The following is a 144,179-nucleotide window of genomic DNA, read 5'->3' as shown; positions in this document are numbered from 1 at the left end:
TGTTAGATATCACGATGTTGCTCTGATATGATGAAATATGGATGTTATAAGTTTTCGAAGTGTCAATATTTCCAAATTATCTTAACCAATTATAAATTTTGAATAGATATCTGAGTTAAACTAACATCCGTAGCAACTACGGAGATTCCGTAGCAGTTGGAGCCCAGGTAGCACACCTAAAGTTTAAACGCTTCATAAACGTTTTAAAATGGCTGTAGCAAGTTAATAACTATTTTTCAATGTTTATGAAACGAAGAATTAGGGCTCGCCCTCAGCCCTTCCAAGACATACTGGATTAGTGATGACGTAGTCAAGGATAATCTTTTTTGAAATTGTGAACATTAAAATCGTGGTGTATTTCTCGATCACCGTGCCAGCAGAGATGGACACATTTGGTTGCAAGCAAAGAAACCTTCATACAACCCGCTGGTACAGTGTACTGCATCCTTTAGCACACACCGAGTTACCTACCGATGAGAACCAAATACTGAGCAGACGACAATTAGGACTCTGAACCAAGAACACCTGAAATCTTTGAACTTCCCCCTTTGGCAGGAAAAACTAGTTATGATCATGTACGTGTATTTATAACTCATATAGCATAGGTAAGATATATACATAAAGTAGATTTTTTGAACGCCATTGGGCAGGTAAAGAAAGTAGATTAGATGACAAAAAAAAATGTTTCACTATAAAGTATAAAAATAAAATATGTTTTCACATAAGGGGGGGAACTGGGAAAATATTGAGAGCAGAAGCATTTATAAGCACTGTCCGTTCTTTTTCAATGTTAAGTTTCAAGTTTCTGAAGCAAAATCTTTCATATTTTCTAAGGATAATGCGAAATAAGTACGTACTTTGCATGCTGTGAGCATTTTTAAAATATTTGAATCATTAACAAATTAAATAAGTATAAATTCTTAAATAAAAAATACCTCCTTTTTTAATATTTTAGCTACCGTGTACTCTCAACATTGCTTTTCCCTACTGTTTTATTTTTGATTCATCATGTATTATTTCAAAAAATTATCACAGGTACAGTATCACAGACATTTTACAATCTATATTTGTACTCTTGACTTAAATATTTAATTAATTTTTTGCTACTTTAACATAAAATTATAAATATTACAGATTAATGGAAACAGATTTGATTTTGATAATGGTTTCCAATTTCAGCATTAAATTAGCACTTTATTATACTTGCAAAATATTAGACTTTTACCAAATCCACAATATTCAACAACGTAGAAATGGCAAAAAGTCAACAGTTTTCAGAACTCAAAAGCAGATTTAACAACAAAAGATGAAACTATAATTTCTCAAAGAAATGACACATTTGCCCATTTAAGTAGCATAAGTAAGATAATAAAAATAAAAGGAATGAGCCGAGGCCTGCAACGCAAAATGTCTCAAAAAATTTATTGCGTCATGTTTTGAAGTCAAGGGTCATAAATAGCAATCAAATAAAATTATTACGATTATATTGTTTTTTACTTTCGAGATATGATAATATTTTCACTCACATAAAAGCAACACATCACTACTAATCTTTAACTTATTATCATTATTATTATCGCAAACATTTAACCGTAGTAGTACCAGGGACAGATAGCGCAAGTCAAAATGAAATTTACACAAATTTAAAAAGAATGGAAATTGCACCTAGGACGAAGGCGAAAGTCGAACCCGTGATCTCTTTTACTGAGCACCGGTAGCTGTCGGAGCTAGTTCTTCTATCCGCTTGGCTATGGAGTCCGTTAGCTATTTAAGAATAATATGTTTTCAAAAACTCGCTTTGTTATTGCATGCCGTCTTCATAAAAATGGTATCAAGAACATTTAAATGGATAAATTTCTATGTAAATAACTATGTTGAACCTAAGGAAATAGGAAGTTAAAGAATTTGATTATTCTATTTTATTGCTTTAAGTTTGTCTAACACTACGGTCATATCCCTTTTACTTCATATTCACACAAAAGCTGCTTTAGTAAACATAATGTCCACCTTTTAGAATTTCCCTCAAATCAATATCTTCAACTTTAAAAAACCAAGTGAAGAAAGCTTCAGGACAAGCTTAATTCAAGAAAATATTGTTCTCTTCGAGGGGAAAATTGTACTTCCCAGTAAAAATCACACTAAATGGAAAAAGAATGAACAAAAAAATTTTCCCACGCAAAGTAGGCATTACTGCTTATTAAATCCTGCTATAAAAAGAGAGAAACTGCAGAATTTCCTAAACATTTATGCTCTAGAAAGAAAAATTTGTTCAGCGCATAGGCCGTCCAAATTAAGATAAGTTTAAGAAGTGCAACTTCCATTTCGCAACCAGCACAGAACATCCTCTCAACTCAACGTGCTCGAGAGTCCTTTTCGCGGAGAAAGCTGCAGAGGGAAAAGAAATGGTAAGAGTAAAAAGTTAAAAAGAACTTTTGTCGGATTTTCAACTGTAAAGAGTAATTACCTTGAGACAGTTATTATCGTTCTGTTAATGACTCACTTTATAAAAGATGCAGCTTAATTACTGAAAACTTGAGTCATAAAAAGAATTGTTGGAGAAAAAAGATCTTAAAGAGAAATAGAAATGAGAACAAATAACTCCCTTTTCTACAACTCTTAAAAGTGCGCGAAATACTTACAAATAAAAAATTATTAGAGATTACTTTAGAAAAATGGTAATATCTGTTAGAAAGATAAAAATTATTACCAAGACATTAGGTGACAAAGCTTTGATAAAGATTAATGTTTCACCCTTTTTTTCCCCCTCTTTTAAGCTTGCAGGGAGCAATCAAAATGTTCTTCCCCATTCGGTATAGTGCAAATATCAACTCAACGTAAAGATAAGATAAAATTAGGAACAATAAATCATTACAATGGGAAGTTTGTCAAAATATTGAAAACAAGATCGTTGCAGTTCTAAGGGATAGTATTTTTTTTTAATCATTAACTTCATTGTTAAGAGAATTTGTCGCAGTTTTGAGATAAAATATTACCACTTTATTCAACATAGAGCTTTGATATAAATTATTAAAATAGTGTTTTTTACGAGCGGAGTTTTCAGTGAAGAACCCAAAAATTACCATTCGTTTATTGTCTAAAAAAAAACTCATGTTATAGTAAAGTGAAACGATTTTTTTTCCTTTGAAACAGCAATTTTATTTGAGAAAAAATAATGCACAAAAAAGGAAAATATTTTTTAAGAAAGAATGTAAAATAAATACTGATCACCATTAATTAAAGGATGCACTGCCTTTCAATCTTATGACTGGCTTCAAAAAAGTAGGTTTTAAATTTTTCAAATTAGCGAAAACGTTAATCACATTTTTAAAAAGTCAAAAATACATTTTTAGAAAAACACAATAAAAGGATAGTCTTTCATTATGTAGATAAACCTTGCGAACTAAAAACTAACATATGCGGTTGTAAAAAATAATGATAATAATAACACTTGTAACATTTTAGTAGTATTTATTCACAAGATTATGCATCATTACTAACACGGTTAACTTTATTTCAAATCTAATTTAAATGCCTAATACCATTTCATATCGATGTTTTAAAACGTTTTTTTACATGTAAGCATGTACTCTTGCGGTTTTGTTTGCACAATTGCATTCCATCATAGTATGTAAAAAATAACAAAAATCTGTTAACGGATTTTTTTTACCTCCAATGTAATTTTTATGTTTTTCTTCTGATGTAGGAAAATCTTGTTAACTAAAAACTCAGCCATAGGAGTGTAACAAAAAACTGTAAGAATTATTTTTTTTGCAAATAGTTAGTATGAATAGTTAATTATACATAATGATAAACACAGTTAATTTGCTTTAAAAGTCTAATTTACAAAAAGCTTGCAGAGAATTTAGCCTAGTATACGATTTTATAACTTTACTTCAGAAGCTTTTTCACATACAAGCATGCAGATATAGCGGTTTCTTAGAAATATAGCACAACTGCATTTCATCACATAAATTGTAAAAATTAACAAAAATCTTTAAAGTGTTGACCTTACCTAATGTGTTTTTTACGCTTCTCTTCAGCTATAAGTACACTTTGTAAGCTAAAAACCTATGAAATTATAGTAAAAAAAATTAAAGCTATTACTTTTTTAAAGAAATAGTAAATATTTAAAATTACACATTATTACGGGCACGGTTAATTTTTTTACAAGTGTAATATATAAAAAGTTCGCTGGGAGTTGAGCCTAATACGATTTCATAGTTTGTTTTAAAATGCTTTGTTATATAAAAACGTGTACGTAATGTTGTCCATCACATTGCAAGAATTAACAAAATCTTAACTTTTTTTTTTTCAACTTCTGCGCCTTTTTTTATGTTTTTCTTCTGCTGTAGAAAAACCTTGTAAACTAAAAACTAACCCATGAAAATCAATCATAACAAAAAATATCTAAAAACTATAAAACATGTAGTAAGTATATATTAACCAAATATGCATTTTTACTAACACAGTTTAATTTCTTTACAAGTGTAATTTTAAGAAGCTCATAGTAATTTTAGCCAAATACGATTTCATAATGTTGTTTTAAAACGCTTTTTTACATTCTAGCATGTACATATTGCGGTTGGCTGCATTCCATCACACTAACTGTAAAAAATAACAAAAACAGTAACAGTTTTTTTTCCATCATTCTTATTTTTAAAAATAACAAAATCGGTACAGGTTTTCCTTTCATCATACTAATTGTAAAAAGTTTTAAAAACCTGTACGGATTTTTTTTTCAACATACTAATTGTAAAAAGTAACAAAATCTGTTTTTTTTTTTTTTTTTACCTCCAGTTTGTTTTTTACGTTTTTCTTCTGCTCTCAATTCAAAATTGATTCATATATTAGTTACCATCCTCTGCCTCTTTATATATAAATAAATAAATATATATATATATAAATATATATAGTCCACCAGTGCTGTTGAGAGCACATAGGATTTTACACTGCTCTAGAATTTGATGCCATAGTTACTTGTGTGTCTAGTTTAACAAAAAAAAGAAAGAAGAAAAAGACGATAAAAGTTTTATCGAGTTTTGGTTAATTTATTTTATTACTTCGAAAGATCTGTTGTTATATTAGATGAGGAAGGAAAAATCCTGCGGTATACTGTATATACATTCTTACGTCAATGTATAATAATATTTACTTTCAAACTTTACTTTCATTTTTATATTTTCCTTATTCAATTTATATTTTTCCATTTGATGTTGATGTTTTGCATTAGTACTGTAAACAGCTGTGAATTCTTTATTTTGAATGAAGAAATTTTGAGGGAGGCAGAAGTACTTATGTGCCAAAAATCATGTATGGCTACTTCAATATTTTCTAATTTGCCCTTTCAAATAGTTCAGTTGCGTTTTGCGTTTCTTAAAAATAACTAAAAGTTATCATTTATTATTCATCTGTAAGTTTGAAAACGAGCTATTACTATTTCCAAAAAGTATTTTATTCATAAGTTAATTTATTTTACCTTATATGGTATCTTATTCTTAACTTTGAAACAGGGTCGCCCCAATGGGAAGGTCACTCTGACTTACAAAAAATTCCTTATTCGACAACTTTTGCCTAGTAAGGAAAATGTAACTTAAAAAAAATTAGAAAAAAAAACTATATCTAAAGGCTCTTCTCGTTACATGTGCATGTGCATAACGCGCGCATGCTCATATTTTATCGTTCGGTAAAATTTGGAGTTACGCTCAGTAAATTGGTAATTTCACGTTCGGGGCGTCCCTGCTTTGACGTTATGAACCTTATCCATCGGTTTGGACAAATGAGCTATTTTTACGCATATATTTAACTTTATTTCTGGGATTTTAAACTTAGGCTTTTAATTGTGATGTATTTGAATATAGGGAATTATTATGTATCGTAATATAAAGTATCAACTTTCTAAAAGAAAATTTTGTACTTGAAACATAATGATTTGTACGTGTTAGGGGTGTAATCATATGGTCACGCTCGCAACACGTACAAATAATTACTTTTTGAATGCATAAAAACTTTATAGAAAGTCACACTTCACGTTTTGATACATAACGGTTTCTTATATTCAAATATATCACAATTAAAAGCCAAAGTTCAAAATCTCGAGAATGAAGAAAATATATGCGTAAAAAAGTCACATCCGTGCAGACGGATTGAGCAATTGTTAAACCGACATTTATAAAAAGTTCAACCAAAATGCTTTGGATTTGGTTTCTATGAAACATAATGATAAGCATTAAACCAATCAACAATGGGAAAATTACATTTTCCTATAAATGTAGTCACAGATGAATATTTCAATCGTTGAAGACGTTAAGATAAAACTGATTCACAGCTGTCGACATGTTCGTAACTGAAGAAAAACTTGATTTAGAGTCAAAGTTTCTCTGTGTGATGTTAAATTATTTTTAATTGGTTGTTAAACATATTATGGTAACGAGAAGAAAATATCCGATATTTTTCATTATTCTATATTTGATAGTAGATACACTTTTTACTGACGAACTTGTAAAACGTTGCTGTCATCAGAGTGAGTTCAAAAAAAAAAAATGGTAGCGCAGATAGATTTAATTCATGGGAGACATTGCCTAAGAGTGGAAGGGGTGTACCTGAGACTGATGACGAATACATACATTCGAAGATCTGTACAATGTACATAGCATATCAACTCAAGAAGTCATTCCTGCTTGAAGATTTTATTATTCTCGTCACCAGATGGCGCGACGGCGGCATAACCTTATTTCAAGCACAGCTTTCGCCTTAATTTCTACTATATATAATAAATATATATAATCTATAGAAAGATATATTTGCATTCTCTGCTTCACATGGCAGCGTAATGGCTCGAGAGATTTGTAGTGTTTCGCGAATGTGTTTTTCTGAAGAAGAGCCTCAGTACTGAGTCGTGTTCAGAAAAGAATGGAACTGTTGTGTTCATGCTGCGAAGCATTACGCCGTTGAGTTGTTTCGAACCCTGGCAAATTCACATTCTGTTCCTTAATAGGTAGAACTTTCTATGATGTCTAATGATAAAATGCTACATACGTTTGATGTGTGACCCACTAATGATGGAATTCTTTCAAAAAAAATGTGACACCATTTTTGGTACTAAGTTATTATTATCCCACCGACCGAAACCAAAATTATCGCCAAATGAAAATTGAGAAAAAAAAATCTCGCCAAATATCTCCATCTGCAAACAAATTTTGCGACGTCATCATTGGCAATTTTTCTCTCATCTGACGATGGTTTTGATTTTGAGAAAACGCTCGACAGTATAATATTTAAATACCATAAAATGCTTCATACGTTTGATGCATGACCCACTAATGCTGAAATTCTTTCAAAAAAAGTGACATACAATTTTTTAGTTGAGAGTCTATTGTCGCACACTTGGGCATTTCAATAAGATATCAGCAAAACTCATTTGAAGAAAACCATTTTATTCTACTTGTTCTGAGAATCCATTTTTTTTAACTCGATTATTTTGCATCTTAAATTTTTCTTAAAATAAAATGAGCTAGTCAATTTTAGCCGCAAACGATTCTAAATAAAACCTAGTGTTGCCACTAAAGAAGTTTCAGATAAAATAAAATATAAATTAATTTTAAGCATTCAATTCTGCAGACGATAAATATTAGTTGACGTTAAATATTCGTTATCAAAGCGACATTATGTATTCATCTGTATTGTCAATTTTAAGAAGTGAATTAAATTGACAAAAAATAGCAGAAAAGTTTTTTCTAACGCATTAAAAGAAGACCTTACGGGTTATGTTCAATGATAGAGATATCAAGTGTTATAATTTAAAGTTAAAATCACGCTATCATTAGTTAATTATTCAGTGCAATACTTTCAAGCTCAAAAAATGTTTAAGATGAGGTCATTAGTGGGTTAAAAAAATGCCTTAGCCACGGCTGATAACTACATATTTTCGAATAATGCTGAAACTATAAAAATAAAGATCGCACAAATAAATGTTAAATGTTGTCTCAAAGTCTCAGTGTTTATTCTAGTTTACTTTCACTGCACCGAGTATCACATCAGTATTTCATAGTATGAAACTAATATTTCAATGATTGAGCATACTTTCCGGTATAGTCTAATATTGTAACGAAAGTTTTAAAGCAAAATACTTATGTCCAAAGAATGTAAATAAAGTAGCGAGTTGTTCAAATCAAAAATAACGTTTAAAGTCATATCATCACTTATTGCACAAAATTCAAAATGAAGACAATAGCAATGTCTGGTGTGAAACAAAAAAAAAGATAAGTAAATGCTCAGGGTTTTGAAAAGAATTTAAAGATTCAGATCAAAAAAAAAGTATCGTCCACGAAAAAAATACGAAAGTAGAAAATGAAATCAATTGTTGAAAGCTTATTTTGTTTCAGAAAAGTAAATTTAACCAAATGAAAAATTTTATTACTAAATTGAATTTTGCACATTATTTTAGTCAGCTAAGCATAACTTGATTTATGCACGAACATATAAACAACAAACTTTTTTTTTCACAAGCAGAAAATTTTTAGATAAATAACATGTTAAGTATAAATGCATCAATGATAAAAAAAAAAAACAGGAAATTGATAGGGGTTATTTAAAAATCAAATGAAATCCATGCAACAGTCACAAATTCGTTATATAATTTCGCATACACAATTATATATATATATTTATTTGAATGAGAATTTGAGTCTTATTAAAAAGTAAAAAATTCTAACGAAACAGGTCAAGTTTCATTTAGCTTGCTGTGCTAAATATTTAAATAATCACAGTAAAAAAAGTAAAAAAGGAAAGCAACTGTTTGCTGTTTAAAAAAAAAGAAGTAAATAATAATTTGTTATTTTTACTGTATATAGTGCATAAGAAGTATTAATAAAAATATAAATAGGTTATTATTACAATAATTCAAAGAATACATTGTTAAATACGTGCCATTTTGTCACACTGTAGCTATTACAAGAATTTCTTAACAGATAAAGAGTCTAAAAAAGCGGTTTTACTGAAAGACAACTTACAATGTTTCTAAAAAGCGTGGTAAAGTTAATTTTAATCAATGTTAGTTTTCCAGTCTTTTAAATTATGTATCTGAAACTATTTTTTCAGATATTCAATCAATAATAATTCTCGGATATGTTTAGCTGACGATTTTTATTGCCTTCTTATCATGTAGAAATTATTAAAAGATTGAATAAAAAATGTGTGATATAATTATACATTGGAAAAATTTCGTAAGAGAACAAAATTTATGCAAATGAATGTGTGTTTAAATGCTCGTCGTGTCCACAGTTTTTACTTTTGAAATACATAAAAATCAAAAGTATATTTCAAATCGTTCGTTACTTTGCCTTATTGCTAAACGGAGAACAGGGTTTTGGAACACGAGAGTACTTGATTTGCCTTAGTTCCCGAGTTCGTTTCCTCATTATTCGAATGTGACCTGCCAGTGTTCGAAACACCATTTATTAATTTATTCCACCCAAATCTTGTTAGCAACGTTAAAATCGAAAAAGTATGCATCAAATCCGCTTATTAGATTGAACGAGCAAAGAACTTGCGGTTGTTTTATCGATAACGATGAAGGATTTATCGTAATATCGTTTCCGTTTCCTTTTTTGCGAAATAGCGATGGAAAAGCTAACAAGAACAATCAAACTATATAGTTGAATGTTTAAATAAAGTTTAAAATGTAAATCATTGAGGATTAAAAAAAATACATAGTTCGTTGGAATGCTTAACGGTAAAGAACATTTACGTCACCACCGAATGTCACGTGAGCGAGGTTTTCGATATGGCTGCGGCATTTCTAATTGTCAAAATGTTTTGTAAAATTCTTCTATTTTTATTAGGGCGTTTGCAAGCTTTATATGCCTGAGCTATATTGCGCGAGCTGTTAACTTAGTTCTCACAAAACAGTAATTGCAGCTTTAGCTTCCGCAATTAATTTATATTTTGAATATATAATGATTATTGTATTCCCCTTTCTTAATAATTTGTACTGTTGTTTCTGTTACATCAGTAGTTCCACGAAATATCATTTAGTTAATTTTCAAAGAATATGTATTTGGAGTTAATTTATATTTTAAATGTACAATTATTATTGGGTTCATTTCATAATTAATTGTACTATTTTGTGTGCTACTTCAAAATTTCAATTATTATTTTGTTAGTTTTTGATTGTTACGTATTAAGCAGGGTTACAGATCGAAATAAATTTCAATGATAAGTGACTATTTATCTATTTTTTAATTTGTTTCCTTTAAAAAAAATTGAAAAACATTACGAAAGTTTAATTTTTTCCAAAAGAGCCATTTTCTTCAAAAGAACAATTCCAAGTAGCAAAAGTTTCCTTTTATTCCTTAATTTTGAGTTTATTGATCTGCTAACCCTACGAAACTAACCAAAGTTGATTATTACCTCATTTCTGTACAATTCTCTCTATGTATTTATTAATTCTTCTTTGTTTAATGACACTTCAATCTTATTCAATATTGTCTTTCCTTCTGAACACTCGAATGCAGACGTCCAGATTTCCGTTGCTCAGTTTTCAGTTCTAAATGCGTTGCACCGTACAAGCGAAGAGCAGCTGTTCGTCCACTTGATTTCTCTCTTCACTTCACTTCGAGATACTGCTTTGAGGAAAGCCGTGTCTGTACGATGCCTGCAAGTGTAAATGAATAAAACAAAATTTTAAAAAGAAAATGCGGTGGTGGCTAAGGACTTGTTGCTCTATGGGGTGCCATGTGATTTAGTACGAGCTTAATCTTTTTTGGTGGCATTTTCCATCCTAGTAGATGCAGATTTGATAATGGTTAAGACGCAGTGGACTAGCTTAAACTCTCATATACCATTATACTTGTACCCTAATGCTTATCTTCTGAGAATAAAAGCCAACCTTTGAAAAAAAAAATGTTTCTTGTCTTTCTTGCTTGGTGTATAATCCTCACGGCCATTCCACAGGAAACGGTCATTTTGTCCCGCACGTGACGTCTCATATATGTCATTAAAAATAATATTTTAAAATATGAATGAACAATTTTTTTTTTTTTTTTTTTTTTTTTTTTTTTTTTTTTTTTTTTTGCTTGACAAATTACAAACTTACGTGTGATACCTTAAAAGCAAAAAATTTCGTCATTTGCCTTTAAAAGTATTACTTTTTAATGAAATAAGAGTTGGAACGTTTTGATAGGGCGCGGAAGCAGATTTTTTAGCCCATTATTGGCGGAGAATCTTATTTTATATAGATATTTATTAAGTCTTTTTTATAAAATAATTGAAGAAATTGATTTTTTCTCCAGAAGAGGATTTTTTTTCTTTTTTTTTTTAAGTTCCAAGGCGGTGGAACGGAAGAAAACATAACCCTTCAAGATAAATTGTGATAGGAACAAACACATGTTGTACTGTAACTATCAATAGCAAAATTTAAAAATAAATTCGCAGGAATAATGTTTGTGTGGTTAACCATTTCCATTTGGTGAAAATTCTATACAGCATTAATGCGACGTTATGTCTGCTCTTTGCCATAAACTGAATTGCTTAAAACTATACTTAAAGCAAAACTTGGTCTTTTGAAAATTCCAAGATCCATTTTATATTTATCGGTTCTTTCCCAGCTGCTTTCTGCAGCAAGTTTATAGCTTTTCAGGTCTTCTTATTCCTCCATTTCGATCTGGAAGTCTATAGATTTACTTTATACTAGAAGAGTAGGAAAAAGCAACATTTTATTACTGCAGTTCCATTCAGCTTTCGATATATATCGCAAGTAAAATGAATTATAAAGGGATAGGAGAGACGTTGGGGAAAAAAGAATAAGTTTGCTTTTACTTCTATGAAAAGACATGATATGGAGTATAATAGCAACGGTAGAGGGGCTGGGCTGGAAAGCCTGGATTCATTCCACACATAAAATTTTATGCAATATTCTATTTTCTTTTTGTATTTGGCAACAGTTGCACGCATGATTTGTCTTTTTGTAGCAGACAAAATGAATGAAAAGTCTCAACAATTTTAACAACTTTAAATGAACAGAAAGTATAATCTCTCCTTTGTCCACTGGCAGAAGCACATCTCATCCCGGCAATTTTTAATTGAAAATGCATTCTTGAAGTTTGAAATATTTTCTTACAAGTTACAAAATTTTAATGATGCGTCACTTTTGATTATATCCTGAAAACGCCACCACGCACCAGTTACGTAAGCTAACTTCGTGCGAGTTTGAGGCATGAAATAACAGTAAATTTAGATTTTAAATAAATAGTTAGTACGTTTTTGCAAAATTTTAAGTTAAATGTCACTTTTCTATTCGGGGTGCGAATGATGTGCACGTAAATAGAGATTCAGGTGGGAAATTATTAGCTTCTCCGCATCAAGCAGTATGTTTCAATCACTCAGGTATTAAAGTACTGACTCACAGAGAAAGGTGGTCAGAAAAATTTGTTCAAACCTATGCAGAGAAGAAAGACTTTTCAATATTTACTATCCACACTGCATATAATTTGTAATAATATCTACATAACAATGTGTTTCAAATCTAAAACATAAATGCTTGCAACTAAACGTAACTCGACGTTAAATCCCGGTTATCACAAATTTGCCATTTCAACTGCGCTTGCGCACGGACTTAACTGATTTCAAAACTCTTGCTAAAATTAATTACAAACATTTTAAATTTGATGATAAATATGAGATGACAACAGATAAAAAAATAGAAATCACAAAGTTTTCTCTGATTTAGTTTTTAGGCCTCGGTAAAGATTGAATTTTGCGTCTTAATTATTAATGGATTCGGTGTCTGATTTGTATGTCCTTTCTCAGGACCATTTTTAACCCCAGAAGAGCGTACTAGAATTGCAGCATCACTTCTTATACAAAGCCGAACCCTCAACCTAAATAAAAATATATAATACTAAGTTGTTTACGCCTAACGTAAAATATCCGCAAAAAGCGGATTTCTGTACTAATATTCCAATCATTTTTGAAGTACACAACGTATTTTACATTTATGTTAAACAAATATTTCCAAACTAATAAATATTGAAGTGTCATTTTTCTCTTAAGATTATCAGTTATTCATATCCGTGGTTTCATATAATATATCACAAAATCACTGAAAATATTCTAATCGCATTCATTAATTTGGTGGGACTCTCGCTCAGCCTAAAAATAAACAAGCAACACAAAATCTTAAAACAGAAAGCCCAAAAAGCTAAGTCCGCGCGCAAGCGCAGTTGAAATGGCAAATTTGTGATAACCGGGATTTAACGTCGAGTCTAAACGTATACAGTCGAACACGTTAATAGCAAGCACGAAGGAACCGCCGATAATTTCTCGTTATAACAGAAACGGGTTCGAGGGAAAAAAAAACATAGGAATTGATACCATAGGAAGCCAATTCGCGACACCAAGTCGTAATTACGTAAAACATAATTTGAATTCAAGACGTCAAAATTCAAATGATTCTTTTTTTTTTTGTGTGTATGTGTGTGTGTGTGTGTGTGTGTGTGTGTAATTTGTCAATTACTGATTAAAAGACTTTAAAAATTCGGAGCATGGCCTCCAAATTTAGGACAAATTACTACCGTCAATTTCTTTCTTCCAATTCAAAGCTTCCTTCTTATGAAATGACACGAGAATGTAGAAAAATACATTCATTTGTAATTTTTTGTTTACATTTCCGTGAAATAAATCGATACACCCGTGAGAAATCACTTTTCAATCGATCATTAGTTTTTAAATTCAAAAAGTGAGGGCGAGGCCACTTTACACTTGGAAGCTGAGAACTCAGTTGTTCCCCTTGCCATCGTTCCCGACTCCTCAAACAAATCAAAAGTTGAAGGATTTAAATTAGATAATAGATTCTGTGTATGTGAATACACTAGTAGAAATTATTTTTCTTCCACTCCAAACCCTTTTCACTTTCATTTAAACTTTTTTAATAGTATATAATAACAAAATAAACAAATAAATAAATTCAAATCCACATGCTTCAGTTCTTTTTCTTTTCTTTTTTTCATTATTCAACCCTCCCCCCCCCCCTTCACCTCATAATGCATTTGTCATTCGCCCCTTCCGAAATGATAGTCTGAAGCAGCCACTACTGCTACTACCAGCTGTACCATGTGATTTCATTATAGAATTTGCAGAATGTAGGTGCAATTTGATGGTCATAAACTAAAATATAAAATATCAATATTATTAAAATTATCGATACCAGTCCAACGAAAAGCCCCGACTTCCCTTATTACCGTCTACTATACTGTCTGAGTCAGACCGCTGGTCTAGTAGATTTGCATCGGTGAACGGGAAAATTCGACTTGATCTTGCAAACATTTATCTGGCTGCGTTAAAAGAAATTCCTTATTCAAAGAAAAAAAAAAAAGAAAAAACGATTGTTAATAGCTTTTATTACTTATATGACACTAGCTGCGTTGCCCGGCTTCGCCCGGTCCACCTTGAAAGTAAAAAAATTTTTCAAGTGACGTATATTCAACAATCAGGCTGAAATAAATAAATAAAAAAGAATATCATGCAAAATTTCCCTTCCAAACAATGACGACAGATATTAAAATACTTTTAAGAAATGAAATCGAGAAAGATGGATTAAAAAAGCTTAACCGTGGAAACACAAAATAAAATAAGTTTAAGGAATTAAAATGAGAAAGAAAATGGTTAACAATTTGAATGGAAATGAGATTTTTTGAATTTGATTTTTAAACGCTTGTAACTTTTTTTCCTTTCGAGATAAAAGCTTAGTTTTTCGACCATTGGTCGAGATGGATCTGGAGTTAAAAATGTCGCCCTTTCCAATGATGTCAAAAAGAAAGCTGTGGGACAATTCCTTCACATTTTATTGATTTATTTAATGAAGAATCTAGTATCTAAATTTCAGCTAAGCCTAAAAAAATCGAGCTAAAAACGCAAATAACTCGCGCCGTAATAAAGTTAAAGCATTGAAACAAATTGCGTAGAACGTGGAAAATTCTACCCTTTCTAATGATATGTAATATTAATATGTGCAAGTAATTTTTCACCCCCTCATTTGAGAATTTATGCGAAAATTGGACGTAAATTGGAATAAAAAAAATAACTATTCATCGAATTTAATTCGAACTGGTCTGCAAACCTTTTCAGGACTTAAAGGAACAAACTGTGAAAATTTCAGCGCAATCGACCGGGTAGTTCTCGAGTTTTGCGAGTTCAAACACACAGACGCTTTTTGGAGACTTCATTTTGTACTATGTAGAGATTTTCTATAATAATTCTGCACCTACGTTTCGTAATTTTTGAGCGATCACGATTGCTTATTGTGCTCACTTGGCAGTTTTGATGACCTATGATTTTATTTTCCTCTGCAGCACCACCGTCGACCGGCCCCTCCCGATGCTGTTCCTCTAGCGAGCAAAGTCTCCAGGTTGCGTCCATATCCAACATACACACGCACACATACACACACACTCATGCCTGCATACAGACACAAACACAGATATATACACGCACACTCATGCCTGCATACAGACACAAAAACAGACACATTCACACACACTCATGCCTGCACACAGCATCAAACACACACGCACACACATACACACACACACTCGTGACTGCGAAAAACATAATTTGAATTCCAGATGTCAAAATTCATATTAATTTTTAATTTTTTCTGCGATTTTTCTCAATATTTAAATAGTTTTTGAACTATAATGGGAACAATTACTTAGTTCTGTTAGTAGAGTTTTTTTTCATTTGTGGGGGGTTGTTTTGGATTAATCGAATATTACTGCTAGATCCTGCGGTTATTTCCTCGGTGTATCTAAAAATTTACTATTTTTTACTTTTATTTCAATATTTGATAGTCTTAAATATTTTTCAGAATGTTTAAAAAAAAAATACTTTTCTTGATTCTTAGAATGACGTTTTTTCATTCCTTTCCTTTTATAATTATAAAAATTAAAATTGTCCAGAAAATGAAAATTGTTCTAAAAATGAAAATAGAATTTTGAAAAAAAAAAAAAAGGTTTTTGCTGCACATCTACGATGCAATATAATTTAGGCGGTTTACAAAGGCGATGGAATTGATTACACCTTCCCTCGCAGGGACTCTCCACCGGCAATTTTTAACATTAAAGTTCAAAAAACGAAATTTTAGACGATATTCGATGATTTAGGAGATACCTCGGAAATTTTTCAGAATTGAAGTCCCAAAAATACAATCTTTGATGATATTAGGAAGATTTAAAACTAACATTCGGAATTTTTTTGAAATTTAAATTCCAAAAACGCAAATTTGGCTTCGGTGATGTTAAAGGTTCAACGACCTTTTCTCCGGACATTTTCAAAATTGAATTCCTAAAAACACTAGTGTAGATTATGTTTGGTAATGTTAGTGGAAGGGATGAGGTTCAGAGACTTCCCTTCAGTATTTTTTTTTTTTTTTTTTTTTTTTTTTTTTTTTTTTTTTTTTTTTTTGTAAATGAAGATCCAAAAACGCAATTTCAGAAAATCTTCGATAATATTAATACTAAAGCGAAATGGGTTCAACGGCTTTCCCCAGGAAATTTTCGAGTCCTAAAAATGAAATTGTAAGCCATCTTTGATGACGTTAGTGGAAAAGATTGTATCCCGAACTCACTTCCGAAAAGCTTTCGAAATTGAAATTCCAAAGGCACAATTCAAAAGACATTCCTCAAAGCCAGAAAGATGTAAGTCGCATTGTGGTAACTTTACAGGAGAGAGGGAAAACTTTTTTTCTGGTACATGCAATGGACCTTTTTTCTGGACACGCGTTCTTTTAACCCTGGTGAAAAATTGAAAAGGATTTTTTTTTCTTTTTTTTTAAAGAATTACGTTCACATATCTCGATGCTGAATAGGCTTCTACATAGAATGCACTAATAAACGGAAAACCGTAATTTTTGGGCTTACGTCAGTCTGACTCTAAGGTACAGAATTTAGGACGAGCTTTGGTGATCTTAGGAAGGCGAGGGGTTTGAAGCCTTCTTCCGGGCATTTTTTAGAACTGAAATCATAAACACGTGATTTCGAAGATTAGTGGAAAGCACGGGGACTTTCCTCTAGGAAACTTTTTCAAAACTGAAGCTAACAGAATTTCAGACGATTTCCTATGATTTTAAGGGAAGTGGATTTGGGTCTTTCTACTAGAAATTTTTCAAACTTGAAGTCCTAAAAACTCAATTATAAGCCAGCTTTGATGATGCAAGAGGAATGGATGGAGTTCGGAACTCTCTCTCTCTCGGAAATTTCCCGAAATTGAAGTTAAAAACGAAATTATAGACGATTTTCAGTGATTTTAGGTGAAGGGGAAGAATGGGGTGTTTCCTTCTGCCCCCTCGTTTCAGAAAGACTTCTGGATTCACATTTGGCAGAATTCTAATTATGTATAAGTTTTATTCCTCTCCTCTTATACTTAGAAAAAATGAAAAACGTTCAAAAAATGAAAATCGAATTTTAAAAATAAATATTGTGTTTCACATTTACGCATAGTAGAATTCGAACGAACGAAACAAGTTTCATTCCTCTCCTTTAACAATTAGAAACGAGCTGATGTGTGCATCACATGACTTCCTTTTGCTCCAATTTAATGTCATATCCCCATTACTGGCAATTTTAATGTGATTCAATAGTTTACTCTCTAAATATCACCAACAGTGGCCAAATTAAAATCTGATTTTTTAAAAAATCGTCGAATTTATCGCCAAGTTGGCGACAAAACTTGGCGACCAAAAGACTAGCGATATATCGCCAAGTGTCCGCCAAATTATAACACCACTTGAGTTTACATCGAAATTAACAATGATTGCCCTCCAAAAAAGGGCAAAAGACCCCTTTAGAAACACCCGAATGCAACCAAAAGAGAAGGTGCACAACTAGACCCCACTAGGTGTCTACGTACCAAATTTCAACTTTCTAGGGCATACTGTTCTTGAGTTATGCGACATATATCCGCACTTACGCACATACATACATACAGACTTCACGAGAAAACTCGTTGTAATTAACTCGGGAATCGTCAAAATGGATATTTCGCGTCTTTATACGTTCTTGGGCACTTATCCACGTGTGGTCGAGTCGAAAAAAAACTCAACATTCATTCGAGGGTGAGTAAAATGGAAATTAAGGTCGATTTTTGAGTGAAAATTTTTTCGCGAATACAATACTTCCTTTTTTGTAAAAGGAAGTAAAAACGAAAATTGTTCTAAAAAATCGAATTAAAATAAAATATATATATATATATATATATATATATATATATATATATATATATTATTTTTGTGCACATCTATTACACGGTGCAGCCCAATTGACAAGGTTTCATTGCTCCCCTCTTCGGGGGGGGGGGGTATAGTTTTCGTTATTAATGCAAAAAGCAGCAACATAACAATTAAATCGATTGTTAAAAGTGGAAAACTTACTGTATGAAATGTAAACAAATTAATATATTTGTCGTTTCATTGCTTTCCAGATCGACTTATCAAACTTAAAAACGTCTAAATTCAGAAATAGTTTCTGATGTAACCGTTTCCATTATTAGGAATTATGTTTTGATAAAATTTTGTTCTGAATTGAAAGCTTCCATTTCAACAAACGTAAGAGTTGATTCCTTAAAATACACTAAAATAGAAGCCATTACTGCAGTTTTCATAGTAATGGTTTAGTTTCCAAAAGCTTGTGTCTTAGATGACATGCAATACATACTGCTAAATTTCCATACATTCCGGACTCTATTCATTAACCAGTTCCCTATCGTAGAACGCTGTTCCATCTTGCAGATATTACCTACATTGATTCAAAATCTGGACATAGCGAGGCAGACTGAATCACCTTTACCGAGTATCCAGTACTGTTAGGGTATTTGATTTTCGATACATATGTAGACTGGTAATGAATGAGATATAAATGCTACAATGGTAGCGTTATTTGGCGATGGAGGAAGGTAAATACGTTGTAGGAAGTATTGAATTAATGTAGCGTGCTTTAACTAAATGAGTACGTAAACTATTGAACGTTTTTGTCAAACCGAAAGTTAAACTCGGTGGCACTTTCAACAGAGTAAATTTGATGAAACGAGTTCGACTAGTTGCGAGGAGTTCGCAATAACCGAAGGTTCTGTGGAGCACTTAATGGAGGTAATTGATAACACAGGGGAGTAGTCATTTTGGTGCTGATAGTTTTGAAAATGAAGTTTTGAAATTGATCGTATGAAATTGATGCCCTGAGTTCAAATATGACATTAGTTTTAGCCCAGGAGCTCAAATTTCTAAGGTACAACATTTTAGCGAAACATAGGTGACATGTAAAGTCTAAAGTCACTGGCCTACACGCGGGTGCTCCTCCTGGGGGGGGACAGACCCCTCATCCTGAGGAACCGACTACATTTTTCCCGATCCTCTCGACTTTTTATAATGCTCATTAGACAAAAACAGCATCCATAACCCAACATCTAGCATCCACCACACAATATCCACCCTCTAGCACCAAACATCCGGCATCCAGCGTACAACATCTAGCATCCAACATCCAACACACAACATCCAACATCCACCGCACAACATCCTGCATCCACCCCACAACATCCCACATCCACCACACAACATCTGGCATCCCTAACATAACATCCAGCCCCTGGCATTCATTTGAATTTTGACGTCTTGAATTGAAATTATAATTTTCGTAGTTGTGATTGCGATAGTAGCCATTTGTAGAAACAATAAACCCGACGAGTAGGATCCTATCGAAATTCGCGATTGCAAAAACCAAATTTGAATACAAGCTGTCAAAATTCAAAATAATACCAGGAGCTGAACCCTGTTTCATATATATATATATATATATATATATATATATATATATACTTTTTTTAACGAAGTTTCAATTTTTTTTCCAAGATGAATTTGTAACAGCTACCTTCTATGCAATAACAAAAAGAAACAAATAGAAAATTTTGTTTGTTTTTTTTACTCTGGTTAGACGTGTTCATGTATTTAGTTTCTGCACTACTTCGTATTTTTATACCTCAAAAAACATGAAGGAGAAATTACAAAAGTTATCTCAGAGGTTTTTTGTTTTTTGTTTTTTTAATCTAAATAAAAATGCTTTTAATTTCTAACACCATTTCTTCTGCCATTTTGAATTTCTGAAAATAAAAGCGTCTTAAGTGTTCATTGTTTCTAGTCGTACTACTCTATATACAAATTATGCAAACAAGTAACTTTCCTAAACCTAATAATTCCTAATCGTAATTGTCGATTCTTTCTACCCCATATTCTAACTTTCTTGGTGCATCCCAAAGCAAACGCCTCGTAGCTCCCCATGGCGGAAGAAAGAGCAAAGCCATTAGAAAGGCGAACTGTCAAATACTGAAAATTCGCAGATTCGGCCATTAAATTTTCCTTCAGCGGTTTTGTGAGTGAGACAGCTGTGCATTAGGAGGAAAGCTTTCCGATATTTTCCCCGCAATTTATATTTTTCTTCCCGTTCTAAAAAGATACTCATCACACAAACTACATTTCCGATACGAAAAACAGCAGTCTCTTCGCATTCCTTGTTCCCAAATAACGAACTAAAATGGAATGGAATGTCAGAGCATCGTTTTCCTTCAACGTTGCCAGATTAATAGCCATTAATAGTTGGCAATTATTGTTTTTTTCCCCTCATGCAAGGATATCTATTAGAAGAAGAAGAATTAGAAAATCCAAAATCAATTTTTCAATTTGATTCTGAATCATTCGAAACGTATATTGAACGTTGGAATCATGCAAAACAATGTAATAAACTTTTTACAAATGTGAAACGTTAAGTATAAGAAATTCTTCTGCTTGTCATTTTAATAAAAAATAAATAAATATTTTTAATTACGTATCAAAACAAATGTCAATGCTTTAAAAATAATAATAATAATAAGGATATGTAACAGGTAAATATGGGTTACATTTCGAAATGTTTCACCTTGAATAATTTTTAAAACGAAAAAGCTTTAAAGCGAAACATGAAAAACATTTTTTCTTTTTTTATTTTGAAGACTATTTTTTTGAGCTTGGTACGCACAATGAAAGTAAATATGAAACAAAATATGATTTCTTGACTACAATACTCAAAAATTACGGTTGATCTTAATATCTTTATATTCAGTAAGGTAGACGTTTACGCATGGGGCAAGTGCAAAAATATAAAAATTAGCAGAGTTTTATCTTTTTTTGAGAATTGTACTTGTATGAACTGAAATGTTATTAAATTTTTAATCACGTTAAAAATTAATCCAAACTTGGCGACGTGGCTAGTTTAGGCGTTGACGTCGGAGCACCTTTATATATACGCACGTCTTACTTCTGAACGTGCCCTGACGTTTTTCTTGCTCCGAACTGTCTCAAACTTTTGTAGTACTTTTCAGGCTATTTAGTTTTAAAAACCACCATTTATTTTTTAATTGAGTTACAAATTCGTATAGAATAGGTTACAATCGTGTAGTGCTGTCTTCCTGCCCATTCAGCTTTTACTTTATACACTATTCAATCTGTAATAAATTTGCTTTATTTTAACGATGGTAAGACATTATATTCAAAACACTAATAAAACCACGTTAGGTGTCAAAATAAATATGCGCAGACGTGCTCCGTGTGCGGGGCAAGTTTACGCCACCGACGTGGACTCAAAAATAATTTTTTAAACGGTTAAAAACACAAACTGCGCGAAAACAGAATATACCAATTTTGACTCAATTAACTGCTTCATAAAATCGCCATGCCTGGAATTTCCTAAGTTAAAACATAAAAATTTTAAAATTCATTGAAAAAAATCCCCGTAAATGTGCACCGGTCTACCTTACAGATGAGCAATGTCTTGCTTCTTAATGATTCGTTCATCAGAGGTATCGTTTATGTTTTTGACCCGCACACTAAACTCGTTCATTTAAAGAAGTTGTAGGTAGTTGATATCATTGAGAAAGAATACTATTCCGTCTCAATGGTTGATATCTCTACGATACTTACTCACGAAGATTGAAAATCTTAATATATAAAAATCAATGTCCTGAGATAACATATATATATATATATATATATATATATATATATATATATATATATATATATATATATATATATATATATATATATATATATATATATATATATATATATATATATATATATATCAACGCACAGCCGAAACCGCTGAAGCATTAGACTTGAAATTTGGCAGGCAAGTCCGCATGATTACAAAAGTAACCACTAAGAAAGGGTTTTTCGAAATCTCAATTAGTTCGGGAGAAATTAATTCGGAACTCCAGCGCTCGAATACGCTACCTTGCGGTGATTTACAAAACTGCAAATGAAGCGTTCCACGTGTGTCTGTTGACGTAAACACAGGCAGTTTGTTCTGAGTATTTATTAACGCAATCGATGTGTCTTAGTTTGCTTTCAGCTACAGAAATTAATTCGTCACTTAGTAGTATTCTCGAGCTTCTCAAAATAATGTTAGTTTTCATTATTTCCTTAATAATTGGTAAAAGCGAAAATACTGGATTAACAAACTTGGATAACGTTATACAAGGTAAAAATTTTTATTGTTTTGTATGAATTCGTAAGAATATGGATTTTTTTTTAATCTTAAATTAATTAAACTTACCATATTTTACAGCAGCATTTAGTTGGAATGGACAGTATGCAAAATATTTTTTTGAATATATTATCGTAGAACAAAATGAATAACCGAGAAAGAATTTACTTTATTCCTTTTATTCTCAGCTGAAAGGTATCGCCAAATTTGTTTAGGGTTATATAGTTTTGGTATTGTGCGAGCAAAGTAGCCTTGGCGAGATTTCGCGTTTTTAGTTAAACCATTTTTAATTTTTATCATGAGTGGAATAAAATGGTAGTAAGATTACAGAATTCGATAAGTGAAAGGAAATAATGGTCAATCAACTGAAAAGAAAACTACCACCATATATCCATGAGAATTTTGTTGATGATTTGCATAACATGACACAATTAAATCGTAACTCAGAAATTAGAAAAATCGAAACAGAAAATTTTTAAATTAACCGATTCGGGAATTCAAGAGAAATAACTCAGCTACAAATGGAAAACAAGTGCTAGCCAAAGCAAAGCAAAGAAGTATCATCTTCTTTTGGTAATAATTTGTAATGTCATATTAAATTTTCTAGCATTAATTGTTATTCTTGTCAGGCCACAATTATTATTTAGTTTTATCAAGAATTGATAAATATCGAATTCAACATCGTGGAAATAGCTGCTTAGAACTACGAACTACGTAGTTTGCATTAATCTTTGACGTTTAGTAATGCTTCTTGAATTCTCATTTCTTTCTACGTGGGCCAGAATATCCACAAGACTTTGAAAATTAATTTAAAAAGAATAAAGCGAAACAATCATACGTACGAACAAAAATCACAACACTTTTAGCATTTTCTTCGTTACCATGTGCGTTTGTTTTAGTTTTCAATTCCGCCATTAGACAGTGACTTCAGTGCCCCCTATAGTTCGTTGGAGTTGCGAATTAAAAACCCCTTAATTTCTGCGAAATTAAAAACCTGTCATTGAAATTCAAATCCCTTATTTTGGAAGGCTTTCCTCCATTCAAATCATTATTCAGTACTTCATCTCAACTTTTGGTCGATAGCGAACTATAAATTTGATATTGTTTTTGTTTCTCACGTGATTCTTCGAGGCTTTTCTCAAGTCAAATCATAATGTTTCTGTCTTTTGCTTTTATTTTTTCAAAACTAGAAACGAAGTTTTTAAGAACATCATCACAGGCGGATTATCCTTCTGAATTTAGAAGAGTGCAATTTCCTGTTAAAGTTTATACAAATACAAATACAAATACAAAAGCGACAACCAGCAACAGGCTCTGGGCCCAGCTAGACTAGTCCTAGTCAATTTACAATCCCAAGTGAAGATCAATGGCCCTCTTAAAACTATCTACTCTCTTGCTCATTACCACCTCTTCTGGTAAACTGTTCCAAGGTTCCACTACCCTGCTATAATAATAATTTTTCCTAATATCCATGTTAGCCTGAGATTTAAATAGCTTGAAACAATGACCCTTTGACCTATGTTTCAGTGCTAAACTTTAGCCCCGTAACATCTTTCATTTTAATAAATTTAAATAACTGAATCATGTCCCCTCGGTCTCTTGTTTGCTCAAGACTGTACATTTTTAACCTTCTAAGCCTGGAATCATAGTCTAAGAGAGAAAGTCCATTTATTAGCCTTGTAGCACGTCTTTGAACCCTTTCCAATACATTAATGTCTTTTTTAAGATAAGGAGACCAAAACTGAACAGCATACTCCGAATGAGGTCTTACCAAACTTCTATATAAGGGCAGAAGAACTTCTTTAGATTTGTTTGAAATAGATCTATTGATAAACCCAAGCATCTTATTGGCCTTGTTACTAGCAATGCTGCACTGTTCGCCAAACTTTAAATTCTGACTTATTAAGACCCCCAGATCAGTAACTTTGTCTGCCTGACTAATGACTGAACCTTGCAAATAATAACTTGTACACTTATTTCCATGCCCTAAATGTAGCACTTGACATTTCCCAACATTAACAGCCATACCCCATTTATCAGCCCACTAATATGATCTAGATCCTCTTGCAGCTGCTTTGCTTGTTCTTCATTATCTACAGTCCCCATAACTTTGACATCATCAGCAAAACAATTCATGTTCCCAGAAATATTTTTGTGAATATCGTTCATAAAAACAATGAACAAAACAGGCCCTAACACTGATCCTTGAGGAACCCCGTTTAAAACCTCACTCCAATTAGAGTAATTTCCCCTTACAACTACCCTTTGTTTCCTTCCGGTCATCCAGTTTTTTACCCAAATGAAAGTTTTCCCTCCTATTCCTATATCAGCTAATTTGCTAAGTAGAGCAACATGCGGTACCTTATCGAAAGCTTTTTTGAAAATCAATGTAAACAACATCTACAGGCTTCTTATTGTCCAAAGCCATGGTAACTTTGTCATAGAAACGTAATAAATTAGTTGCACAAGATTTGCCTTTCCTGAAACCGTACTGAAAACTAGTCAATAGGGTCTGGTGGGGTAAAGTGGTCATAAAATCGTAGGTTTTCAACTTAGGTGAATAATAAATACGATTAATACTTTAAACACTTCAACTTTTTTTGTTGTTATTTTACATTGCATTATTAAAGAACACGGTACATTGAATTTCAGGAAAAAAAATATTGGTTTAAGTAGTTTTTATAATACTTTCATTTCCTTACGTATTTATGACCGCTTTACCCCATGGGGTGGGGGAAAGTGATCATAGCATGGGGTAAAGTGGTCATAGTTTAAAATAGATGCAAAACCGTTACAAATAAACGAAATATACAAATATTACGGGGTTTTTTATAGTTACAAGTATATGCACGAGTATATGCGGGTATACACGAGTATATATGCGCCATGTAAACATGAATATACACGTTCATATATAAGTAGATGCATGTATACATCAGATACATGCATTCACAGGCCTACTCAAGTATATACGTGTACAGACGTGTATATAAGCATTTATACGTGATTACTTACAGTACACGTGTCTACACGAGTATATACGTGTCACGTGTATGTACGAGTATATACGCGTATAAACGAATATAATGTGTGTGTATGCACTTGTATCTCCAGTATATACATGCATACCTGAGTATATACGTGTATAGTAGATGTATATATGCATATAAAAAAGTACATACATGCATACTATACGGGTATACACGAGTTATTTCGTGAATATATCCAGTGCGTATTTGTACATGTCTACTCACGTACATACATATGGAAGCAACGAGTATATACGTATGTTTACGTGTAAACACGATTATGTACCAGTATAAACGTACATATGTACATTTAGTATATATCTGTACATATACAGATGGGGGACAAAATAATATGAACACCTATGAAAAAGTATGCCGTATTTCACACCTATAGTACAGCCACGCCACCTGCAACAGAAGTCTGCCACCTGGTGAGCGTGAAGAGGAACCTATCAGTGTCTCAACAGTAGTCACAAATGTTGCGTGCTTGGTTCTAAATTTCTGTAATAAGTTGAGATGTCAGACCTTACAGAGTTCCAAAGAGGAATGAATGATTGTTGGGGCGCAATTAAGTGGAGTATCGGTAACGGAAACAGCAAAGCTTTTGGGGTGTGCAAGAGGTACGCTGTTAGAGGTTATGACAGCATACACGAAAGAAGGTAAGACGACGTCTTCAAAGCAACACAGTGGCCGAAAGTCAAAGCTTGCTGATATAGATAGAAGAGCTTTGAAGCGCATAAGTAGCTCGAAAGCGCAAGCAATCCTTATCCGAAATAACATCTGAAATGAACAGCCATCTCCAGGACCCCGTTTCAACAAAAACTGTCAAAAGGGAACTTCATGCTGCGAACATTTATGGCAGAGTGGCAATTCAAAAACCCTTGGTGACAGTAACTAATGCTTTCAAGCGACGCCAATGGTGCAGAGACCACAAAGTTTGGTCCCCACAGATGTGGCAACAGTGGTGTAATATGGTCATCATTTACCCTATTTCAGACTACCGAGCGCGTTTCTGTCTGGCGAACGCCCTCAGAAGCCTTTAATCCTGAATGCCTCTTGCCGACTGTGAAGTATGGGGGTGGCTCAGTTACGGTATGGGGTGCGATATCTTGGCGTGGTCTTGGGCCACTTGTTATTCTGCATGGGCGTATCAAATCTAATCACTATCTGAGCATTCTAGAGGATCATGTCCATCCGTTTGTCCAGACTGTGTTCCCTGGAGAGCGACCCCTCTTTCAAGACGACAACGCCCTTATACACACTGCCAGATGTGTCCAAGAATGGTTCGAAGAGCATGACAGTGAAGTTGAACATCTCGCCTGGCCCCCTCAGTTTCAAGACTTAAATATTATTGAACATTTATGGGGATATTTAGAGCCCAAACTTCGTTCCCGATTTTCACCTCCATCCGGACTTTCGGAATTAGAGACTATTCTGCAGGAGGAATGGCTTAATATTCCTTTAAATGTTGTCCATGACCTTTATGCATCTATCCTCGTCGCATTCAATCTGTTCTTCAATCAAAGGGTGGTCCAACCCCCTATTAATAAAGATTTTTCCTTATTTCACAGGTGTTCATATTATTTTGTCTCCCATCTGTATGTGTACACGAGTATATCCCCTAATATACATGCTTACAGAGTGAATCTAAGCTCTGGAGCAAAAATCAAAGGGGTGTGCGAGGGGAGGATAACAAGCAAAGAATCATAATGAACTTATGGTCGCTGACGCGCTACATGCACACTAAGCCAGAAACTGATGGATGCAAAACAGGTCACAAATTAGTTACACAAAGATGATTTTACCCAACATTTTAGTTTTTAAGAAATTATTAGAGCAGATGTTAAAAGTTACAGCCTGTTGTATCTCTAATACACGCATCACAACGAAGGCACAACGACTGATGAAAGTTTTTCAAAAGTCTCATTATTGCAACAGAGAGTGCTTTGTGATTGCGACGCATGTATTACAGCAGCCGGCACAAGTTTCATCAATCACTTTGAAACTTTTTTAAGACCTAAAATGTTATGTAAAATTGGGTTTGTGTAGTAAATTTGTTATCTGTTTTGCATCCCTCAGTTTCTGTCTTTGCGTGCATGTAGCGCGTCAGAGTTGTGTTTGTGACCATATGTTTCTTATGATTCTTGCTTCTTCGCCACCCCTCTTACAACTTTTAAGAATTTACCTAAGAGTTTAAATTCGCCCTGTATACATGTATATCATATGCTTGTGTGTAAGTGTCTACTCGAGTTTCGAGCACGTACGCGTATATACGTGTCTACCTGAGTATATAAGTGCTCGTATATATACGAGTACAAGCGGGTATATGCATGTTATAGTTGAATGTATATCTTTATGGATAAAAAATACTTGCAGATACCCATATATTACGCGTTTTTTGGGGGCATTTATGTGAATACGTATATATACGTGCCTACACGAGTATATGCGTAAGCTTACGCATATACTCGTATATTTAACCCTCTTTACTGTAAAAACAACACAGATTAAGTTAAATTAATATTTCATTTATGTCTGCCTCATGATTAAATATTAAGTGACTTTAGAAGGATTATTCGTTAAGCCTAATATTATGACCACTTTACCCCATCTTACTTAAATTGTTCTAAAAAGTTATCCAAAATAGATTCAGCTAACTGCTAATGAGTAAGAGTTCTTGAGACATATAGGAAGCTTCCTGTACAGTCAAACTGTTCATAATTCTAACAAACAAAATTTCCCAAGGAAGTTAAAAGAGGTGTTTAGATTTTGAATTTTTTTCATATTCACACAAAATATTTTATTTTACCAAATAAAATTTTGTCAATTGTGAAATTTTGTATTCAAAATCTAGTTTCTAACTGCCCTATCCTAAAATGAAATTTTCACATTCATTCGAACATTTATTTCCAAGTTATAGCCATTTATTTGATGTATGACCACTTTACCCCATTGACCACTTTCCCCCACCAGACCCTAGATTATTAGTCTCTAGAAAATTTACTATCTCAATTTTTATCAATGTTTCAAAAATTTTGCAAACCACCGAAGTTAGACTCACAGGTCTATAATTTCACACACTCCCTTTAGACCCTTTCTTGAAGAGCGGTGTAATGTTAGCCAGCTTCCAGTCCTCTGGCACTGTCCCCGAGTTATAAGAAGCATTGAAAATATTTACGATTACATCTGCTAATTCCTCCGCACATTCAGCTAAAATTTTTGGATAAATATTATCAGGTCCCGGAGCTTTAGTCTCTTTAATTTTTTTCAAATGAAGTAAAACGTCATCCCTGGAAAATACAAAGTCCTCAAGCTGTACTATAGCTTGTGTCTTGTTGGTGTCAACTGTTGAGATACAGTTATCGTTAAAAACACTCAAAAAAAAGTTATTAAGAACATTAGCAATATCACTATCGTCCTGAATTAAAATTCCGTGCTCATCAACCAGTGGCCCAATATGACTATTTCGAACTTTCCCCGAATTAGCGTATGCAAAAAACCTCTTGGGATTCCTGTTTATGTTATCTGCCGGTCTTTGCTCCAACTCTCTTTTCTGAATCCGTACCAAATACTTAAATTTACGCCTTGCCTTACAATATTGGAGCCTATCTGCACTGTGGCCAGTTTCTCTAAACCTATGAAAAGCAGCTTGCTTGTAATTTAGAGCGTCTTTAGTTTCCCTGGAGAACCACATTATCCAAATTTTAGTGTTGACACCCTTTCTCCTAAAAGGAGCGTGATCCCCAACCGTTTTCGCTAGCTTTTCCTTAAACTCTGCCCACTGAAGATTTACATCGCTATTGTCCAATCCAGAAGAAAAAACTGCTTTCAAACTCTGCTTGTTTGCTTTGCAATAACCATTAATAAGTCACAAGGACAGACTTTAAAAGTAGCAGGGATCGATTTAAGAGAAGACTTTTTTTCACACGACCAATGTTATGTAGCTTGCTCCAAAGCCAGTTCATCAAGCAGTTTAATAATTTTAGCACCAGAAAAAAAAACTAAAAATGTTGTATACAAAGAAGTTCTAGCTTAAACATAGGTATAACAATAAAATGTGGATGACCTATGTCTGCAAAGATAATCAATACTTTAAAATAATCGTTAATAACAGTTAAAGATCGGTTAATGACAAGGGCATATATATATAAGGAGTCCAGAGGTCTCGGAATCTTCCCAAAATTTGAAAAAGTTATAGGTAATAAGTAATTATTATAGGGGATTTTCGAAACTAGATGCACCAAGCACTGTTAACCCCTGCTAATTCCATTACCCGAGCAATGCCGGGTACGGGAATGCTAGTGTTTCATAAAACGTATTTTTTAAAGGAAAAACGACTAACACTACCAACACTTTATCACGAAATACTTTATTTAGACGTATAAAGCAATCACAGTACATTGTGTAAGATATTTCTCGGTAACCGAGTGGTAAGACATGTTTCTCTAAAAGTCGCAGGTTCGAATCCGGTATGACACAATACTGAGTAGTTGAAATTTCATTCAATACTAGTGGTACCGCATGGCTTTGCCCGTAAGAGAAAAATTAAAAGGTCTTTTGGTTCGCCTGTATATTTAGAAATAATGTATGGTGAATTTTCTCGCCATTTGGCTTGTACCCATGTTACGGTTCCACGTTATGATAATTTCGTATCTCGCCAATTGGCTTGTGCCCATGTTACGGCTCCACGTTATGGTAATTTCGTAATTTACTCGTCCATCTTATGATAATTTTGTTCTTAAAATTGAAACAGAAAAAAAAAACCACATCGAATTTTCGAAAAATCGCTTCGAGGTGCACACCCCCATGCTACAAACTAACTTTGTGCTAAATTTCATGAAAATCGGCCGAACGGTCTAGGCGCTATGCGCGTTACAGAGATCCTGACAGACAGAGAGACTTTCAGCTTTATTATTAGTAAAGATAAAGATAAAGAAAAAGAAAAAAAAATTGACATGACGTCAAAACAATTTCAAAATTGTTCTCAAAAAATAAAAGAATAAAAACTAGTTGAATACGATTAAATAAAACATTTTAAAGGGGAAAATTAAACAAAAAAACTATTTTGAATGTATAAATTGAAAACAGTATCAAAAGTTATCTTTCGGTTAAATTAAATAAAAATAATTAAGTCAAGAAATTGAAGGAGACAGAGAGAGCTACATAAAATAAATACAGTATAACCCCGATTTAACGATTGTCAAAGAACTGGAAAAAGTCATTGTTAAATCGAGGAGTACAGACATTCAATGCAGTCAAATCCGGACCAGTGAAATACATCAGTCCCGAATCGGTTAATTTAAAATTTTTCTGATTCGAATGTTTATAATTTCTGAGTTATGATTTAATTATGTCATGCTATGCAAATCATCAACAAAATTCTCATGGATATATGGTGGTAGTTTTCTTTTCAGTTGATCTACCATTATTTCTTTTTACTTATTGAATTCTGTAATCTTTCTACCATTTTATTCCACTCATGGAAAAAATTAAAAATGGTTTAACAAACATGCGGAATCTCGTCAAGGCTACTTTGCTCGCACAATACTAAAACTATAAGCCTAAACAAATTTGGCGAAACCTTTCAGCTGAGAATAAAAGGAATAAAGTAAATTCTTTCTCGGTTAAATATTTTTCATTTCGTTCTACGATAATATATTCAAGAAAATATTTTGCATTCTGTCTATTCCAACTAAATGCTGCTGTAAAATATGGTTAGTTAAATTAATTTAAGATTTAAAAAAAGAACCCCATATTCTTACAAATTCACACAAAACAATAAAAAAATTTACCTGGTATAACGTTATCCAGGTTTGTTAATCCAGAGTTTTCGCTTTCACCATTTCTCAATCAACTCACTTTTTAGAAGGAAATAAGGAAAACCAACATTATTTTGAGAAGCTCGAGAATACTATTAAGGGACGAAGCAATTTCTGTTGCTGAAAGCAATCTAAAACACATCGATTGTGTTAATAAATACTCAGAACAAACTGCCTGTGTTTACGTCAACAGACACACATGGAACGCAATGTGGCAATGTTTTAGTTTCTTCGGCAGTTTTGTAAATCACCGCAAGGTAGCGTATTCGAGCGCTGGAGTTGCGAATTCAGTTGATGGATTATTTTACACATTGAAAAAAAGTCATAAAGATTCTTTTAATGGCGATACTTAGTTTACACGTTGAAAGCTGAGAAACGTTAGTACGTAGTCTTTGGCTTCAAAAACAGCAACAGTTGAAAAAACTGCGAAATGCATCAGCGACTGAAATCTTTCTGCAAAAATTTTGGCGAGATTTCTGCTGGTAGATGGGATTTCATCAAAAACAACCCTGTTGTAAAAATTTCCCCGCCAAGAAAACCTTTAACTTTTCCGCACAAAAAAGAAAACCTGCATCCTAAACCCAAAAACCAACAGCATAAAAAGTTATGATATCTCGTTTGCCCGCCAAGTATCTGCCAAACTATCATCCTCCCTCTTCTCTTTTTTCATCACAGCTACTTTCATTAGAACCTCCTCCCACCTTCAACTCCTCAGAAATATGGATAGATCTTTTAAATTTTTTATCTTGTTTGGCGGGAAGCTTTTCAAAGTGAAGTGGTTGCTTGGTGAGCAAAAAGCTTCCCGCCAAACAAGATAAACAATCTAAAAGATCTATCCATATTTCTGAGGAGTTGAAGGTGGGAGGAGGTTCTAATGGAAGTAGCTGTGATGAAAAAGGAGAAGAGGGAGGATGATAGTTTGGCAAATACTTGGCTGGCAAACTAGATATCATAACTTTTTATGGCTGCGGGTTTTGGGGTTTAGGATGCAGGTTTTCTTTTTTGTGCGGAAAAGTTAAAGGTTTTCTTGGCGGGGAAATTTTTACAACAGGGTTGTTTTTGATGAGATATCACATCTTTTTGCATTGATATTATTACTTTGTCTGTATTTTTAGAATTGAGAACATCAAGTCAAAAAAGTTTCGATTGAAACAACGCTGTTTTGTGTTTTTAAGGAACAATAATGGCTAGCCTAATTTTACGTCAAGTTATTTTCTGACTATTAAGATTCTATGTTCATTTTACGAGAATTGAACGGTTTAAATTTTATTGCAATCCTTGTATCCTCTCTGTTGCAAAGAAAACTTCTTGGATAATAAAATACTATAGTTTAAATTATATTGTTTTCGAGTATTTTACAACTTCGCAATAAATTCTATTACAGTTTCTTTATTTGACAGATTATTCAACATTTTCATGAAGGTTTCTTTAAAAGTTTTACAGCTTGAGGGCTATTTTAATCTAGCTTTTCACTTTTTGTTTAATTACATTTTTTCTTAAATCGTGGATTATTTTACGTTTTATGGGATAATTTTAATTGTTTGGTGATTTATCTTTTTCTTGATAGAAGGCTTTGTCTTGTTTAATACCTAAGTTTGTTTAAAAGTTCATTTAAAAAACGAAATAACGCATGTTATCACAAAGCAAAAAAAAAAAAAAACCTAAGCCATTAAATATTTTAAATTTGAATGTGTCAGAAGATCTATACAACTTTACTCGATGTCAAATCGCGGATATCCCAAATTTGCCATAGCGAATGCGCATGTTGCGCGCGGACTAAGCTCATTAAAAGTCTTGCTCAAATTAATTGCAAACATTTTTTCAGCGAACAAATTACTGCAAAGCACGGATATCCACACACGTATTTCATATATTTTCAATTCATTATGTATTGTTTGTGAAAAAAGTGCTATTTTTCGCTTTCAATTAAAAAGCTATATGTGCCGTATTCATATGCATACAGTTTCATATAATTTGTCGCGTAAAATATTGTAATGATTTAACCCCAGTTTCGCGCCGACATTTTAAATTTCTTCCGTCCATAAATATATCAAAACTGAAAAACAGGAAGAAAAGAAATTTTTTATCGGCGAAACTGGGGGGGGGGGGGGGGGGGGGGGGGGGACAGCATTCTAATCTCATTCATTAATTTGTTTCTCTGCTTAAGTATAAACAAACAACATAGAATCTGAAAACAGAAAGCCCAATGAGCTAAGTCTGCGCGCATGCGCAGTCGCTGTGGCAAATTAGTGATATCCGCGATGTAACGTCTAGTTGCAACTGTTGGATATGTTTTAGTCTTGATTGAATTTCATTTCCTAAGACAACTTTGAAATAACTGTTAGATCTGTTCTAACCTTGCAATTGCAGTCCGAGATAAACAAACACTATGAGCTGAGAGTAAGTACATAAGAATTTAGGGAAAATTAGTGATTTTCAAACTTCAATTACTTCGGTCCATGATGTCCCTGAGGGTTGAATTTTTGTATATGTACTCAATGGTCCCCTAAGAATATGTATACAAAAAATCATTACCGTAGCCCCCCGGGGGGCTGTGATAGAACCCCGGGAAGGTACAATTTGGGGGGTAAAAACGAGGGGGGAAGGAGAGGGGGTCAAGTGGCACAAAAGGCACATCAGTAGGGCACAAGGAATGTGTGTGCGAAATTTCAGCTTGATTCCTTTTTTCGTCTGGGCTGTAGCCCTGTCAAAGAAAGCGAAAACTTTTTTGAACAGCGATTTTATAACTTTAATATCTCCTCCCCCTGATGGTCTAGGGCAGCGGTTCCCAACCTTTTTCTCTTTGCGAACCCCTTGGAACAGGCAAAAAAATTCGCGAACCCCCTGATGTTGAAATTAGTAACATGTAAGAAACAATAAAAAAACAGCATGTTTGCTTTCCATTTTTTGCAGCATTTGATTGCAATAAACAAAAATATAATTGTAAAATATCATTAAGTGCAAACATTAATAAAAAGTTAAAACTACATCTACAAGAAAAATTATAAACAAGAAGTTTTATAAACCAACTATTTTTTTAAGCATACTTTAAATTGGGGAAAAAATCCTTAATGCGATATTTGTGGCTGTTTGACGGAACAAAGAAACTGAAAGTTTGGTTCAATGTTTGACAGTTTGAGTCTTAAATCAGGCTCTGCATTCAATCTGCTTCGGTATTTATCTTTCAGATAAGTATAGGAGGAAAATCCTTTCTCGCACAGATATGTTGTACAAAATGGTAATAAAATTCGAATTGCTTTTTTGGACAAAACGGTATAGTCATTTCTTACACTGAGCCAGAAGTCAATTAACGAGAGCTCTTTAAAGGTAGTTTTCAATGAATTATCACAGGATAACTCGATGAGCATTTCCTTTTCAGGTAATGTCAGGGTGTTCTCTAAGCATGGATTTCCTTCAAAAGGATTGCGTATCCTGTTGTTTGAGAGAGGGATGTTACGCCTATTAGGAAAATACTCGTCAAAAGTTAGTTCAAGATGTTGCAGATGTTCACATACATTTCTTTTAACGCTTTCATCAAGTTTCATTGAGTTTTTTGATAAAAAACTACTAAGAGAAGTGAAACAAGAAAACTCTCCCATTTCCAGGCATTGGATCCAGAAATTCAATTTTTTTACCATAGCTTCAATTTTATCATATACAACGAAAATATTAACAACTGCACCTTGCAAGGATAGATTTAATTCATTTAATTTTGAAAAGATGTCAGCTAAATATGCAAGCCTTTGCATCCAAAGAGGATCGAATATGCAAGTGGACAAGTGAAATGGATGATCAACAAAAAATGCTTGGACTTCTGACTTCAATTCAAATAAGCGTGTCAAAATTTTGCCACGGGAAAGCCATCTAACTTCTGTGTGAAGAAGTAAAGTAACATGAAGGCTTCTCAATTCCTCACAACGCGCGTGAAATAGACGGCAGTTTGTGGCACGTGATTTTATGAAATTTACAATTTTTACCGCGTCATTCAAAGTAGCGGATAATTCTGAGGGAATACGCTTACATGCTAATGCTTGTCTATGAATGCAGCAATGAGTCCATTCAATTTTCTCGTTAATCTTCTTTACTCGCACCACAAAGCCAACAAATTTTCCTGTCATTGATTTTGCACCATCCATGTACATACCCACACACAGGCCAATCTATTCCATTTTCTTCAAAGTAACTGTTGACCAGTTCGAAAATTGCTTCTCCAGTTGTGTTGGTTTTCAAAGGTTTTGTAAATAGTACATCTTCTTTAATTGAATCGTTAAAAATATACCTAACATAGACAAGTAATATTGCAGCGTTTGCTACATCAGTCGACTCATCAAGCTGAATCGCAAAATTTTTCTCTTTTATTCTATTTACAAGTTCTTTCACTACATTACTTGCCAAATCAGCGTGATACTGTGTTGTTTGATAGCGGAACCAGGTCAATTTTTTTTGCTGACTTTTCTCCCAGCATACACTTAACAATATCTTTAGCACACGGTCCAATTAAATTTTCTGCAATTGTATGTGGCTGTCCAGATCTTGCAATTCTATAACTGACTCGATATGAAGCTTCAAGGGCCATTTTACTATCTTCGTTGGATTCTAACAGGAACGTAGAGACGCTACACTTTTTATTATATTCCAATTTTCTTTTAAAATATTCGATAGGTTTGTCCTTGTGTGTCGGATGCTTTGTTTCGAGGTGTCTTCTCAGAAGTGACGGTTTCAAACTGCTGTTCGCTAGAACTTCGTTGCAGAGAAGACAAAGCGGTCTAGGTTCAGACTCTTCTCCAGTAAAATAAAAGCCCATTTGTAAATAGTCACTGTCATATTTTCGCTTTTTTCCTTTTTTCTCCCCTAGTTCACTTTTCTGTTTAGTCGGGGGAGGCGGCAGTTCATTACAGCTATCTATTTCAATATCCTGTGTTGATTCGAAAGTTACTGCTGATGTTGAGGGTTGATCGATTGACTGCTTGTTCATTTGTCGCTCAACCAAACTACCAGTCTTCAACCATCGATCCATAACAGCAGAAAGTTATTAAATCATAAAAATTACCAACGCGATTATAACTTCACAAACAGAGTAGCAAGTTCACGTAGCAAAACCAATTGCAAACAAAATCACTTGTTTTCAAGCATCTCTAAAGTATCTCTAAATACGTCTGTTAACAACTATTTCCCTAAAACTATGAGCATGCTGATGTTATACATTTTTGAAAACGAACAGATGGGTAAAATCCAGTAATAAATTTTAAGTTTGGAGCCTTTTGCTGTCATCTCTGCTATTCGATGACTGAATTCGACGGAAATTCCCGAGTTATATTTAACCAGATTAGAAATAATACCCCTATGATGCATTGTTTGAGAATTCTTAATTTTTTTCAACATATGCATATTATGCATATTGTTTGATTGACTCCACGCGATGGCGCCTTTTTAAGGTCATCGTGATCCCCGCCACAGCTTAATACAACGTTTCTGCATGGCGCCTCGCAATAAAGAAGGAAGGATATCTCTTTTTGTTGTCTATCGAAAAAAAAATGAGAAAATTTCTTTTTAACCAAGATTATAAAATCGCTGAAAGATTTTTTTTTTTTTTTTGAGCTTAATACAAGAGTCTGGCGCGTTTTCAAATTAAAAAAAATTTTAGTAACTATGTGTGCAAATTGAATATTTTATAATTTTTTAACCAAACTAGGAAAAATCCGCCATTGCACCGAAATTTTCGCGAACCCCCTTCCTGCACGGGGTTCGCGAACCACCGGTTGGGAACCTCTGGTCTAGGGGATTGTATTTTGGTTTACGGCGTCAGGGGCCACTAGAAATTGAGTGTACCAAAAATCATCTCCGGAGGTCTTCATGGGGCTGAGATACAGAGGGGTGAAAAACCCAAAAAACCCCAATTCGTTCTGTCGTGTAATCTTGTTCTTGGTCGCTTTATTTTCTTTCGTCTTTGGCGGTGGATTTGCTTCTGTTGGCTGCTGACGTTTGGTTTCCTTGGCGGGGCGGGACGCTCCCGCGTCCCGTGATAATGAGTAAGTGTCCGATCAGCACAAATAATTGAAAAAAAAAAATCATTAATTACATTAAAGTTCCGTTTAAATAGAAAATAGTCAGTCAAATCCATTTATTATTTGCCAATCTTGTGGGAAAATGTTACTTTAAGATTTGACTTGAGAAAAGCCTCGAACAGTCAAACGAAAAGCAAAAATATTCAACTAGACAATTGCCCATCAAGGTATGACGGGTGAAAATTGCTTCCACATTTCAAAGTAACAATTGCCTGTTTGGTGTTATTTTGATAGTTGAAACTGTAACCTTAACTCCAGTGGATAGTGAAACTGTAACCTAAACTCCAGTAGATAGTGTTCATTGTTGACCACTTTTTTGTTTCTTCATTTCCCTGAAATGGTAGTCTTACCAGTAAAACAAGTAAGTTACCGGATCCAGTTCAGCATTGTTACAATTTCGTTTTTCCCTGAATTTTAAACATTACCAAAATATTATTAAATTCTCACGCCGTAGCGCGAGTTTCATTGTTGATGAAGCCAGGAACGTTACTCGATCATTCGCTATTATTTATATATATATATATATATATATATATATATATATATATATATATATACATATATATATATATATATATATATATATATATATATATATATATATATATATATATATATATATATATATATATATGTATATATATATATATATATATATATATATATATATATATATATATATATATATACATATATATATATATATATATATATATATATATATATATATATATATATATATATATATATGAGGATACAACAATTCTAGCTATCGACTGGGAGTTGAAATAATGCACTAAATAATGAATTGAGTTGGTGAAAGCCTTTGAGCAACGAACTAAAAAGCTTATAACTCGTTTTTTATGCAATTTGGAATTTTCTAACAGATGCAATTTTTAGCAGAAGAATCAGCGCTTTCGATGGACACATAATTTTAATACGTGCAAGTATTTTTTCACCCCCATATTGGGGCATTTATGTAAAAATTGGAAGTTAAATTGGAATAAAAAAGGAACTATCAATCAGATTTTTTCGAATTGGTCTATAAACCTTCCCAGGGCGGTCATTCCAAGATCGTCAGCTTGCGAGATCGAGATTTTCACTCACGTGATCGGTTGTGACGTAGAAATGTCGCAAAGTTGTATTGGAACGACGACGAGCTTGGAATGACCGATCAGAACCAAAAAGAACAAACGTTGAAAGTTTCAGCCAAATCTGCCGGATAGCTTCTGAGATCCCTAGGGAACCCACACACCCACACATTTACCAACATCCATCTTTAACCCCCGACACACAAAGGAAGGGGGTTATAAGTTTGATGTGTCTGTGTATCTGTCTGTGGCACTCTAGCGTCCAAACGGATGGACCGATTTTGAAAAAAAAATATTTGTTCGAAAGGAGAACTGATCGAGAGTGTTCTTAGCTAGGTTGCATCTTTGGGTGACATTAATTAACGAAGATATTAATTAAAAAACCTCTAAAAGGTTTTTTGTGATTTTTGCAGTGAAAACATAGTTAAATATTTTAAAATTTAATACCAAAATAAAGAGATTTTTTTTTCGCGTCTGATAGAATGTGTTTCGATCTTCCATGTTTCTTCCAACTTGAATTATAACGTTTTTTTAAGCAGATTTTAATAACGGCTAAGCCTTTATTCACGCGATTGATAACCGAATTCATTGATGGTCGACAAGGAAATAAAACGCAATGATTTAAAATTTTTACCTGTTGCCAGTTTCTATTTAATAGCAAATAAAATACATGACATTGATTTTTAATAATATAAGTTTTTTAAAAGGATTTTCAATTTTCCCTCTTAATTCTACAGTTGCGACTCAGTCGGGGATTTTTAAGATTTTTAATTTTACCGTTGCTTGTTATAGATATAGATTGAGAGGAACCGCAATTTTTGAGCATGGTAGTCAAGAAAGCATACTAAACTTTATTTCCTACTTTTAAATGCGAACCAAGTTCATAGAAATTCGCAACTCCAACGAACTATAGGGGGCACTGCAGTCACTGTCTAATGGCGGAATTAAAAACTAAAACAAACGCATGTGGTAACGAAGAAAATGCTAAAAGTGTTGTGATTTTTGTTGTTATGTATGATTTTTTCGCTTTATTCATTTGAAAAGATTTTTCAAAGTCTTTTGGTTATTCTGACCCATATAGAAAGAGATTAGAAACCAAAAAGTATTACGAAAGTAAACAATTAATGCAGAACACACAGTAAGTTGTTCTGAAGCAGCCATTTTCACGATGTTGAATTCGGAATTCATAAATTTTTGGTTCGCTTCGAACGGCATTTTCATTTTGTACCGTTTTTTCTATACATTAGTACATATTAAGTTCAGTTTCGTGACATTTCCGGCATTTGTTGACATTTTTGTCACATAGTGCACATACGTGGCAGACTGTCAAGAGTAACGTTTAACACTAGATAATTTATTTCTATGACTATATGATTGGATATCTAAAGAAATCATGCATTTAATTCATTCGTCATGGAAATGATTTACCTGATATGCGAAATCTTGTCAAGATACATTATTCTTTCACACAATTTTAAAACCATAACCTTATAAACAGATTTTTGGCGAACTTTTATTTTTTATTGTTCAAATTCTTAACGTTCTTTCTGGATTTTTCAATCTGTTCTGCGATAAATATTTTCAAGAAAATTTATTTGCATACTTTCTATTTCAGTAGGATACTGTAGTAACAAAGGTTATTTAAATCATTTATGTGGAATTAGGTTAAGGAAAAGTGTCCAGTCAATGTTGTTAAGTTCGTTTTTTTTTTTCATCGAATTCAAAAACTAATATTTATTCAAATTCACTCAGAACAAAATAAATAAAATGTGCACTCACAGTTTATATATGGTGGTAGTTTTCTTTTCAGTTGATTGACCATTATTTCTTTTTACTTATCGAATACTGTAATCTTACTATCATTTTATTCCACTCATGATAAAAATTAAAAATGGTTTAACTAAAAACGCGAAATCTCGCCAAGGCTACTTTGCTCGCACAATTCCAAAACTATAACCCTAAACAAATTTGGCGAAACCTTTCAGCTGAGAATAAAAGGGCTAAAGTAAATTCTTTCTCGGTTAAACATTTTTCATTTTGTTCTACGATAATAAATTCAAGAAAATATTTTGCATACTGTCCATTCCAACTAAATGCTGCTGTAAAATATGATTAGTTAAATTAATTTAAGATTAAAAAAACTCATATTCTTACAAATTCATACAAAACAATAAAAAATTTTACCTGGTATAACGTTATCCAATTTTGTTAATCCAGATTTCTTGTTTACGCTTCCACCATTTAATACTTTTTTGAAAGAAATAAGGAAAACTAACATTATTTTGAGAAGCTCGAGAATACTACTAAGGGACGAATTAATTTCTGTTGTTGAAGGCGTTCTTAGATACACATGGAGCGCAACGTGGCAATGTTTTAGTTGCATTCGCAGTTTTATAAATCACCGCAAGGTAGCGTATTCGAGCGCTGGAGTTTCGAATAGAATTTTAAAACCTTTTATACTTTATTTCATATTTTTTAGCATGTTTAAAAAATTGAAAGTGGCACAAGTAACTTGTTTCCTCCAGATAACGGTACTCATTCCAAAAAGGCTGGTCAGCCCTACTGAAAATCAATTGGCAAAATAAAAGGAAAATAAAAACTTTTATGTGCCAATTCCCAAGCTTGATAAAAATGGAAGGGGGCCCATGGCAGGATCTGGCAAGGGGGACTCGAAACAAATGTGAAGACCATGTTTTACGAGATACACAGAATTGCATTGTGCTGCCCTTGGCAAGTTAACAGCATTATCTGCTAATTGTTCTTCTCCCCCCCCCCCATCTATTTTACATTAGCTATATTATAGAAACTTGATTGCTGAAAAAAAAACCCAAAAATAACGTCAAATTCAATCTTTTCATAAGTGTTTATGCATTCAAAAGCTTGTTTCTTCAAATATCTTAAAAACTTATTTTCGAAGATTGTACTGCCATTGGCCTGTCCATGGCAGTGTGCCAGTATAGTACTTTTCTTGATTTTCTCTTTGTGCTCAATGAGCAGTTCCTACCAAAGTTTGCGTTTAGTTCGAAAGTCTCTTAGATTTTGTTTCTTTTTATTTATATGCTATACTACACTGAAATTCTGTTATTGCACTAAAATAAGAAAAGAAATATTGCCAATAGGTTGATTAATTTTAAAACAAAACGATGATAGAGGAATGAATTAAATACTAATGTAACACCAATTGAAAATTAAAAAATTTAGTTTAGACCAATTTTAAGTAAAACAGTTTTCTAAACATGCGCTTTTATTTTGTTTACAAGTCAGATAAATTAGTATATTCAACAACAATAACTGAAACAAGTTTAGTATAAACAATCAAAATTTATTTTCGTACAGATAAAACAGTCTGTGGAATATAATTAAGTCATACAGTCAGAAATGTAAATTAAATACAGAAAATCAAATCTTCACTAAGGCACAGTAAAAAGTATACCACAAAACCCCAAACTTTTAAGTACAGTTCTGAATATTTATCACAAAACTCAAAAAATTTACTGGCAAATGACATAGCACTTTCTATACATACTACTCCTCTGACAACAATTTCAAATTGCCCTAATAACTGAAATTATAACGTTTGCTCCGTTAGAATTAACATAGTAGCACATCAGAAATCTAATTCTCAAAATTATAAATTAAATTTTTTGCAATAATTCAATTAAAACTGATCGGAGTGACATTTTTTTCTCAATTATATTTTCTTCCTTGATTAAACTTATAAAACATAAATCAACAAACCCAAGAATTTATTTCACAACAATTATTCAGCATTATCTTTTAGCCAAAAATAAAATTAGAGAAACAACCATGTATATACATGTTTACACAGCATTTGTTTTAAATGCTTAACGGGAAACTTCTAGAACATTAAGGTTCGGACAACAACTTTAACATAAAAATTAGTAGTCTAAAAGTCAATTTAATTATTATTATTTTAATATGAAATTTTGGTGGCCGCCTAATCTAGTCGTTAGAGAAGCCTGACTGTGATGGTATTGTCCCAGGTACGAATCCTGGCTCGAGCCTGGATGTACTTCCTCTCTACTGTCCTTGTCCTTTCTCTGTATGAATGAATGTGTTGCTGTGCTGTGAATGGTTGCCTACCCTGTAAACGGGTCCTTTGGGCATGTGTGTACTGTGGAGAAGTCGGCCCTCACACCAAATTACGGTACAGATGAAGAAGCAGGGGTGATTGTGAGTTCATCAAAAAATACCTGAAAGTTTCAAAGCGAGACGGGGGGGGGTGGCGGGAATCTTTGACCCTTATTACTTAAGTGCACCTTTGCCATAGTATTAAATAGTTCTGAGTCAAAATATTGTGTGTACATGTGATTAAATTTTTGATGGGTTACAAAGTTACTTTTGAGCTGGTGTTATACAAATTATCTTGACATTTCTTTGTCCATCTTAAGGCTCTTGCAGGTATATTTGATGAGTATTATATAATTTAAAAAAATTGCGGAGGTAGGGAGATAAAAGCATAACAAAAAAAAAAACATAATTCCAGTATTTTCGGACATAAAAATACCGGAAATTCGGTAAAATACAGGAACACAATCACCCCTGGAAGAAGTGAAGAAGCTCACCCCAAAATGCCAACCTAACTGGCACACAACAACAGCAGTCTAAAAATTGCTTGAAGAGCAAGCAAACATTTCATACAATTAAATATTAACTGAAATGCTTGTCTTAACTTGATTATCAAGTCATCTGGATTTTCAATAATTCCACTTAAAAATTACATACTTCATACAACACAACAATCTAAAAAAAGAATGTAACAAAGGACAAATGGGAGCCCAATCCACTGCTTCTAAAATTCAAAACAAAAACAGCAGGTTCTAGAACACAAATTTATGGCATTCACCGGATAAACTTCTCACAAATGCTGAAAGATGTTGCCAAAATGCCAAAAAAAAAACTTTATTAATGAATTTTCAGAATAAAGATGCTAAAACAGATCCAAAAAACGAAGTGCTCCCAGTCCAAATATGTCAGTTGAAAACAGCATAAAATGTATATAAAACAGGAATATAACAATTGTTCTTGTGTCCAAGAATATAACTATTAAAACTACATTGTGTCAGAGAAGCAATAATGATAACTATTCACTTTTCAACTTCATTACAACAATAGCTCATGCAAGAAGGAAGCAATCACAGACATCAACTCACTGGGAATATTCTGAACACATAACAAGAAACGATGAACCGTTTTCGGTGCACGGTCACAGATACTTCTTCAAATGTCATTCCTTCCACATAAGAGAAATACTAACTCAGTATTGATACTAAAGAATATACTTGCTCTTACAACCAAGTTCTGAAACATGAATCTTTAGGTTGACTCAAGGTTTACACTCATCTCCACTATGGTATTGCACATTAGTTAATTGCAACCCACAAAAAACATAGCAGCTTTTCAAAAGTTACAAAAAAAAATCTCTTATTTAAGTTATTTAACTAACAAATTCAAAATGAAAAAGGAATTTGATCGATTTTTTATAAATTAATATTATTACATTAGAGTGAAAAAATAATAATAAATAACTGAAGTTTTGGGGAATACGCAGCATGCAAACTTTTGAGTAAACCATTGAATATACTTCCAATTACTTAAAATGTAATAACTTTTCTAGGGAAGGGGGGGATGTTGGCTGGTAAAAAAAAACAATTAAAGAAAGCAGCAGCATTAGATTTCCTAATTTGAACATTTATTGAATAAATCACACACAAATAAAACACTAGAGATTCAAAAATGAATAACTGCACACTTATTTCAAGATGATACTAAATCAAAAGAGAAAATCTCCCTTTTTCTATGGTAAGTCTTGTGAGTGCTTCAAAAAATATTCATTAAAAAAAAGCAATACTTTTATGGGGGAAAAAAGTCTAGAAATTAATTTTTACTTTAAAACTTATGCTAGTATACTTACAGATGATTATCTTAACAAAAAATTAGGACATTATTTTCTTGAACATAATACATATTTATTATTAATAGTACAAATTAACTAAGTTATGAATATCATGTAGACATAACAGATCCATAACGAAAATTATTGCAATTAAAATTTAACGTTTTTGGAAAAGACAACTTCATTTAGTACATAAATGGAAGTAAAGGAAAACCTCATGAGTTTTAGTGAAGTTTAAAAAAGTTGATCCAAATTGGATTTGGACAAATAATTTGGGATATGGTGCGATTTTTCGTCCACTAAAATCATAAATTTAACAAAAGCTTTGAATGTGACACCAACGATTGGAGATAAACTTCCCAATCAAAACCACCCATTCATGAACAATTGCTTCCGATAGGTTAATGACAAACTGACGATGGAGGGAGCAAAAACAAACTTTGTTATTATAGCTGCTGAATTTCTTTTTTTAAACTACTGATTTAAATCACCCCATCTTGAAAATTAATAATATAATCACGTACAAAAATAAAAACTTCGAGGCATGCACCACAAGATATATAATTGTACAAAAATAGCTTTGCTTAGTAGTAATATTAGTTTACTTGGTTACTACACGCAAAGTACCTGTTCTACATATTTTCATCAGCACTGTATAAAATGAACAAACTGATTTTTATACTAATAAGCTAACATGATTTTAATTTACTGATAAAATATTCAGAACAAAGCATGTGGTTTGTTCAGAAATATGAAATTTTTCTTTTTAATATATTCATCTCCTACTTATATGAGTACAATTATGCAAGCTTTGAGTCAACCTTTAAATAATCAAAAGCTTTCAAAGAGAAGAGGAAAAAAATTTCAACTTATAACTTTTAAAGAAACAGAAATCAGGACACATAAATTTCTTGAAATAAAAATATTAGCAATGAGATTATGTAATAAAACAGTATATATATGTTTACATGAAATATATAATTGTGTATAAATATATATGTATGTATATATGTATATATATAGATTCTAAATAACCAGACTTACACATTGACAAACACTAATAAATGGTATCAGCAACAATAATACTTTACTTTAGTAAAGCAACAATTCAGAACTTATTCAAACTCACATAAGTAAAAGTTTTAAAATGCAGAACAAGAAGCTCATTTTCAGCATTCTACGATTTTGAATTGGTAATTTTAAAACAGTAACTATACCAATTAAAGACCTTGCTGAAAGAAGAGGATATCCCCACTTTTTGACACTTCTGTTTTTTAGACTGAAATATATGAAAAAATTATCCTTCATGGGATAAATAAAATAAGACGTCTCCAACCAATGTTCCAAATGATATAGTCTGACCACAAACAAATGATCCTTGTCAATAATTTGAGAAAACGAGTCCATTTCTTAAAATAGGTGGAAAAGAAAAAAGGATGCTCGCTATATTTTGAAATTTAGCGACATTTTGGAGATATGGAAAAAAATGTACTCCTAGTATATTTTAGTCATGTGATTATTTAGACCAGAATGTTTACATTGCAGCAATAGCTGCATTGAGTAGGCGAAAAAGTAAAAATGGCAAACTTTGCGATCGTCACTGCAACCTTACTCTCGCCAATGTTCACTTGAAATTAATTATAGGAGGCATTGTCGTCTCTGACCAATAACTGCTGAAAGAAGTAAAAGCAAGACCCATCCACTTACGTAGTATGTGACCTGTCCAATGAGGCATCTGCCTTGACTGCAAAAAAATTAAAATGTGTGACCTCTTTGACTAATTTCTTCAATTCCAAAAGAGGACATATTCAAACTCTAGAACCAATGATGCATTTGCTAATTCCATTCTTCAACTTTCCTCTATGTATTGCAACTTCACAAAAAGGGAGACTTCTAAAACAAGGCAGGGCCAAGGGCCAACTCTTCGGAGTCAGACTTTATTAAAGAAAAGGAGCCGCAGCAAGCAACATTTCAGGAGAAGAACACACAATATAGCTCCTCAATCACTCTATCATTTTGCAACTAAAGTGTCTTTTATCAAATTGGATTCTTATCTGAAACAGATATTTGAATTCTTATTAAAAATCCAAAATGTATTTTAACTAATATATGGATTTGGAACAGTAACAATACGTTTCCAATACGTAACAGTAGATTGCATATTAGGTAACATTATATTTTAATGAAATGTCATAGAAATTAGTTTCACAGAGGCAAATTCTAGCATGATATTAAATGCAAAGACAAAATCTTTAAAAATGACTTTTTAAAACCGCTCCTCAAGATTCCTGAAATTTTTTTTAAGTGTGGAACTATCCCCTTCTTACACCCAAGTCTTCAATTGCTTTAACAACTTTTCCTAACAACAGTACAACAAAATCTTATTTTGATTTCTTCTTAATTAAACATCTAAAAGAGTATCAGAAGCTTAAATTTTGAAAATAATTTCTCATTCAGTAACAATATAATAATGGATAAATAAATCTTTATGACTACATAATTTTTGAATTAAAAAAAACAGCAGTTTTAAAAAGATCTAAAACAAATATTTGACTTCAATATTTGAAGAATTTTTCTGTCAACACTACATTTCATGCTGATGAGATCACTAAAAAGATGAACATACTTTAACTGAGGTAAATATACAACCATTCAAAATTATTAATACTTTTACTAATTATTGAGCCCTCAGATGAATTTTAACATCATTTCATATAATGATCAAATATTAGAGGATACATATATTTCATTTTTTTCGCATTAAACAACATTCAATATTTCAAAGCATTTTCTGATTACCAATGTTCAAACTTAATCACATGATTAGTTGGATTATTATACAATCTTACATATGTGTACTACAAATACAACATTTAAGTATATGTTACATAATTTAAAATTTAAAAAACCATAAAATGTTAATTGATACTCTTTAAATATGAAACAAGTAGAAGGTAAATCAATCATTAAGAAATTAACAGGAGCAATTTATATATAAAAATAAAGAAAAACAAATATAACTCTTAAAAGAATTTACCAATGATTTCAGGATTGAAATGCATTAAATACTAATTGAAGAGCTCATACTAAAAGATTTAAATCTTTTTTATAAAGCCCTATTTTAAAGCATCAATAAAAAATATCACAGAGTGTTTGAAATGAGAAATTTTTAAGTATGCTAAAATAATATTTCCTGCAATTTTGCTTAAAATATTTTAAACCTTATAGTATAAAACAAATGTATGTTCAACAAACTTCGTGTTAATTGATAAGAATTCCGTATTTGTTAAATTCATTCATTTCTGGATTAAAAGCCTGAAGTTATTTGATGATTCCAGAATGTTCCAAAATACGTATCTTAATATTTATTTTAAAATTATAAAATAAAAGCTACTTAGCTTATTTTTTTTACACTTTTTTTATTATAGTTTAGGAAATCACAAAACAATTTGATTTGTTTATTTCCATGCAAAGAAAATAAAATCATATTGAGTATCTGCACTGTAAATGTAAGGGACTGCTTTGTCAAAATCTACATCAAATTTTATCACTGAACTCATGTCCAATCATTTCATGTTCCAGTGTAAATGATACAACAATTGACAGCAGATATTTTAATCAACACTATTGCAATTCAAGCATTGTTAAATGTCTTAACTACCTAGCAATACATTTTAAATTATTAATTTTGAATAATTTAATAAAGCATAGTTAGCCATATGTGTTAGGTTTCAAGAAGTCATATACAGATGTACATGAAATACATCGCCAGCTCAGTCATTCCAACTGAGGACTGCAGTTTCGTGCTTATTAGCACTCATCAGCCCGGCATAAGAAAGTGACTGAGCTGGAGGTGGAAAACCTCTTAAGGAAGCCAAGAGTGCCAAACAAACTAATAGCTAATACAGAATTAGCACTGACCAGACAAGTGACCAAAGCAATGGTTCGGTTCAACTCGAAGATTGAAGGCTAGGTTGGTAACTTACTGAAAACACATACAGATGGTTCATTTTCACTGTATTGTTTAAATTTCCCATTACAATTCCCAATTTTTACTGATTAATTATCTAAATTTTGTAAAATGTCTAAATGTTTAAAAACTAAATGCAATAAATATGTCAGAAATAAAATTACCACATATTTGCAAAATAATGACCACATAGTGATAAATACATTATAAGATAAAATCAATTTAAACCAATAAGCATTACTTTTAAACTTAACCTTAAGATATATCATACCATTTCACATACATCACATACATGTAGCTGTACATAAACAAATCACTTCTATCCAAGTACGTTTGCTTTAGTAAAACAGTCACAATTGCTATTCTAGAAGGAAGTATAGAAAACATACATTACACATTTCTGAAACCTTTTACATTTATAACAATCTGGAAATCTTCTGTATCTCTTTCATCTAGAAGCGATTCTTAAATGCAATTTAGGCATAAAAAGAATTTTTTCCAACTGCTTTGCATCATACAAGATGCAGTAAATCTGTGAAAACTTCTCAATTCAGATGAGAAGTAGCATAGACATTTTTTTAGGAAATTCATAGTTAAAATGAGTAATAACACACTAACCTTTTTTTTTTTCAATTTCTAGAAATTAATGTATAAAAAATGTTTTACATTAATTTTGCTTCAACTTTCAGCTAACCAATTGTGTGTATGTAGTGCAACTACAACTATAAATATTTAACTATGTTGTTCCAATATCTCACAGATGACCATCAGATTAAAAATCTATCATTTACAATTTTCATATTCTAAACTATTAATACTAAAGAGCAAAATAAGTGTTTCATCTATGATACAATTTTTTAGTTAAGAAAAAATGAACAGGAATAACAAGATCATTACATAATGCGTAGTCCTGAGAACCGAAACACTGATTATGTTATGATTTCTCCAAAAACCTTTTTTGATTTTAAGAAAAGAGACAAAAATAAAAATGTTTTTCACTTAATTTGGGCGATGACGTGAAATTTTTCCTAACATTTTAGCCTACAGTAATAAAATTAATAGTTTTCATAACAACGCTAAATGAGAGCTTCCAACTTAGTATAATTCGGTCCTACAATGCTGATACAATTTTGCTGCCAGTGAAAATTTAATTTATTGCCAGCATGCTAACTGTATACGTTGGACAAAGGCATTTTCTTTTCTTTAGGTACAATAGCCATGTTAGTATAGAGTTTGCTATACAAAATAACATGTCTGAAATCTGTACATTAACAACTATAAGTATAATTCATGCTAAAAAAATTTTGTTATGTAAGTGCCTGTAGGAGAGAAAAAGAGAAACTTCTAGAATAAGAGACATAATATTTTTTTTTCTTAAATAAGTCTTTCGTTATTTTTTCTAGTCGATACTTTAAAACTGTATTAAGGGATCCAGAGTAAGAGTGAGAAGAATTTTAACTGAAAGATTCCTATAACTTGTAATTTATAAGAAATTCTGCACTCGACAAGGAAGAGAAGTGTAATCAAGCACAGTGATAAAAATAAAACCTCACAATATTTAGGAACATAATGTGAAAATGACCTAAAAGTTGCAAAACATACTTAAAATAATTTTACTGGTGCAGAGACTCCAACCTCTTATTACAGACTTCATTAGTGATGCTGAAATTTTTCAGTTGTTTTAATTACATTTTCAGTAGATTTTAAATAAGTCAGAAGGGTCATGATTCAGTCGTTTTGATTTATCAAAATGAAAGATGTTAACGGGCTAAATTTTGCACAGAAAGCAGAAAGAGTGGTCATTGTTTTAAGCTAGTCAAATCTCAAGACTAATATGGAAATTAGGAAAAATTATTACTTTAGTAGGGTCATGGGCACTTGAAACATCTTACTGGAAGAGACTGTAAAGAGTAAGGGGATAGATAGCTTCAAGAGAGTCATTGATCTTCATTGGGGATTAATAAACTGACTAGGACCAGCCTAGCTAGGCCAAAAGTCTCTCGCTGGTCGTCATATTTGTATATATTTGTATTAATCATATTTTGTCTTTAAACTAATATAATATATTGGCAATAAAAAAGCATGATTTAAATGGGGAAAAGAAAATTATGAAGGGGGAGGGGAGGTCTCAAGCTTGAAAAAATTTTAGACTTCTTAAACTACTATAGGTAGTACTATACAAAAAACAAATAGTAAATAGAAAAAAAAGATTAATGAAATGCTTTGAAGCGTTCTTCGATAAATCATGTTAGTGAAAATTGAGAAAATGATTGATATCATCATTTTCCATCAAATGCATCACCACCTAAACAGTCCATAGCGAGGCATGAAATTCCATACAAACCGAAGTAGTTGGAGTCTCTGTTGGAGCAACAGAAAGCGAAATTCCTTAAAAACATCTCAGATTGCTCATACAATCCCGAATTCAGATACTCAGTCCATGGTAACATTCATATTTGCCATTACTTTAATCCCACAGCTTGGTCTATATGCACCTCTTTGTTTTTATTGAAAGACTGATGGCTCGGTTAGGGTGATGAAGATGAAACAGGTGTGATGATGACATTGTGTTTAACGAGTGTCTACCGTCTTCTGCTGATTTCCTCCTTTGGATGAAAATGGGTTCGCGTTTCACAAAAATATAACTATTTTTACATGAGTAAGACAGAGTGATAATGATATATATGCTTGAAGATTTCCTACGGAGAAAGATCATTTCCAAAACATCAATAATTTTTTACCATCTATCTTTTGCAAATAGTTTTATTTTGTTTTTATAAAAGAACAAAGAGCTAGGTATATTTAATGTTTAAAATATAATATTTAGTTTGTGCTGAGTGATGTTAATTATAATGTTATAACCTCTTTAAACTGACACCCCATAATCTGGGCGTCCACTAATCCGAAAGACGTCAAGATGAAATATATGAACCGTAAATAATATTTAGCCAACTTAAGGACAAAATTTGAAGAGCACATGGTTCCTTTTTTTAAATTTTGAAACTTTGACTAATTAGCCACATTATGCACAGCAGTAGAGTACTGTATTGTATTGCATGATTATTGATGTATTTTTCCTACTGCAATACTTTTTGGATTCCTTGTCAATTATTAATTAAATTAATAATATTTTTCACTGAAAATCATTTTTCTCTTTTCTGTAACACTTATGATCCATTTCAGTCATACTCCAGCTGTTGCTATCCACAGGATGTGTGAGAGGCATAACATGCTTTGTAATTCAGACAAATTGTGATAATCCGAACTCCCTTCGGTTCAGATTAGTTTGGATTAAAGAGGTTCTACTGTATTAGCATTATTTTACTATGACTAAATAAAGGCATGAAAAATCTTAAATTTTTAATGCTTGAAAATAATTTTCCAAGCATTGCTAAGAGCAGATTCTCACTATAACTAAGTTGCATTATAAGTTTTCCATTACTTAGAAAAGTTTCACAAAAGTAAAATGACACAATCAAATCAAAAAGCCAATATAGTATCTCGTCAAGACTTTTAAGACATGTTTTAATATATTTTTTTTTTTTCGTTTCTAATGAGAAAGAATTACTTTACTTTAAAATTATTCTCATAATAAATTAATTACACTTGACAATGGACTTGAAATCTTATGCTTAAGGAAGGGGTGAATCAGCACTATTTTGATCAGAATTTAAATACTTAAATGTGAGTTTTACAAATAGCTAGAAAAATAGCTGTTTAATTAGCTAGATAAAAATATTTGAGTAACTTTGATACTGAAAAAAACACACAAACAAACATGAAGTTAACATTATCAAAAGAAAATAATTTGTGTTACAGTGACCACTTTGACCAGTTAACAAATATCAACAAAGTTAAATTTAAAAGAATAAAAAGCTACTACAGCAAAATATTTGTATGGATGTTTAAAAAAGTAAGCATTGATAAATACAATAAAAAACATCTAGTACTGGAATATCACCAAGTTCAATAATGTCTAAAAAATGATAAATTTTAACCTTGTTAATTATTTATAAATGTAATTATTTCATGATGAAAGCGAAAAGATTTTACTGAATAAAAAAAATGCAGACTGTGCACACACACACACAGATCAAGGTCTACAATTTTTTATAAATAGCTTTTGTGTATACAAAACACACATTTAAAGCCAAACAAAAAGGCAAATTATGATTCTAAAATGCATATGAAAACTCTAAAAAGGAAAAAACATAAAAATGGCAGTATAGTTTTAAATATTCAAAAAACAATAAGTACATAAGCAACTAAAATATTGATATGCATGGAAACTATTAAATTATCAGTCAAAATGCATAACAAGCATTTCATAGAAAAAAATGAACTACAGTAAACACTCGATTATCCGCAGAATTGGGTGGCTCAAGTGTTGCGGATAACAAAAATTGCAGATAAACTGCAAAAAGGCTAAAATAAAAGACATACAGTGCATTGCCCAACAGTACTTACATCAATTAAGAACAAGTGTATGTGCGATGAAGATAGCGTAATAAATAAATAAATAAAAGAGACAAAAAAATTAATAAGACAATTATGACCAAGTTTAAATTTGCAATCTTTTGACAAAAACAAAAATCGTGGATAAATTGCAAAAAGGCTAAAATAAAAGACATACAGTGCAATAAAAATGTCTTGCATTTTTGTCCAACAATACTTAACATCAATTAAGAACAAGTGTATGTGTAATGAAGACAGCGTAATAAATAAATAAAAGAGACAGAAAAAATAATAAGGCAATAACGACCAAGTTTATGACCAATCTTTTGACAAAAACAAAAGTCTATTGGTATTTGCTTTTTGCTGCAAAAATACCAGATTGCTGATCGACCTGCGGATAATTGGGCATTTCCTGTAATTTGTAAGTATAAATTGAACAAGAATTATGAGCTATTTTCAAACAATGATAAAGAACAAATAACATTAGCAATACAAATTTTTAAATGGGAAAAACTTAAGGGTAATTTAACCTGAACATTTAAAAATAATATTTCTTAAAATTTACATTTATGAATCTGCCAAAGAAATACTTAGAAGTTATTATTAAGCTTCACAAATATGGTTACTATAAATGAGAATAGTTTTAGAGTCGTAAATTATCATGCAGATATTTTTTGCTATTGTTATAAATGTACTTATGATAGTCTCAAACACTGCTCCTCCAAGATGACTACATGTACTTGAATTAACACAATTTCTGTTAAAATAAGTTTACATTAAAAAAGACAATGTTAATGTCATGGCTACATAATTCTACATAACTTTATTTGTAACAAAGCTAGCATTTCATTTAGTAGAATACAAGATTTTGTACGGTTTTATTAAAGAATAATCCACATTTGTACATGTAGAATATTAGAGGATCCAATGTTTTCAAAAAAAAAGGAAGGGGATAGTATATATTACTTTCTAAATATTTAGTTGCCTAAAATTATGAGTGTGACTAGCATAGTAATAACAAAACCATTGTACTATATCACTATACACTCACTTCAAGTGAATAATAAACTATTTGTACCAAAATTGCTTACGTTGTAAAAAATATTAGTAGCAAGTTTCTGAAATGACATTTTGGTAGGAAGTCATCAGAAGGATAAAGGCACTCAAGTCAGATAACTTCATCAGTAAGTAACCCTAAGATTAAAAATCCCAAGTGAACAGTGAAACTTTGCTTTAATTCCAAACATAAAATTTATAAGGTTGTTCTCATTATGTCTACTTGTTCAAATAAGCAAGAGAAAAGTTACTTCTCTAAATTCTCTTTCAAGGAATAATTTTAAACTGGCCTTTTTTTTAAAAAAAAATAGTTATGAGCTTTATTTATAAAGCACATTTAAACAATAATAAACCCAAACAGTTTCATAGTCTCCAGTCTAATTTGCGAGAAGACATTGACTTTTAAAATGATTTTAAACCTTTTTTTTTATATAAAATATACAGGATGCCTGAAAAGCCCATGACACATTTAAAAAATTCACTGAAAAACAACAAATTGCTGTATGAATATGCGGTTTGCACAAGAATAACCACAAACTCATCAAGATTCAGAATTGTGCTAACCAGGAGGAAAATTGAGAGCATTATTTTTTAAATGGCGACAAAACAAGTAAAGTGTTCATTTTGTGTGTGTGTTTTTTTTACGTCCTGGTATTGTTCAGCATAGTACTAGTACTGTCCTGTGATGGCGCTCTAAATGTTCATTAGAGCGCCATCACTGTGCTATTCTCGCCAACTCATAGCTGTCTTCAGGGTCCCATCCAGGGGCGGATCTAGAGGGGGGCCATGGGGGCCATGGCCCCTCCCAAAGCCTTGTGTTTGTAAGAATTTTTTTAAGGAAAAAAAAGAAAAAAAATATTATGAGAATATATATAACAAAATTTAACACATGTATTTTACTGAAAAAGAAGTATAGGTCTTAATTGGGAAATAAACTATATTCCTATCCTCAAAACAAAACTTTTATTTCCAAAACTATTCTTCATCTTTTACATCATTTTTTGATTCTAACTACAGATACTTGGACCATCTCTAAATGCTTCTGTTCTCAGAGTTTACCTATTGTTCACAAGACCAAAGAGAGCCTAAATTTTCGTTTTTATGGCTTTAATTTCGAAACTAGGAGGAGAACCCCTTTTCCCATGCCCTTTCACAAATGCCTTGATATGTAGCAAAAATTGCATTTTACGTCTTTTATTTGGAAAAAAGGTCAATTGAAACTAGCTTATCCAGCCCTTATCAGTTAACTTGCTTAAAAGGAACTTAAATGATTTTTTTTGGGACTTTAATTACAAACGAGTTTTGATAGGACCCCCTCTCTCCCTATTTTATATCGTGATGATAGTTTTAAAAGGAGGTTTTTAGAAGAGCTCACGAATCTTCCATCCTTTTCTAAAATATGTATAAATATAGTTAAAAATCGAATTTTTGGAGCCTCAAAGGCAAAATACTTCCCGGAAGGAAGGATTCTAAGCACCTTCACATTTCCTTTAATGTAAGCAAACGTTACCTAAAGGTGTATTTTTAGGCTGGACAGCTGAAGAGCTAGAAGAGAACCCCTTCTCTTCTAACTTCTCAATGTATAATAACAGAATATTTTGGTTTCTAAGCTTTATTTTCAAAAGTATTTTGGGGCCAGCGCCCGAAACCTGACCTTTCTCCGTACATCATCAAAAATAGACAAAATGCGTTTTTAGTTTCCTAATTTTCAAAAATTGCTCGGAAATTTAAATTTTGAAACTTTTTTGAGGGAGATTTCTAAATCCACCTCCTCACCTAATGTTTCGATACCCCGAAAATTAAGTTTTTAAAACTTCATTTTAGTAAAATTTCTGGGGAGTTATCAGGGCCTAATTTCCTAATAGACAGAGTAGGCAGTTTCCTAGGGCGGCAAACTTTTCAGGGGCGGCAAATTTGCTATTAGAATACACATTTTTTGAGTGTAAATTTCTTGAAAGTAAAATATTAGCATTCTTTCATTTTCCACAGAGACAATTTTTTCTTGTAATTTATTAATGATTACTTTCACACATCTTATGAAAGTCAAATGTTTTTCAATCATGGTATTTGCCGAATCGTCAGCAAAATTTGCCGAATAAAAATGTTCTTGGGAGATCACTGTGATCATTTCATCGGGGCGCCTCAGAATGTGAAACGCCATCATTTCTTCATAAGTTTGACAGTTTGAATCTGGGGAACACTTTTTTACGTTTTTTTGAGTCAAGGATATTTTTCTTCTTTAGGGAGGGGGGGGGAGGGGCGGCTGATTTCAAATTTGCCTAGAGGCGGCATGGAGCTAAATTCGGCCCTGGGGAGTTTGTTCAAAAATTTCGGATGGCCCCTCCCAAAACAATCGGCTGGATCCGCCACTGGTCCCATCCAACTGTTTAAACCACAAATAGTGGTAGGTAAGTGAGAACCTGGAGCGTGGGCTTTTCTAGCCTCTTTTCTTGAGTTCTTCTAACACTTTTGGCATTGGTGGTGCTACATGAAGAAGGTCATTAATCAGCCTCCAAAGCACTGCAAGAACAGATCAACATTATGCGCACTGTAATACACAAAAAAAAAAAACGGTTATTTTGTTTTGCCGTCATTTTAAAAATACTGCACTTGTATTACCACCTGGTTAACACATTTCTGAATCTGCATATTTATATGACAATTAGTTCATTTTCTGAGGGTTTTTTTTCAATGTGTCAAGGGCTTTTTGGACACTATGTATTACAACCGACTCAGATATTAAGCTTTCTTTGAAAACTTAAATCTTTTGACAGTAAAAAAAAATAAATGTATGCACTTTGAACAATAAATACATTTGCCTTAAAATTAAATGAGACATGAAACTGAAACAAAAATTTCAAGCATCTTATTGAGATGCTAGTCAAAATTCATAATGGGAATAAATTCTTTCGAAAGAAAAAGTATGACGATTCTAAAATGGTCTGATGGCATGAAATCCTATGTTATCACTTAGTTAACTCCAGATTTATAAAAGAAAATCAAGTTATACTTTGTTGTGTAATGATTATACTTTGCAAAATTCACTTTGAGCAGACAACATTTTTAACAAAAACAACTAATATGAATGCAAAATTTCACTGTTAAGTACTCGGGGAGGCAGTGCTGCTGTTTAACATGAATGATAAACTATGATGTTAATGGAACTTGAGGCACAATTGAGCAGCAAAAAATGTTAGGGCTGCTAAGGGCTGCTGTTAAGGCTTCCAACACCACGTGCCTGAACCAGAAGGATGGAACAACATGCTAGGCATATAGGGCCTAGAAGGTCCTATCCTGTGAGGTGACCACAACTCCTGGCTTGGTGCGAGGGGCAGAGTGGTCCAAGGGGGAGTCATTGCACATTGGCTCACGCTAGCTGGCATGGGGAAGCTAGCGTGAGCTTGTTGCTAGCAGCGTCGAGAACGCCATGAATTCTTGTACTCGTTGTAGCTGACCGTTATTTTCTCACTTTGGTAACGAGTCAGGCGGATGGATTTGCGAACGTCGTTTGTGATTACACCTTTGAATCCACCTTTTCTGAGCAAGGAATCAATGGTTTGTATATGGTCCCATCCTGTGGAAGGAAACAAAAGAAAGAAACATATAGTTACTCTTAGCACAGTCATTAGGTATAAGAGAGCAGCATGGGGAAAAAAGTCTAAAAATACACATAAAGCAAATTTTTCAAAAGAAAATAAGTGCATGTTTTTTTTTTCTGTATTAAAATACTGTACAAGAATCATAGCATAGTTTTTTTAAATAAAATTCAAGTAGCAGAATTTTTCTGAAGATAAACATAAATGTTTGTTAAAATAATTTAATTGCAACCAATTCTTGACTGTCCATCATTTTTCTGTAAATATTAGCTGCTCGCTAAAAAAAACATTTCTAGAAACTGGCACAAATAAACATTGGTGAGATTTAGAGTACATATATGATTCAGCCTAGCTTTCTTGGTGCAATTTTTGCATTTAAAAAGAAGGGGATATAAGTTTTAAAAATTTAATTGTTAAAAAAATTACATTTTCTATTAAAAAAATGCAAATGTAGTTAGAAATGCAGAAGAAAATTGAAGAATTTCATTCTTCAATTAAATGTTACTAAATTCATTTCAGGATTCCAAAGACATATTCCACCATAAGTGTTTGGCTTTTAAGTCCCTTAAATTTTAAAATCTATTTTATAATGCTAACTTTAAACTCGGATTTTAATCAAAAGTAAGATTTATGATTAAAAATACATTTGGCAAGATTAAGCATTGACTGATAAAACAACAAATACTTCACAGTCATACATCATAACATATTGATAAACATTCAATAAAAAATACCTTAAGATTCAAAAGGTAAAGTTTTATACATCATAGAAAAGCAAGAGTAGGCATTCTCAGACATATAAAACTAAACTAAACATACATGCAGCAAACCCTGAAAATAAATTGATTTTTACTTCTATCAAGTGCTGCTATTTTCCAGTAAAAAAAACTGGCTTATCATCTTCAATGTGTTTCTCTTTCCCTATTGGCAATAACAGGAATTAATTTCTCTTCTCAAAGCATTTGAGAAGACTAAATCGTGTATGTTACTATTTCTATTTTGTAGTAAAACACTTTAAAAGTTATTACATTGTAAAATTTAAAAACTGCAATAACAATTGAAATATTACAAAGAGAAATGTTTATATTCAGGCACTTTTTGGGGAAAAAATCAATAAAAAGACTACTTGTGTCTAAGGGGCCAATCATTAATTACGTGAGGGTGACTTTGGCAATTTTTGGCCCCCCCCCCTCCCTTATGTAAGGGTACATAATATTTTTCAGCCCCCCCCCCATGCTATTTTTACATAAGATTCCATTTTGTTTTCCAAAATAATAAAATAACGAATCCACGAATCTTGTATATATTAAACCTATTTAATCAAAAAATATTTACTAAAAAGTTGGAATCTAGACTAAACGTTTTTTCGACAATTCTTTTGTATATGATGCGATACTAATTAAAAATAAAACATGCCACACATGGTGCGATTTTTTTAATTTTATTTCACACCATTCATTCTTTGTAAAACAAATAAGAAACAGCTCATCCTAATACGTTTTTTATTTTCCAGACGCAAATGAAATACCATCCCTGCCAAACCACTTGACCGCGCAATTTCAAATGCAAAATGTCGACTTCCAAAATATTAAGTAAGAATGGGTTTGAACCCCCTCCACCCTTCCCCCCCCCCCAGTAAGGGTATGTAAAGATTTTTCCAAACCCCTCCCCCTGGGGACCCTTACCAAATCAATAAATGGCCCCTAAGGCAGGGATGCCCACAAGGAGTCATGGCACAGACTGTGCCATCATATTTTTGGGAGGTGCTTTATCATGCCTTTTTCGCTTTTGAAAGCAGTCCTGTAGTATTTGAAATAGTGCACTCTCGGGGGGGGGGGACTCCTGGTCTAAGTTGTATGTACTCAGGATTGCCCCTCATTATTTGCTAGTTGAAATAAGTCATTTTTTAGGCCTATGTGCTTAATGAATGAAGATCTTTTGCTGATATTTTCCCCTCATTTTGAATTATAATATAGATAGGAGCCAGCTCTTTTAGGTATCATAGTTGTCTTTCCTCAAAAATAAATTTAAAATTTATGCGAAATATAAGCGTGAAATAACTTATGTGTACTCAGCCAAAAAAAAAGGATTATCAATAAGTTATTAATAAAGGTAATTAAGAATGCTCATTGTTACTTTAAAGCAGACATTTACGGCTCAAAAAATAGCTGTCAACCATGGATAATACAAAATCAGAAGCATAAAGGGAAAAACTCATATTTTTTGTGAGGTAGAGCTTAATCTTTTTATTACAACTACACTAGGTGTATAAAACTATTTTCTTTTTTTAGTGTCCTTTACTTTACAAATTGCTCAGGAAATGAGAAAAATGATAACCAAAATTCAGATGCTAAGAGATTGTGCATCACAACAGCAGTGCACTAAAGTAATATATGCCTATGTTCTACATACAAAAAAAAAGCTTAATAATTAGCAAAAAAGTCATACTCTCTTTCAATACATAAAAACTATATGAGCCTGATTCTAAATGTTTGAATCCCCCCCCCCCCTGAAATAATAACACTGAAATGCTCAGAATATTTCAGACTTTTGTGAAGTAGCTCTAATTAATATGTTTTATAATAAAAGAGTTCAAGGCCGTATTTGGAAGTGTGGAGGCCCCGGGGCAACGAAGGAGTGGAGGCCCCTAATCAGGGTTCAAAAAGATCATCATATTTTCGAAAATATCTGATACTTTGATATATATCGGAATATTTTGATATATATGTATATATCCGATATTTTCGATCAGCGCTTCAATAGTAAATACATCCTGAAGTTACTGCTATTTATTTTTTTAGATTATTATTATTATAATTTATAGACTTAAAATTACTGTTTCTTATTCATAGCTAAACATACATTTCATTTTAAAAGTTATGTACTTTTAAGGTTATTTTCATGATATTTACAATCATTTGCGAAATCTGATAACTTAATGTTATAAAAATAAAACACATATATGTATTGATATTGATTGGTTATTAGGTTGGATGTAGAATATTATATTCATACGTGCTTTGTAAAACTGACATATACCTTGACTATAGTGCCTAGAAGGGATAGTGCTGCAATCGAAACAGAAACTGTAGCACCTAAACGGAGGAAACAACCACATGGCGCTGATGTCCCTGCCGGCGTAGAGATCCTAAATCCGTATATAGGATCTCTATGCCGGCGTCAGAACTACTTTGCTTCTCCCATCGTATAAATCGAACAATGTCTCATCATATTTTATTTTGTAAATGTACAACAAATCTTATCAATCAGGGAAAAACCAATACAAAACGTTAATTTAGAAAATATATTTCACCTAAAAATTCATAAACGGAGATAAATTGATAAAAAATGCAGTTTATGAAAAATTGACTTGATAATATGATTTCTGTTTTTGTTGTATACGTCTTTGATCATTCGTTTTATCATTCAAAAAAGTTTAGATATTTTGAATTTACTTTCGTTAAAAGTTGCCAAAGTTATCTTTTTTTTTAATTTGTTTTGATGAAACCCACCATAAAAAATAAATAAATAAATAAATGCTAACAAAATAATTTCATACTTAAGCTCGAAAGTGTTCGCAACTTTTTAAGTATACAGTTACTTTAATTCCATTATGTAGGGGTACCCCCCTAAGGGCAAGGGCGCATCCTATTCAATATCGAGGAGGCCCCCAAAATGAGAAAAATACCCCTCAAAACATCCCCCCAAAAAATTTTCAATGGCAGAGTCTGCCCCCCCCCCCCCAGGTGAGCACCATTGATTAGTGAATTAGAGATGAAAAATTTAAAAAATATTACTAATGTACAATTATAGTAATACACATTTACAAATTTGTTTAAATAGGGAATTAATGCCCCAAAATGTTTTCAAGCAAAAAGTAAAACACATTTTTTAATAATAAGTTAACTGTACAATGATTTATATAGCAGTTATTCAGTTTTGCTCCTTTTTTTTCACATCAAACATCACGCACAAATTAATTTTGAATAGCTTATTAAAGAACTAGAAATTTAAAACAATATACACAAAATATGTCCCTTCTAGGCACTATACCTTGACTCAAAAGTACAAATTACAAATTAAATGAACAAAAAATATATATATTGCCACTAAAATGCTCGATCAAATAAAAAATTGATAGCAAATGGATACTTGCAATCAGGGCTTTCTGATATACTGCTAATAATATTATTTTTTTGCAAGCATTCTTTGTAGAAATACAAAAAAAAAGTGTCTGGGAGAAAAAACGTAAAATTTGCTGACTCGTGAAAGTTAGGAGATTTTGTGAAAATTTTATTGTGGGGGGGCCCTTTGTTGTGGAGGCTTCGGGGCAGTAGCCCCACCTGCCCTCCCCTAAATGCGGCCCTGAAAGAGTTACTGAGGAATTTTGACTAAAAACATCCAAAATAACTTTTTTAAAAGAATGAGAGAAGTTATAAATTTATAATAATGATGAATGAGGTAATATAAATGAATGAGAATAAATAAATGAATGAATGAGAGAGAAGTCATAAATTAGTAAGGACTTGAGACTTGGTTTGATTACATGCTTGTTTGAATTAAACATAGACACATATCTTTTAGCTATTTTCAAGAAAATTTTATTTGCTTTCCAACGGAGAAGTTGTGCTCACACAAAATTAATTATTATTTTTCTTCCTTTTTTGAAGAGCATTATAATGCATCAGAGGAGCCCATAACTTATTGTCTGAACAATGATATTCTTAACAAAGAAAAAATTTGTCAAACCATTTGAAATTGTCTTTGTATTTGGTTAGTGCACTAGTTAGGTATTTTATGGTAGGGGAACATTACTCATGATCTGCAACATTATGAAAATTCTTGAAAATTTATGAATATTTCATTTTTCCTTCAGATGAATAAATATATTTTATTCATAACCAAATAAATGTTGATGATGTAAAAGCTAAAAAGTTTTTTCTCTTGCAATTCCAAAGTTCATAATTAGCAACATCATCATTATTAATCAACTAAACTAATATAAATGAATAAAAATTCAATAACAAACGTTTTTAATCATAATCAGGTTAAAATTCATTTTTAGTGCACTAATATCAAACAAGAACACAAGTTTCAGCTACATGTTCTAAATTAGCTTCCCTATATTTTTTAAAAAATAAATTGAAATCTCTATGAAAACAGTATGAAAATGATTAGCCTGATTTTCTGAGATGACTGTCAAATGCTTTGAAAATAGAAATACCAATTCCTATTCAGGATGTAAAAAGATTGTACATTTCATCACAAAAGCTCTAAAAAAATAGAAAAAAGGAAAACAAAAAGTTTTTTTGAATGCAATTATCTTTCTTCTACATTCAACATTAGATTCCTTATAATACGTCAAGTCATACTCAAAAAATTTTATTGACTGGCAGAAAAAATAGAAACTTTTGAAGCAACCAAACAAAGGAGGATGTGGCACCTTCACACACACAAAAAAAAAATATTTACTGGTATATTAACATATTTACTGGTATAATCCTCTGAAATGATGATTTTTTGTTAGCATCATTACCACTCAAAATGCAAATTCCAAGTGGAAGAGAGAAAAAAAACGGGAGAAAAAGTCAAATGTGCAGGAAAATGAGAAACCTGAAAATCTTGTCTCTTTGGATGATCAATAAAAAGAAATCTTCCATCAAAAGCGGAAAAATTGTAAGTAATATCTGTGGATATTTCTTTTTCGGCACCCAAATTATGCTACTTACAGATATTAAGCAACAGAGATTGAAGTTGTTTTGTAAGAAAAGTTACAGAAGAGTCGTACTGTATACAAACTGTATACATTTGTGGCACAGAATATTTATTCATCATGAGGCTCAAGCAATTCAAAAACTACAATATAAACTTAATTACAGGCCTTAAAATGGGAAACTAATTAGAAAATTAAATGTTTATATGTTGCGTAAAGACAAAGATAGTTCAAACTCTTTATCCTCAGAAAAATGAAAACAAAGCACTGATAGTTGGAGATCTATTTTACTCTGATCTTTGCGGAGCATTGCGTCAGCAAACTCCTAGTGGAATGCGTTATATACTGACTTTGAAAGATGACAAGTCAAGATTTATCTGCTAAAAAAGAAAAATGAAGCTGCAGATAAGATAAGAATATTCTTCAATTATGTGAAAACTAAGTTTGAAAGAATACCTAAAGTACTACATACTGATGGAGGTGGGAAATTCGTAAATGAGAAGCTGAAGAATTATTTCATTATGGATGGTATAAAACATCAACTAACAGTACCCTATTCTTCACCTCAAAATGATTTGCAGAAATAGATATTTGGTTGAAATGGTTAAATGCATGGATTCCAAATTAGATCAAAAGTTTTGGGTAGCTGCAGCAATAACTGCGTGCTATTTGCAAAATTGTTTGCCAACAAAAGCGTGTGACTCGATTCCTTATGAAACATATAATGGAAGAAAAACGACAGTTCAGCTAGAAATATTTGGTAGCAATGTTACGATATAATGCATTACATACCATCTACAAAAAGAAAGAAATTAGAAAATAGAGGAACAGAAAGTATGCTTGGCGATTACGCTGAAAATCAAAGGCTATCTTGTATTGGATAAAAAAAGCAACAAAGTAAATGTAACAAGAAATGTATTCTGTGTCAACAATTGCAGCAATGAAATATTAACAAGAGCTTATGAAGATGAAAAACAAATTAATGAAGTAACTTGCAATTTATTTATATGAAGAAAATAAGCCTAGGTGTGAAGTTAAAAAGACAAACGTAGACGTTCTGAATGGTCAAATAAGGGTGTACCTCCAGATAGATATGTATTTGCTTATAGAACAGCTCAATTAGCTCAAGAACCCACTTCTTAGAAAGAAATGAAAATGCTACCACAGGAAGAACAGCTGAAATGGATAGACGCTACAATTGGAGATATAATCAATAAAAAAGAAAGATATATGGGAACTAGCAAATTTGCCAAAAAGAAGAGCGGCAATTGATCCAAAATGGGTGTTTGAAATCGAACAAAATGAAGCAGGCAAAATAAACCGCTATAAAACAGGGCTTTGTGTGAAAAAATTTACCCAGAACCTTAGTGAGGTTTTTAAGGAAACATTTGCATCAGTTTCAAATAATGCAACATTTAGGTTATTGCTAACAGGGATCGCGCTAAGGATTTCGAATTGTTTGCCAGTAAATTAGCCAAATTTTTAAAGTGTTAGCCAAATTTCCCAAGTCTTAGTCCAAGACTAACTTTTACTCATTTTAATGTATTTTTGTCTGCAGAAATATTTAATCAGAGAGTGAAGTATAACTTAATTTTTGACAATTTTTCGAGGATAAGGACAGGGGTATATCCAGGAATATTTGTCCGTTTTTAGGAATTTTGTGAGAAAAAAAATGCAAATTAAGTAGTTTTTCCACAAATCATATGTATTTTTTCAAAGGAAAATGGCTAAAAACAACTTAAAACGATATTTATCATTCTTAAAAATATTTGAGAGTAGAAATAAAAGCTTTTAATGAAGTAAAGACTGCATTCCTATCTTACTCCGATGTTTCAGACATCGAACACAATGAAAGTAACGCGCCATTCAACAAGGCATCCGCCAACAATTTCTACTGGGTAGCAACGCTGCGCCCTCGATATCCGATCAGCGAGAGGCAAACGTCATCCTTCCACCGATCCAATGGACGGTAACGCTCCGATCCGATTCTAACGCGCATGCGCGCACCTCATTCCGCTCGGAGTGGTCTGAGGATAAAACAACTTTCAGTGATTGCTAGTCTGGGAGTTTTGTGAAAGGTTCGTTTTTAGGGGTCGGAATTTTGCGAAGGGTCCGTTTTTAGGGGTCCGAATATTGTGAACTGACCTAATTTTTATCTAGATTGACATTTGAAGGGAGATTTTTTTTCTTCTGTGTATATTTTAGAGAAATTTCTGTTCGCCAATAAATTCGCCAAATTCTAATTTTTTTCGCCGAATTTACGATTTTATTGCCTTTGGCGCATTGGCGAATGCTTAACGCAGTCCCTGGCTCACATTAGCTGCAGCAAGAACTATAAAAATTAAATATTTAATCAAAGCACAAATGTATTTGTAATTATACTTGAAAACTTTTACAAAAGGGCAAGTGAATGGTTATGGAAGAGGTAAAAGTAAAAACATGGGGGACATACAGGCACAAAAATGTAGTTCATTACCCCACCTGGTGATGAAAATATCACATTGTAATCATTCAGATACTTTTACTTATTTATATTATATTTAGCCGTGGTTTTGAAGCCAAATTTTTGCATCAACAGATTGATTTTCATACTGTCTCATTGAAAAAGAAACGTACATTTAAAACAATAAAAGATATTTAATAAGCTAAATGGAACACTCTTAAATTGAAAACTATTTATTATTTTGAGTAAATAGCAAAACTACTGGTATTTTCCTCAGCAAATACTAGTATTAAAAAATTGCAAGATATCTTGAAATACCATTATTCAGTACACAGGTATACCAGTATTGCAATCACTACTAGCAGCTCATTTCCATCAGCTCATATCTTGTTACTAATTAGCATAAAAATTGTAAACTACAATTGTTATTTTCATATAGAAACTGAATTTGGTAAAAGGAAATTCAATAATCTGCCAGAGAAAATCGTGACATTGATAATTGTCTTTCTCATGGTATGTCTTCAATCATATACAGTATAACTTCGATTTAGTGATACCCTCAATTTAATGGTTTCACTGGTCCAAAATTTACTGCATTGAATGTCTATGCTCCTCCATTTAACGGTATTCTTGATTAACCGTAACTTTTCCAGTACCTTAAGAATCGTTAAATCGAGGTTATACTGTATATTAGGGTGAGCCAAAAAACTTTTTTTGGAAATCTGGTTTTGGATAGTGTGGAACAGTTGCTATATGGGGATCTGTTATCACCTTCAAAAAATTTCGCTAAATTTGTTTAATTTTTAGCTGACCCTATTTGGCCTTAAAAAATTTAAAAAAGGGCAAAAATATACATTTTTTCAAAAAAAAAGGGGGGGGGGAATGTTTCAAAAAATAAATAAATCTGAAACTAGTTCCAGCAAACAGTAGAAGTATCAGTCAGTAAATCAGTTGCTACCTTCAAAGACTTTTATACATTCCGTAGAATACGTAGCTGCGCCTCTTAAAACTGAAACACGAAAAAAATGAAAAAAAAAAATTTTTAATAACACTAGTTTAAAACGTAGTTTCAAAATAAGTACTAATACTGAAATGTTACATGATGCATTATTTCGAATATATATTGAAAATTCAATCAATTTTATGCGACATTTGTTGGCTAATTTTTAAAAATGCACACACTCAAATAATAATAGTGATACAAGATGCTAATTTTTAATCTGCAGTTCCAATTGTGGCTTCTGGTTAATAAACAGCGCTCAACTGTTTCTATTATTCATAAGATTAGTTTACTACTATTTTAGTTAGGTTTGACAAATAGAACACTTAAGTATTAAAAAAATAAATCCTCTGAAGTCCTTTTAACTGACCAAATTGAACACAAATATTCTTCCTTTTCTCAAGATATTTGTGTCTCAACTTTATGACCCCCTTTTGCCACTTCCTTAATAGAGACGAAACCCCGACAGGAAATGCAGCAATTCTTCACCACAGCTGGGAGTAAGCAATTAAATGGTTTCTTGTGTCCAGTGCCCATCTTGGGAGAATGAAAGTTTCCTGGTAGCAAGCACCAGGTGGCAAGCACATCAGTCATGCCTCGCTAGCAGCTGGTGAAAGTGCAAAAGAAATTTTGCAAGGTATTATAGGCCTTGCAAAAAAGTATAGTATGAGCTTGCTCTACTTATCGGTTATTGGATGCGACGAAACAAATGTAAATACGGAATTGAAAGGTGGAATAATTCTTTTACTTGAGACATATGTCAAAAGACTTTTACAGAGGAATATATATGTGTGCTGCATACTAATGAGTTGCCACTGAGGCATCTTATTTTGAATATGGATAGTTGCACAAAGAGACCACATTCCTATACTGGTGCTATTAGACAACTTCTTAGAGATTGAGAAAAATATCCAGTGGTCAAATTTGATTAAATTGACTGCAATCTTCTGGATATGGAAGGTATGAAAAATTTAAGTACTCAACAACAGTATTTGTATCGCATTTGTCTTGCCATAAAGGATGTAGTTAATCTTCTAACGTTGCTGAGAGTAGTCCAGGCAAACTCAGTCATGCATGATGGCTGACGACTGCAAACCGTTTGTTACGCATATATATAGGCACTCCAAGTTCACAGAAAATTTTACACTGCTTGTAAAGTATGTAATGCTAGTTTATGCTCCAATGTGGTTAGAAATAAAAATGAAAACCAAACTGCCAGAATGGTGCCCAACATTTTTGGAAAAGGATTTCTCTTGCAAGGCAATTTCCAGACAACGTAAGTATATAATATTCAAGGTTTTCTGAAAAAAATGCATATTTAGCTCATCCCGAACAGCTACTGCTGACAATGTTGTTTGACTCTAGAAAATACATTCGGGAATTAACAATTAGGCGCCTTCTCAGCTCTAGAAATAAGAAGACAAAGAGCTCGGATGGTGTACGATTTTTTTTAACATCCTCAACTTAATTAGAAGTCATTGATTTCTTGATTTAGTTGATGGGGCAAACTGTTGTAACAGAGCCACCTTTTACAAGAAATTTCCTTGTCACATGCATGCTGTGTAACGTTGTGTGAAACTAATAACTGAAGCTCCAATAAAAGTTTGTAGTGAAACTGCACGAGATGGATATATTCGTGTCGAATTTCAAGCTAGGAAAGAACTTGATAACAAGGATATTTAATAACATCATTTGGTAACAAGAGACAATATTATTCAAAAAAATAAAATTCATCATGTATGAGGGATTATAAATCAAATTTGGAGATTTTTTTTCCAAATTTTATTTTTTCTACATGTACTTCTAGAAAATGTATTACTCTATTGCCTAATAATAATTACTATGATAAATAGTGCTATCAAATTAATCAGTTTATGAATGAATTTTGAAAAATAATATTCATATTGGTTTTTAAAAAAATCCAATATTTTTTCATTTTTCACCAATTTTTGATGTCAGAAAGGAGTGGTTTAATCCTCATTAAAATCAATAAAACATTTTATAAACTCGAAATGGCTCATTACCTAACATTTTCGTTGAATTTCAGCCAAATATTTGAAATTTATTTTTAAAAAAAATTTTTTGACAAAAAATCATTTTTCTCCTTTTTTTCGGTTTTTCAGTGTCAAATAGGGCTGGCTAGATATTTTTTAATATCCAAGAAATTTTTGGTGAGTGCTAACTAGCTCACTACGCAACTTTCGCGTGCTATCCAAAAATGGATTTTGAAAAAAAAATTTCGGCTGATTTCGGCTTGCATTTTACGAAAGGACTATTTTCATTAGTTAAGTCTATTTTGCAACTTAAATTTAGCTACAAATAGAACCCAAATACTTAATTTTCATGCATTCAATAAATATATATTTTTCTTCATGTGTATTTTTTTTTCCCTTGGTGGAAGAGAAGGCTTGTTACACCTCATTTAAAAAGAACAGGAAAAAACAATAACTGCATAGATAAGAAATATCTTGTGCTCTTTTATAAAATTAAAACACACACAAACATACACATGAAATATCAGAAACTATTGCAAATAAACAATTACTTTTTTTAACAAAACAAACCTTGTTCTGGAGCAACTTCAGGAAGGTATGTGGCAGTACGCTTGTAACCCTTTTCAGTGTTGAATTCAATTCGGATGCCATGCATACCAATCTAGTTAAAAGGAGTGGGGAAAAAATATTTACTATAAAATAAAATAGTAGTGAAGGTTTTTTTTTTTTTTTTTTTTTTTAAATAGACTTAAGAAATGTTTTCAAAGTTTTAAAAACTGGTTTTCATGTGAAATATATTTTTAAAGAAGTTTAAAGAAGCTAACTATTTCTTAAAAAATGCACTGAAAATAAATAAATAAATCAGATATAAGGTAGGTGCGGGTATTAAGGCCTGTCGGGTAATAAGGCCTAAACAGCGAAAATATAATTTAAAATGGTTGTGGCCGCTCAAAAACGCTATCGTAGATAGTTTACACTCCCAGATGGCACCTCAAACTGGTCGCAACGCCATGCTTAGTTGTTTTGACCAGCGAGCCCAGATTCATTTTCACGGAACGCTTGTAAGACACGAATAATAAAAAATCATCAGATTGAAATGTAAGTAATTTTTGTAATATCATACTTTTATGCATAGTTTTGCGCTACAGTTATCTGTCGTGAATGCTTCTATCGATATTTCATGTCTGAGGGAAATAATATGATCGAATTATTGTACTTTTTTGTATTTTTTTAAATTCGACGTCAGCGGCTAATAAGGCCTACGAAAGTTGACCGTAGGCCTTATTATACTCCTTTTTTACTTTCTTCTATATCTAATATATAGAAGAAAGTATTGGATTCGTGCAAATTTTCGAATTTCGAATTTTGACGGATTCAAACGTTTTGAGGTGTGCTGAGTCCATTTCGACCATTTTTGGAAAATGTCTGTCTGTCTGTGTGTGTGTGTGTATGTGTGTGTGTATGTATGTGTGTGTGTATGTATGTGTGTCACGTCTGTGTGTGACCAGTTTTTTGTGGCCGCTCTACAGCAAAAACTACCGCATGAAATCGAACGAAATTTGGTACACATATGTGCCCGTATGTGAACTTGTGCCCATTAGTTTTTGGCGCGAATTCCTCCAAGGGGGGTGGAGCAATGGGACGTTTTTTGAGTTACGCGTGCTTGCTATTCCTCAGGAAGTAACTGGCGGAATCAAACAAAATTTGGTCCATATGTTGCCATTAACAGGAGCAGGTGCTGATTCAATTTTGGTGTCAATAACCCAAAGGGGGGTTGAGCTATAGAACGTTTTTTGTAGTCAATTGTGACTGCTGTATCTCAAGAAATAACGAACGGAATCAAGCAAAAAATTTTTGACAAGTAGCCCTTAGTGGGTATAAGAGCTGATTTTATTTTGGTGTCAACAGCTAAAAAGGGGGTAGCGCAATCGCCCGTTCTTTTTTTCCATTGTGAGTGCCCTATGTCAAGAAGTAATGCTACGTTCTGGTTGAAATTTGGAATATATGTGAATCCATACGTAAACAGGCTTTGGTTCAATTTTGACTCCAATCGCTCCAAGAGGTGTTGATTTTTTTTTTATTTTTTTTTTTGCGAATAAAAATAGTTTTATTAATGCAACAATAAGAAAGATAAATCGTAATAGATTGTCGTCTGCGTATTTCTCGTGATTTTAATTGTATGGAAATGATCGGAAATATTATCTCAATGATTCAAAATTTTTAACTGTTGCCATCTTATGTTTGTTAATAAATAAAATATTTGTATTTAATTCAAGTAAGGCTTTTAAAGTAACTTTCAATTTTCGCTCTTTGTTTTGTTTTTACAATAATTCAGACATTCGGAACTCCAGCGCTCGAATACGTTACCTTGCGGTGATTTATAAAACTGCGAATGCAACTAAAACATTGCCACGTTGCGCATCACGTGTGTCTGTTGACGCAAACACAGGCAGTTTGTTCTGAGTATTTATTAACGCAATCGATGTGTCTTAGTTCGCTTTCAGCTACAGAAAATAATTCGTCCCTTAGTAGTATTCTCGAGCTTCTCAAAATAATGTTAGTTTTTCTTATTTCTTTCAAAAAAGTATTAAATGGTGGAAGCGTAAACAAGAAAACTCTGGATTAACAAAATTGGATAACGTTATACCAGGTAAATTTTTTTATTGTTTTGTATGAATTTGTAAGAATATGAGTTTTTTTTAATCTTAAATTAATTTAACTAATCATATTTTACAGCAGCATTTAGTTGGAATGGACAGTATGCAAAATATTTTCTTGAATTTATTATCGTAGAACAAAATGAAAAATGTTTAACCGAGAAAGAATTTACTTTATTCCTTTTATTCTCAGCTGAAAGGTTTCGCCAAATTTGTTTAGGGTTATAGTAGTTTTAGTATTGTGCAAGCAAAGTAGCCTTGGCGAGTTTTCGCGTTTTTAGTTAAACCATTTTTAATTTTTATCATGAGTGGAATAAAATGATAGTAAGATTACAGAATTCGATAAGTAAAAAGAAATAATGGTCAATCAACTGAAAAGAAAACTACCACCATATATAAACTGTGAGTACACATTTTATTTATTTTGTTCTGAGTGAATTTGAATAAATATCAGTTTTTCAATTCGATGAAAAAAAAACGAACTTAACAACATTGACTGGACACTTTTCCTTAACCTAATTCTACATAAATGATTTAAATAACCTTTGTTACTACAGTATCCTACTGGAATAGACAGTATGCAAATAAATTTTCTTGAAAATATTTATCGCAGAACAGATTGAAAAATCCAGAAAGAACGTTAAGAATTTGAACAATAAAAAATAAAAGTTCGCCAAAAATCTGTTTATAGGGGTATGGTTTTGAAATTATGTGAAAGAATAATGTATCTTGACAAGATTTCGCATATTGGGTAAATCATTTCCATGACGAATGAATTAAATGCATGATTTCTTTGGATATCCAATCATATAGTCATAGAAATAAATTATCTAGTGTTAAACGTTACTCTTGACAGTCTGCCACGTATGTGCACTATGTGACAAAAATGTCAACAAATGCTGGAAATGTCACGAAACTGAACTTAATATGTACTAATGTATAGAAAAAACGGTACAAAATGAAAATGCCGTTCGAAGCGAACCAAAAATTTATGAATTCCGAATTCAACATCGTGAAAATGGCTGCTTCAGAACAACTTACTGTGTGTTCTGCATTAATTGTTTACTTTCGTAATACTTTTTGGTTTCTAATCTCTTTCTATATGGGTCAGAATAACCAAAAGACTTTGAAAAATCTTTTCAAACGAATAAAGCGAAAAAATCATACATACGAACAAAAATCACAACACTTTTAGCATTTTCTTCGTTACCACATGCGTTTGTTTTAGTTTTCAATTCCGCCATTAGACAGTGACTGCAGTGCCCCCTATAGTTCGTTGGAGTTGCGAATTGGGATGGTCGTCAAGTTTTTGCATGTGTAATTTTGTTTCTGTTAGGAATATTGCTTCCTCGTCAAGCATGGGGAGGGATCAGAAAAAGGAAAAATATAGAAGAAAGTTTCGTGATGGCCACAACATACTAGTTTTGTAACGTAGTTTTTCAGTTGTGCATCTTATTTTGAACCTTTCTCAACATGGTATGAGTGTTTATTAGTAATTGCGGCTGTTTACGACTTGGTTCATTCTTATTTTAGTGCCTACATCACGATGCCCCAAACGAGCACTGTGGTCTGATAATGACTTAGTGTCGGCTGTCCAAGCAGTAAGAGGAGGTATGCTGAGCTCATATAAAGCAGCTGTGAGGTATAATGTTCCCAGGAGAACCATTAGAAACCATCTCCAGACCGGAAGTTTGAAAAAAACACTTGGTAGAAAATCTATTCTCAGTGATGACCAGGAAGCTGATCTTGTCATCAGAATTTTGAGGTTTGCTGTAAGTAGGGTTGCCTGTGACACCACATATTCTCCGACGCTTGGTTTTTAAATTTGGGAGCTTAATAACATAAAGCATAATTTTAATAAACTTGCTAAAGTTGCTGGTAAAGATTGGTTTAAAGCATTTATGAAAAGACACCCGGAAATATCTAGACGAAAAGCTCAATTTATGAACCCGGCCAGAACTCAAAAGCTTAACAAAAAAGTCTTCGGAACACGCCGAAAGTGTCACAATAGCTGGATGTGTAAATGCATTTGGTACTGCTATACCACCAATGATAATATTTAAAGGCAAACGGTTGAAGACAGAATTATATGACCAATTTGCCACCAGGTTCTTTGGTAGAAAAATCTACAAAGGGTTATATGACTAATGAACTTTTTACAGAATTTCTAAAGCACCTATCTAGATTTAAAAGTGCAGGAAAGTCCCCTTTTAATATTTCATGGAGCGGCTTGTCACCTAGACTTAACAATCGTTGAAGTCGCCGATTCTCTCGATATATCATTATACGGTTTACCTTCGAACACCACTCATACACTCCAACCCCTTGATAAAGCCGTCTATCGATCATTTGAACACCACTGGGATGCAGAAGTTTTATCATTTATAGAACAAATCCCAAACAAAAAGCTCACCAAGGCACCGTTTAATGTTATTCTTTCAAATGTCTGGTCTAAATGCATGACACATAGTAACATTACAAGCGGCTTTAAAGCCACTGGTTTGTATCCATTGAATCCACAGGCTATTTCAGAAACAGCTTTTGCTCCGTCTGTATTAACAGAAATTCCAGCTCCCGAAGCTGACAAATTTCAAGAAAAAAATTCGCAACCTCGCACCTCCCTCACGCCAATAACCCCAAGGCCTTCCACATCGACAGCACAAGATGAAATAATTAATAGTACCAAAAACAAACTTCCTGGAACGACGTACGGCATGGTTTACGGTTCTAGTTCGGACGATGAAGAGGACAATGTACCACTAGCCCAACTAAAAAAAAAAGCATTTCAGGAGCTTATGCGTACTCCAGTAAAAAATACTGAAAAAACATCAATTTTAAGAAGATAATCTATTAATTATCGAGGAATTAAAAGTCACCAAAGAAATTGTTTGAAGAATATAGAAAAGAGAAAAAAGCAAAAAATGACGTCAACCTTCAAAGAAAGACGATAAAAAAAAATACCAAAAAAAAAAAAACGAGTGCTAATTGGTACTGTCACGCTTGTGAGGGAGGATAAAAATGATCGACATGAGGCCCTGTTCAAAATGCAACAGGTGGTATCATGAACAATGCGTCGGTTTGACAGCCGATGACGAAGATATTTTTGAGTGCCCTGACGGCTGTTATTTTTTATTGAGGCAATCACGATTGCTTATTGCTTTCATTTGACTGTCTTTGGCGTTGTGGTTCCTTTTTTCAGCTTGGACCAGGGCTGCAGCACCACCGTCCACCGGCGGCGGCGCGGCTGGTCCTGAGCACTGTCCCCCGAAATCCACCTTTGCTGGGCGGGTGGCGTCCATGTCCCACACACACGAACGCCTACACACACACACACGAACGCCTACACACACACACGAACGCCCTACACACACACACGAACGCTCTACACACACACACACACGAACTCCTACACGCACACGCACGTACACAACACTCACTCACACACATGCATACATACACTTACGCACCCACACACATGCGCCTACACAAACACACACGCTCGTGATTGCGAAAAGCATAATTTGAATTCAAGATGCCAAAAATTTAAATTAATTTTTTCAATTTTTTTTTTTTTTTTTTTTTTTTTTTTTTTTTGTTATTTTGAAGATTTTCAGCATGAGTAATGCTTAAGGATATTACAAATGATTTCAATTACCAATGTTAATAGCTTATTTTGATTATTTACGAGTGTTTAAAATATTAGGCCTTATTACCCTACCGTAGTATAATAAGGCCTAATTGCAAGGTTTTTTTAAAATAATTAATTTTATGCTTGGTTTTCGGCAAGAAAGGCCGTTTTTTGTTATTTTCGTGTAGTAATTGAATGGTACTTTAATTAAATTTGCAATTTGCTGATTCGGATCCTTTTCTTCCCATTTTATTCCAAATCTCCCTTAGGTAGGCCTTATTACCCGCACCTACCTTACTTGATTTAAATCTGATTTAAAGAGACTAAAATTATTGGCAATTTAGCTCCTTATATCAATAAAATATCACCTTTACATCAATAAAATCAATATCTTAACATAATTTTAAAAACATTGTTTTATAAAACTTTCACAGAAATTATGTGCAGTCAGGGTGCATATTAGAAAACATATGCTAAAATGCTCTCTTAATGCTTGTTCATTTTATACAAGTCATGATTTTTCAGTCTTTCATGTCTACAAAAGTGTGGCTTCGAAAACATAGTTTCTAAGGTACATATGATTTAAGAGTGCCAATATTTGAAGTAGCAGATTTGGCAAATATTGGCGCTGATTTCCGTGGTCAATTATTTAATAACTTAAATAAAAATTTCAAAAAATAAGCATTAAAAATGATAAATAAAATAAACAGATTTGAAGTGGCACATGTTAAACTAGCTTCCAAATTTTCAAAATAATTTAAAATTGGACAAGATGCAAAAGGATTGAAATCTCAAACATTGCATGCAATTTTTGAATTTTCGGACAAAGCACGAGCTCTATGCTAGAAAGTTGCTAAAAACAATGTTTTTATTAAAAGAGTTACATCAAATGTGAAAATTCAGTGAAATGGAAGACTTAAATAAGTCTAAGTGTGATGCCGGTTTTTCAAAAAAGAAAGTTTCTCGCAACAATCAGATTTTGGGGGGGGGGGATTAGGTTTTGGGGAGTACATAAAAAAAAATCTGAGAAATTCCGTGGAAAATGATGGCAAAAAATAAATAAATATCTTGAGTTGTTCAAATGTATCTTTATTAAAAATAACTCCCAAAATACAAGGACTTAAAGATAAAAAAAAAGTACGAACTTGCAGTGTACTTTTTAAAAGTGTACAAACTATGCATAAAGAGAGACAAGGTTCTGTAGGTTTTAAAAAGATGAGGAAAATAAGGAAGAATACAGAACAAATGAAACCAAGATGAATTAAGATATTCTAATCTTATCAGTTGGCGAAATATAAAATACCAATAACAATTTGAAATAGATTTAAATTTAACCAACCAGATGAATGTGAGACCAGTGGTTAAACGTAAAATAGCAATAAAAATTTCAAACATATTCAAATTGAATCAACCAAATGAAAGCACATTGCCATTTAAACTGCTTGAAATATATATATATACATATATATATATATGTTTTTTGTAAACTTTCATGGAAATTTAGCTACCTAATGCAACACAGAATGCTTAGTTGTTGCTTAGTTGTGTTATGTTCTGAAAGCAAAGTTACAACAAAATGATAACTACTAAGTGCCAAAATAAACAAAGGAAGAGGCGGGTAAACTAGTTAATCCTATCTGAAGATATTTTAATCCAAATGAAAATGCAAATGGCAAGTTAATTCGAAATCATGCAATCAAGAAGTTGATGCTAAAGCCGACAGAATAAGCAAACATGTCTAAACAAAAACTTGTCTAAAAATATTTTTTTTAAAAGCGAAATTATCATACATATGATTGCTAAAAAAAAAAAAAAAAAAAAAAGATTTTTGCGGAATTCCGCCAATTTAAAAATTGAAAATCAGGGAAATCTACAAATTTTTTCTTGAAAATGCTTTTATTTTATTTATTTTTAAACTCTAACAAAACAAAGATATTTTAAAAGAATATCAACTTTTCATCATTAGATTACTAATAAGGAATTGCTTCCTCTCGGTTTAATTTTATTACAGGTTGTATAAATGATTCATTAGATTTTTATGGTTTATTGAGATCATGTATATTTTCTCAGTGAAGAAACTTATAAAACAGTTCAAATGAAATTTTTTAATTCTTGTGTAGGATGCAGAAGAAAGATTATGTACTAAAAAGTTAACTGTGTTTTTCTGCTTGCACATGGAAATGTAAGCTTACATTACATTACAACATTTCTGAGACTGAGCAGCAATATCCAAACAGCAGCTCTATTGATTTTCTATATTACTTACTACCTCCTCAACAATAGACAATTTAAAGAATGCTGAGCAAAAAATACAAAGTTGTTTTTAACAAACATGGGTCTTTCTTTAAAAATATTATATTTTTCTTCCTAAAACTCAGGGGGAAAAAAATGAATAATCATTAAAAGGGGAACTCCATGAATAATAATAAGGTTGAAATTTAAAGAATTCCATCGATTAGCAAAAAAATTAAATGTGTGATTATTTGTAATAGAGCTAGCACTGATGTTTAACCATGCACCAGCTTAATTTTAAAAGCAAAAAGTATTGATGATAATCTAGATCTTGTAGCCTAAAATTTCTAAAAGGTCCGTAGCAGCAAAAAGTAACATATGAGTGAAAACCATTGTTAATAAACCGTTAGTGATTATTTTTGAAGAGGCTAAATCAACTTTTAAAAAGAAAGAATGTGATTTAGAAGTTTCTCCTTTCTTGTATACTACCATTTGTAACCGCTTAGGGTAAATATTTCATAGATATGATTAATGCAGAGAGATGGGTATAAATCACCGTGAGAAAAAAATTTGGCAGAAGATCATCTATACTAAGTAATAACAGAGCTTCAGGAAGCTACCAAAAGAAATATCCCTAGAATAAAATGTTACTCTCTTGCAATATGGATGGAATAATGCATGCAACCAGTGTCATAAATAAGCATTTTAATTCAAGCGGTCATGACACCTAGGATAAGTTTCTAGGCAACAAACGAACAATCTAAGTGCAGAAATGAAGTTTAAAAGTTGCACTACGTTTTCTATGCTAGGAAACTATTTGATTTATAAATGAAGAATTCTACATCACGGAAATTCATTTACTGTGGTCATGTCTGGAATGGATAAACCAAGATAAAGAAGGATTAACTGACTTTTCGATTGTTCGACGCTGGTAAATAAATATAAAACATAAGCATGTCACTTATATTTTTGTTCATGTCTGCTTTTCCTTTTTCTCATAAAAATATATAAAAAATCAATGCAAAAAGGGCTGCTTGTTCGTTTTTTGAGGCAAAACAATGTTTTAATTTCAAGGGAGGTTTTTTTGCATCAACTTACTTCACTTCCTCCAACGCATCTCTCAATCCATCTCCAACAGTAACAGTCAACGAGTATTTCATGCCTCTTGGCTAGTGTTATTGACATAAATATTTCAATACATTTTTATTACCTTATTGTATGTTATTCGAAAAGTTCTACATAGAAAAATATTTCAATTTTCAGATTAAAACATTTTTAGTCTATAGAAAGCATACCTTAAAAATTTCAACAAAGCAACTCAAAATACGCAGAACCTTGGACTTTTGAGACTCTACTGTAATATGAATTACAAGTTTAAACAAAGAAAAATTCACACCTGCCAATCAAGATAATCCTGTCCATCTTCAAAATGGCGAAGAATTGAAACTGAAACATGGAGCTTTGGAAATTCTTCCCTCGTTATGGGACTGAAGCGGCTATCACGGAAAGCACTGAAGAAAAAATTTTAAAAATAAAAATCAAGAACATGTACGTTAAATTCTCTTGAATTAATATTTGTGAGTAAGTTATTTTTATTACTTTTTTCTTCAATTATTAACAGCATTTCATCAGAATGTTTTCATTAAGATTTTCATAACATTAAAAGCATACATATTTCAACTGTTGCACAGTAAGTGTTTCAATGTTTGTTTCAATTCCTTATTTAAAATATTGAACTTGTCCTCAACCTTCTTCCTTATAAAGTTAAATAAATACCTTTGTGTTTGAAAAAGTAAAATACGAAATAACAAATGATAGCATAATTCATAATGAATGATATCAACCTTCTTTCTTATAAAGTTAAATAAATACCTTTGTGTTTGAAAAAGTAAAATACAAAATAACAAATGATAGCATAAATTCCAGATTACTGCAGATACATGTGATGTCTTTTCATTTATAAGCTCACATATTTTGCATTGAAAAAGGTGTGCCTTGGAACATCGAAACATGTGTCTATAAAAATCTGCAATTTGTGCTATTATTATGTTGTTATTTCTCATTTTACTTCTTCTTATTGTCATTTTGAACCCTTTTTCTTACTACTCTCTTGAATGAAATATGAAAAAATGTAAAATTTAGTTGACAACAATATGCAGCCAAGTTTAGAGATAGGAATGGTTAGAAAAAGTAACTAAAATGGGGAGGAGGAGAATTTTTCTAAAGAGATTTATTTCTACTCAGGAAAAGTTGAACATTTCTGATACAAAATAATGTACCAGAAATAATACAAAAAATTACAATACTTACTTCCCAATGCTTTTTTAGTTTAAAATTTTTTAATGTTCAGTATCCTACATTAAAACACTAACTTTGATAATGCAAACTGTAAGATAATTTAATTTCCCAGAGTACCAAGTGTTATTTGCTGTTTTTCTCACTTAAACTGTTATGCATGCACAGGACCAAATTAGTCAATCAATATTATTATTGAGTGGAAGTGTTCAATTTAATGGGTGTGGATATTAGGGTGGTTCGAAATAATCGATTTCTTTATCTCAGAATTGCGTTACCTCTCAAAAGTTGTAGTCTGGCACCTCAATGGGGGGAAAATAATAAAAAAATTCTAAGTTGTTATCTTCAATTTGCAAATAAGGCTAAAAGTTAAAAAAAATGTTAAAAATTGAAATTTTCAGATAATAATAAAATTAGTTTTTGTATTTTTTCATAATGCAACAGTCATAAATTGTCAATATATAGCATAGTTTGAACCTAAAAAACATTTTATAGCTTTTATATAAGATCTTTAGTTTGTACTTACGCCTTATATTGGACAGAAGATTTTACCCCAATTTAAGGCGTATGCACAAACGAAAGATCTTATGTTAGATCTTTAAAATGTTTTTTAGGTTCAAACTACGCTATATACTGACAATTTATGGCTGTTGCATTACAAAAATATTTTTTTAAAAAACTTATTTTATTATTTTTTTTAAAAATCAATTTTTAGCATATTTTTTTCAAATTTTCAGCTTCCTGCATGAACTGAAGATGTCAACTTAGAATTATTATTTTTACCTAATTGAGGATACCAAACTGCAACTTTTGAGAGGTAACACAATTCCGAAATCAAGAAATCTATTTTTTCGAAACACCCTAGTGTATATATAATTGCCTCAGAGCAATAGTAAGATAAATTAGTGTTATTTCTGGGATTAGATGTCTTACTGTTGCTCTGAGCCGAGATATGTGCACGACACAAAAAAATATATGTAACTTGAAATTTTTTTAAAAAACAACAACTTTTTGTTTAAAATCTCAATTTACAAACAAAGAAAAAAAAAGGCAATTTGTGCAAAAGAACATTTATTGAACAACAAACAAAAATTACATCTTAATCAAAACTAACATTTGAATTATGATTTTAAAATTTTCAATATTTTTTTATGTTTTGAACAAAAGGTTACTGACAAATTTTTTAAATATGTTTTAAACTTTGGTGCATATTTCTGTTAAAAAGAAAAAATAATATCAATTGCATATATATTTTCAAACATTTAACATTTTTTATGTTTTCAAAGAAAGCACAACTAGTAAACTACATATTAATACGTAAAAAAATCATTTTTTCCATTTTGTTTTTTAAATTTTCTAGGAAAAAAAAACGATTTGTTTCCACTACCTCAAAATTTTTGGAAATTTTGCATCTCCTGTCATGAGAAATAAAGCTGGTAATACAACTTATTTTATTACATTCTTCCCGGAACAAATCTGATATACCCCCCTCTTGTCGACTTTTTCCTGTTGGCGCCAAAAAAGCGTCGCCAAGAAAACTATGTATGACGTCATATGTCATACATCGTTCTTAGCGATGCTTTTTTAGCGCCAACAGGAAAAATTCAAATTATGTCATTAATTATTTAATGAAATTAATGCATTATTTTTTTTCCGTTGTTTCTCCGGGATACGAGCCCGAGGTCTCATAGTACTTTCGTAATGAGACCTCGGCTCGCCGGCCCTGCCTCGGTCTCATTACGAAAGTACTATGAGACCTCGGGCTCGCCAGGACCTCGCTGCCGCTCGGTCCGTTATCCCTCCGACTTTTAATATACATCACAGTCGGATATAAGTCACAGATCTCCTCCGTTCAGTATACAATAAAGTCACAGATTTTATGTGAAATTAACACCATTTTTGTGCTACAAAAATGCCAACCAGACCAAAATACAAACTACCAGAAACACACTAAAAACACAATAATTCAAAATATGTTCACTTACCTTTTTTACTTTTCTTTTACTTCCTCACGTGAGGCAGTGCACATATGTTCCGCTCTTAGGAATATTTGTTCGGATTTTAATTCAATGTAATTTAATATTTCTTCATTAATATAATTTCGCCAATCGGCTAAAGTTTGTGATGAAAAAAAATATTGACTTTCAATATCAGCAGTTTTGGTCCCAATTAAAATCTCATATGTTATCAAAAAAATCTCCTCTATTTTCAACTTGCTAGAACTAAACCATGACCCACTCCTGATCGTTGCTTCTTTTCCACAAACAACACCCCCAATAACCTTTCTACAAAAAAAAATTAACCCATCTGAACATTTTTTAGTTTTTTTAATTTTTATAACAGAATTACATCTAGAACATAACATTTCATTCTTAAGTAAACCAATTTCCCTTAAAAATTCTAAAAAAACCTCTTTATTTTCAATTAGTTTAAATATAAAAAATCTATTTAGGACTCCGGTACGTCCAAACGTTGGACGACCTGACGAAAAAGAAAAAGAAGATTCATTCAAAAATTTCAATTGATACATTTGGACAACATCACAAACCGAACTCATAATTAAAATAGAAAATTCAACTAAATTAACATTAAAAAACAACAAGAAAAAGAATACTGTAAAATAAAGTTTGAATTGAAACTTTATTTTAGAGTATTCAACTTAAAATCTCCCTAAGAGCGAAACATATGAGCACCTACGTCCTACCACACATACACGTGCAAAAAGACAAACTTCGAGAAACTACTTTCCAGCGTTCAAGTTGCAAAACCAGGGTTGCCAAGTTATCGCCTTATTGGCGATTTTCGTATCGAGCGAAAAATTAAAATCTCGCCAAGAGGGGGGGCATATCAGAGGAGAGCCACTTCTAGAAGAAAAAAGGCTTTTTTTTATTTAAAAAAAAAATGGTCAAAATAATTTTCTCATACTAGATCATCCTCACCACAATTCATAGAGCTTAAAATACCCTATTTCTGGAAACTTTTCATCACCAATTATCTGGAGATCTAATTCCATATGGCAGTAAGCAGGGGCGTGCACAGAATTTTTGGGGCAAATCACACTTTTATGGGCCCCCCTCGTTATTGTTTACCCCCATGTTTCACCTCTCATTTAAAAAATATTAGGCTCCCTTCAGGCTCTGGCTTGGGCCAACCGGTGTCTCTTCTCCCCCCCCCCCCTTGTGCACCCTCTTGGCAGTAAGAGACCTAAACATTGAAAAAGAACTAAGAAAAAAACAACACCGTTGCCAGTGCGTAGCAGTAAGAATAATAGTATTCCAGAATTATGCTAAACCCTTGATTAAACAAACATTCAATTTCAGGAAAATTGTTTTTCAGAAAAAAATTCATGGTTGTTGCTGTTTTGTGCCTTCAAAAGAAATCATAATTTGTGATGCATTTGAATGGTCTTGGCAATCTCTATGGCAAGAATCAGAGTATGAATCTTCCTTCATTGGGTAGTCCAGGAGGTGAAGGCCTTGAAGACATGGAGCAGTGTGAGTACTGTGTTGGGACTGTTACCACAATTTTAATATTTCCTAGTCCCATCTGCAGAAATTTTCATAGTTTTGCGACGCTTTGTTTGAAATCTAATCAGAGTGGTGGCTGTTTTTCTGTTTATGTTAAGATGGTGTAGTTGATATTTAGCTTTAATTCCTGAGGGGAAAATTAGTTTTGATTTAGAAAAATCATTTGCATCTGAAAGTGAAGCAAGAAATGTCCACTGATTAAAAGATGACAGAATTTCTAATCTATAAGCCAATCTATATTTTCAAAATGTCTAATCTTTATTTTGAATAATGTACTTTTAAAACAAAATCTCTTAGACATAAAAATATTAGATGTTATTTCTAATTTGATGATTTAATACATTTTGGACAAATATTCTAATTTGCAACATTACACAAATCATTAAAATGTAATGAATGTCTGATTTCCTCTACATATGAATATATATGTTTCATTAAAGGTTCAATACATAAGTTAATATTTCAAGCATAAAAAAAATTGTTTCTTGTCTTTCTAATCTCATAAACTTTTATTGCTATATATATATATATATATATATATATATATATATATATATATATATATATATATATATACATGCATCAATAATTGTTTAAAATCACAACTATATCTTTTTAGTTTGGTAATATTAAAAAAGAGTTTAACTTTTCAGTATTATTTACATACATAAAAAAAATGAAATTTGAATGAAAATTATAAAAAGTGCCCTTGGAAATGATTTTTTCAGCTTTTGATTGCTAAAACTTCAATATCTGTAAAGGATGCAAAGAGATTGCCCTTACAATAATACACACATGTTCTAAAAGAAATAGAAGTGGAAAAAACCTTTTACTATGCTAATACAGTGGTGGTAAAAAAAATTGCATCGCCCGCGCCACAAAGGAGAAGAAAATCATCCGATTGTATTCAACACAGTCAAGCATCCCCTATCTCAGATGATTTGGGGATGTATTTCTGATCAAGGAGTTGGTGGGCTTGACTTTGTGCAAGGAACAGTAAACACTCGGGTGTATATTGGCATTTTGGAGGAGAAATTGTTTCCTACTATCCGGGATCACTTTACTTCAGTTCCAAACGTTATTTTCCAGGATGATTCTGCTCCGTGCCATAGGGCAAAACTGGTAAGTAACAATTTTAAAACTTTTATCCTGCCATTAAACTTAAATTGACTTGGGGTTAAGTAATTTTTTTTTTCCTTAAACTCACATGCAGGTTCAGAAATGGAAAAATGAGCATGCCTTGGCCCAGAGACAGCCCCAATCTACGTAAACAATTATCGGATTCCTGCTGTTAAATGTTTATTTCATAAGTTTTGCAGAATTTCACGTATATTCATCGTTAATCGGTCGACTAAACTTCTCACATAATCCCATTGTTGTGAAAATCCGAGGGTGATGCATTTTTTTTTTTCCAAGCACTGTATATTTTTATAATATATATATGTACCCAATCCATAATATCTCTTTTAATATAAAGTTAAACTACATCCTAAAAATCTTTGTAGATGGTTGAAAAATCAGCAAGCATTGACCAAACAAACATAGATATGGGCATTTCTGGGGAACTATTTTGTGCTTTCTATCTTATTTAGTGGTAATAACTTTTTGTTTGAGCCATTATTACCATTAAAAGAAGTTAAATTCTTTGTAGAATAGAATAAAACTCATATGAAAAAAGAATTAGCTGGAAAATGAGAATCGAATTCTATCAGCCAGTAGCATAGCGAAACTTTTCCTTCTGGGTGGGGAAAAAGAAATTCCGTGCTGTGTGATTGGTAGATACAGTTGGTCGTATTCCATTTGATTAAACTTCGTTAGAGTTCAATGAGCCCCCACATTACGCCTGTTAAACATTCGATGTCTTTATAATAACTCAAGAACAGTTGTTTGTACTCATGTATTTGCATTCAAATACATGCTCCTCTTAAATTAATATTTCTTAACACCCTTAAAATATGTTAAATAAGAGTTTGGTGCTTTCAAATTCAATACGTTTGTTAGGGTCAGGCATTCAAAATCTAAAGGAAAATGTTGCACTGTTTTCTAAAAAATGATGTTTACTATAGTTACAATAAAAATAAATACTGCAAATAAAATAGAGGTAGTAGAATTTTTTAATAATAATTTCATTTTTTAAATGAACTTAGGGAAAAATAAAAAATAAGAACAAGTAATAATAATTTTTTAGCATAGAAAGTATAATGAAAAGCATTCATTTGGAATAGCAATGAAACATTTTGGAGGAAGTTTGAACCCTAAAAACCCATTCTTTACATACGGCGCAGAAAGAGAGTAATTTTGCATATTTAAAGAGAAGTGGAAATGTCTGTAAGGTGAAAGAACCCCACTAAGGAAGTTAGTTAGGATCATATTGTTTTAAACATAGGTTTTGAGGCCTCAGCTTGTTCTACTCATTATATCTCCTACATAGTCACAGGGTTAATCAAAAATATCTTAACATTGATTTTTTTAATTGTAGAGAAAAAAAGATAGAAAATAGTATAGTATTACAGAGGCAAACAAAAAAAAAAACATTTTAAAAACAAATATCACTCAAAAGTTAATACACATGAAAGAGAAATAACCAGGAGAAAAATATATAGAAATACAGTAAAGTGTAGCACAAACAAGTGAATAGAAAAAAACATATGTATTCAATCCCAAAATAAGACAATCAGATTTTATTTTTTTATCAGATTCAGATTATAATTATATAAAATCTAAAGTTCATTAAACAATAAAAAAAATATTTTTTATAATAAAGCACTACATTAAAGATAAAGATTTAAAGGATAAAAAAAATAATCACTGAATTATTCAGAAAAGTAATCTTCAAACAAGAGTTAACACCACCAGAGCTGTTGTTTGATCAAAAAATTTCCCCCATCTGAGTTCCACATAGAAAATATGCAATATACCTTTGACAGTACACCACGAAAAATTTATGCACGAATTTTAAAACCACATTTTGATATTAATACCTCACAGCAAAGATTTTTAAAAATAAAATTTAATCGAAAAGTTACAATCAAAAAGTTAAAGGGACAAAAACATTAAGTACATGAATGATTTTTTTTTATTTACTTGTATTTAACTCCTTTGATTTTAACCCACCCAAGATCCAAAACAAAACAAATTTCGTAACTTTGGGAGGGCTGGAGTCAAAAGAGCTAAAGAACCTTACCAATAGTAAAATATTATAAATACTTACAAGAACATAACAAAAAGAATCTCGTTAGAAAACGTTTTTTGGCCCCAAAGATTGCAAAGGTGCCTTTGTTGATCAGTGAAACCAACAAACACAAGACAGCATTATTCAGTTTCCAACGTCTTACAAGCTACTAATGGTCTGTAATAAAATCCTTGGCCTCAGCCACTTTCACCCTGTAACACTACAATGATAAACAAATATGTTCAACGAATGCTCATAATCCTAACACAAAAAGCCTAGTATAAAAATATCAATGAATCCTACAGTTTCAATGAACTATACAGTTAAAGTTTAAAGGAGAAGGGGGGTTTTTCGGAGGGTCAATCTAACAGCCATCTTCCAGCTAGATCTCAAAATTGACAAATCTTAGTACAAACCAAAATTAATTTTTGAAATTTTTTTAAAATATTTATTACTGAAGATATATTTCAACATAACTGAAATTTTTCGTTCCGTTTCTACTTAAATTTGAGTTCTATCAAAACCCCCTACAAAACAAATTTAATTAGATGACAAGATAAAGACAATTTTTAGTAACCGTATTCAGCAGGACAAAATTTTAAACACTATATCCACTATGAAATAAGGGTTGTCCAACATCCTTAACGCAATGTGTGTGTGTGTGTGTGTGTGTGGTGCACCACCTCTCCCCATAATTCCACAAAGACCCCTGTCCCATTTTGAAGAATAAGAGCCTCCGAAAAAGAAAAACACCGAAAAAACTTTCAATGATGCAGCTGCACCATAAGCACCCCTGAAAAAATGTAAGCAGCTCTGCTTACATTGCTGGTTTTCCACATGATTACCAAAGGCCCATCACTTGAGTTGCAAGGTGGGGAGGGATAGGCTATTAACCTATCCCCTTTGGATTTTAGAAACATAATGTTATATACAGTAGGCGCCGCTTAATGTGATCACTTCCACTTCGGGACAAATATAATTTGATAACAATAACAGATTGATAACAATAACCGAAAAGAATCCAGGAGACACAAAATAATGATTTTTTCCAACTAAGGTGCATTTATTTTGGAGACCTCAAATTAAACTCACAATGACTCAACTGAACGCAGTTTTAAATTATAAATTATTGAATTAACAGAGTGGAAATATCTGAATTATAAAAAGTTAAAGCTAAATTATGCAACTTTTAATCACATAGTAATAGGTGAAGTAAAATATGACTGTTTTCCCTGACATTCGTAAACCAAAGCACATTCAGTGTTTCTATCTTTCCCAGCATGGTTTTGCTTGTTGTTTAAATTTTAACTTAACCTCGCTTTGTTTTCAATCTCAACACATTTTTTTAATAGTTTACAAAGTAATGGCAACAATGGAGGTCCTACATCAATGCTTGCAACATGTCCAGCGACTGAATTTTTTTAGGTGCAAAAGAAAGTTTTCTTAGGGGGAGTCTGTGGTCACTGGGGGCAAAATTTCTGTAGCTTCATTCCTAGAAAAATTTTGAACTGCTATTGAAAACCACAAAATGCTACACAGAAAGTTAGTCTCTTCAGGGTTTGCCTATGTATTTTTGTTAATTGAGGAACAAAAACAGGGAAAAAATTGAAAGTTTATGAAAAAGTGAAGACGCTGATTACAATATCCGACTTTTTTAACGTGTGTTAACATACAAGTGCTCCGGGACTTCGTGATTCTGATAACATTAAGCGAATGATAACATTAACCGTGATCACATTAAGCGGTGCCTACTGTAAATCCTTTTGTTGTTTTTCCCAATGTGATGAATATGTACTGTTTGCTCCCCCCCCCAGAAAGCTTGGAAACAAGGTGGCTGTAGATACTGTTGCAGACATTGACATAAACACGATTAAGAGGAATTTCAGCATTATATTTTGGAGGCCCATAAAGTATTGCTGAACTATAGTCATTGAAAACATAGTATTGGAAATTAAAACATACAGTTAAATATTCCCTACTGTGGCACACATACAAATCTATCATTCACCAAAAATAAAGAAAAAAACTACACATACACTCAAGATGTTATATGGAAATACATCACGTCACTTTGTGGGAACAGCTTAACATAATTTGCAACAATGCAAATTTTAGTTGTAATTTAATACTACATTATTAAATTCAAATTTTATCCTAAATTGTAAAGTAAAGATACCAAAAAGCATGGGTGCTCATATGCAAAATTTTAAGGGGAGAGGGACTCAGATAATTTCTCCATGGTATAGATATATTACCCGTGGAAACAGATTTCAATTAGCAGTTTCCTCCAATTCTGCAGCAGATGCAAGAAAGCACAAAAATATTTTGAACACACACACAATCTGCAGGGTATAAAAACCTCTTTTTAAGTTCATCTTGAAAAAAGGGCAGTTTTTTGCATTAACTGTTTCTATGTTGCCTTCTTTTTTCTTTGAGGCTATGAGACATATGTGTTGCTAATAATGCAGTAAAATAGAAAAAAGTGTTTTAGAATGAGGATTGCTAAATAAATATTAATTAGTTTTCATTTCATTTGATTTACTTGAATGATTTTCTTTGGTATTTTGATACTTAAAGAAAACATATAATGCTTGGATGCTTGGTGTTACAGTTCTTTTTAAAGATTGGATGAAATGTTGTAATTTTTTTTTTTCCATTTCACATAAAGATTGCCTACTATTTGATTGTATTTTGGTTTTTGAGTTTCAGCCTCAATACTCTTGAACTGCTTTGATAGATTTTGTACACTTAATATTTTGTCTTTTTGCAGCAATAAGATTTGTCTGAAGAATATTTTAATTGAAGAATGCAACAAACAACATAGAGCATATATTAACACCAACTAACATTTTAAGGCTTTTTCATAAAAACTAAGTTCCAAAACATAAAGGAAACAAACTGACAACTGCTTGAAAATTATATTTTATTTTAAGATTTAACCGAAACAAATATTTCTGATCTGTTCTTACATAATTTATTAACTTATGTAGAGTTATTGTTACATATATTATACTGCTTGTTATAAGTACTAAATTAGGCAGTTTTGACTGTAAAAAACAAGAACTTCAACTTAAAACTATTACTGATTATATGTATAAAATATCAACACAACTCAGTAAAAATCACGGAACACCATACCTAGTGACAGCATATTCTCTCAATCCAGCAGCAAGATTCATTGAATTAAAGGTTCCAATACAGCCTCTCAGCTTACGGTCTTTTCCAATCTTCCATGTCACAAATAATGGACTGAAAGTTTGTTTGAAAAAATACTTTTAACACAGTATGAAATTGTGCTCTAATATTACAGTTGAAACACTTGACAGTTACTTAAAGAAGATAATATAGTCCATAATATCATATAAACACAATGCAAAGGTATGGTTCAAAGAAAATAAAGTTTAAAGTAAAAACAAAACATAGCAGCAGGTATTTGAAATTTCTCCAAAATTGCTTGAAAACATATTGTTTGGTTGCCACATTTCATAATTTTGTACAAAAATTGTGTTACTATGAAAACGTATTGTGAATAAATATAAAATGAAGGAACAAATATCATAATAAAAGAACTGATGTGTGCATCACATGACTTCCTTTTACTCCAGTTTAATGTCATTTCCCCATTAGTGATGATTCAATAGTTTACTCGCTAAATATCACCAACAGTGGGCAAATTGAAACAGATTTTAAAAAAAAAATTACCAAATTTGTTGCCAAGTTGGCGATATATCGCCAAGTGTCTGCCAAATTATAACACCACTTGAGTTTACAACGAAACTGACAATGATTCCCCCCCCCCCAAAAAAAGGAGCAAAAAACCGCTTTAGAAACACAAAGGGGAGGTGCACAACTAGACCACGCTATGAGTCTATGTACCAAATTTTAACTTTTTAGGACTTACCCTTCTTGAGTTATGCGACATACATACGCACATACATACATAAGTACATACAGACGACACAAGAAAATTTGTTGTAATTAACTCAGGAATTGTCATTACGGACATTTCGTGTGTCTATATTAGTACAGTAAAAATAGGGGTCGGACCCAAATATCCAAAAAAAAAAAGCTAAACCTGGTGCAAATTGTTTATTACCTTCATAATAAGAACAGGTAAAAAGTTCCACCCCATTGTGCGTCGGGTTTTGGAATGGGGGGCATCTAAAAATTGCTGTTTTGGGTATTTTTTCAGAATTTTTAGAGTAAATTTAAAGTGAGAATATTATGTTATACTAAATTTAAAAGCATGAAATTAAAGGTGTTCGATCCCCAAGAGGGATGACATAACCCACCAATGCTACAGAGCCCCCCTATCCCCGTAAAACGAAGCAGTACCCCGAACCCCCCTCCATACATTTCATATGGAAACATTATTTTATGCTAAGAAAATTGTTAGAAATCAAGTGTGTTCATCCTCCAAGAGCGATGCCGCACCTCCTCTCAAAGCTACAGCACCCCCCCCCCTCTGCCAAATAAAATAAATCCTCACCCCCCCCCCCCACCTTTTATTTCAAGTAGAAGTATTATTTCATGCAAATCTAAAATGCATTAAATCAGGACTGTCCACCCCATAAGTACAGTAGCTCACGTCCCAAAACGAAATTATATACTAAAATATTATCCTTCCTCCCACCCCCTCTGATGGTACACATTTGATTAAATGGCCAGAAAAATAACGCTGATTTGTTTTTTGCTTTGAAATGATTTCTCCTAAGCTTGTAACAAAAAGTCTTCGTTATCAAGATGTTTTTTGGAATCTAGATCCTCAGTAAAATCGTTATTGTTGCAGCTATGTCTAACACAGTTGGTGCATATAATTGAGCACTTCAGTCCACTTTCAGACTTTTCAAACATTCACTATATCCAATGAACTCCTCAGAGCAAGCACAAGATTTGAGACGCAGAAAGTCTTCTAGAGCAGAAGGCTTGGCTGTTGTAACAGGATGCAGATTATATTTCTGTGGCGCTTTCTTTGCACCCATCAAAAATGACACTAGCTTTCCCATACTTACAAGTTACCTATACACTGCATTGCTGGAATATTTCCTTGAAGCTTACAGATCATTACCAAAAATATGATCAAGCAGGTATCTTCCATCTATTACAAATGAGGCAGTGAGAAGCAAAGGGATGTAAGTGGCAAAATTAAAAATTTGGAGATAACCAGTACAAATGGTTGGTGAACCTCTCCTCTATCTTGGGGCAAGAAATGGTAAGTAGACCTGGTAGTTGCTTCTATACAGCATGATTTAGAAAAGAAAATTAATGAAAGTCTACCTAGGATCTTCTCTTTAAACGCGTTTTATTCAAAACTTGAAAATGTCCAATTACATCCCTTTGCTTCTCACTGCCTCATATATGACACCAGCTGTTCGTTCTGTGGTTTTATGATGTTGGATGAACCTTTTGCTTCAGATAATAGTACTTTAACGGTACAGGATTTCTTTCCTTCTGAAACCAGATTCATCGAATACTGGTGGAGGATTAGCGCGTAACTCGTACCAGAAGTTTTTAGCAATTTGTTATTCCATCTTTACTGTTCATACCATTCAGTGTAAAAGATGGTTTGGGCTTACACATCTTTACAGATAGTAATTTCTCTCGTAACAGAAGCTAAAGACATAACTGCTTACCTTCTTTACAAAGAAATGCCACAAGTTTGTTTGCCTTCAATATCCTTAGATGTTACTACCCGAACGTTAAAGATCTCATTCGCAACTCACCTTATCATCAGCGAGCAATACCATTACCAACTTGAGAGGGAATAATCTTCTGGGGGCTTTAGAAACGGATTGTGATTTCCAAACTGGGAGACAAAAAGGTGTAAATATTTAGCATTCTATTCTTGTATTGCTCTCATCAAGACTTGTTCTATCGTTGAATCACTACAGGTTCTAGACCACCTGAATTTGTCACTGCGTTAGATCGTTGGATAGCTGATGTTTGATGTGATCAATTTTTTTTATCGCATAATATACTCAAAAGTTTCAGGTAGTGTTGCAAGTTTATGTCCGCATATTTAGCATAATTCACACAACCAGCTGCATAAAAGAGAGGTAGCTTGGTGTTTGCAAATGAGAACCCCCACCGACTTAGAGGGTGCAGAATTGCCCGTCTCACTATTGGCAATTCCAGTTTGTCCCACCCTTACAGTGATGGGAAAAGATGTGAAAAGTTTTTTGAGTGAAAAGTTCAAGTAAGTTAATCAAGAAGAAGTAGGGAAACTTTGATCAATTTGGACTTTTTTTTATGCTGCACAGGAATTTTGTTTTCCAGCGCTCTAAACAGTTTAATAACTTCAGTCGCAAATAATTTGGTTACTGAGCTTTCTTAGATCTTTTAGAATTATCATTCTGACATTACCATATCATTGTGAGGCATTTTGTACTTCGGAAAAGTTTAAGTCAGGGAATTTTTTTCGTGAACTTCACTGCAATAGTTGATTTTAGAATGTAAATTCAGGGTCCCCCCCCTCAAAGCGCACCCCTGAAGTGTGACGGAATACCCATCCAGAATAAAAGTCCTCAAAAAAGAAAGAAATACCCCTTGAAAAAACTGCCTGAAAAATTCCAATGATGCAAAGCTGCTCCATGGACCCCCGCCCCCCATTCCCCCCCCCCCCCGCCTATGCACTCCTGTTAATTAGAATTTTTTTCTGTGAGAGTTTATTGTTTTACTATTATAGAGTGGTTTCTGCGAGGTTTGAGAATTTTTTTTAAGTAATAGAAATTATTTTTATTTAAATAGAGGATTATTTCGGTCCCCCTCCCCTTCCCCCCAAAACCCGACGCGCAAAGTGCTGAGACTTTTTACCCCTTCTTGCTGGAAGGGTAAGCAGTAATTTGCAACAGGTCTCACCTTTTTTTTTTTTTTTTTGGATGTTTGGGTTTCGCCATTTTTTGGCCTAATTTTACTGTACTATATGTTCTTAGGCACTTATCCACATCTGGTCGAGTCGAAAAAAAACTCAATATTTATTTGGGGGTGAGTAAAATGGAAATTAAGGTCGATTTTTGAGTGAAAATTTTTTCGTGAATACAATACTTCCTTTTTTGTAAAAGGAAGTAAAAATCAATATTCATAAAAAAACATAATGCATCTATTGAATTGTGTCTAAGCCTGGAACTCATTTCAGTGCTCAACTTTCCTACAGTTGAAACTACTCTTTCTGTATTCACCCAGGTCGTTTGTACTGTTAACAATGCGTGATATGCCTCGACTAATTTAATTGCCCAAAAGTATTTTATCTTCAAAAAAATACGGTCTGTTGCATGTCATTTTTGGACGAACTCTTGTGTGTGTGTTTCCTTCGTATTGTGTGTATTTCTATTATTTTTTTAATTGAAAGCTAGTTGAAATTTCTTTTCTGGGAGATGGTACTTTTCCAGTATCGACATCATTTTCTCTTGAACAGGAAGGGTTTGTGTTTACTTTTTATTAGCCCTTTGGTTTAAAATTTGACAAGACTTGACAAGAGCGCCCATACGCAAAATTGTAAGGGGGGGTCAGATATTTTCCCCATGGGATAGGAGGGTATTTTCTCCATGGAAACAGATTTCAGGACTAATTAGAGTCATTAAAATATTTTATTTTTAATAACTTATTCATTAATGGCTGGAGAATAAATACTTTTACATTTTTTGCAAAGAAAAAGGTACTAAAAGCAAAAAAGTTCTAATTTCAGGGGGGGGGCTCAAGCTCCCCCTTACCCCCCTATATGGACACCCTTGAAACTTGACTAAATTTCATCTTGTTGGTTTCTCTTTTATTCGTTCGTCTCTTTCTTTTCAAAATTCTTCGCAATTATAATTGTGTAAATATCTGAAAATATCTTTGAATTCATGGAACATATACTTTTCCTCTATGCAAATTTTCAAGGCAATATATAATTTCTAAATATTATCTTGCCAAGTATGAAGCCAAACAGCGAGACGGCAAACAAACCAATACTGGTGCCAACAAATAGCCATTTGTAATGCTAACAAGCAGGGCCGGATTTAAGGAAGGGTAGGCGGGGCTACTGCCCCGGGGCCTCCACAATAAAATTTTTACAAAATATCCTAACTTCCAAGGGTCAAAAATATTGGATATATACATATATATCAAAATATTTGGATATATATCAAAGTATCGGATATTTTCGAAAATATGATGATCTTTTCGAACTCTGATTAGGGGCCTCCACTCCTTTGTTGTCATGGGGCCTCCACACTTCCAAATCCGGCCCTGCTAACAAGAAACAGTTTTTGTCAAAATTTAGTACAGTTGAGATAAATATTTAAGAAAAAAAAAATCATAAAGTATTCCTGCAATTGATTTGTGTATTGAATTTAGATTCATTAGAACAGAGAACAGCTTGGTCATAAGGAAATATATTTATTATTAATGGTTCATTTCACAGTATTTTTGACAATATTGTAGAGTCCATAACTTGGCTGCAAATTTTAGGACAACTTCTACCCTTGCACTCATGATCAAAATTACAAGAGTGCACTTAATTCAATGGAGATAAACATATTTAGCTCATCATAGTGTCAATAGTAACTTTTTATCAAATTTACTTTTTAGAGGAAATCAAAGAACTTTAAATATTTAGCAAAGTCACAACTATGTTGGCTTTCCAGCATTTCTTGAATTAAATACACATTGTCAAAAAAGCCAAAAAAAAATTAAAAAGCCTCAAAAAAAGGGTAAAATATCATTTAGAATAATAAATTGGCTCCCATAAGCATTAATATTTCAAATAGTTAAAATATTTCAAGTTTATTATTTTACATAATTTTTTTCTTCAATACAAATTTTCAACTAACTTTAAATTTTGAACGTTTGTAAATTGAATCCTCCAGCAGAAATCATAATTTCTTACAGCTTGTCTGTGAAATTTGTGATTGAGTTTTTAATAGCTATCAAATTACTTGTAAGCTGAAAAAGGAAAATTTGGTATGCACACACAACAGACAATTGATGCATTTATAATTTAACTAACAATTTTATTACTCTGCAAATAGCAGAAACTGAGGTGTAAGTACCTATTACCTGCATATTCTCATAAACGGTTATCCTTCATTTATATTTACGTCATATATTGAAATTTTTTGCATCGTTACAAATAACTGGTAGTTTTTTGAAACTTTTATCTCTTCTATCAAGAAATTACGTTTTAGCCATGTGATGAAAAAGAAAATCCTCATTTTTTGTATTTAGTTCTTTTAAATAAATTGGTCATGTTCACAATTACGGACATGAACTATAGAAGATTTTTTTGGCATTATAACATTCAATATTCCATCATCTTTTTTTCAAGTAAATAGCCTGGATTTTGCCTAAAATGTTAAAATTTATATAAAATGGAAAAGAAGTACAGGAACTCAGCCCCTGTAAGCTCCCATGCAAAATAAGCCCTGGGGGCGAGGACATGCTCTTTAAGGCTGTACTAGCCTTTGAATTAATCCTTTTAAAACTACAATTGTAAACTAATACTCAATTTATCGGTTTATAAACTTTTATTATATTCATGTAATTTAATAAATAAAATTGTTCTTCACAGTAATTTGCATTGATGTAAAAACAACTTCTCACTTTTTTAAATGAAAACTGTATAGTATCCTAAATGATGCAATCTTTGTAGCACAAATCAACTGCACTTGCAAAATAGTATGAGTGAATCTTTTATATATCAACACTTTCCTTCAGAATATCAGAATCACTTCGAGTCAAAACAGTTTAATGAAAATATACATAAAATAGGTAAAAATTTGAGGAAAAAATATCGAAAAATACACTATACTTTTCCATTTATTTTTGTTTCTGCGAATATTTTAAGATTAAATAATTTTAAGAAAAATAGATAGTGTCTTTTTTCAAGAATTCTTCCCTTTTCTTTTTAATTGCTACTTTTTTTTTTCTTTTGAATAATATTCTCCTTTTCAAAATCCCATTAAATTATTTTCAGTTGTTTATCGATGCAAAAATATTTATATAAATTTAACTTTTAAACATGCATAAATAATATTAAAATACAACACATATATTTTGAAAGTTTTCTACATTGTAAAATAAGGGGTGAATCGGAACTCAAAAGCAGGAAAACAAAGAACGGCCTTGAAACAAAACACACAACTGGTTCTCAGCATTGTTCAAGGCAATATTTTAATTCCTTTGTTTCAGCAATAGCTCGAGCGTTAATAGCAACATCAAAGAACGATCAAATAAATGTACAATACTTCTAAATAATTTACTACCTGAGATGCTCTGAAAGAAAGGTTCTGATTACATTCAGTATAAATATTCAACAAAAAAACACTTCTACATAGAAAGTAGGTTAACATCTTACTAGCTCTCATTGGGGAAGTTGGGAGTCTTGGGGGACTCATATTGGTTTAAATGGCAGTATAAAACATCAAAGCAAAAAAAACACATTTCCACACATACAACCATTCCATTGCGATATATGCTCGGTTGACATGTGTAAGGATGAACTATTGTTCCGTTGCAACAAGGATGGAAATGATAAGTTTGTTTCTCTTTCTTCGCCCCACAACAACCAGCAGCCATGACTACAAGCAAACCCCAATCAGAATCAGCTGGGGTTTTAAAGAAAACAAATCTGTGAGCTGTAGAAAAAATCCGCGGTTACAGCGCCAAAGAAAAAATGTTTCCTCCATCGTCCTCCCTCCCTTTCTTTTTCCAGCCATATTCATAATATATGTTTTGAAATCGTTGTTTTATCAGTTTAGTTGAACTTTTTGTGAGTATTTATTACCCAGTTTTAAAGTTTTTAATTGTTCAGTTTCAATTTTAGCAAATCTTTCTCGGGGAGCAGAAATGGGATTCACGCAATGACGAATCTAAAGCTCCCTTCCTTTCTTCTTAATACGGTAACATTTAAATGACTTGGTTCTTATTTCCTTACTTTTCTTTTGTTTTTACACAATCTCCTGAAATTTCTTCAACTTTATCAGTCTGAAACATTTCTGATGCAAAAGGGACGAAAATATCATGAAAGTTCTGCCTCCATCAAACATACTCTCTCCGCTGTTACGTAAACAGGGTTATGAGAGCGAATGTGCTTGTATTTTGTTCTTGTTTCATTCGTTCCGTGGAGAAGTTGCGTGAAAGTTTACGCTGTGCGATTGTCCTATTTCCGACGCAAATTTTGCTGGACATCTTTTTCTGGACATAAACATGTGTCCAGTAGTTCTTCTAGCTCTGCTATTTAGCTTCTTATTGCTACTATTGGAGTTAACTGCTGCTATCAATGTCACCTTTTATCCTGCTGCTGTCAAAAAACTCATGGAAGATGAAGAGCAACGCATTTATTTTTCAATCAACTCGGAGAAATCAGACTCTCACCCTGATGAGAGATTTTATAAAGCTATTTCATATAATCCAGATATAGCTTCTGTGACTAATGAAACTTATTTTAATACGAAAAGTAGCAATGGAACTTTTACTGTACGAGGGAATTTTCTTGGTAAAACTGAGATATTTTTGCAAAAAGTTGTTAATGGTACTGCGAAAGATAACCCGAAAGACAGCTCGAATTCCTTAAAAGTCAGTGTAGTGCGTCGTGTTAAAGCTATATCACATGCATTTACAGCATCTGTAGCTATTCTTGTATCTTTAAATTACATAAACATGGGCTGCGCTTTGGATTTGTGTGTTGTACAATCTGTTCTTCGTAAACCTATTGCACCCGCAATTGGATTTATTTCTCAATATGCTGCAATGCCTCTGGTGAGAAAATACATTTCTAAACTCTTTGCGTTTTTTATGCAATTTAATTTGTTATGTGTATATATTATTCCACTGTTTTATAATTAGGTTGTTTTACTGTTACATAATGAAATTGTTATACTGTTATATAATTAGGTTATTGTAGTTATATTAATAGATTATTGAACTGTTACATAAATAGGTTTAAACTATTATATTTTTGTTATTATACTGTTATATAATTAAGTTATTTGCACTGTTATGTAATTAGGTTATATATACTGTTATATTTAGGTGATTATATTATATAATCTGGTTATTATACTGTTTGTATAATTAGGTTATAGTTACATAGTTTATATTACTGTTATTTTTTATGAAATATATTAAACATGTGCCTCAAATGATATGGTTGTCCAGATAGTTTACTGTGCAGTTTAATACAATTCTTTTCACATTAAGAATAATTTGGACCCTTCAGGTTCTTGTTAAAAGTTTTTCTCTGTAATTCGATTATTATTTTGTAAAGATTACGTGAAAATTTTCCATTATTGGTACAACCTTGATTTGGCTTTGGGAGCTACCTGTTTCTAATAATTACAAACAATTATTTATGAATACATGCATAAGATTCAATGCATATGTATGTACAGGTTCAAACTATGTCAAATAATAATCGTCAAATAATAAGCTGTTTCTGGAACATATGGAGCTGATTTATAGTGAGAGGCAAAAATTAAAGAATTTGTACATTGCACAAATATAAGCAAATATACTGAGAGTTCACTTATGACATCCGGAGACTGCAGTTTTATCCTTGCTATGTACTCATCAACTAGAATATTCTATAACCAAGCCATGGTCGCCCATACGGGGGGCAAGTAAGGGCTCAAGTTCCCCCTTAGAAATAAGAACTTTCTTGCTTTTAGTACTTTTTTCTTTGCAAAAATGAAAAAAACATTTATTTTCCAGCCATTAATCAATAAGCTATTTAAAATGTCTAATTTTAATGTAATTCTAATCTGTACTGAAATTGGTTTTCATGGGGAAAATATCCTGTTATACCATGTGAAAAATATCTGAGTCCCCCCTTAATATTTTGCATATGGGAGCCCATGACCCAAGCTGGAAGCAAATGTACTTCCGTTGAAGCCGAGATTACTATTGACTATTCCAGACTGGCAAGTCTATAATAAGGACAAAACTGCAGTCTCTGGATGTCTTAACAGGATTAAAGGTATGTGTTTGTTGCAGGGATTCACTGTACTTAAGTTTTAAGGGGGGGGGGGGATTCTCAGTTTGCCGGATGATAATTTTGCCGTTTTTTTTTTTTTTTTTTTTTTTTTTGAATGTGGGTTAATTTTTAGCAGTTTCAAGAAATGAAATTATTGCTTATACATGAATGGTGTAGACAAAATTGTATGCCTTTTATTATTGGTACCTTGAAAGTTTTAATTATGGTGTTTTATAAGGATGTTTTTCTCCTTCCCTCAGGTTGCCTATGGTCTTGCAAGGTTGCTCTTTGATGATGTAATTTTACAGCTGGGGTTGTTCACATTTGGCTGCAGTCCAGGTGGAGGTGCTAGTAATATGTGGACTGTTCTTCTGAATGGCAATCTAAATTTAAGTTTGACTATGACATTTATTAGTAATCTGGCTGCTCTTGGTAAGAAGCACTTTTGTTTATTGTTTTGTTTCTTTTTTGCTGTTCATTAAGATTTAATTTTTTAATTAAAAGTAGTTTATAAAACCGAAGAACATAACAATTGTTTCAGTGCTTTCCCGGAAATTTTTCGAAGGGCACTGCACCCTGCTACTTTTAAATCGGTATTCAATGCACTCTGCCCTCTTTTTTGAATTTTGCCATGTGCCTTCCTTTTCTTTTTGAAGTTTTAACACATATTCATCTCAAAAGAAAAGGTTAAGAAGGTGTTATGTTTCAAAATTCGGAGCTAAAATAAAAATTCCTTCCAATACAAACTTTTATTCGATGTATCATAGTAAGCCTCTGACTTTGAAATAACTGCGACACTATTATAGCTTAAATAAATAGTATGTTTAATTTACAACGAACATATTAAAACATACTCAACACATCAACAGAAGAACCAAGAAACATTCGATGGCGCGCGCACTGATTGTTGCCATTCTTTTAAAAAAGGTCTTTTTCTCGGCACTGTTGCCACTCTCAACGTTCTCCCCCCTTTTTGAGTTAGTTGCTTGACTATTCAATCAAAAATATTCACCAAGTCCACCCTTTGTAGAGCGTTTACCACTCGACCAAGGCAAATTTTTCTAACATCTACAGTTGGTTTTGCCTAAAAATTGTCCTTGTTGTCTGTAGACCTCGTTGGTGATTTAAGTGAAGGAGAAATGTCCAAGAAAGGCTGGACTGGGAGTTCTCTTTCAATTAAGTTCCTGCGAGAATACTCTTTGAATAGGACAGGCCCAGATATTAGATTGAGTCTTTAGTTTAACCGACCATACCTCTCTGTCCTTTCCAGGTATTAATTCGATAAGCTTTACTAAAGACCGGTTCAGTCTCTTCTTAAAGTCATCTCCAATCAGAACGATGTCTTCTAATTGTATTCTATTCGCATTTAGGGTTTTCTTTCTGCCTTTGGATGATCAATCCCAAATATTCGTTCCTAAATCTCGATCGCAGTTCTTGTATCATTTTAATGTGAAAGTTTCGAGTTAGAGAAAAGCTCTTTCTGAAATGATTGGCACCTATGGCATCCACATCGGGAACTTGAAAATCGGATCTATCCGATGAAAACATTGCAGGACAAAGTGGAACGAAGTCTTCCATATCTTCAGACAAATAAGTCGATGGATGCGAATTTATTATGCTTTTATATTCACAAATAACTCGTTAGCTCCTCAATGGTTAGAACAGCTTTTCCTAAAGTTCTACGGAGGAGTTCTTTCACTACACATACCATCCTTTCCCACCAAGTGGTAGGTGGCAGGAATAATTTGTTGAACCTCCGTTTGCTGAGCTATTTTTTTCCAGTCAAGCTCTGACAAATTGTTGTGTGCTCCGTGAAAGTTTGATCCATTATCGGAGTAAATTGTATATGGTAGCCCTATAAAGAGCACAAGTGTATGAGACAACCCAAACTTTGTCGCCATGTTTCACGAAAAGTGGACCAGCTAAGTGGACTCCAACAACTTTGAATACTGCTGAATCTTCTACTCTGTCAGCAGGCAACGAAACAGGATCAGCAAAAGTAGCCTTGGCTTTGAAATGCTGACACCTAACACATTCATTCACAATGCTTCTTACAGTTTTTCTACCTCTTATTATCCAAAACTGTTCATGGATCACATTTAATAAGATCTGAGTTCTTGTATGACAGTTCATTTTGTGAAAGTGTTAGATCAGCTTTCGGGTAAAAATACATTTATCCGGAAGAGGATAGGTGACTTAAATCTTGATTTGTCGTTATGTTCCGTGATTCGTGTCCTTACTTGAATGATTTTATTTTCAGGGTGATTCTCGGAAAAATGTCCTGTGCGTAACGCTAAGTTTTTTATTTTATTCAAGTAACTATTAATTAAATATGGGATTAACTGTAATACTTTGATAGTATATTAAATCTTGTATTAATCCCGAAAAGTATTATTTTTTGGAGGCTTTGGTTAGCTGCAAAAAATAAAAATCTTAGCATTACGCATGGGACATTTTTTTTAGAATGGCCATTCATCCTTAAAGACTCTCAAATTAGAAATTGAGCTCATGTCAGGAAAAAATTGAGTTTGTATGACTCGAATGACCACGTGTCTCAGCATTCTCTATCTCGGGTACTGATAAATCACCCCTTTTCCTGACTGCTTTCCCTGATCTTAAATTTTCAGTAAACCTCAAAATCCATGAAACTAATTTAATGATCAAATGAAAATTAGAAAATCTTTTAGCATACCAAGGCATTTCATTTTCAACTAAATTTATATTACATAATCTAATCTTTCTTATTTCTGTAGCTATTTTGGGAGTTTCAGTCTTGGCAATCTCATTTGAAGGCCAACTATAGGATGCTCCATATAACCAGGGAGATATAAGAAGTTGAACCTCCCACCAGTGGGATTTAAGAAGTTGTGAGAGAGGACATCCGCGGGGAATTAAATCTGCCAGGTTCAATTTTCCTGGCGTGTGTCTGAATTCACTTCCGGGGAAAAGTCTGTTTGTTTCCTTTACCTTCCTTCCTGTTTGATGCAAAAACTGACCATTCCCCTCTTTCTCGTATCCAGTATAAAGCCACCATAGAATCGCTCCAGAAAACGGTTCTCAAAGCTGGCATGTTAAGTGCCTGTAGAACGGCATAAACTAACCTGGCACCAATTCAGCAAGCCATCAACTCTAACCTTACGATGGTCACTTTTTTTTAACGGTGCAACCATTGCCTATGTTTGATCAACTAAATACTCATACCATGTGAGGTTTCAGTTCTAAAAAAATACACATGTGGCAAAGGCCTCCTTGCCTGCATCTATAAAAACATGCATCTCAGTAGAATTGTTTATTTCAACATGACATGGAATTTCTACATCACTCAAAGCTGAAATTTCATTCAACCATTTCTTAAACAACCTTTGAATAATTTTTGGCAAAGGTGCATCCCAGTTCAAATTTAAAGCCCACGGTTTTTTGTAACAAGATTTTAGGAAGCGAGGTGGCCGGGCTCAACAACCCAGTTGAATCAAAAAATTTCTGTATTGTCGACAGAATTAACCTTTTAGTAAATTTTGAAATATCATTTGAAGCATCAAAATTTAGGTTACATTTTGACGTACCTTTATTGAAGTCTCAAAAAATCCCAAGTACTTTCGTAACACCTATACTTTTGAAACAGATTTACAGTTCACGTTACTCTCTCTATTTCTCAAGTTTAAACAACCCTGGGATAAAATATTTTTTGCTTTTTGAACGAAACATTCCTGTTCTTCAACGTGTACGACTCCAGAAACACAGTTATGTACTTAAAATGAAAGTTTCAATTTTTCCGTAAAATCCCGATTTTCAAATGACACATTATCAAGCAAATAAGAAATAGAAGCTGCCAATAAAAATGGACTGGACATAACTCCGAACACAACCCTACAATGCTAGTAGACAACTTCTTCCGATTCCAAAGTGTAGGAAAAAGGCAAAAACTTGTGATATTCTGTCGTTATGCTTAACTGCAAAAATGCCTTTTCAGTGTCTGAAGAGCGCTATTGGGTAACTTCGGAACCTATCTATGATATCAGGAATTAACTCGAGTAAACTTGGACTTTTATACAGTAAATCATTCAAAAAATACTTACCATAAGCTCTAGCCGACACGTCAAAAACCGGTCTAATTTTTGTTGTTGCACTCTCACTTCTCACAACTGGTCAGTGCGGTAGAAGGTATTTGATATAAACATCACTAACTTTCTCAATTATATTTAATTTTTCCCAATCCTGAAAAATTTCTAGATATTCCCTAAGAAATAATTTATCTTGTGCTCGTTGGCCCATTTGCTTGTGCCTCTTTAAAGTTAGTTCTTTATTAGACCATAATTTTGTTATGTCAGATTTAAAAGGTAACCGGACCTCATACCTACCATCGGGCAATATTTTCAAATTATTTTTAAAATCTTCTACTACCTGTGTGTGCTTTAACATATTTCCATCACTTTCTATTGGGTCTGAAATCCCTATCGATTCTAAAGACCCTCTATGTTTCGTGTATGACTTTTTCAGATTTCTTTTTTCAGCTTTGACCAATCTTGTTCCCAAATACATGTTTGATGCTTGAGCTTAATTCAGTGATAAGATAGAAAATATAATTATGTACAGATAGTTCTTTATTTTATCCAAGTCTCGCACATATTATAATTGATTCCGTTTCACCCGTTTAGTTTTGTTTCATTTTATCAAAAAAAACTCCATCTATTCTCAACACTTTCAAAATGCGTTATAAACAATGTACAGTGAAATCGTCTTGCAACTAATACCAATACGATGAAATTTCCAGTTCAATAAAATGAATGTTTAGTTACAATTGAATTTCGATTACATTGCTTGAATTCTATTACAATGAAATTCCCATTACAATGAACAAAATTTGGTCCCTTGAAGTTAGTTGTAACAAGATTTCACTGGAATTTAAAACACGTGTCATAACTTTGATTTATTGCAATTTTATGCTTACAGGTATGATGCCTCTTTGGTTATTCACATTGGGACGTAGTTTATTTTCTGAAATCGCTACCGAAGTGCCTGTGAAAAATATTTTGCTATCTCTAGTTTCAATGCTTATCCCACTTGGAATTGGATTATGCTTTCAAAAGTGGCTACCAAGAGTTGCGAGATTCTGTCGTCATATACTTGCTCCTGTTTCCGTCTTCATGATACTGTTCATCATAGCCTTTGGCACCTATGCCAACCTCTACATGTTCAAACTCTTCACTTGGAGGATAGTAGTTGCTGCGAGTGCCAACGTTTGGCTCGGTTTTCTCTTCGGAACCATCATCTCCAAAGCATTTGACCTCTCACTTCCTGACATCATCACGGTTGCGGTTGAAACCGGAGTCCAGAATACCGGAATAGCCATCGTGTTGCTCGGATTTTCACTGGGGCAACCGGAGGCGGACCTTGCCGCGGTTGTTCCTGTTGCGGCTTCTATCATGACCCCATTCCCTCTCCTTTGTGTTTATTTATTTCTAAGGGTCAGGAATTTATATTTTCCTACCATACAAGAATCGCGTTTATACGTTATGGATGATGAGGAGGAGAAGAAAACTCTTCCATCATTAGATAGTTCGAGTTCTGTGATGTCTTCTAAAGTTTTGTGATTGCAGATAAATTGAAGGCTATTTCTGACTTATAGGTTTAGAAATTATTTTTTTTAGCGAGCTATATTTGAGAGACGAATTTCTCGTGGAAAGGTAAAAAAAGCATTGTATATGCGTAGTGAGATAAATAACAGAAGTTGAAAGCTATTGTTTTCATTATTTTGATAGCAAAAATGGAATCAATATATGTTCTATTTTTGCTGTAAAAAAAATATATCCATTTTTATGTTTAAACTGAAATAAAATGCGCCAAATTCAATGCAGAGTTTAATATTTCATTTTTTTTTTCAATCTTATGTGCATTTAAAGACATGTATGTTTAGTAACTTATTGATTATCTAAATTGCACTCTAAGAATTTTTTGCTTATAAATTATGGAAAATTCACAAATGTACTAAAGCTCGATTATTTTTCAAAGACCTTATATATTTGCTGTATGTATGCAGTTGAACTCGCTTAATATGAACAGTGTTAATACAAAATCATGGATGAAACAAACATTTTGTGAGTAAAATTAGTTTACAATTTAATTAACATTAAAATCAAACTCACCATAATGAAAGTTTTGCCTAAGACAATGAGAAGGTTTTAGACTTCTTCACTGAAAATGTTCTCTTAGAATATTACATTTCTATTTTAAAAATTAATCACCATTTTGTGTGGTTATATTGATAATCAAAAATTGAATCCCCCCCCCCCCCAGAGAGAGAGAATAAAGCCTACATTTTCTTTTTACCTGTAGGTATTTCATTTTGCTTGAAGATAAAACTGTGTATCTTCTATTGTGGGTTACAACTTTTATAGTTTAATGAAATGTGGCCAGAAAATGTCTATATACATGAGGCACTCGATATTTTACTCGGAGATATGCAAGTAATGTAATTTAATAGCCCCAAAAATATCTAAATATCAAAAATTCTTTAGAAAAAGGAATATTTTTATGAACTTCAAAATTTCTCAATGTACTAATTATTAAATTACCTATTGTGAGTGTATTTGAGGTAATAAATAGTTTTTTGTTTCTTTTTTAAAGTCCAGATATAATTTTTTTTGCCTCACTATTTTACTTATTCATAATCAGTAGGAATAACTATTAATACAAACTTTTAGCATTTCTTACTAAGCGAGTTCAACCATGTATGGCTATTTTTATAGCTTGAGTGTTTTGAATTTAGATAATGAAAATAAATTACAAACTCCATCATGTCTTTTTTACTATGCTACTCTCAATACGATTTAGTATGAGGAAGTAAAATTATAGTATTTTATTTTTTAGTATTATATTATGTTTTGTATTAGATAGAAAATTCCTAATCTCATATCAATATTATTTACTTATATTTTGCATTTTGTTTCATTAGCAGTGTTTTGATCATAGAATCTCAATGAGTGTGAAGTTGTTTAGTGTTGTCTTTCATTTATAACATTTCTTATTTTCAATGTGAAACTCATTGAATATCCATAAAGGTTTTCAATGTAATTCATTTCAAACTACTTGTTATGTTTGGATGATCAAAATTTTTGTGATGCAAGGGGTAATTTTTTTTTTTTATGAATTCAGTATGAGCTTTACATTTTTGTATTTATTTACAAGTTAAAGTTTTCACAATTTTAATTCATAAAAAATGTAAATAATTCATATCAAATTACAGTACGATATACGTTACAAAAAAAAGCTTGGATTGCAAGTATGCTAAATTCATGAAAAGCCATCTTACTATTCAAACTTCTCAACCTTTTAACTGTTATATTTTGAGGATTTAGGTACATAAAATTGTCAGTTTTCTTATTGTAAAAATAAAATATACTTAGCAGTTGAAAATTGATAGTTTGAATTACATACATAAAAATTTTTAAGGTCTCGTTGCCACTGCATATTTGCTTGAGGCGGCTTCTACTCAGCTTGACTTGGTAAAATTCACTTCTAGTAGAGGGTTATGTTGTAAAAATTAAAAATAATTATTATTTAATTATTTTCTTTAAAAAAATGCATAAATATAATTAAATAAACAGAAATAAAATACAGTGCACTTCAAACTTTGATCCTTTGAAACCGCTGCCATCTATTGAATTAAACCCAAATTAACTTTTCCCAAGATAGATTCAGGTTTTTCAAAAAGATGAACCTGAAATAAAATTCACATGATACATATTTCGTCATAATGATACGATGCACTCAAAAAAATTTGCCCTGAGTAAATACTCGGGCATGATGTTTTGGAACACTAATGCGGTGCCGGAGATTACTTCGAATATGGCAGTTAAAAGGTTAACAGATCTGCGTCTAGTTGTTTTACAGAATCGTTTTAGTATCATATTGGAACAGTCTGCAAAAAATATTTGTGATCTCTTCCATTTTTAAATATTCTTACAAATAAGGGTTATGAGATTAAGTTGAGTGTGAGAGAAGTATAAGGTTGTGACGCACAAAATGTTTTTCTCACATTCATTCATACAAAATTGGCAGCCCTCGAAATCTTGAATGTAATGGCTGGAAATGATTACAGTGTTCACACAATAAAATATGCAAATGTATGGTCAATTATGGTTCTTTGCCATTGGTGTAAAGATCTTGCAATTTAGTCAATAGATTTAATTTTCTCATAAATGGATGCTGCATTAGGTATTAAAATTTACCTATTTTTCCTCGGAGTTATTATACGAGGCGTGTTTTTAAAGTAAGTTCCGTTTTTATTTAAAAAAGGAACGAGTACAGATAGAGCTAAGTAATTTAGTGCACAAAAATCTACCACTCTTACGCTATTTTTCGACATTGCTCCCGTGATTTTCCAAGCATTTGTCATAGCGTGGTACAGGTTTTTGTATACATATTCGTACAAAGTTACCGCCCGTTTAGTCAACCATGAGGACTCTTTCAGGGCTTTGGCTGGGGCGTTTTTGAACATCCTCTGGTGTGCCCTCACCTCGCTCGCAGCATTTCATTTGTTTCGGCATCTAAAGTCTTTCCAAGGTGGTCTGTGGCACAACAGCAATAATGAGCTCAGAGAACATGTTATCCCATGGCTGACTACACAGGCGGCAATTTTCTATGAATAGGTATACAAAAACCTGTACCACGCTATGACAAATGTTTGGAAAATCACGGGAGCAATGTCAAAAAATAGCGTAAGGATGGTAGATTTTTGTGCAATAAATTTCTTTGCTCTATCTGTACTAGTTCCTTTTTTATATCAAAACGGAACTTACTTTAAAAATACGCCTCGTATAATCACAAATCTCATCTATTTTCAATGTCGTATAAGTTTTGTTATTTTTATTCAAGAAAAAATATTTGCTGAGCTTAATGATCTGTTTATACTGTGCAGAGTTATAATTAAACACAGAAAAAAATTCATAAAGCTGTTATAATATACTTCTGTTTCTTATGCACAACATTTTGAAAACTTTTTTTATTTGATTAATGATTTTTTTTTCCTATAATTAGTTCAAGATTTATTTTCGATTTATAGAAAGAGTAACATCTATTGAAAAATTCCTACTATGTTGGTAATCTATAAAATATGAAAATAATAAATTTGATGATAAATTATTTATCTATTATTTCATCAAATATTATAAACTAGTAGCCAAAAAATTCCTAGAGTGACCAGAAATCACAACACTGTTCATGAATAAGAATTAACAAATTAATTTCACTCTACTATGTCCAAATCTTTAAAAGCTTACTTTAGCTTTCAGATTATTTTATGGAACACTTAAATGTTGCTGAATCCTATTTTTTGCCAAAAAAGCAATTTGTAAAACTCAAGTGTTGCATTATGTAATAGAACTTTTAAAAAGGCTATTTTGTCTATTTATGTATGATAAGAATTTTAACGTTTGGCACAAAATTTATTGTTAAATTTTAAGTTGTTTAATATTTGTTAGCTTTGCACTTTCAAACATAATTTGCAAATTGCAGCATTACACTATGTAATACTTGTTTAAAAAAATAAATAGAAAAACTGTTTTGTCTATCTATTTGTGATAAGATTATAAATGTTTGAGGTGAAATAAATAATTAAATGTTGAAATTTAATGTTTTAAATTATAAAATGTTATTTCGCATGAACTTTTATATCTATGATGCTCTCTGTATCCCTACAAGTCCTTTCAATTAATCAAATAAACCCTCATCAACAGAAACTCATAACAGAAATATTGCTCCCTACAGATTGTCATCTATTGCGGGCTTGCAAAAAAGTTTCTATGAAATGAATAAAAGACAATCATTCACATCTACAGAGTGCATTTACAGAGGAAAAAAAAATTTTAAACTGATAAATCATCATTTTGGTTGGTTGGAACTAGAAAATACAGTAGACTTCCCAAGTTAAAACTTTTTATTTTTAACTGCACTTTGATAGTTTAAATAGTTATAATCATACTCTCTCTCGGTGTGTGTGTGTGTGTTTTTTTAATTTATATATGTGTATGATTACTATGTTTGTCATAGTTCTGTGCAACAAACTGAAATGAATTTCTTCCCATGTGAGGAGTTTATTTGTATAATTATCCCAGTGACTGAAACAAAAAAATGATTCAAGAGCATTTTAGAGTAAGTTTATCTGATAAAATTCTATTTACGTTAACTCAAATTGAATATATTCTATTGAATCACATAAAAGTGCTCCTCCGATATTTTTGTCACTAACATTGATTGAAATGAGAACGTATATTTTAAAAAATGCTGTGAAGATATCTTATTTACATCGCAATTCTTATACATCCATTAACAAGTACTGTTTGCTTCCTTTCATTGAAAAAATGTCAACTTTCTACTAGACTTGCCCCACCATGAAGCTGTTGCGTACAATAATTTTAGACTATTAGGCGTTAGTTTTAATGGTATTAAGATATGCTTTCTGTATAAAGTATCAATTACTGCCGATATAAACGCATTTGTAAGAGTTTTTTTTTTAACTATGTAGGTTTTATTGATTTACTGGTTATTGAAGATGTAGATCCCTTTTTCATTATTTTTCTTCATTGTTCATGTTGTGTGGTGTAGTGTTTTTTATACTATAATTTGTTTAGTAATATGACAAATTAGTCTGAAGAAAGTATAAAGTATTTATTTTAAATAAAATATAATTTTGCTGAAGTAACAATTGTGTTTTCATTCAAACTTTTGTTGAACAACACAGTCCTAGCAGATCAACAGTATATTAAAGACATGGCAAATATTCTAATTTTTGATGATTAAGATTTTCACATCACTAGATTGAAAAGGATAGCACACTGCTGCCGTAACCAACATAGCGTGTATGGTTATTGCCGTACTGTATCAATCAAAAATACAAGGCAATTATTTTATCTACTTTAAACGAGCTGATGTGTGTGCATCGCATGACTTCCTTTTACTTCAATTTAATGTCATTTCCTCATTAGTGGCAATTTTAATGTGATTCAATTGTTTACTCTAAATATCACCAACAGTGGGCAAATTAAAACCAATTTTTTTTTTAAAAAAGAAAAAAAATCGCCAAGTTGGTGACAAAACTTGGCGACCAAAAGACTGGTGATATATCGCCAAGTGTCTGACAAATTATAACACCACTTGAGTTTACATCGAAATTAACAATGATTTCCCCTCAAAAAGGGGCAAAAGACCCCCTTAGAAACATCCGAATGCAACTTAAAAGAAAGGTGCACAACTAGACCCCATTAGGAGTCTACGTACCAAATTTTACCTTTCTAGGACATACCGTTTTTGAGTTATGCGAGATACATACGCACATACATACGGACGTCACGAGAAAATTCGTTGTAATTAACTCGGGGGTCGTCAAAATGGATATTTCGGGTGTCTGTACGTTCCTAGGCATATATCCAATTGTGATCGGGTCGAAAAAAAACTCAACATTCATTCGGGTGTGAGAAAACGCAATTAAGGCCGATTTTTGAGTGAAAATTTTTTCGCGAATACAATACTTCGTTTTTTGTAACAGGAAATAAAAGAGGCGAAGCTGTCAGCAGGATTCTTCTGAAAGGTGGCGATTGGGAGGAGGAAAGGGGGGTAACTCAAACCTCAAACTCTTTAGAGATTATATACGTTGAATACTATTTCTTCTGTGAACATTCCAATAGAACAATTTTTTCAAGTATGTCCTTTAAAAGTTGAAAAGGAACAAATGATCTGTTTTTTTTTTTTTTTTTTCATTAGTAGAGGATAGATCAGGCGCTTCGCTGGTATACTTTCTTTTTCTTTCTTTAAAATATATACTTCCAGTTTTTTTTTTTTTTTTTTTTTTGCCTGGTTTTCCATAAACGTTTTTTACTTATACAAGGCAACTTTCTTTCCGACTTATGAGGCTTTCCATGTGCCAGTGGTGTCGCTACGAGAGGGAAAGGTTCCCCCCAGGTGTCACCCGTCAAGGGGGTGACACCCCCGAAGTGGAATTGCAAGTTTTTGAAAAATTAAATACTTTAATTTAGAAAATTTCTCCCAATATTTTAGATTGTATTAACTTTATCAAACGCAATTGTATCAATACGGGGGAGCTACTACCAAATTGGATAAAAGAATTGTTGGAAGATATAGATATTTCATTCTGAAAATTTCCCCCGACATTTTCAATTATATTTCATCTATCAAGCAGAGTAGCATCACTATGGGGAGGTGGGGGGCATTTGCACTGGGGCTGTCATCCTTCTGGGGGGTGACACCAAACCTGCATCTAAGAGTTTCTGAATATATAAATCCTGATACGTTTAAAACTATGTTTCATCTATTAAAAGCAGTAGCATTTCGACGGGAGGGGGGGGGGGTGCGTGCTCCAAGTAGCTGCGTTCATAACTCACTTTTCGACCCGGTAAATACCCGCTCTGGCTCCACAAAAAACCGATTGAAAAATTCCCCGTTTCCATGTAAAAAGAGGTTCTCCCATTATACCAGAGAAAGCAGTTTTTACCCAGCATCCTTAGCGGCTAGTAGACGAACTTGTTCTTCTTTGTAATGCATTCTGGGTAAAAACGCCGCTTTCACTCCAGAAAGATTCCACATAAACTCCGCAAATAACCGGAATGCGGAGAAAAGCAGGTTTTTTTCTGGGGTCGAAAGTGTCCATGGAAACGGCCCTAGTGATAACCTTTAAGAGGGCAAGTTATATAAAAAATATTCTTAGTTTTTATTGGACTTCTGTACATTATCCCACTTAAAATTCCATTATAACACAAATGTTGTTGTTTCTGAACATTGTAAGAATTTCATGTTTGCGACATAGTGTTAAAACTTTTTTTTTTTTTTTTTTTTGAAGTGAAAACTTCTTTAAACGCGTTGATCATTATTGAGGTGGAGAAAACCATCCATTTCGCGACACTATCACCTCACCTCACCGACATTTGGAATACAGCGTATGCGTGGCTTCTCTCTACTCCTTTACGTGCGTTGTTTTCATTGGGATTAGGAGCCTCAGTAGCGGTATAGTGCCTGGAAAGAGTAGTGTGCCGATCGGCGGGGAAAAAGTGAGGTCAGATCTGAGGAAAATCCAGGTGGCGCTGCACTCGAGTAGTACGTTATGCTCCTCAATCAGACTCGTTTTAAATCAGCGATTGCATGCTGATTTCGCAGTTTAAAAACCCCGTTTTTCGGATTAATTTTATTTCTGCGCAAGAGACAAATTCTGTAATAAGTGCTAATTGTTACATGGGTGTTCGTTTATTTTTTGAAGCATATAAAATTACCTTATTACCTTATTATAAAACTACCTTACTTCAATGAAAATATTAGACTATAAGGGCCCATTCATTAAATGCGTAAGGGTCCTAAGGGGGAGGGGGGTTGGAAAAGCCTCTACGCACCCTTACTTGGGGGGAGGGTCAAACTCATTCTTACATAATATTTTCCAAGTCGATATTTCACATTAGACATTGCGCGGTCAAGTAATTTGGCAGAGATTATGTTCCATTTGCGTCTGGAAGGTAAGAAACGTGTTAGGATAAGATGTTTTTTTATTTGTTTTACAAATAATTTATAGTGTAAAATATAATAAAGGAGTCGCATTGCGTACGGCATGTTTTATTTGTAATTAATATTACATCAAAAAAAAAAGTCGAAAAAACATTCAGTTTAGATTTTTTTCAGTAACTATTTCTTTACGCAAAAGGTTTAATTTAAAAATGTGAATTTAATAACGATTCCAGTGATGTAACGGTTCAAGATTTGTTATTTTATCATTTTGAAAAACGAAATGGAATCTTACATAAGAATGGGGGGGGGGGTGAAAATTCTTACGTACCCTTACATGGGGGAGGGAGGGTCAAAAATTGCCAAAATCATCCTTACGTAATTAATGAATGGCCCCTAAGTATTCAATAACAGCGCGTCTCTTATTTCTCTACTAATAATAAAGCCGAGTCTCTCTGTCTGGATTTCTGTCCGGAATTCTGTCTGGATCCGTGTGACGCGCACAGCGCCTATACCGTTCGGCCGATTTTCATGAAATTTAGTACAAAGTTAGTTTGTAGCATGAGGGTGTGCACCTCGAAGCGAATTTTCGAAAATTCGATTTTGTTCTTTTTTTATTTTTAAATTTTAAAAACAGTTTCCGAAGCAGAATTATCATAAGATGGACGAGTAAATTACGAAATTATCCTGACGTGGAATCGTAACATGGGAAGAGCGAATGAACATAGCCAATTGGCGAGAAATTCATCATCCATTATTTGTAAATATACAGGCTAATCAAATGACCTTTTAATTTTCTCCTTCGGACAAAGTCGTGCGGGTACCGCTAGTTACAAAATAAAACTGCTTCTAAATTCTTGAAGCTAATTAAAATTATCAGGGCTTCTCAGTCTGAGTCGAAGAACAGGATAATCTACTTTTACACCTTTGACCAAAATAGTAGCATTGATTTGTAAATTTTCTTCTACTTCAATAATGATCTTTTTATCGTCAATATTATTTTCCACATAATTTTCATTATATACAAAAGCTACAATATTTGGAGATTTTTTAAATTTCATACAAACCCAATATTCGTTAGGCAAATTAATATGAACAATTTCATCTATAATAGATTTATACGTGGTTATTTCAGTTTCATCTGCGGAAAGATCAAGTTTTATTTTTTTCAAACAGGGAACATTTTTCTTAACTGCATAATTCCTGATGGACCTTTGCTTTGGTATTTTTTTAGTGAAGTATGTTGGCAGATTTGGGAAAATTGTCGTAATTGCCTCGTCTTTTAAAAAAAGTTTTCCCCGGGGAATCAAAACTTCCTCACCATTTATAATATGCTCATTATGCGTTTCAATAAAATGTTTTTCGAAATACAGAGCACAAATTGAGCAATATTTATCAAAAACTTTATCTAACCTGGGAATTAACGAGTTCCACTTTAGTTTTTCTTCATCTGCTGGAGCTTTAAAAAGCGATACTTTTTCTTTGCATGTTTTGTATCCACTTTTGCACCCTGGTACGAAACAAGATAAAGCTTTACTTCTTCTAATATTAAACTTTGATGCCTCCATTAAAAGCCTTAAACGCTGTTTCATGAAATATTCACGAAATAAAGGTAAAAAAGAGAAACGCGGAACTAAATTGTAACAAAATTCCGCGTCTACTAATGTAAACACCGCGAAATTGAACGTACACCTCGACCGCACTGCCCTCTAGCGGTTTTCATACATTTTGTCTTCAAGAATCGAAGGGGAAAAAGCGCCGATCGGCACACTATTCTTTCTAGGCACTATAGTAGTGGGGGCTAATACAGTAAATTCGTTACGTGGTGATTTGCGTAAATTGAGTATGTGTAGTGTGTGTTATTTTTATGCATGAAAAACTGAATACACAAAGTAAAAATTTATTTTCATATATTTCCTATATTTGCATCTTTATTTACTTTATAAACGAATTGAAACAGTGACCATACCGAGATGCGCTCGGATTGCTGATAAACGTAAAAACTAGACTAGCTGATATTTTGAATTTACAAAACATAAAATTTGTTTTTAAAACTACAATTAATTTTAAATGAAAATTGAACGCCCCACATCACACGTATAAACACACCAAATTTATTTTGCAGTTTTAAGTTTTCACTTCTATCGGCAGTCCCATGGCTGCCTTTTTTTTATTTATTTATTTATTTATTTATTTATTTTAGTTTTTAATTGATCTGCATATTATGAGACATTTTATCTACATAGGTAGAATTTAAAATTCTAAAAGAAATAAAAACCGATTGACTTCAACTTTTTTGGCAAAAAAGCCTCAAATTTCTAAAATTCATCTCTTTTGGCGGTTTTTAACTTACAATTTTTTATGTTTTCATGAATTTGTACAACATAGAATATCTTTCCCGCATAGTAGGTAGGATTTAAAATAACCCCCCAAAAAAATCGAGCCTCCCTATTATGTACAAAGCTGTTGGTCGTTTCTGTTTTGCAATACCAAATCTACAAATAAAGGTACAGCGAGTTGAAAACGAAACGCTTGTTATATCACGAGTTATCAGAGTATTGGCGAAATCCTTGAATTCCAAGAAAACTGGTTTTTGGATAGCAGAAAAACTTTCAAGTGATTAAGATATTTTCTTCCTAATCTGAAACATATTTCATTAAAGCATTATCTTCAAACATCAAGCTTAAAACGGCCACGTTTTTTATGATCATTTCAGAAACTAGTTCCACGTAATTTGCATAGATGCTTTTACTGATGTTTTCGCTTGTCTGATAACTTAAGTGGTTTCAGCGGCAATTTATCGATTCTCACTGAAGAAATCACATTTTGAAGACATGTGACTTAAGGGTAAAAAGCCTTCAGAAGTTTTTTTTTTTTTTCAATTTATTTTAATGAAATTATGCGCGAAAGCAATGCGATAGAACCACTGGGATTAAAACCTTGGGCGTTTGATGCATTTTGAATTGGGTAGTTTTCCTTAAGATGAAAAGCAAAGTTGTAAAAAACAAGACGCCGTCTTTGCATACTAGAACTGTTATTAGTACACAGAACTTGTCCTCCATTATTTTATGGGCATCGAGTGTTTTTGCCTTTCCCCCTTTTTTTTTTTTTTTTTTTTTTTAATGAAATCTCACATTATAACGATTTTACTGTACATTTTAATAGAATTGTACAATATATTGGTACAAATCTTATTCGCTTTATTTAGCACGCAGCAACTATTTTGAAAATATACGTAATTTCTTGTGAGTGGGCATCCACTTTTACCATGACCTGGTGGGCTTAATGGAGCCTTGCATTTAATTTGAAACATAAAGTTTCCGAAATCGTAAACTTTACATTTTGAGTATATTTGATATTGAAAGAAAAATGAAATCAAATAATATGCACTTAATTACCCTTGTGCCTTGGAAATATTATTTTAAGGTAGTTATTTATCTTTTAATACATTTCTATTTTTAAAGAAACCAGAAGCTGTTATGCGCCAGTTTATCTTTTTTTAAACTTTGACCACATTCCGTAAATACTGGGAACGACGTACCATTTCACTAACATTTTCTAAATTCCATTTTAAATTTCAAAAGGAGTGCTCTTTATTAACAATTTGATCAACAATGAAATTGAAAATGTATATTTAAGTGTTCTCTAAGTTCAAATATTCTTCTAAAATAGCGTAAGTATTGAAAGAGATACACAATAATAAATACAAATTCCAAATAACAGATTCTTCTATGTAATACAGATTCTAAAATTTAAAAAGAAAAACGCAACATTCTGTTCTAAACTAATATTAACATTCACATTTATGCAAAAAATTGATTCATATTCATAGTAAAGTGAGGGCTATAACCCGACGCCGATAAAAAAATAATAATAATGCAAAATGTTGTTCGAAACTGATACTGAAAAGCGTACATGTGTGCAAAAAATAAATATATACATTTATATTAAATTTAAAGCTACTGATGTAAAGTATTCTGACAGTCCGCACTCTTTTAGACTCAAATTTTTATGCTCCGGCCTTAAAAATGTAAGCACAATATGCTAGCTTGGAATCTGTTGCACTGTTTTTGACGAGCCCTGCTTTAACTGGGCTACTTTCCCAAGCACCAGAATCGACGTTTTGACAAGACGGCCTTTGGTTCAAAAATACTTTTAATTGTTTACTCTCCACCTCCTTCTAATTTTCCGGACTAAAATAGACTAAAAAGTAACTTAATAACAATTATATAATTAGTTAGACAAACTGCGAATATTCTGTCTAAATGTGAATAAAAAAGCTATGTGTAATAAAATATAATTTATAGGTCTATAAACTTCAAACCTCAGGTGTACCAACATTATACTTTATGGAAGACGGCATAAAGGGGAAATATTTCTTCATCGTAAAGAAGATCACGCACAAGAAACGCAAATATAATGAAGGGAATAAATCCAAACGGAGAGAAATTTACTCCTTTGATGAAACTCAAACAGCTGTGCAATTGTTTGCGATGGAGATGGGTAAACATGAAAGGTGTTACCTGAACCTGATTATAAGAGTTAACGAGCTGATGTGTGCATCACATGACTTACTTTTACTCCAATTTAATGTCATTTCCCCATTATTGGCAATTTTAATGTGATTCAATTGTTTACTTTCTAAATAACACCAACAGTTACCAAATTGAAATAAAATTTTAAAAAAAAGAAAAAAAAACGCCAAATGTGTCGCTAAGTTGGCGACAAAACTTGGCGACCAAAAGATTGGCGATACATCGCCAAGTGTACGACAAATTATAACACAACTTGAGTTCACATCCGAATGCAACCAAAAGGGAAGATGCACAACTAGACCTCACTAGGAGTCTACGTATCAAATTTCAACTTTCTAGGCTATACCGGTTTTGAGTTATGCGAGACACACATACATACGTACATACGGACGTCAGGAGAAAATTCGTTGCAATTAACTCAGGGGTCGCCAAAATGGATATTTCGAGTATCTGTACGTTCCTAGGCATATATCCACGTGTGATCGGGTCGGGAAAAAAACTCAACTTTCATTCGGGGGTGAGTAAAATGGAAATTAAGGCCGATTTTTGACTGAAAATTTTTTCGCGAATACAGTACTTCCGGTTTTGTAAAAGGAAGTAAAAACTAGAAAAAGGGATCAAACTGTAACTTTTACCCTCTATTCTTTCGATTTGCATTGTAAAAGAACGATTTCAAAAAAAATCGAACAAAATTCTACTGAATCCACTTAACTGTCCTGAAGGTACTTGCATTGAAAAATTAACAGGATGCAATAGGATTGAGATTTTAAACTCTGCTTGCTATTTTCTGCGAAACGCGAGCTCAATGTTGGCAAGGTTCCATAAAACTTTTAATGAATGAGTTGTTAAAAAGGCGCAAAGGAAGATAGGTAGGTGCAGCAACATGAAAATTCGCCTCGGCTCTGAAAAATCGTAAATCCGGCACTTGCTACTGGATTCCTTCGCCACTTAAAATTTTGAATCAAATTATTTCAAGGAATCTACTATGGTTACTAGCAGGGCTTAATTTCTAACTAAAGTGCAGGAGCTCTGTAGTCTTCAGAACCTATTTTGACGCCTAAATAGCCTGAATTCTGTCTGATAAGTAAAAATTTTTATAAAATCGGAAAGAAGCGCAGCAGTCCTTGCACTTCTTTTCGATTAATTTCTCCGAGCAATTTTATGTCGCACTAAAGCAAAATGCAATCATTAAAACTGGGGGGGGGGGGGGACATTTCTCCATAAAATTGAAGATCTCTTTCACAAATCTGGAAGTCACTCCAAGCTATACCATATACTTACACCGGGATGAATTGGCCACAACTCTGGATTTAATTATTTCTCATTCGAGTTTCGGTAGGAAAAAAAAAAAAAGAATTCACCCCTGATTCATACTCTTATTTCATTTATAAGTTACATAATACAGGGGTGATTGTGTTCCGGTATTTTACCGGATTTCCGGTATCTTCATCTTCAAAAATACCGGAACTCTTATATTTTCAGAAAACCCACTTTTGTAAAATTTAGGTTGATGTTTAATGAAAAGCCGAAAGTCCAAATTGAAGACGTTTTGTTTGGTATAAAGTGTAAGCTACCGTCATATTTTGCAATCTCTATGGTTATTGTTGAAGAACAGCTGGGGTGGGAGATGGAATAAAGGCTAGATAAGAAGAGGGAGGAGGGTTACTTGATATTTTTCCCCTTAATATTTTCTTTTCAAGATATCTAATATCGTTTCTCTGTTGCATATCTTAATATGCAGATGATGTAACTAGGAGTGCCCATTCCCCGCGACTGCGATGGCACCCCTCAATTTTACCCAGCCCCCTTTTTCCTCGAGAATTGCCACCCACTAATAAAAAGACTTGAATTCATCTAAATTAATTTCTCCAAAAGTTTCTGTGGTGTAATTTGCCTCATGGTCCCACCCTCCCTCCGACACAAACGCATGAAAATCCTTGCTGTAGCTATAATATAATAAATTGCTAAAATATTTATCCACCAAGATGACCTATGGCTTTTCTCTGTTGCAGATGCTTATGTAATAGGCTTTGCAGCCCCCCCCCCCCTCCCCCATAAAATGAATTTAACGACCTATATATATATCAAAAATATCGATATTTGGAGAGCGATATATCATGGTATTAAAATTCAGATATCGTCCAGCCCTATTGCACAGTGATCATAATACATGCTGCCCCAATTGCCCCAAACTTATTTAATTCTGAAATCTTTAACCACGGATTGTATGGAATTTTCAAACGTCCAGATAAGACGAATCTATGTGAATAAGGGAGAAAAGTAAAAATTTGATGCGCTTATTCCGCTCATTTGAATGGGACTCTGCTTCTGCAAAAGCTGACATCGGTAAAAAATAATAGATTCGTCCATTTCCGGCTGTAAAACGGATGTTTGTCTTTCCATACAATCTGTAGTCAGACAGTATGCACTTTTAGTAAATCATTGTAATTAATTTTTAAAAATTCAGATATAGTGGAGGAAAATTAAACATTCTTTGAAAAATTTTCAGAAATGAGAAAAATTAAAAGAATTTAATTCCTTCCATGCACATGGACGTATTAAGTCCAATTAAAACTTTGAGTTTTAGCCCCAACAAATAATTATATACATAATGTGTACATACAGGTAATGTGTATAGATGCCCTTCAAAACACTTTTTCTTCTTGGAAAAAAGTTCAGGCATTTTTTCATGGAGTCACAATCACCCCTGATAATATATTCTTAGTATGTTTACGTCTTGTTGAAACTTGCTAAATTTGATGACTTCTTCTATTTGAAATTTACTTTTTTCCACTCGCGCAGACAAATATCTCCTGGAGGTTTTTTTTTTTTTTTTTTTAAATCAAAATTACGTTCTGGAGTTTTTTTTTTTTTTTTTGATCGAAACAGTCCTTTTGTGTGTATGAAATACCGTACTAAAATTCGCATTTATGTTAAAACCAATGCCCCACCCAGGGCCGATCCAAGCAGGTGTGCAGAGTGTGCACCGCACAAGGGCGGCCACAGCAAGGGGCGGCCGCAGGCCGCATCATATAGTTCTTTTAATCAAGCAAAATTCCTCGAGAATTTCTCAAAAGATAACTTACAATAAGTCAAAGAAATGTGCTAAATTTTAAATGTTCAATTATCAAAGTAAGTGCCGATTTCCCGATAGCATAGCATAGTTTAAAACTAGTATGTTGTGGCCATCACGAAACTTTCTTCTATATTTTTCCTTTTTCTGATCCCTCCCCATGCTTGACGAGGAAGCAATATTCCTAACAGAAACAAAATTACACATGCAAAAACTTGACGACCATCCCAATTCGCAACTCCAACGAACTATAGGGGGCACTGCAGTCACTGTCTAATGGCGGAATTGAAAACTAAAACAAACGCATGTGGTAACGAAGAAAATGCTAAAAGTGTTGTGATTTTTGTTCGTATGTATGATTTTTTCGCTTTATTCGTTTGAAAAGATTTTTCAAAGTCTTTTGGTTATTCTGACCCATATAGAAAGAGATTAGAAACCAAAAAGTATTACGAAAGTAAACAATTAATGCAGAACACACAGTAAGTTGTTCTGAAGCAGCCATTTTCACGATGTTGAATTCGGAATTCATAAATTTTTGGTTCGCTTCGAACGGCATTTTCATTTTGTACCGTTTTTTCTATACATTAGTACATATTAAGTTCAGTTTCGTGACATTTCCAGCATTTGTTGACATTTTTGTCACATAGTGCACATACGTGGCAGACTGTCAAGAGTAACGTTTAACACTAGATAATTTATTTCTATGACTATATGATTGGATATCCAAAGAAATCATGCATTTAATTCATTCGTCATGGAAATGATTTACCCAATATGCGAAATCTTGTCAAGATACATTATTCTTTCACATAATTTCAAAACCATACCCCTATAAACAGATTTTTGGCGAACTTTTATTTTTTATTGTTCAAATTCTTAACGTTCTTTCTGGATTTTTCAATCTGTTCTGCGATAAATATTTTCAAGAAAATTTATTTGCATACTGTCTATTCCAGTAGGATACTGTAGTAACAAAGGTTATTTAAATCATTTATGTAGAATTAGGTTAAGGAAAAGTGTCCAGTCAATGTTGTTAAGTTCGTTTTTTTTTCATCGAATTGAAAAACTGATATTTATTCAAATTCACTCAGAACAAAATAAATAAAATGTGTACTCACAGTTTATATATGGTGGTAGTTTTCTTTTCAGTTGATTGACCATTATTTCTTTTTACTTATCGAATTCTGTAATCTTACTATCATTTTATTCCACTCATGATAAAAATTAAAAATGGTTTAACTAAAAACGCGAAAACTCGCCAAGGCTACTTTGCTTGCACAATACTAAAACTACTATAACCCTAAACAAATTTGGCGAAACCTTTCAGCTGAGAATAAAAGGAATAAAGTAAATTCTTTCTCGGTTAAACATTTTTCATTTTGTTCTACGATAATAAATTCAAGAAAATATTTTGCATACTGTCCATTCCAACTAAATGCTGCTGTAAAATATGATTAGTTAAATTAATTTAAGATTAAAAAAAACTCATATTCTTACAAATTCATACAAAACAATAAAAAAATTTACCTGGTATAACGTTATCCAATTTTGTTAATCCAGAGTTTTCTTGTTTACGCTTCCACCATTTAATACTTTTTTGAAAGAAATAAGAAAAACTAACATTATTTTGAGAAGCTCGAGAATACTACTAAGGGACGAATTATTTTCTGTAGCTGAAAGCGAACTAAGACACATCGATTGCGTTAATAAATACTCAGAACAAACTGCCTGTGTTTGCGTCAACAGACACACGTGATGCGCAACGTGGCAATGTTTTAGTTGCATTCGCAGTTTTATAAATCACCGCAAGGTAACGTATTCGAGCGCTGGAGTTCCGAATGTCTGAATTATTGTAAAAACAAAACAAAGAGCGAAAATTGAAAGTTACTTTAAAAGCCTTACTTGAATTAAATACAAATATTTTATTTATTAACAAACATAAGATGGCAACAGTTAAAAATTTTGAATCATTGAGATAATATTTCCGATCATTTCCATACAATTAAAATCACGAGAAATACGCAGACGACAATCTATTACGATTTATCTTTCTTATTGTTGCATTAATAAAACTATTTTTATTCGCAAAAAAAAAAATAAAAAAAAAATCAACACCTCTTGGAGCGATTGGAGTCAAAATTGAACCAAAGCCTGTTTACGTATGGATTCACATATATTCCAAATTTCAACCAGAACGTAGCATTACTTCTTGACATAGGGCACTCACAATGGAAAAAAAGAACGGGCGATTGCGCTACCCCCTTTTTAGCTGTTGACACCAAAATAAAATCAGCTCTTATACCCACTAAGGGCTACTTGTCAAAAATTTTTTGCTTGATTCCGTTCGTTATTTCTTGAGATACAGCAGTCACAATTGACTACAAAAAACGTTCTATAGCTCAACCCCCCTTTGGGTTATTGACACCAAAATTGAATCAGCACCTGCTCCTGTTAATGGCAACATATGGACCAAATTTTGTTTGATTCCGCCAGTTACTTCCTGAGGAATAGCAAGCACGCGTAACTCAAAAAACGTCCCATTGCTCCACCCCCCTTGGAGGAATTCGCGCCAAAAACTAATGGGCACAAGTTCACATACGGGCACATATGTGTACCAAATTTCGTTCGATTTCATGCGGTAGTTTTTGCTGTAGAGCGGCCACAAAAAACTGGTCACACACAGACGTGACACACATACATACACACACACATACATACACACACACATACACACACACACACAGACAGACAGACATTTTCCAAAAATGGTCGAAATGGACTCAGCACACCTCAAAACGTTTGAATCCGTCAAAATTCGAAATTCGAAAATTTGCACGAATCCAATACTTTCTTCTATATATTAGATATAGAAGAAAGTAAAAATAGATTGTTAGGGAACATTGTGTTGGTTCATTGTCCATTAATATATACTCTTTACACACATGCTTCATTTGGTTACAAAATTTATGACAGAACCGGTAATCAGGCATAAATACAGGGGAGGGGAGATGAGGGAAATGGCCTCCTCCTGAAGCATGAAAGGGTGCCTTCTAAAAGGAGCACTCAGGGCCCAGGGCGGCCACTAATGCTTACCCCCCAAGCTTTTACAGACCTAAACAATGAAGACGTATTTTATATATTATATTTAAAAAAGCTATACTGATTAGATACTCTCGCAAGCATTTCAAACAAATTCTATTTTCAACAATAGCGGCTGCGTGGAGAGACAGTGGAAAATTGCGACTCCCCTGAGAGTCAAACATATATGAATGAACTAACATTTTGTAATTTTCCTCCTTTACAGCATTTTTTTCGAATTAAAATCATGGATGAACTGCCCGGTTTCAAATCAGGGCTCTTGCCCGGGGTAGTAAATTTAAACGTAGCTCCAAAACGAAGATCCAAAAGAATGCCATGACCTCCTTGACGAGATTAAAGAAGGCTTAAAATGGCGTTTTTAGGACTTTAATTTCGGAAAATTTTGCTGTTTGAACCATCGATCTTAAGGACACAATTAAATCTCTGATTCATCCCTTCCAACTTAACTTAATCAAACATAGTCTGAAAATGTTGGCTTTAAAATCCAAAATGTGTTTTCAGAGTACAGCCCTTCTTAATGTCATCAAAAATTGCTTAATGACATTTTTCGTATTTCTTTTTCGAAATTTTTGCGATGGAGAGCCCCAAAATCCATTCCCAAACATTACTACCAAAGATAGTCTCAATTAGCATCTTTAGAGAGGCCCCTAATCCCACCCCTTCAGTTTGAAATTGACTTCAATTTCAAAAACAATGCCTAAAATACGATTTTGGGACTTCAATTCCTAAAAAACTATAGAGGAGCCTGGCTTATGTAACTTTTCACAGCGCTAGAGCATACCCATCAATCGTCGAAGTGAGGTGGACAAAAGTCTATAGTTGTGTTTTTCAGATATCAATATCGAAAAATATCCGAAAGATTCGCCGAAGCTTCCCAGTTTTGTTAACGTCACCAAAGATGGCATAAAATTGCGCTTTTAGAAATATCCGCTTGGGAGCTCCAAAACCCTTATTTCTCAAAAATAGCCTAAAAAGGATTTTAGTTCTGAAAAATATTTCGGTTCGGAATTTTTTCACGTTTTCCCTATCGTTTTCAAATATAGCCAAAAATAAAAAATGGGTTTTTGAAACAATATTGCCGAGAAATTACCAGAGGAAAGCCACCAGATCCCCTACCACCACCAAAGACAGCCTAAATTTGCATTTTAAACTTTAATTTCGAAAATTTTCAATGGGAGATGATTGAATCTCCCTTCTTCTAGCAACGTCAACAAAGATAACCCAAAACTGCTAGTTTAAAAGTTCAGTTTCGGAAAATTTTCGGGAAGAGCGCCGATCTTTCCTAAGCTATTGTCAGAAAAAAAAATAGTTTCGAATTGATTTCAATTTTGAAAGAATTTTAGGAGAGAACTCCAACATTAACTTTTCCCCTGAAGCCTCGAAAAAGTTCCTAAAATAGCATTATTTGACGTCAATTTCGAAAATTTCTCCATGCACCTTGAATGCACCCGACTCTTTTCTCCTTGCAACCAAAGATTACTAAAACTATTTTTCGTACGCCAATTTCGATAATATTCTGGGAGCAATCCCCCCTCCCCTGATTTCCCCTCCTCCGTTCTTTCTTTGATGTCACCGAAGACAGACTATAAAATGCGTTTTTACGACTAGTAAATTGAAGGCAAGGCGCCTGGCACGCAGCCCTTCGTTTTCTGAAAGGGGTCAGAGGCTCCTGGAATAATAGTATAGACTAGTAAATTTTGGTATCTATTACTTTCTTCAAAGATATAAATTGTACCTTAGAAGTTTCTTACTATGAAACTTTTCTTCCTTTTTATAAGTTCATCATTCTTGCTTTTTTTTTTCTCTTCTTTTCTTTTTTAAACTAGAACTTGATATAGAAATTTGAAGAAGTATTTATATGGAGGTCAAAAACTAGTCAAAATATGCAAATTACTCTTGAGGGGCGGCACATTAGGTCTTTGCACACGGGCGGCCGACACCCTAGGATCGGCCCTGGCCCCACCCCCTCGCTGCGCCAATGCTTTTTTATCATATAGGTATACATCGTTTATAATAACTACTTCTGACCTCATACATATTTTAATACAGAGATCGCCATCTCTGGCTTGGTTGCAGTAATAAGTAAGTATCAAAATATTTTGGCACTACATAATATAAGAGTGAAGAGTTATCAAATAAAACTCGTGCACAGTGTCCTCAAAAATCATAGTCGGACCCTGCTCTCAGTTCTATTTTCTAAGTTGATAGTAATAATATTTTTAGCATGGGCGCCCACCTAGGGGGGGAGGGGTCATGGTCCAGAATGCGCCATTAAAAATTTTTAGGAGGGAGTGTTTTGAGGAGTATTTTTCTCCTTTTTTTTTTTTTTTGGTGGGGGCTCTTGTTTTTGAGGGGGTCTTCCCGATATTTAGGAGAGTGCGGTCTTGCTTTTAGGGAGGTTGGCACCCCTGCTTTTAGGAAAATAGCGTTGCACAATGGGGTCGTTTCTAATATTTTAAAAGTATTTTTTTTCTGAAAGAACTTGATTAAAAACATAGGATATAACCATTTTTTAAATAATTTGTTTAAGTTTAATATTTTTAAAAAAAATACTTAAATCGGTGATCTTTCATTGTTTACATTTCTTGCCGATGACATCACAAATGATGAAATGCCATTCTGTGTTGCCATGTGTTTCACAGAGCAAAACATTTAATTCGCATCTTTACTCACGTGTATTGGCAACGATATGGTTGATCGCAAGCGTAGAGCGCAATTTTAATTCGCTTCTTGATTATCATAACGTGGAAACGCGGAACAAAGATGCGCCAAAAAGCATCATTTGTGACGTCATGAAGACCAAGCCTTGTTTGAAAAATCGGACATTTAAAAAAATAATTAAAAAATAACTGTTGGGAAAATGAAAGAATTTTTTGGGTCCATGTTATTTTATTTATTTATTTATTTTATTATTTTTTTTGTCTTATTCTATCAATTTCAGTGACTAAAAGTACTACTTTTGACTAAACAACCCCATTACTTTGGAAGCTTATTAGTACGAAAGTTAAAAAATATTTCTCAACTGAAACTAATAGCAAGCACCTCGAAGAACACGACGAGAAGTAAAGAAATATAAATCGTCCACTCTCATCTCTGCTTCTCCAATGTTGACATTTCTGCGGACACAAATGTGGTCTTATATCCTGAATAAATTGGTAAACATGCTATGGAACAATGGCTTCTTTCGGATCGATGAAAAAAACAACCAATCGCCGGAGTGAAGCTCAATCTGTTTGAGTTTATTGGTGATTTACGAAGGCTATTTTTATTCTAAGTGCTCCCATCGTTTTCGTCGATGAGCTGTTTGCACGTAAACTTCCACTTCGTGTGTTAATCGATATCTTCTGAAGATTCCCTCTAAAGAAACTTCGTTTTCCTAATTAATAGCAATTTGTTTTAACAAAGTGTTCAGCAGATTATGAAGAATTATTACAAAGTTAACTTCGGAGTTCATTAGAAGCAAGAGCCGAGCACAAGAGTTTTGGGATCAAAACAAGGAAATGTTGTCAAGATTTACGACGTCAACAAAGAAAGTTTTAAACAAACTTGTTTCCTAGATTCGTTCATATTTTAAAATGTTATCCAACCTATACCAAATTGAAGAATTTTTAGATCATGCTTTTAATCGTTATAATATTAAATTCAGTATCGAATTGACGCATGTGCGTTCAAAGATTAATTTAAAGAAAAAAATACAACTTTTTACTTTTTTTTATTTAATTTTTTATAACAATGTTATTGTTTTATGATAAGTCTTTGTTTCGAAGAAAACTACTTTTACTGTTACAATCTATTCAAATGAGTACCTTTTAACACTATTACGTTTATCCACTTATTACACATTTCCTCGTGTAAACATACAAAACGTCAAGCCTTCATGCGTAAAAAACAAAAAAATAATAATAATAAAAAATTATTTTGAATTATGGCATTTTGAATTCAAATTATGTTTTTTGCAATAACGAGTGTGTGAGTGTGTGTGCATGTAGGCGTGTGTGTGGGGGGGGGGTATGTGCGTTTGTGTGTTGGGGGTATGTGTGTAGGCATGCGTGTTTGTGTCTGCGTGCAGGTATGAGTGTGTGGGTAGTTGTGTGTATGAGTGTTTGTGTCTGAGTGGATGTGTATGTGTGTGTAGGTATATGTGTTTGTGTCTGTGTGCAGGCATGAGTGTGTGGGTAGTTGTGTGTAGGTGTCTGTATGTGTGTGTATGTGTTTGAGTGTGTGTTTGTGTATGTGTGTAGGTGTATGTATGTGTGTGTGTGTACGTGTGTGTATGTATGCGTGTAAGTGTAGGATATTGACGCAACCTGGAGACTTTGCTCGCTAGAGGAGTAGCATCGTGAGGCGGCCGCGGCCAATCGACGGTGGTGCTGCAGAGGGTGCTGGTGGGAAAATAAAATGATAGCACATCAAAACAGTCGAATGAACGCAATAAGCAATCGTGATTGCTCAATAAATAGATTTTAGAAAATTTTCTGAAATTTTTTAATTAGTGTTCTTTTTAAGTCTTTGCATTATTTTTTTCAAAATAATAACAACAAAATACGGACTTATTTATCTGTTCATTTATTTATTCATATGTGTAGCTTTATAATTTATCTGTTTATTTATTTATTCATATTTGTAGCTTTATATCGATAGACATTTTTGTTGCAATCCAATTCTACGTCTTGGTTTCTATAAATTTTATGCTTAGATATTGAGAAAATATGCTTAATTTTAAAATTTTCTTGATAAAAAAAAAGATATTGGAATTAATTGAAAAGTACAAACCAGCTTGTTGTTAATTTTCCATAGAAAATAAATGAATTCTGAAATGGTTGTCTTCTTTTTAAGTCTTAGTATGAATATTTTTTAAAAAGTAGTGATAAAAGTACTGATTTATTTATTTGCTTATTTTTATTTATTTATTCATTCATATTTGTAGCTTTATATTGATAGACATTTTTGTTGCAATCCAATTCTACGTCGTGTTTTTCATAATTTTTACACTCTGTTATAGAAAAATGTGCTTAATTTAAAAATTTTCCTAACAAAATTTGATTTTATTATTGGAATTAATTGAAAAGTACAAAGCCGCTTATTAATTCTCTGCGGAAAATAAATGAATTCTGTAAAAGTTGTTTCCCTGCGAACGCAGTGTCAGTACAGTGGAAGCCTCAATACGTGTGTTTGCTGTCAAAGCAATCCGCAGCTAGAAGGGAGAGGGGGAGGGGAATCATTCTAACAGTTTATGAGAAGGAATCCGATACTATTTAATAGCAACTAATCGGGTTATTTTTTTACAAAAAAAATGTATATTTTGCTTGCGTTGTTATTTTTTTCATCTGTTAAAAATGTATTTTTAAAATAACTGGAAGTTCAGTTGAATGAAAAAGAAGTAGCTAATATCTTAAAAATCAATGTAGGCTTGTAAAGAAAAAGTAGGCGCGTTCAACACTGGATGATCTTGTTATTCTAGACTGGTATACATATAATAGTAATAAAATAATAATAATAATAACAACAATAATAATAATAACAACAATAATAATAATAATAATAATAATAATAACAACGATGATGACGATGATGATGATGATGACAGTAATAATAATAGTATCCTTCTTGTCCGAGCTAAAAGAAAGCTTATCGGATATTGCATACCTGAAGTACCTATGCTTTAAAAAGCAATGTTAGATTTTTTACTGTAGTAAATTAGTTCTATAATTTGATTCACAGCAAAGTTGATTAGCAGCGTAGCTGTGATCTCGCTCCCACAGTACACACAGTAATATGCAAATACATATGTATGTATTTATGTGGCATTTTTGTACGTTATTAAAACAAAGTACCGTAAGTCCATTAAATACTATTTTGGAACATGAAGTAAGATTGACTGTCAACAGATAAATAATACTATTGATTACATAATTTGACTCTGCCTTACATGGGCGTAGCCAGGATTCCCATTAGGTAAGGGGAAACAGAGGCGCAACCAAAAGGAGCTTCCCTTAGGGAAATCCCCCCCCCCACTCCCGAACCTGGTGTTACGTAGCTGATCCTAGTGTAGTGACAAATAAAGCATTTTTATAAATCAACCTCTCCCCAGATGACGCCCCTGGGAACAAGGTTACTTATCTTTACTAAAATCGGTTTTTAGGGAAGCTGTGTTTACAAAATGTTTGAAAGTACGCATAAAAGACTTTCAATAAAAGTTAAGTAAAATGGTATTTTGTACAAATGTGAAGGAAATTGTAAGGAATAAAAAAAAACGATATTGCATTCAATTATACTTACCAAAGCAGAATGCATTGTGCTAAACAGAAATTGTAGAAATTACATAATTAAGGCGTTAAATTTTCAAATGAAGGCGATCGTTTGTGAATTTGTTGTTTTATTAACTTTGCTTTTATAATTTAAAAGCTGAATATGTTTTTCAAGTGTACAGAAATACTTGTTAGTATAATTTTACTATGCAATAAATGCCTTATAACGCACAACCGCTCTATGTAATGAATGCATTGTAAACAGTTTTTCCTTAAATGCTCTCTTCCAAACATGCTTATGTGACGCCAATATCATTCTTGGTACTAAATTTGTCACCAGTTTGCAAAATATCGCCAATTTATCATACTACAGTTTACATTGAAATGTTCAGTGATTTGCCAGAAAAACACAAGCGAGAACTCTAGGGGCGCCCCGATGGAAAGTCACTTCGACCTCCCAAAATTTTCTTTTTTTCGTCAAACTTTGTCTGAAGATTTGACAAATTTTGGCAAACAACTGCAATTTAATTTTTAAATGCCTGAATTTCCCATATGTGCGACTACCCGTATTTAATCATTCAGCAAAATTTCTAGTGCCATTCGGCAAATTGAGGATTTCCAATCCTCCTAAAAATTTTAGTTCGGAGAACCCCTGAAGAACTTTTTTGGAGCAGCCAATTGTAACCGCAAAGGAAGGTGCATAACTAGATCCTATACAAGCCTTACATACGAAACTTCACCGAACTACTGTTCATTTTCCTAAGCCGAGACTTAGCGTCAATTTGCGCATGCGTCAGTTCTGCTTTGATTTTATCAAAATAGGGAAGGAATCCCGGAAGTAAAAGGTTCAACATAACGTGTTCAAGGACGGCAAGTGCGAGCGGTAAGTGCCCATCCTCAACCTATCGCCCCTTTTTGAAATGGAATCTGTCCTGAGTGGTAGTCTTTGCTTTCGAGAACGGACAGTACAGCTTGCCGTTTTTGAGCAATGCGAGATGTATATGTGCGTTATACGCACACACGCAAACATCTCGAGAAAACTCTTTATAGTTAACTCAGGGATATTCAAAATGGATATTTCGGTAACCTGCCTATACTATACTTCTGTACGTACATATGCACGTACGGTCGCACGGACGTGGCGATAACAACTAATTAACATTTACACAAGGGGGAACAAATTGGAAATTTAGGGCAACTTTCAAGCACAACTTGAGTAAAAAAAAATTGCTCGAATACAGTACTACTTTTACTTTGTACAAGGAAGTCAAAATTAACCGCATATGCCGATTAAAAAGCGTTCCAATTGCAATAAAAAATATGCTTACACTTGAAATAGCGGAACCTTAACGAGGTAGCTACATTCGGTCAATGCGGAACCATTTCATCTTTTCATAAAAGTTCATTAAACAATCGAAATTCTCCGCTTTGCCAAGGATAAAACTGACTTTGAATTGTGAAACCACCTATCACGTCACTTAATGGTCGTGTTTTCAAAAAAAGAAAAGAAAAAAAACTAGATAATAGAGAGACATTCTCTCTCTCTCTCTCTCTACTTCCTTGTTTTGCTTCGCCCCACGCAATGCGTAATAACTTGATTGCTAACTTATTTCAGTTCCAAGAATTCATATTTGTCGGCAAATTTCAACATGGCCATGTTTTAAGTCAGTGATTCCCAAAATGGGAGCGATCGCCCCCAAAGGGGCGATCGAACTCTTCTAGGGGGCGATTAATTTCTGAGGGGCGAAGGGGGGCGACCGGTATTCGGATACCTGGTAATGGGAAATTCTTGACCTTTCAAAAACTATATTTATTAAAACAAATCGGTACACAATTCAGAAATACCTTTCAGAATACCTATGTTGTGTAATACCGAACCAAGCATATGACACGTCAAATCAAAGAAAGTCGTTCCCAGAAAATAAGGCATGTGTGATTTACAGCTCAATCAAATCTGTTTGGATTTAAAACAAATCCCCAAAGCGAAAAATAATATCTAGGGTAAAGAGCCCAGTAATTGGCACTTTAAGAGTTTGTCTTTAAACTTACCTCTGTTTTCAGTACTTAGAAAAAAAATACTCTCTTGCAAATGTTTTTGTATCAAAGAGTGCACATCTGTGCATCTATTTGGTTCACTAAAATCAAAAATTTTTGAATCGATACTTTTATAAAAATATGCATATAAAAAGTTACCAAAATCACCAGTAATTGGCACCTGATACCTCAGTGTATGACACCTTGTGATCCAGTAATTGGCACATGTTAATAGAACTGGAAAATCACTTTATTTTTTACTTTTAAATTACATACAAATTTTATCATCATAAGGAACATGAGTAATGAAAATGTAAAGTAGGTAATCTTCTTTACTAATAATAAAGCTGAAAGTCTCTCTGTCGGGATCTCTGTCTGTCAGGATATCTGTCTGTCAGGATCTCTCTCTGTCCGGATCTCTGTCTGTCCGGATCTCTGTGACGCGCATAGCGCCTACACCGTTCGGCCGATTTTCATGAAATTCAGCACAAAGTTAGTTTGTAGCATGGGGGTGTGCACCTCGAAGCGATTTTTCAAAAATTCGATGAGGTTCTTTTTCTATTCCAATTTTAAGCCCATTTTTCATATAAATTTGATAATATGGGGAAGAATGTGTTTATCTTTCTTCTTCTTTATCTTTACTAATAATAAACCTGGAAGTTTCTCTGTCTGGATCTCTCTCTGTCCGGATTTCTGTCTGTCTGTCAGTATCACTGTGACGCGCATAGCTCCTAGACCGTTCGGCCGATTTTCATGAAATTTGGCACAGAATTAGTTTATAACATGGGGGTGTGCACCTCGAAGCGATTTTTCGAAAATTCGATTTTGTTCTTTTTCTATTCCAATTTTAAATAAATTTTTCATATAAATTTGATAATGTGGGGAAGAATTTGTTTTCTTTATCTTTACTAATAATAAAGCTGAAAGTCTCTCTGTCTGGATCTCTGTCTGTCTGTCTGGATCTCTGTGACGCGCATAGCGCCTAGACCGCTCCTCCTATTTTCATGAAATTTGGCACAAAAGTAGTTTGTAGCATGGGGGTGTGTACCTCGAAGCAACTTTTCGAAAATTCGATGTAGTTCTTTTTTTATTTAAATTTTAAGAACAAAAGTATCATAAGATGGACGAGTAAATTTCGAAATTATCGTTACGTGGAACCGTAACATGGGCACAAGCCAATTGGAGAGAAAATTCGCCACACAGGCGAACCAAAAGACCTTTTAATTTTCCTATTACAGGCAAAGCCGTGCGGGTACCCCTAGTTTTATATAAATTAATGCTAAATCACTCTTCTTCATGTTGGAAAAGTATTTTAGAGAAATAAAAACATAAATTTGGAATGTTCCATGGAAAATATATTGAAATTAATGCTGTTTCATCCTTCGGTTTACAGTTTTGATTTTACGAATGCTACCAAGTTAGGTTTGCCCCAAGTATAGTTAAAAACTCATATAGCATACTTTTTTACATAAGTTTTCCTCTTTTTTATTTATCAAATGCAACAAGTCGGTTTTCTTTCTCTTGAAAAACCACCCGCTGCAGGCGGCATTGAGATACCGTAGGTTGCGAACGGGGGTTAGCGAGCTAATCGAGCGGAGGACGGAGCCCCCAGTATAAAATTAATTACTGACTAACTTTCATTTGGATTTTTTTTTTGGTGAAAGTCACTCCAATTGACAAAAAGCCGCAACTTCAAAAATTGATGATTTTGATGCTTTTTTTGACAATTACTGTACAAAAGCTACCGATTTCAATTTCCGTTTTATCATATTCGTAATCTACGCAAAAAAACTGAAGATAATGACACTTCACTCAGTTTTATCGCGGAAATGACGCTATTTCCCCAGTACTTGGCACACATGTCAATTACTGGGGACTAGCAAAATTGAAACACCAGTAAATGGCACCCATTATTATTTTAAAACTCCAAAGAGGGACGAAAATATACTTCTACACAATTAAAGTAACACCTTTCAACTAAACAAAACTTTTGACAACGAAAATTTAAAAGATATTTTAAGTCAGATTTTAATGGATTTATGTGCATGCTGCCCTTGAGCCAGAGAAGAAGCTTTTGAAACAAAAATGGCTGATTTGACACAAGCCACAATTGTTTCTCTTTCCTACGTACTGCTGCCATTTAGTAACATGAATTGAAGTTATAATCTTTATAATTAATGTGCATTCAGTTGGTATATAGCCTTCTATTTAAAAAAATTGGATACGAGTCTTTTTTAGGACATTTTTGTTGGAAGTGCCAATCACTGGTGCCGTACCAATTACTGGGGGTGTTACCCTATTATTTTATTGCTGTTTTCACGAGGAAGAAAAAAAATCTTGTAAGCACTGTTTGCCCGTTGGCGCCAGCATATATTTAACACATGAAAAGTGGATGGATACGTGTAGGAATGGATTTTTGCATTTACTTATCAGTTGTCATTCAGAATCTTGCAATCAGCGCATAAACCGTACGTAGTTTCTATTGTTTGATTTAATTTAGTGAATTTCTGTTTAATTGTGCATGTTTCGTAGTGTGAAAGCTCGATATGAATTCGAAAAAGAAGTAAATGACGTTGGTTAATTAAAGCACTTCAATATACGTTTTTTCTTTCTCTCGGGAGGAGGGAGAGGGGAAGGGGTTAAGAATAAAAAAATCAGTTTTAAAGCTAATTATTGCTTTATCATGCACTGTTTGAAGCTTTAAACTAAAATTAGGCGTTAAGTAACATTAATCTGCACTAAAATCAGCGCCATCTAATTTGTGTTTTTAAGGGAAGAACGTGGGGGGCGATAGGTGTAATTTAACTTCCGAAGGGGGCGATGGGCCAAAAAAGGTTGGGAACCACTGTTTTAAGTTTTTTTTTTGTTTTTTTTTTTTATCTTTATACTAATAATAAAGCTCAAAGTCTCTCTATCTGGATGTCTGTAGGATGTCTGGATCTCTATGACGCTCATAGCGCCTAGACGGTTCAGCCGATTTTCATGAAATTTGGCAAAGTTATTTTATAGCATGAAAATGTGCACCTCGAAGCGATTTTTCGAAAAATCGATTTTGTTCTTTTTCTATTCCAATTATCATAATAATCAGGGGTGATTGTGAGTTCATCAAAAAATACCTGAAAGTTTCAAAGCGAGAACGGGGGGGGGGGGAGTAATCTTTGGCCCCTATTACTTAAGCGCACCTTTGCCATAGTATTAAATAGTTCTGAGTCAAAATATTGTGTGTAAATTTGATTAAATTTTTAATGGGTTACAAACTTACTTTTGAGCTGGTGTTATACAAATTATTTTGACATTTGTCCATCTTAAGGGATAGGTGTCCATCTTAAGGCTCTTGCAGGTATATTTGATGAGTATTATGTAATTTAAAAAATTGCGGAGGTAAGGAGATATAAAAGCATAACAAAAAAAAAAACATAATTCCGGTATTTTCGGACATAAAAATACCGGAAATACGTCCGAAAATACCGAAACACAATCAACCCTGTTAAATATGAACGAGTAAATTACGAAATTATCATGACGTGGAACGGGAGAGCGAATGAACATAGCCAATTGGCGAGAAATTCGTCATCCGTAATTTGTAAATATACAGTCGAACCGAATGACCTTTTAATTTTCAACTACGGGCAAAACCGTGTGGGTATCACTAGTATTAGAAGAATAATTAAGAAGGATTTCAAGTTTGTATGGTCATATAAAAGGATATCGAAGCTTATATTTAAACTTCTGATTTGCTGTTTGTTATATAATTACCATTCGACTAAAATGTTGTATGTGTTCTATATTTTTTTTTTTTTTTTTAATCTGAAATATTTCAATACGTTTTTGTACTATAAACTTGGTCAAAATTTTCATAAATTTTAGATTTTACTTAACTTTTTTAATTACAAAAAGACTGCTTCATCATTACATATTACAATTTAAGAATGTCGCTGGCGTAGAACTTTAAATTTGCTATCATCTTTGAAGGGAAATGATTTTTTTGCGGTTGGTCACGTTCTTTGGCAGCAAGCACTAATATTAAATTTATTGTTTCTAAAAATCCCGATTCAAATGAATCATAGCTATTCGCAACTCCAACAAACTATAGGGAGCGCTGCAGCCACTGTCTAATGGCCGATGAAAAAACTAAAACAAACGCACGCTGTAACATATAAATTGCTTCTAAACTTAGGAAATGATAGATATTTTTGTTCGTATGTATGATTTTTTGTTCTTTATTCATTTGAAAAGATTTTTCAAAGTCTTTTGGTTATTCTGACCCATGTAGAAAGAGATTAGAAATCAAAAAGTTTTACGAAAGTAAAAAATTATGCAGAACACACAGTAAGTTGTTCTGAAGCAGCCATTTTCACGATGTTGAATTCGGAATTCATAAATTTTTGGTTCGCTTCGAACGGCATTTTCATTTTGTACCGTTTTTTCTATACATTAGTACATATTAAGTTCAGTTTCGTGACATTTCCGGCATTTGTTGACATTTTTGTCACATAGTGCACATACGTGACAGACTGTCAAGAGTAACGTTTAACACTAGATAATTTATTTCTATGACTATATGATTGGATATCAAAAGAAATCATCATGCATTTAATTCATTCGTCATGGAAATGATTTAACTGATATGCGATATCTTGTCAAGATACATTATTCTTTCACACAATTTTAAAACCATAACCCTATAAACAGATTTTTAGCGAACTTTTATTTTTTATTGTTCAAATTCTTAACGTTCTTTCTGAATTTTTCAATCTGTTCTGCGATATATATCTTCAAGAAAATTTATTTGCATACTGTCTATTTCAGTAGGATACTGTAGTAACAAAGGTTATTTAAATCATTTATGTGGAATTAGGTTAAGGAAAAGTGTCCAGTCAATGTTGTTAAGTTCGTTTTTTTTTCATCGAATTGAAAAACTGATATTTATTCAAATTCACTCAGAACAAGATAAATAAAATGTGTACTCACAGTTTATATCAGATATTTTTGATGTTACGCTGTTGCGGATGACGATTCCAAATGATGAATTACGCAAATAAAAAAAAAATACACATAACAAACTATTTGTTTTGCCCAAAATGAACACATGGAACGCAATGTTTTAGTTTTGTCGGCAGTTTTGTAAATCTCCGCAAGGTAGCGTATTCGAGCGCTGGAGTTCCGAATAAATACACACGTTAAATCAGAAGTACCATTGTGCTAGAAAAATAAAGGAATAATAAATAATGCAATAAAGCATAACAAATTACCAGGAATGCTGTATACGCATGTTTCGGAGTTGCAAGGAATCCCTAAATGAATAAATAACTGTGTATCAATGCACAAGTCAGCAGGAATGCTGCATATACGTGACGTGTTTCAGAGTTACAAGAAATCCCTTTCATTTTCTTTTGCATTGAAAAAAAGGTTCATTGTTACTCCGAACACGTGTATGCAGCATTCCTGCTTATTTACGAATTAATATTATTTTTTTTTACAGACCATCGTTTTGCGTCGGGGGTTAAATACCGAGAAGAGCCTTTCTGCATTGAAAAGAACTAAAACCACACTTTTCAAATGTTTTCAAGTTATGGAACTTTAAAGATGTGCCACCATTGATCGCACCATTGATACCACTATGTGACAGTTAAGTAAACTGATTTCAGGTTGGTATTGTGGAAAGAAAAGGATTAAATTCAGATTTTAAAAACTATTTTCTTTCTTCTTTTTGAGCAATCGCGATTGCTTATTTCTTTCATTTGACTGATTTTGGCGTGCTATCATTTTATTTTCCCACCGCCACCCTCTGCACCATCACCGTGGACAGGCGGGCTCCTCACGCTGCTGCTCCTATAGCGAAAGCCGTCTCCAGGTTGCATCCATGTCCTACACACGCGCATACATACACAACTACACACACACGCTCACATACACCTACACACACATACACACACGCATGCATACATACCTACACATACACACAACTACCCACACATTCATGCCTGCACACAGACACAAACACATATGCCTACACACACATACATATACCCCCCCCCCCCACACACACACACACATTCATACACACAACTACCCACACACTTATGCCAGCTCACAGACACAAACACACATGCCTACACACATGCACATAACCCCTACACACAAACACACATACCCCCACACACAAACACACACGCTTACATATACACACACACTCGTGATTGCGAAAAACATAATTTGAATTCAAGATGACAAAATTCAAATTAATTTTTCTCTTTTTTTTTTTTTAATAAAATATAAGATATCTGTCTGTCTATCTTTTTAGTGTGCGTGTGTTTTTCTGTACTTGTAAAATATCTAGCGGTCTCTAAGTAAACACAAGTTCCAGCAGCTCTAGAAAATGTTTTCCGCATCAAAACAATTTTCACTTTCCATAAACGCTTTCTTCAACGACATTCGAAAATGAGTTATGGTCAACTAATACTTGGTCACGATGTTTTGCATTACCAGTTCAAGCTTCACTGCACAACTGGGTCAAATGCAGTTATAATGATCGATTATTCAAACACTTCTTAAATAACGTAATAAAAACAAAAGATTCAACATCTAAATAGAGTACAAATTGTTCTGCACCCCGCTGATAATTTCCGTGCGAAAACCACCAACATCAGATTATCTCTTCTGAGGCTGCCAATGAGGTTTTTCGAAAAATTATTCCTTAGAAATGTTTTTTTTTTTTTAAATGTTGTAAAAATCGTCAGTAGCAAAAAAAAAAAAAACAAATAACTACACAAATAAATAATAATAATACAGTGAAATCCCGTTTTAATGAATATCAATGCAAGATAAATTTTCAGACTATATTTAATTTCCATTACAATACTGGAAATCCATTTTAACGAATTTCCCGCTGCAACGAACAAAATGTTTGGTCCCTTGAAGTTCTTTGTAACGGGATTTCAATGTAATAATAATAATAATAATAACTATGACAGTAATAATAATAATAACTATGGCAGTATAATAAAAAATGTTAATAATGATGATAATGATGATGATGGAAAATATATTTTTAAAAAGTTCATTTTTGTCTTCAAACTGCACAAGACATTTCGAAAGATTTACGGCACAAAGAGAGAAATTATAATACATCCAGTGATAAAGTGGGGAAGATTTTTTGTTTCTTTGTTAGTTATTAATAGTTATTCATAAAAATATGTATGGGAACATGAATTTTTTTGCTGATAATGTCAAAGTTATGGGGGTTGTAGAAAATGAAGAAGAAGCAAAAATCAGCTGCAAGAGGATCTAGATCATATTACGGAGTGGGCTGAGAAATGGGGTATGGCTGTTAATGTTGGGAAATGTCAAGTGCTACATTTAGGGCATGGAAATAAGTGTGAAAGTTATTATTTGCAAGGTTCAGTCATTTCAGGCAGAAAAAGTTACTGATCTGGGCGTCTTAATAAGTCAGGATTTAAAGTTTATTCAACAGTGCAGCATAGCTAGTAACAAAGTCAATAAGATGCTTGGGTTTATCAATAAATCTATTTCAAACAAATCTAAAGAAGTTCTTCTGCCCTTATACAGAAGTTTGGTAAGAACTCATTTGGAGTACGCTGTTCAGTTTTGGTCTCCTTATCTTAAGAAAGATATTAATGCATTGGAAAGGGTTCAAAGGCGGGCTGCAAGGCTAATAAATGGACTTTCTCATTTAGACTACGATTCCATCAGGCTTAGAATGCTAAAAATGTACAGTCTTGAGCAAACAAGAGACCGAGAGGACATGATTCAGTTATTTAAATTTATTAAAATGAAAGATGTTACGGGGTTAAAGTTTAGCACTGAAAACAGGACAAGGGGTCATTGTTTTAAGCTATTTAAATCTCAGGCTAACATGGATATTAGGAAAAATTATTATTTTAGCAGGGTAGTGGAACCTTGGAACAGCTTACCGGAAGAGGTGGTAATGAGCAAGGGAGTAGATAGTTTTAAGAGGGCCATTGATCTTCACTGGGGATTGTAAATTAACTAGGACCAGCCTAGCTGGGCCCAGAACCTATTGCTGGTCGTCACTTTTGTATTTGTATTTGTTAGTTCGTTTCTCCGCAACGCAATATTTTCATATAGTCACAGCATGAATGAAACTTCAGTTTTAGATTCCAGGAAATTATATTTTAGTCAGGACCGTTCGATTTTTTCAACGAGTGGTCAAAAGTTGTAGAATCGATGCAAATTGTAACGAAAAAACAACCAAAACTACGTCCTCTTATATGCAAATATCGTCGCTCCAGAGCAACGGAAAGATATCTTACTGTTGGTCTCGGGTTTCGATGTCTTACTGTTGTTCTGGGGCGGGGCGACGATATAATAACTTCTCAAAGTGTAGAGAAGAGGGGGGGGGGCTGCCCATTCCTTACCCTTCTAATGGCCAAGTTTTAAAAAATACTCAAGAGCGCTCCGAACTTGAATTTTTGAGAGAACAGAATATCTCAATTTGCGGAATGGAACTCCAAATTTTGCCGAATGATGATAATTTTTGCCGAATGGAACTCTAAATTCTACGGAATGATGATAATTTTTTAAAACGTCGGATAAAATTTGCCGAATAAGGAGATTTTTTGGAGGTTACAGTTACAGTATAACCTCCTGTGACCCGCTATTGGGGCGCATTTGTCAACTGCGTCCCAATGGGGAACTGTGTTCTGTCACTAAAATATTTAATAAGCGTCTTATTCTCATAAATAAAAGAAAAAAACCGAGAATTTCAAGCGAAATCTCAAGATTTTTATTGAAAACTCAAGCTTTGGCAACCCAAATCTCTTCTTGTGCTCAATCGAACAAGAAAAAGACGTGCACACGGTCACGAAGAACAACTAGAGAGAACTACGCCCTTGTTGCAAGAAAAATATTCAGGGGTGGAAATGGGAGACTTTAAAAAATGGAGGTCAGTTGTCTGTCGACCCAGTTATGGAGAAAATAAACGTTAATTTGATCATGATGTAATGTCTTGCCCAGTTCTGTGAAAAAGAAAACAAAAAAAAATCTGCGGTCGAATCTATTGAGAGAGACTTGTATTTCGAACGACAAAAAAAAAAAAAAAAAAAGCAGAAAGATCGAAGAGAAGAAGGAAGTTGATATGCCAGTTCTGTCCTCGAGGAGGCTTGTTAATTAATACCAAGATCAAAGTCGCGGCTTTTTCGAAATTTGAGATTATCCGAAGAAGAAAATAAAAAGTTCGGAACGGAAGCTGCATTTTAAATGGAACAGTGCAATGCCCTCTAAAAAGACAGACGACAATTGAAAATGATGGTAGTTTTCTCTTATATAGAGAGCGGGGGAGAGAAAAAAATATATTTGCAACGAGTACGAATGGATTTTCAAGTTGTGTTTAAAAAAAATGCACAAAAAAAAAGTTGTGAATACACTGTTAAGCACAGAGATGTAAATATGGGTTTTTTAGGAGTGAAAATACTCCTTGAAATTTTTCTGAGCAAATTCATTTTGGAGGAGTGAAATATACGACCGCAGTGAAAATAGTGATCATTTCCAAAGAAAGATTAATAACAAAACAACTATCTAAAGATGAAATGAAAGATTCGCAGGGAAAGAAGAGATGTATTTTGATTTTTACTTTTTTCTATATCTAATGTGCAGATGAAAGATTTGGATTCGTGCAAATTTTCGAATTTGGATGGATTTGCAGGTTTTCAGGTGTGCTGAGTGATTTTTGACCATTTTTGGAAAATGTCGGTCAGTTTGTATGTGTGTGATCGGTTCTTTGTATCCGCTTTAGCGTAAAAACGCGTAGCGCATGAAAACGAAAGCAATTTAGTGCGATTGACAAAAAAATTGATCGGTTCGTCCATGCATAGTTTTGTTCTTGCCCAAATTTTGAAAATTTCATTTAGTAAAATAATAGTTTAAAAAACTAAAAAAACACGCTTTCATAGCAAAATGAACTAAAAAGTGAAAAATAATCTTTGGATGATAGTAGTTGGCCAATCACTTAATTTTAATGTAATACAAAAAAGCGTGGGGTGCTGTCTATTTACATTTTTGCTTGGACAACAAATGGAAGAAATTCAAAACAACTGATAAGAAGGCCCCCACTCTTTTTTGTATTACATTAAAATTAAGTGATTGGTCAACTACTATCATCCAAAGATTATTTTTCACTTTTTAGTTCATTTTGCTACGAAAGCGTGTTTTTTTAGTTTTTTAAACTATTATTTTATTTTTAAGTTTTTAGTCTTATGTTGGAGAATTATCAGGCGACGAAATTGTTTATAAAACGAGTGCGAGGCAATATCTTAAAGTTAAGACAAGGGCACCCCGATGGGAAGCTACTGTGAGTCATCGATGTCTGTTTGCGGAAATCATATTTATATTAATTTGAAATTTTGAGATGCATTTGAATAAAAGTTTTGTTCAACAATGGTCTGATCAGCAATGAATTTCCAATTGAAGGCTCACCTAAATTTTGGCACGAAATTAGTTAAAAGCAATTACATTTCATGTCCTAATTACCTTGGAACATTGGAACAAATTTTGTCTGATGCAGAAAAATTAAAGGTTTTTGTAGATATTTTTAAATAATTTTTGCGAGCATTTTTTAACGTATGTTTTTAATTTTTTTTTCTCTTTCACATTGTTGGATTTATGCCAAAATATTGATTAAAATTGGAGGAAACTAACAATTAAAAGAGTTAATTAATTAATGTGACTATAGAATATTGCACTGTCACCGGGTCTGAGGTCTCGTGCCAAATTTCAAAAGAATCCGATCACAGGAAGTGGGCGAAATTTGAGCTGCAAGATTCCGTTACAAGATACATACATATACATACATACATACAGGTGAAGCTAATAAAAGCGTGTTAATAAAAATGAATTACACTAAAGAATAGTTTTAAAAAAAAGTAATTAACGTTACAAAAGTTTAAGCGTTTGTAAAATTAGAAATAAGTTTTGTTTGTTTTGATCTACAAAGTTATTTGTCTTGCGGGTTAGGGTTGCGGTTAGGGATAATTTACGAGATACTTTTTTTAGCCATTTCCTTCAGCAATTGAACCAAATCCTTCCCTGAGGAGAAAATCATGAAGCGAAGAGAAGAGGGAGAGGAGAAAACGTGCATATACTCTTCGAGGAATGCGAACCAGGAACACATTTCCATGCAATGATACGGGAGAAGAAACAGAACTTGAAAACTCAGACTTCAAATTATCTTCGAATTTCTATAAAAGACGAAACGAGATCTTTTCCTCCATTTTTTCCCCTCTAATATACTTATTTCTGATATTTAACCGATTTTATGAACAAATTAAGTGCAGCTAGCGAGCTAGCATGCATTAGTTTCAGAAAAGAAAGGGTCTAAATTTGTGTACGAATTTTTTCTTATGTTGACTTTGTACTACTAATGTTTTCTAAGATGTATTTTTCAAATTTATCTATTTTTAAGGAAAAATGAAAAAGCGGTCGTCCACAAATGATGGGGTGGTGTTCTTCAAATTGCGAGTGTCTGACAGTTTGTGACAAAAGGGGGAGGGAGGTGGTAACAAAAACTGTAACATCACACATTTTAAAGTGAAACTTTTTTTTTTTTTTTTTTTTTTTTGGAAGGGGACTTGACATTCTGATCCTTAACCGTTTTGTACGACGGAAGTGAAGTAGACAGTGTTTAATTGCTGCCAAAAAAAAATGAATATTAAGTTTGAAGTTAAAATATTTCTGCTTTTCAATTGTTACTTTCACAAATTAATTTCAAGGCTGAACATAACCAAACATATATTTGTGCATTTTAGACTTTTTAAACCTTTGTGCAGGTTTTCGAAGATTTCTTTCAATCCTAGTTAAGTCATCAGTTTAAAAGCGTAATCCACATTGCTTAAGTTCAGTCTTGAAATTAGTTTGTTATCTTTTATCAACGAAATTAACTTTATATTTACAAATGTGTTTTTCATTGTTTTTAACAACAATTAAAAAGCGGATTTTGAGTATTGTTTAATTTTTCTCTGTTGTTTATTTAAATAACAGTAATTATTAAAATATGCAATTTTGTTGTGAATATGCCGAAGTCAGGAGCAAAAAGAACAAGTGCGTGGCGTGAGAGAAAACGTGCGAGTGAAGTGACAGTTCAAAATGTAAAATAAATGAAAAAATAAAAGTTTCTCTTCTATCGTGTATCTTTACGACACACATTTTGTTTTCAATCATACCATGTTTGAAAAAAAAACGTGACAAATGACAAGGGGAATGGGGAGCGTTCGGTAAAGTGTGATATTTTGTGATAAGGAGCTACCGTAACCGCCACTAATAAAATTACTGGATTATGAAATCAGCCGCTTGTTATTAAAAGCGTATCTGGAAGAACAGAATCAATACAATACTAAAACATGTTAAAAGCATTCTTTAATAAAATCAATGTAACCGTTTTATAAAATCAAGCTTTTGGAACGCATATGTTTAAAATGGGAAAAGGCAATGGGGTCGTTTCCAAAATTTTAAAAGTATTTTTTTCTGAAAGAGCATGTTTAAAAACATA

At 32.9% G+C, this 144,179-nt stretch overlaps 2 protein-coding genes across 2 annotated transcripts; one reads left to right on the top strand and one right to left on the bottom strand.

Annotated features, from left to right (window-relative positions):
• Positions 1-57,312: 57,312 nt before the first annotated feature.
• LOC129226285 (nuclear protein AMMECR1-like) lies at positions 57,313-96,772 on the bottom strand. Its single transcript, XM_054860886.1, has 5 exons — positions 96,552-96,772; positions 89,357-89,467; positions 78,621-78,735; positions 69,278-69,368; positions 57,313-57,535 (listed from the first exon to the last, which is right to left on the bottom strand). The coding sequence occupies exons 1-5, from the start codon at positions 96,770-96,772 to the stop codon at positions 57,369-57,371; spliced, it is 705 nt and encodes a 234-aa protein (XP_054716861.1). The 3' UTR covers positions 57,313-57,368.
• Positions 96,773-97,335: 563 nt separating this feature from the next.
• On the top strand, positions 97,336-104,907 carry LOC129226550 (hepatic sodium/bile acid cotransporter-like). The gene is made up of 3 exons (XM_054861158.1): positions 97,336-97,954; positions 99,428-99,599; positions 104,118-104,907. The coding sequence occupies exons 1-3, from the start codon at positions 97,403-97,405 to the stop codon at positions 104,756-104,758; spliced, it is 1,365 nt and encodes a 454-aa protein (XP_054717133.1). The 5' UTR covers positions 97,336-97,402; the 3' UTR covers positions 104,759-104,907.
• The last annotated feature ends 39,272 nt before the right edge of the window (positions 104,908-144,179 follow it).

The sequence above is a fragment of the Uloborus diversus genome, chromosome 7, assembly GCF_026930045.1.
Source record: "Uloborus diversus isolate 005 chromosome 7, Udiv.v.3.1, whole genome shotgun sequence".
Lineage (NCBI taxonomy): Eukaryota > Metazoa > Arthropoda > Arachnida > Araneae > Uloboridae > Uloborus > Uloborus diversus.
The sequence above is the reverse complement of the archived record's forward strand: the minus strand, read 5'-3'. Positions and strand labels throughout refer to the sequence as shown.

Coding starts and splice junctions, on each gene's coding strand:
- LOC129226285 (XM_054860886.1), bottom strand. CDS start 96,772: ATGGCTGCTGGTTGTTGTGGGGCGAAGAAAGAGAAACAAACTTATCAT. Junction 69,369..78,620: donor AGGATTATCTTGATTGGCAG/GTGTGAATTTTT, acceptor CCTTTTAACTAG/ATTGGTATGCATGGCATCCG. Junction 57,536..69,277: donor TGAAGTTGCTCCAGAACAAG/GTTTGTTTTGTT, acceptor TTCCTTCCACAG/GATGGGACCATATACAAACC.
- LOC129226550 (XM_054861158.1), top strand. CDS start 97,403: ATGTGTCCAGTAGTTCTTCTAGCTCTGCTATTTAGCTTCTTATTGCTA. Junction 97,955..99,427: donor AATATGCTGCAATGCCTCTG/GTGAGAAAATAC, acceptor TCCTTCCCTCAG/GTTGCCTATGGTCTTGCAAG. Junction 99,600..104,117: donor TAGTAATCTGGCTGCTCTTG/GTAAGAAGCACT, acceptor TTATGCTTACAG/GTATGATGCCTCTTTGGTTA.